Source organism: Coregonus lavaretus (genome assembly GCF_964263955.1).
Source record: "Coregonus lavaretus genome assembly, chromosome: 3".
Lineage (NCBI taxonomy): Eukaryota > Metazoa > Chordata > Actinopteri > Salmoniformes > Salmonidae > Coregonus > Coregonus lavaretus.
This window is the reverse complement of record NC_139990.1, coordinates 28867432-29011610: the sequence shown is the minus strand read 5'-3', so window position 1 is coordinate 29011610 and position 144179 is coordinate 28867432. Positions and strand designations below refer to the sequence as shown.

Sequence of the window (144179 nt, the reverse complement as noted above, 5' to 3'; positions counted from 1 at the left end):
AAGCACTGCCACACCATAACATCTCCTCCTCCATGCTTTACGGTGGGAAATACACATGCGGAGATCTTCTATTCACCCGCACCGCGTCTCACAAAGACACAGCGGTTGGAACCAAAAATCTCCAATTTGGACTCCAGACCAAAGGACAAATTTCCACCGGTCTAATGTCCATTGCTCGTGTTTCTTGGCCCAAGCAAGTCTCTTCTTATTATTGGTGTCCTTTAGTAGTGGTTTCTTTGCAGCAATTCGACCATGAAGGCCTGATTCACACAGTCTCCTCTGAACAGTTGATGTTGAGATGTGTCTGTTACTTGAACTCTGTGAAGCATTTATTTGGGCTGCAATTTCTGAGGCTGGTAACTCTAATGAACTTATCCTCTGCAGCAGAGGTAACTCTGGGTCTTCCTTTCCTGTGGCGGTCCTCATGAGAGCCAATTTCATCATAGCGCTTGATGGTTTTTGCGACTGCACTTGAAGAAACGTTCAAAGTTCTCGAAATGTTCCGTATTGACTGACCATGTCTTAAATAATGATGGACTGTCGTTTCTATTTGCTTATTTGAGCTGTTCTTGCCATAATATGGACTTGGTCTTTTACCAAATAGGGATATCTTCTGTATACCCCCCCTACCTTGTCACAACACAACTGATTGGCTCAAACGCATTAAGAAGGAAAGAAATTCCACAAATTAACTTTTAAAAAGGCACACCTGTTAATTGAAATGGATTCCAGGTGACTACCTCATGAAGCTGGTTGAGATAATGCCAAGAGTGTGCAAAGCTGTCATCACATAGGACATGTGAAACATTTGATTGTACTGTAGTTGTAAGTAAAAAACAAACTTGTTAAGTAGTACCATTGTACTGTATTGTATTGTAGTACCATTTAGTTTTTAGAATTCTGAAGTAAATACTAATTTTGGCGTTTTTTAAGTGGTAAAAACAACTGCCATTTAAAGGGGCGGTACACCAACATTTGATATATGGTTATTTCTAGTAACAACAAGTGACTCATCCATTGATCTTGAGAGAAAATGACCAAAAATATTATTTATTTAAATATCCCACAACCAGCATTAGCATCGCTGCTAGTGAAACACTGGCAGTGGTAGGGCCTATGGCAGAATGCTTTAAAAAATGTCTAAATCCTCAGTCACTTCAAACCAAATGTCATAGCAACCCAAGTACCATAACAAGTTGAACATACAGAATATTGGATGATATCTGGTATTTATATAACATTTCCCATAAATACCTTCTATGCTCGCTTCGAGGCTAGCAACACTGAACCATGCATGAGAGAACCAGCTGTTTCGGACGACTGTGTGATCACACTCTCCATTGCCAATGTGAGTAAGACCTTTTAACAGGTTACATTTCACAAAGCTGCAGGGCCAGGCGGATTACCAGGACGCGTATTCAGAGCATGCGCTAACCAGCTGGCAAGTGTCTTCACTGACAAGAGTGTGCAAAGCTGTCATCAAGGCTATTTGAAGAATCTCAAATAAAAGTGTTTAACACTTTTTGGGTTATTACATGATTCCATATGTGTTATTTCATAGTTTTGACGTCTTCACTATTATTCTACAATGTAGAAAATAGTAAAAATAAAGAAAAACCCTTGAATGAGTAGGGGTTCTAAAACCTTTGACCGGTAGTGTATGTCATGATCATTATCTCAGCAACCGCAAATAATACAATTCAAATAGAAAACAATATCACAATAGCCTACAAGTTTACTGCTAACTTATTCTATTCAGATGATTGAGAACAGGGATATTGAAAAAACAACCTAAATCAGTTCTTGGTCAAAAAATCCTTATCATAATATCAACAGTCAATATTACAATTTCAAATCAAATCAAATTTTATTTGTCACATGCGCCGAATACAACAGGTGTAGACCTTCCAGTGAAATTCTTACTTACAAGCCATTAACTAACAATGCAGTTTTATGAAAGAATACCAAACAAAATCACACAGAAAAATACAATATAAAATAATATGAAATAAAAGTAAGAAATAATTAAAGAGCAGCAGTAAAAATAACAATAGCGAGGCTATATACAGAGGGTACCGGTACCGAGTCAATGTGCGGGGGGGCACCGGTTAGTCGAGGTAATTGAAGTAATATGTACATGTAGGTAGAGTTATTAAAGTGACTATGCATAGATAATAAACAGAGAGTAGCAGCAGCGTAAAAAAAGGGTGGGGGGGGGGGGGGGGCAATGCAAATAGTCTGGGTAGCCATTTGATTAGATGTTCAGGAGTCTTATGGCTTGGAGGTAGAATCTGTTTAGAAGCCTCTTGGACCTAGACTTGGCCCTCCGGTACCGCTTGACGTGCCTAGGGTGGCTGGAGTCTTTGACCATTTTTAGGGCCTTCCTCTGACACCGCCTGGTATAGAGGTCCTGGATGGCAGGAAGCTTGGCCCCAGTGATGTACAGGGCCGTACGCACTACCCTCTGTAGTGCCTTGCGGTCGGAGGCCGAGCAGTTGCCATACCAGGCAGTGATACAACCAGTCAGGATGCTCTCGATGGGTCCTCAGATCCTCAAAAGGTTCTTCAGCTGCACAGCTGTAGAACCTTTTGAGGATCTGAGGACCAATGCCAAATCTTTTCAGCCTCCTTAGGGGGAATATATTTTGTCGTGCCCTCTTCACGACTGTCTTGGGGTGCTTGGACCATGTTAGTTTGTTGGTGATGTGGCCACCAAGGAGCTTGAAGCTCTCAACCTGCTCCACTACAGCCCAGTCGATGAGAATGGGGGCGTGCTCGGTCTTCTTCTTTTTCCTGTAGTCCACAATCATCTCCTTTGTCTTGATCACGTTGAGAGAGAGGTGGTTGTCCTTGCACCACACGGCCAGGTCTTTGACCTCCTCCCTATAGGCTGTCTCGTCGTTGTCGGTGATCAGGCCTACCACTGTTGTGTCATCGGCAAACTTAATGATGGTGTTGGAGTCGTGCCTGGCCATGCAGTCATGAGTGAACAGGGAGTACAGGAGGGGACTGAGCACGCACCCCTGAGGGGCCCCCATGTTGAGGATCAGCATGGCAGATGTGTTGTTACCTACCCTTACCACCTGGGGGGTGGCCCGTCAGGAAGTCCAGGATCCAGTTGCAGAGGGGGGTGTTTAATCCCAGTGTCCTTAGCTTAGTGATGAGCTTTGAGGGCACTATGGTGGTGAACGCTGAGCTGTAGTCAATGAATAGCATTCTCACATAGGTGTTCCTTTTGTCCAGGTGGGAAAGAGCAGTGTGGAGCGCAATAGAGATTGCAACAGTCGTCCGGAACAGCTGATGCTCTCATGAATGTTTCAGTGTTACTTGCCTCGAAGCGAGCATAGAAGTAATTTAGCTAGTCTGGTATGCTCGTGTCACTGGGCAGCTCGCGGCTGTGCTTCCCTTTGTAGTCTGTAATAGTTTGCAAGCCCTGCCACATCTGTCGAGCGTCGGAGCCGGTGTAGTACGATTCGATCTTAGTCCTGTATTGATGCTTTGCCTGTTTGATGGTTCGTCGGAGGGCACAGCGGGATTTCTTATAAGCTTCCGGGTTAGAGTCCCGCTCCTTGAAAGTGGCAGCTCTACCCTTTAGTTCAGTGCAGATGTTGCCTATAATCTATGGCTTCTGGTTGGGGTATGTACGTACAGTCACTGTGGAGATGACGTCATCGATGCACTTATTGATGAAGCCAGTGACTGATGTGGTGTACTCCTCAATGCCATCGGAAGAATCCCGGGACATATTCCAGTCTGTGCTAGCAAAACAGTCCTGTAGCTTAGCATCTGCTTCATCTGACCACTTTTTTATTGACCGAGTCACTGGTGCTTCCTTCTTTAGTTTTTGCTTGTAAGCAGGAATCAGGAGGATATAATTATGGGCAGATTTGCCAAATGGAGGGCGAGGGAGAGCTTTGTACGCTTCTCTGTGTGTGGAGTAAAGTTGTCTAGAGTTTTTTTCCCTCTGGTTGCACATTTAACATGCTGGTAGAAGGGATTTAAGTTTCCCTGCATTAAAGTCCCCGGCCACTCTGGATGAGCATTTTTCTGTTTGCTAATGGCCGTATACAGTTCATTGAGTGTGGTCTTAGTGCCAGCATCGGTTTGTGGTGGTAAATAGACAGCTACGAAGAATATAGATGAAAACTCTTGGTAGATAGTGTGGTCTACATTTTTTACATTTTCTGGTCTACAGCTTCTCATGAGATACTCTACCTCAGGTGAGCAAAACCTTGAGACTTCCTTAGATATCGTGCACCAGCTGTTGCAAATAGACATAGACCACCACCCCTTTTCTTACCAGAGGCTGCTGTTCTATCATAATTTCGAGCAAACAGGTGGGAGAATTCAGTACTGCCAGGCATCAAAGTGGTCTACTCAATCCGTGTTGGTTTTTGTGGACACATTCCAGGTTCAGTCACTGTTGGTATTTCCTGGAGGTGATTTAAGGTTAAACTGAATAGAAAGAGAACAGAGGTCAGTCGGTGATGATGAAGTTTGTTAACTTTTTATTAGAGGTCGAACACACCATCAGAACTCCTATAATACCCTTCAATATCTATCACATAAATATGAAAAACAACTTTTATTTACTTCAGAATTCAAAAAACGAAATTACATTTTAGTCATTTAGCAGACGCTCTTATCCAGAGCGACTTACAGTTAGTGGTGGCATACATTTTTTGAAGAAAAAAAAATCATACTGGCCCCCCGTGGGAATCGAACCCACAACCCTGTCGTTGCAAATGCCATGCTCTACCAACTCAGCTACATCCCTGCTGGCCATTCCCACCCCTACCCTGGGCCAATTGGGCGCCACCCCATGGGTCTCCTGGTTGCGGCCGTGTACGACAGAGCCTGGATTTGAACCAGGATCTCTAGTGGGACAGCTAGAACTGCGATGCAGTGCCTTAGACCACTGCGCCACTCAGGAATGATACTAGAATCAAATTATGGTAAATCTGCATTTCTGTGCTAAAGTGGATTGTATTTAGGAAAAAAGCTGCACATAAGGGAAAAATGTATATTTTTGTGTTACAGAATGTGCAAATGAACTGTAATTATACCCATTTTTTGTTAAAAATAAGATATCATTTACATGCCTAATGATGTTTTGATAAGAATTAAGTTAATATTTTTGCTATGATTGTGGCTATTTCAATAGTTTCTTCTTGGGGTCAAAATGACCCCAGTTGGTAGTCCATGTTTGTAAAATATGTTGGTAGTATTGTTTTAAAATATTATGCTTTTTAAATAATACATAACATTCTAATTGTAAGTTGCTCTGGATAAGAGTGTCTGCTAAATTCCTTAAAGGTACTGCGGCAGACCAGGGGGTTTGGTCAAGACGTTTACACAGATCAGACATGGACAGAATTGTATTAGCTCGGTTTCAAGGGTGTTCATTTAAATAATAATCAAAGAGAAAATAATAGGTCTCCTCCAGTAGACCTCCTCCGGGATACCGTTTTCTGGGCTCCTGGGTCTTGCTGTATCCTGTGGGGAACAAAACCGAGCTCCCTACGTTATCTCTGGTACTGAGCACGACTATACGGGAGTAACCTCTCTTCCCCAGTCCCCACTCCCGTGTGCTGCCCTTCTGGTAGCTTTATGGGACTCGTCCAGCTGGTGAGCAATCAGCCCCTTGATTACTCACCAACAACAATCAGTCCCAATTAGTCTTGGCCGGAGACCCCTTCAAGACCTGGCACGTCCAGCAGAGGGAGCCATCACCGCGTGATGTAGATTCCGTCTGTCACCAGGCCTCGACAAGTTTCCCCCTGGTGGCAAACCTGAGGTACGCCACCCACTCCCTTAGCTCTGTCGGGGAGGGGGCTGTCGTCAGTGCGACGTATGTCTCCCTTCTCGATAGGGCATCCGCGTTCCCATGCTTCGCCCCTGACCTGTGCACAACAGAAAAAGAGAAACGTTGAAAGGACAAGAACCACCTGGTGACCTGATCGTTTGTGTCCCTTCCCCTGGCCATCCAGACCAGGGGAGCATGGTCTGTGACCAGGGTGAAGTGGGTGCCCAACAGGTAATACTTGAGTGTCTTATGCCCACTTCACCGCTAGACACTCTTTCTCGACAATCGAGTACCTTTTTTCTCTGGGTATCAGCTTTCGGCTTATGTACATGATGGGGTGCTCCTCCCCATCGTGTACCTGGGACAGGACGGCCCCTAGTCCCGTGTCGCATGCGTCCGTCTGGACCAACAACGGTACCTGGTAAATCAGCGGGTACGAGAATCGGATGGGAGCACAGCGCTTCCTTCAGGCGCCTGAACGCCGCTTCGGTCTCGCCCGTCCATTTCACTGTTTTCGGTAGGCGGCCTTGGTTAGATCGGTAAGAGGGGAGGCAATAGCCGCAAAGTTGGGGATAAACCGGCTGTAGTATCCTGCCAGTCCTAGGAAGGACTTGACCTGTGTCTTGGTGCGTGGAACGGACCAGTCATGTACCGCGTGGACCTTCCTCTCCTGGGGCTTGACGCTCCCCTGTCCGATCAAATAGCCCAGGTACTCCACTTCCTCGAACCCTAGCTTGCATTTCTTGGGGTTTGCTGTCAACCCGGCTTGCCTGAGCACATCCAGCACTGCCTGGAGGCGCATCAGGTGCTCTTCCCAACCTTGGCTGTGGATGATGATATCATCCAAATAGGTCACTGCGTACTGTTGGTGGGGTTGGAGGACTCGGTCCATCAGGCGCTGGAACGTGGGCGGGGCTCCGTGGAGACCGAATGGGAGCACCCGGTACTGATATAAGCCGTCCGGTGTCAAAAATGCCGTCTTCTCCCGGGAGGAGGCTGCCAACAGTACCTGCCAATATCCTTTGGTCAGGTCGAGGGTGCTGATGTACCGGGCCTTTTCCAATCAGTCGATGAGCTCTTCCACCCTCGGCATGGGGTAGGCATCGAACAAGCTGATGTCGTTTACACCCTGGAATTCATTAAAGAATCTCAGGCTACCGTCCGGTTTGGGCACCAACACGATGGGGCTGCACCATGCACTGTGGGACTATTCGATGAACCCCATCCTCAGCATAGCCTCCACTTCCTGCTTCACGGCCTTCCTTCGGGCCTCGGGGATCCGGTATGGCCTCTTTCGTACCGTTTCCCCAGGCCGGGTGTGGACGTGGTGTTCAATGAGGGTCTGAGAACACCGCCGTGTTCTGTTCGACGAGCTCCTGGAGCGTTTGCTTCTGGGCCGGGTCGAGGTCCTCATTACGCGTCCTGGGTCCCGACCATAACATGGCCAAAGCTGTCCTCTCGTGCCACCTCTTCAATAGGTTCACGTGGTAAACCTGTTGGGGTTTCCGTCTCCCCGGCTGCCAGCTTCTCTATCACCTCATATTGCCCGTGCCATGTTGCCAGGAACTTACTTTCTGCCGTGGGGATTAAGACCAGCACCTAGTCTCCCACCTGGAATTCTCAGGGCTGGGTTCCCCGATTGTAGACCTGGGCATGGGCGCATTGGGCCTTCTCCATATGTTCCCTTACCACTGGCCATATGGCTGTCAACCACTCACCCATCGTCTCCACGTGTTCTACCACGCTGCGTAAGGGGGTCGGCTGGGCATCCTACACCTCCTTGGCGAGGTCCAGTAGGCTGCGTGGCCTCCTCCTGTAGAGGAGTTCGAAAGGGGAAAACCCGGTGGATGACTGGGGCACTTCTCGCACCGAGAACATTAGGTGGGGTAGTAGCTGGTCCCAGTTCTTCCCATCCTGCTTGATGACCTTCCGCAGCATTTGTTTGAGAGTTTTATTGAACCGCTCTACGAGCCCATCCGTCTGCGGGTGAAAGACGGAGGTCCAGATCTGCTTGATCTGCAGGAGAGCACACAAATATTTCATTAGGCGGGATATTAACTCGGTACCTTGGTCGGTCAAGATCTCGTTCGGGATGCCCACCTGGCTAAAGAGGTGGAACAGCTCCCAGGCGATTCCCTTGGAGACCGCCGCCCGTGGGGGAATGGCCTCGGGATACCAGGTGGCATAATCTACTATTACCAGGATGTACAGGTGTCCTCGTGCCATTTTTACCAGGGGTCCCACTATGTCCATGGTGATGCGTTCAAAGGGCACCCCGATGATCGGTAGGGGGACCAGCGTGTTTCTCACCCCTGGAAGTAGCTGGCCATCCACCGCTATCACTTGGGCTGCGGAGGCTTTCAAGTTCGGATCCTCCCATTGGGCAGTCCCGAACTGTCCCCTCAGTTGGCCCATGGCGGGTGTCTCGGCTGGTCCCTCAAAATCGATGAGGGGGAGGATGGGCTCCTCCTCCAGTTGTTCACCAGGGTGGTCGGGTTCCGGCGCCACCTTGGACTCCGACTCCGGACCTGTGGACACGGGTTCGTCAACCGCTTGCTTCCGGGCCATGCAGGCTTCGGGTCGTCCTCGCTCTCATCTCCCGCCGGCTCGTACCTTTTTCCTCAGCTCGTGCCTCCACAGTGCCGCAAACAGTGGACAATCTCGTCCCACGAGGAGGCGTACCGGCAACTCTGGTACGGCACCCACCATCATCTGGCAACTCCCTTGTGGCGTCACGATGTTGGCCTGTACGGTCGGATACCGCTTTGTGTCACCGTGGACACAGGAAACGGACATCTCCCCACCACGTTCGGTCCCCTGGGCCAGCAGGCTCGTGGCTACGAGAGTAACCACACTCCCGGAGTCCAATAGAGCTTCAGTGTCATGTCCGTCGAGTTCTTGGTGTGCCCAAAAGGAGGTGACATCGTTCACAGCGTGGCCCACCTCGCCTCCGGGGCTCGCTGATGGCATCAACTCCTCTCGAGCCGGGCAATTCCATGCAAGGTGCCCCCGGGAGCCACACTCAAAACACCTCCATCTACCTGGGGTCGTCGTCGGCGGGTCAGCTCTCCCCCGGCCGTCTCACCACAGGTCTGCGGCCCTTTGGCCCTGCTGACTGTCGGTTCGGGGTATACAGTGGTGGGGGTGTCCTTCCGTCCCCTCGGACATGTCCCTGACTCGGCCCGGCTCCCCTTCAGCAGGGTCTCTGTGTTCTGATGCGTCTCCACTGCTCCCAGGAGGTCCTCCAAGGTCTGGGGCGCACGTAGGCTCGCTGCCCTCTTCACGTTGTGGGGTAGCGCCCGTAAGAAGCTATCCATGACCACTTTGTCTATGATGGAGAGGGTGGATACATCGTTTAGGAGCCATGCCCTGGTGATGCGCAGTAGGTCGCTCATCTGAGCTCGGGGGGAGGCCTCGGCCACGAACCTCCAGTCGTGGACCAGTTGGGCACGATGGGCCAGGCTGTACCCGTAGCGGCTGAGTATCTCCCGTTTGAGACCGTTGTACTTAGCCTCCTGTTTGTCGTTAAGGTTCCAATACGCCTTTTGGGCATTCCCGGACAGGAATGGGGCCAGCAGTCTTTCCCACTTCGGCCTTGGCCATCCTTCCCGTAGCACTCTCCGTTCAAACGTGCAGAGGTATGTTTCGATGTCGGCCATTTTGTAGCCGCTGTTCCTCCAGCGTTCGTTCCTGAACCGTCTGTTGTGCTTGTTGGGCCCGTCGAACTGAGCTATCAACTTATCCATGCTGATGCTGCGTAAACGTCAACCCTGATCTGACCACTTGTTTAGGGCAGAGAATCCAATATATGAGATAGCTACAGATAGTACTAGATACAATGGTCAATTCACACAAACATATTAAGACTGTATATTTTAAATTAACACCGTGATTTACACTAACCGATTGGAGATCTACTGTAGTATCACCAGTAGCATATTACCAGTAGCAATGGCTACTACTATTATGGTACGAGCAGTGGCTTATCTCTCTGATAAACATAAAAGTGCCCTACAAACAGGAAATGCGTGTGGGATGATAAGACATGTGATAAGGCTCTCCTACAAAGGCTTTGCCCACTGGGCACAGACGTCAATTCAACGTCTATTCCACGTTGGTTCAATGTAATTTCATTGAAATGACGCGGAAGTACCTGTGCATCAAGTCTGACACCAACAGGCTCTTGAACAGCTTCTATCCCCAAGTCATACGACTGATATATATCTAACAAAATAGCTACACGGACTATCTGAGTTAACCATGTATCTTTATTGACCTTTTATTTCAATCTTTGCACTGTCTCTATGCACGCTCACAGGGCCCTACACACTCACAGTCACTCCAACACACACACACACAAACACTAACTCCAACATTTTCTCACTCACACGTAATATGCACATACATTTATACTGACTCTACACACCCACTCATATACACGCTGCTGCTACTCTGTTTATCTTATATCCTGTTGCCTAGTCCCCTTACCCTTATACATATCTACCTCTATCACTCCAGTATCTCTGCACATATAAATATGGTATTGGAACTGACTTTTTAAATATTTCCTGTATGCTTACTTACTTACCTTATTGTGTATCTCATATTTCCTATTCTTATTTCTCATGTTTTTTTTTCTTTCTAGTAATACATTTTTATTGATTATTGCATTGTTGGGTTTTGAGTTTGCAAGAAAGGCATTTCACTGTACTTGTGCATGTGACATTAAAACTTGAAACTTGAAATAACGTTGGTTCAACCAGTGTGTGCTTTGTCCAGGTGATATGGGTCACAATCAGTATTTCAGGAACTGCAAACAATAGCAGGTAATATCACAATTCAAATAGAAAACAATATCACAGTAGCCTACAAGCTTACTGGTATTTTATTCTATTCATATGATTGAGAACAGGGATATTGAAACCAAAGTTAGTTATTGGTCAAAAATTCCTTATCATAATATCAACAGTCGACATTACAATTTTGAATAAACAGGTGGGAGAACTCAGCACTGCCAGGTCTCAAAGTAGTCCAGTCAGTGTTGGTTTTTGTGGTCACATTCCAGTTCATGTGGTTTGGCTTATCTGATCTACTCTCTCAAATCCAGGCTCAGTCACTGTTGGTTTTTCATGGAGGTGATTTAAGGTTAACACTGAATAGAAAGAGAACAGAGGTCGGTCGGTGATGAAGTTTGCTGACTTTTTATTAGAGGTCAAACACATCATACAGATTGTCGGCCTGCACAGTAGGGAGCCGCTTCCCTACCTATACAATAATAGGTAAAACCTGGCTGTGTGCACGAAGAACTGCGTCTTCTCTGGAAACAGGCATTACATTAATCAGAGTCTAATATCCATTTCAGACAGAACATTTGCTATATTACCTGTAAAAAATATAAGACGGCAATGTTTATACAACCCGCTTTCAAACAGCCCCTTATTTACCACTTTCTTGCAGGCATACAGTGAGGGAAAAAAGTATTTGATCCCCTGCTGATTTTGTACGTTTGCCCACTGACAAAGAAATTATCAGTCTATAATTTTAATGGTAGGTTTATTTGAACAATGAGAGACAGAATAACAACAACAAAATCCAGAAAAACGCTTGTCAAAAATGTTATAAATTGATTTATATTTTAATGAAGGAAATAAGTATTTGACCCCCTCTCAATCAGAAAGATTTCTGGCTCCCAGGTGTCTTTTATACAGGTAACGAGCTGAGATTAGGAGCACACTCTTAAAGGGAGTGCTCCTAATCTCAGCTTGTTACCTGTATAAAAGACACCTGTCCACATAAGCAATCAATCAATCAGATTCCAAACTCTCCACCATGACCAAGACCAAAGAGCTCTCCAAGGATGTCAGGGACAAGATTGTAGACCTACACAAGGCTGGAATGGGCTACAAGACCATCGCCAAGCAGCTTGGTGAGAAGGTGACAACAGTTGGTGCGATTATTCGCAAATGGAAGAAACACAAAATAACTGTCAATCTCTCTCGGCCTGGGGCTCCATGCAAGATCTCACCTCGTGGAGTTGCAATGATCATGAGAACGGTGAGGAATCAGCCCAGAACTACACGGGAGGATCTTGTCAATGATCTCAAGGCAGCTGGGACCATAGTCACCAAGAAAACAATTGGTAACACACTACGCCGTGAAGGACTGAAATCCTGCAGCGCCCGCAAGGTCCCCCTGCTCAAGAAAGCACATAGACAGGGCCATCTGAAGTTTGCCAATGAACATCTGAATGATTCAGAGGAGAACTGGGTGAAAGTGTTGTGGTCAGATGAGACCAAAATCGAGCACTTTGGCATCAACTCAACTCGCCGTGTTTGGAGGAGGAGGAATGCTGCCTATGACCCCAAGAACACCATCCCCACCGTCAAACATGGAGGTGGAAACATTATGCTTTGGGGGTGTTTTTCTGCTAAGGGGAAAGGACAACTTCACCACATCAAAGGGACGATGGACGGGGCCATCCCTTCCCTCAGCCAGGGCATTGAAAATGGGTCGTGGATGGGTATTCCAGCATTACAATGACCCAAAACACACGGCCTAGGCAACAAAGGAGTGGCTCAAGAAGAAGCACATTAAGGTCCTGGAGTGGCCTAGCCAGTCTCCAGACCTTAATCCCATAGAAAATATGTGGAGGGAGCTGAAGGTTTGAGTTGCCAAACGTCAGCCTCGAAACCTTAATGACTTGGAGAAGATCTGCAAAGAGGAGTGGGACAAAATCCCTCCTGAGATGTGTGAAAACCTGTTGGCCAACTACAAGAAACGTCTGACCTCTGTGATTGCCAACAAGGTTTTTGCCACCAAGTACTAAGTCATGTTTTGCAGAGGGGTCAAATACTTATTTCCCTCAGTAAAATGCAAATCAATTTATAACATGTGTTTTTCTGGATTTTTTTGTTGTTATTCTGTCTCTCACTGTTCAAATAAACCTACCTTTAAAATTATAGACTAATCATGTCTTTGTCAGTGGGCAAATGTACAAAATCAGCAGGGGATCAAATACTTTTTTCCCTCACTGTTTGCCCATTTTATACATATCAGTGGTTAACTGGCAAATTGGGAGGGGTGGGTGGTGTAGTTAAACCATGGGGGCTGTTTGCAGTTAAAATTAGAGAGGTGTTAAACAATGGAAGTGTTAATGTATTTACCTGCAAAAAAGCAGAGAACCATTCACACAGACCAGATACCTGTATTTTGGTTACAGGGTCAGTGAAAATGCAGGTATCATGACTAGGTCTTTAGGTGGATTTTAATTTGACATGTTTTTTACCCCCTACCTCTTTCAGATATACCAAAAAGCAGGTAAAAAGAAGCATGCATGGTAAATTAGTGGAAACTTTGTTTGTGTACGAAAGGGTTGTAAGTCCAAATCTAAAAGTTCTCTCATCCGAACCTCCACTGCCACCAAAACGATAAAGCCACTTATACTATTATGTCCTCCTCAGTCCACATAAAGTTTAATGACTGCAAGAGAGAGACCCAGGTCTGACTAAAAATGTGGTGCAGTACAGATGCTTACTGTATAGAAGGGGAGATGCTGCTTATCTAGTCAAATCACATCCATCTTCTTTAGCGTCCTCAACCTCAGCTACCCCCTGGGCTATGCCATGTTATGTTCACCACACATCACTCATTTGCTTCCTTTTTTACATATCAGGCAAATTTCAGTATCTGCTCTCTCTGTATCCAAACCCTAATGGAGCGAACTGGAGTCAGTCCAGTTACTACTTAATTATCGTGACGTTAGACGTCCCCAGTTGGATCTCCGTCTGTGACTATGAAACATTATTACTTTTGGGAACCTGGTAGCAGTATAAAAAGCCAGAGAGAAGGTCGGACTCTGCCATATAGACAGGGGGAAACCGCTGAAGACCAACTGGGAGAGAGATGGGGAAGTTTATACTTTTTGCCTCTCTGGCCTTTCTGCCATTGGTTCTCATTGAGGTAGGTGATGCTGTGTACTGTACTGCATCTTTGTTCCCCTTTAAAGGCAGTGGTTGGCACACAGATTCAAGCAAGGGCTATTCTATTACGTAGCAAAATATATAGAATTTGTCTGTTTAAATGTACACTACCGTTCAAAAGTTTGGGGTCACTTAGAAATGTCCTTGTTTTCGAAAGAAAAGCAATTTTTTTGTCCATTAAAATAACATCAAATTGATCAGAAATACAGTGTAGACATTGTTAATGTTGTAAATGTCTATTGTCGCTGGAAATGGATGATTTTTAATGGAATATCTACATAGGCGTGCAGAGGCCCATTATCAGCAACCATCAGTCCTGTGTTCCAATGGCACGTTGTGTTTACTAATCCAAGTTCATCGTTTTAAAAGGCTAATTGATCTTTAGAAAACCCTTTTGCAATTATGATAGCACAGCTGAAAACTGTTGTGCTGATTAAAGAAGCAATAAAACTGGCCTTCTTGAGACTAGTTGAGTATCTGGAGCATCAGCAATTGTGGGTTCAGTTACAGGCTTTCTTCTGAAACTCGTCAGTCTATTCTTGTTCTGAGAAATGAAGGCTATTCCATGCGAGAAATTGCCAAGAAACTGAAGATCTCGTACAACGCTGTGTACTACTCCCAAACACAGAACAGCGCAAACTGGCTCTAACCAGAATAGAAAGAGGAGTGGGAGGCCCCGGTGCACAACTGAGCAAGAGGACAAATACATTAGAGTGTCTAGTTTGAGAAACAGATGCCTCACAGGTCCTCAACTGGCAGCTTCATTAAATAGTACCCGCAAAACACCAGTCTCAACGTCAACAGTGAAGAGGCGACTCCGGGATGCTGACCTTCTAGGCAGAGTTGCAAAGAAAAAGCCATATCTCAGACTGGCCAATAAAAATAAAAGATTAAGATGGGCAAAAGAACACAGACACTAGACAGAGGAAGATTGGAAAAAAGTGTTATGGACAGACGAATCGAAGTTTGAGGTGTTTGGATCACAAAGAAGAACATTTGTGAGACGCAGACCAAATGAAAAGATGCTGGAGGAGTGCTTGATGCCATCTGTCAAGCATGGTGGAGGCAATGTGATGGTGTGGGGGTGCTTTGGTGGTGGTAAAGAGGGAGATTTGTACAGGGTAAAAACGATATTGAAGAAGGAAGGCTATCACTCCATTTTGCAACGCCATGCCATACACTGTGGACGGCGCTTGATTCGAGCCAATTTCCTCCTACATCAGGACAATGACCCAAAGCACAGCTCCAAACTATGCAAGAACTATTTAGGGAAGAAGCAGTCAGCTGGTATTCTGTCTATAATGAAGTGACAAGCACAGTCACCGGATCTCAACCCTATTGAGCTGTTGTGGGAGCAGCTTGACCGTATGGTACGTAAGAAGTGCCCATCAAGCCAGTGGGGGGGTTGGAGTAAAGGGGGGGGGGGTAGAAGGATTACTTTATCCTATCCCAGGTATTCCTTAAAGAGGTGGGGTTTCAAATGTCTCCGGAAGGTGGTGAGTGACTCCGCTGTCCTGGCGTCGTGAGGGAGCTTGTTCCACCATTGGGGTGCCAGAGCAGCGAACAGTTTTGACTGGGCTGAGCGGGAACTATGCTTCCGCAGAGGTAGGGGAGCCAGCAGGCCAGAGGTGGATGAACGCAGTGCCCCCGTTTGGGTGTAGGGACTGATCAGAGCCTGAAGGTACGGAGGTGCCGTTCCCCTCACAGCTCCGTAGGCAAGCACCATGGTCTTGTAGCAGATGCGAGCTTCAACTGGAAGCCAGTGGAGTGTGCGGAGGAGCGGGGTGACGTGAGAGAACTTGGGAAGGTTGCGGCATTCTGGATGAGATGTAGGGGTTTAATGGCACAGGCAGGGAGCCCAGCCAACAGCGAGTTGCAGTAATCCAGACGGGAGATGACAAGTGCCTGGATTAGGACCTGTGCCGCTTCCTGTGTAAGGCAGGGTCGTACTCTCCGAATGTTGTAGAGCATGAACCTACAGGATCGGGTCACCGCCTTGTAGTGTGTATATACAGTGCATTCAGAAAGTATTCAGACCCTTTGACTTTTTCAAAATTTTGTTACGTTACAGCCTTATTCTAAAATGGATTCAACTGTATTTTTTTTACCTCATCAATCTACACACAATACCCCATAAAGACAAAACAAAAACAGTTTTTTGTGTGTTTTTTTTGCAAATGTATTAAGAATAAACAACTGAAATATCACATTTACATACGTATTCAGACTCTTTACTCAGTACTTGTTTGAAGCACCTTTGGCAGCGATTACAGTCTCGAGTGTTCTTGGGTATGACGCTACAAGCTTGGCAAACCTGTATTTGGGGAGTTTCTCCCATTCTTCTCTGCAGATCCTCTCAAGATCTGTCAGGTTGGATGGGGAGCGTCACTGCACAGCTATTTTCAGGTCTCTCCAGAGATGTTCAATCGGGTTCAAGTCCGGCTCTGGCTGGGCCACTCAAGGACATTCAGAGGCTTGTCCCGAAGCCACTCCTGCATTGTCTTGGCTGTGTTCTTAGGGTTGTTGTCCTGTTGGAAGGTGAACCTTTGCCCCAATCTGAGGTCCTGAGCGCTCTGGAGCAGGTTTTCATCAAGGATCTCTCTGTACTTTGCTCCGTTCATCTTTCCCCTGATCCTGACTAGTCTCCCAGTCCCTGCCGCTGAAAAACATCCCCACAGCATGATGCTGCCACCACCATGCTTCACCGTAGGGATGGTGCCAGGTTTCCTCCAGACGTGATGTTTGGCATTCAGGCCAAAGAGTTCAATCTTGATTTCATCAGACCAGAGGATCTTGTTTCTCATGGTCTGAGAGTCCTTTAGGTGTCTTTTGGCAAACTCCAAGCGGGCTGTCATGTGCCTTTTACTGAGGAGTGGCTTCCGTCTGGTCACTCTACCATAAAGGCCTGATTGGTGGAGTGCTGCAGAGATAGTTGTCCTTCTGGAAGGTTCTCCCATCTCCACAGAGGAACTCTGGAGCTCTGTCAGAGTGACCATCAGGTTCTTGGTCAACTCCCTGACCAAGGCCCTTCTCCCCCGATTGCTCAGTTTGGCCGGGTGGCCAGCTCTAGGAAGAGTCTTGGTGGTTCAAAACTTATTCCATTTAAGAATGATTGAGGCCACTGTGTTCTTCAATGCTGGAGAAATGTTTTGGTACCCATCCCCAGATCTTAGCCTCGACACAATCCTGTCTCGGAGCTCTACAGACAATTCCTTCGACCTCATGGCTTGGTTTTTTCTCTGACATGGACTGTCAACTGTGGGACCTTATATAGACAGGTGTGTGCCTTTCCAAATCATGTCTAATCAATTGAATTTGCCACAGGTGGACTCCAATCAAGTTGTAGAAACATCTCAAGGATGATCAATGCAAACAGGATGCACCTGAGCTCATTTTTGAGTCTCATAGCAAAGGGTCTGAATACTTATGTAAATGTTTATTTATTTAATACATTTGCAAATATTTCTAAAAACCTGTTTTCGCTTTGTCATTATGGGGTATTAGGTGTAGATTGATGAGGATTTTTTATTTATTTAATCAATTTTAGAATAAGGCTGTAACGTAACAAAATGTGTAAAAAGTGAAGGGGTCTGAATACTTTCCGAATGCACTGTAAATAAACATGACAATCTTAATATCATGCATATCAGCAATATTTAGGCTACCTAATGATCTGGGTTGCAGTAAACGTATGTTCATCCCATAGAGATATGTGTTCAACCCAGAGCTAGACAGCACAGAAAAATAACATAAATGCTCTGGACACTGTTCTGTTTTTGTACAATTAACAGTATTTGATAACTACATCATTTAAGGTATTCTATGTATTCCTCCTTGCAAATCAAATCAATCAGATAGAATGGCCTCTGCTTGATTGCAAAATAATTAATAGCTTTGAGAGTTCTAATAGGATTAAATGCTATTAATAACCAATCAATGCAACATTTCCCTGTCACCAATCTCTCCTCTCCCTCTGGTGTCTATGTTTGTGTATGGGAAAGCTCTGGTGAGAGGAACTAAGAGATAGGATTTATCTGTAAAAACAAAACAAACTACTAGATTAGACCAGATGAAAGGCAGAGGAGACAGGGAACACTTATGTAACACAGAATACAGACTGCAACTGTCAGCCACGAGAACTGGAGCCATATGCAAAGTAAGTGTGGCTGGAGCAGTCAGGTAGGGTGGTTGACCTTTTGTGGCATAGCCATGAGTCATTGTCGACCTCTCGGAAACAGTGTGGGAGGACTTTATCTCTGCTATCAGACAATTGGAGTCAATCCTTGGCTAAAGGCCGCAACACACTTCATGCAAACTACGCAAACGAGCGATGGAGCATCGTTTTCACATGTGGTTTTGTGTGGAAAAAGGGACTGGACCATATACGACGCTCCTTTGCTCTGTTTGCGTGAAGTGTGTAGCGGCCTTAACACAGTCCAGTCTGTCCAGTCCCCAACCACGTCTCATCATAGTGGATAACTAATGTGGGAATTGATTAGTGCACTTTCATCAGTGCATCTTTGCTTGAAATGAATTGACGTAATAATTAATGACATAGATATGAAATCTATAAATTATAATTGACTATTGGCCATGATGAGGTATGTTATGCCATATGACGACTGACATCACATTAAGATACATTACCATTTATGTATCATGACATACTGTATATAAGGGTGTTATAGCAGGGCATTTCAATTAGCTTTTTGCTCGTTGTTTGTTTCATGAGTAATAATAATAAGTTATCTGATATATCTTTCTCCTATGATCTTTGACAGGCTACAGACATAACTACCAGCGCAACTGTTACCCCTACAAACATTACGACAGTAACAGCAACCATCTCATCAAAACCCGTCAGCAACCAACACTCAGAGAACACCACATTTCCAAACGATTCCTCCATGATGACAACCTCCAAAAACAACATCAGCAGTAACGTTACCATGGAACCTCTTACAATACATGTCTCCAACCATACAACAATGACCGCCACAACCCTTGGCACGCAGTCCACACACTCTACTCTAGTAACCACCACCACCACCGTCACCCAAACCACCACGACAACCACAACACCTGTGTCCCTGCAGACCACTGATTATATCACAGCAAACCAGACCAACATAACTGCTGCCAACCATATGTCGCCCACACCTCATGGAGGCACCGCAGCCCTGTTGGGCTCTTGCAGTCTACTCCTGGGGCCCCTGATCTCCATAATGATCCAAATGGAATAGGAATAAGAACACAGCCCTGTGGAACACTTTACTGGAAGAGTACATTACTTCACAATCATTCACTAACAACTCATAAAAAAAGGTTTGTGTGCAGTTTCACAGGTGCAGGCTTAGTAATAGTGAATAATAATAATGAAGGTGCTATATAAAGGTGGAAATTGTAGTAGGTGAGCTGTGTATACTATTCATTAGGCATGGACATTGTATGAAGGAGCTATGAAGATGCTTTGGGACTGAGACTCTCAACAGACTGATCGAAATGACAAGCACTGAGCCCTTCCCCTCTTTTCACCACTACCAATGACTGGTCCCCACAAACTTATAAAAAATACCATGTATATGCATATCACCATGTGCAAAATTGCTGAAAACATAATCACCAGCACAAGCTTAAATTTTTTTATCATAATAATAATAATAGTTAATAGGACATGTGAAACGTTTGATTGTACTGTAGTTGTAAATAAAAAACACTCTTGTTAAGTAGTACCATTGTACTGTATTGTATTGTAGTACCATTTCGTTTTTAGAATTTTGAAGTAAATACTAATTTTGGCCATTTAAGGGGGCGGTACACCAACATTTGAAATATGGTTATTTCTAGTAACAAAAAGTGACTCATCCATTGATTTTGAGAGAAAATGACCAAACATATTATTTATTTAATTACCCCACAGCCAGCATTAGCATCGCTGCTAGTGAAACACTGGCAGTGGTAGGGCCTATGGCAGAATGCTTTAAAAAGCAAGTCACTTCAAACCAAATGTTATAGCAATCCAAGTACCATAAATTGCATATAGAGAATATTGGATGATATTATAGGAATTCTGGTATTTATATAACATTTCCCGTAAATAGTCCAGTGACGCGAGCCTACCAGACGAGCTAAATACCTTCTATGCTCGCTTCGAGTCAAGCAACACTGAACCATGCATGAGAGCACCAGCTGTTTTGGGGGAGTTTCTCCCATTCTTCTTTGCAGATCCTCTCAAGCTCTGTCAGGTTGGATGGGGTGCGTCGCTCCACAGCTATTTTCAGGTCTGAGATGTTCGATCGGGTCTGGCTGGGCCACTCAAGGACATTCAGAGGCTTGTCCCAAAGCCACTCCTGCATTGTCTTGGCTGTGTGCTTAGGAGTCCTGTCCTGTTGGAAGGTAAACCTTCGCCCCAGTCTGAGGTCCTGAGCGCTCTGGAGCAGGTTTTCATTAAGGATCTCTCTGTACTTTGCCCCGTTCATTTTTGCCTCGATCCTGACTAGTCTCCCAGTTCCTGCTACTGAAAAACATCCCCACAGCATGATGCTGCCACCACCATGCTTCACCGTAGGGATGGTGCCAGGTTTCCTCCAGATGTGATGCTTGGCATTCAGGCCAAAGAGTTAAATCTTAGTTTCATCAGACCAGAGAATCTTGTTTCTCATGGTCTGAGAGTCCTTTAGGTGCCTTTTGGCAAACTCCAAGTGGGATGTCATCTGCCTTTTACTGAGGAGTGGCTTGCGTCTGGCCACTCTACCATAAAGGCCTGATTGGTGGAGTGCTGCATAGAAGGTTGTTCCATCTCCACAGAGGAACAATCTCTGTGTTCAACAAATTTACCAACTTTTTAGTTTTGTCCTCACTCATCTTTTTTCGTTAAACTTTTTCACCCCGGACGTTTATCCCGAGACAGAAGAGTCATTTTCCTGTGCGTTTTAGCTGCCAACTTTACGTTATTTTCCTTTTTTCCATCGCAACTTTTTTCCCTTATTCAACTTTTTCACTCCGGACGCTTTATCTGGACATGGTTCATCAACATCTTCAACAGCCGAAGCTAAGTAGTAACATTAACATGATGTCTTCTAATTGCAGTCGCTGTACTCATAATATACAGGAGAATTCTCGCCTTACGGCGAGAATAGCTGTGCTACAAGCCCAGCTTCAGACGCAATCGTTAGGCAAGGGTAATATCAGTGTAGGAAAGGAAGAAACAGCGTCTGTGCCACCAGTAAGTACAGACAGTAACGTTAGTATAAATCCCCCCGCACAGTCCCCGCAGCCGGACAACTTTCTCATGGCTTCTGGAGGGAAATACTGTTGGAATGCTCAACCGGTGTCGCTCATTCAGCCGACAGAAACCTTCAACCGGTTTTCCCCATTATGTAGCGAGTCGGAGTCTGAGTCTGAGTCTTCTCTAGTCTCTACTCCTCCCGTTACGGGGTCTGAGACTCCGAAGGCTCCCACCATTAGCTCTGACAAATTGAAAACCCTAGTCATTGGCGACTCCATTACCCGCAGTATTAGACTTAAAACGAATCACCCAGCGATCATACACTGTTTACCAGGGGGCAGGGCTACCGACGTTAAGGCTAATCTAAAGATGGTGCTGGCTAAAGCTAAAACTGGCGAGTGTAGAGAGTATAGAGATATTGTTATCCACGTCGGCACCAACGATGTTAGGATGAAACAGTCAGAGGTCACCAAGTGCAACATAGCTTCAGCGTGTAAATCAGCTAGAAAGATGTGTCGGCATCGAGTAATTGTCTCTGGCCCCCTCCCAGTTAGGGGAAGTGACGAGCTCTACAGCAGAGTCTCAGCACTTAATCGCTGGTTGAAAACTGTTTTCTGCCCCTCCCAAAAGATAACATTTGTGGATAATTGGCCCTCTTTCTGGGACTCACCCACAAACAGGACCAAGCCTGACCTGCTGAGGAGTGACGGACTCCATCCTAGCTGGAGGGGTGCTCTCCTCTTATCTACCAACATAGATAGGGCTCTAACTCCTCTAGCCCCACAGTGAAATAGGGTGCAGGCCAGGCAGCAGGCTGTTAGCCAACCTGCCAGCTTAGTGGAGTCTGCCAATAGCACAGTCAGTGTAGTCAGCTCAGCCATACCCATTGAGACTGTGTCTGTGCCTCGATCTAGGTTGGGCAAAACTAAACATGGCGGTGTTCACCCTAGCAATCTTATTAGGATAAAGACCTCCTCCATTCCTGCCATTATTGAAAGAGATCGTGATACCTCACATCTCAAAATAGGGAATTTAAGTATGCTCTCTCTAATTCTCTCGTTCTCTCTTTCTCTCTGAGAACCTGAGCCCTAGGACCATACGTCAGGACTACCGGGCATGATGACACCTTGCCTTCCCCAGTCCGCCTGGCCTTGCTGCTATTCCAGTTTCAACTGTTCTGCCTGCGGCTACGAAACCCCTACCTGTCCCAGACCTGCTGTTTTCAACTCTTAATGATCGGCTATGAAAAGCCAACTGAGAGACCTGAGCCCTAGGACCATACGTCGGGACTACCGGCCGTGGTGACTCCTTGCTGTCCCCAGTCCGCCTGGCCTTGCTGCTATTCCAGTTTCAACTGTTCTGCCTGCGGTTATGGAACCCCTACCTGTCCCAGACCTGCTGTTTTCAACTCTTAATGATCGGCTATGAAAAGCCAACTGAGATTTATTCCTGATTATTATTTGACCATGCTTGTCACTTATGAACATTTTTGAACATCTTGGCATGGTTCTGTTATAATCTCCACCCGGCACAGCCAGAAGAGGACTGGCCACCCCTCATAGCCTGGTTCCTCTCTAGGTTTCTTCCTAGGTTTTGCCTTTCTAGGGAGTTTTTCCTAGCCACCGTGCTTCTACACCTGCATTACTAGCTGTTTGGGGTTTTAGGCTGGGTTTCTGTACAGCACTTCGAGATATTAGCTGATGTAAGAAGGGCTATATAAAATAAAATTGATTGATTGATTGATTGAACTCTGGAGCTCTGTCAGAGTGACCATCGGGTTCTTGGTCACCTCCCTGACCAAGGCCCTTCTCCCCCGATTACTCAGTTTGCCAGACGGCCAGCTCTAGGAAGAGTCCTGGTGGTTCCAAACTTCTTCCATTTAAGAATGATGGAGGCCACTGTGTTCTTGGGGACCTTCAATGCTGCAGAAATGTTTTGGTACCCTTCCCCAGATCTGTGCTTCAACACAATCCTGTCTCAGAGCTCTACGGACAATTATTTCGACCTCATGGCTTGGTTTTTGCTCTGACATGCACTGTCAACTGTGGGACCTTATATAGACAGGTGTGTGCCTTTCCAAATCATGTCCAATCAATTGAATTTACCACAGGTGGACTTCAATCAAGTTGTAGAAACATCTCAAGGATGATCATTGGAAACCGGATGCACCTGAGCTCAGTTTCGAGTCTCATAGCAAAGGGTCTGAATACTTATGTAAATAAGGTATTTCTGTTTTTTTATTGAATACATTTGCAAATATTTCTAAAAACCTGTTTTCACTTTCTCATTATGGGGTATTGTGTGTAGATTGATAAGGGAAAAAATAATTTAATACATTTTAGAATAAGGCTGTAATGTAACAAAATGTGATAAAAGTCAAGGGGTCTGAATACTTTCCAAATGCACTGTATCTACCTCAATTACCTTGTACCCTTGCACATCGACTCTGTACTGGTACCCCGTGTATATAGCCAAGTTATTGTTACTCATTGTGTATTTTCCAGAGAAACCTGGATTCATATAAATATATTAATTAGATTTGCCCTAAAATAACTACTTTTCGGGAATACTCACCAATAGTCGAAGCTCGCATCCCCTACAAGACAATGGTACTTGCCTACGGAGCAGCAAGAGGAACTGCTCCTCCCTACCTGCAGGCTATGCTCAAACCTGAGACCCCAACCAGAGCACTCTGTTCTGCAACCTCTGGTCTCTTGGCCCTCCCACCCCTACAGGAGAGCAGCTCCAGCTCAGCCCAGTCCAAGCTCTTCTCTGTCCTGGAACCCCAATGGTGGAACCAGCTTCCCCCTGAAGATAGGACAGCAGAGTCCCTGCCCATCTGAAACCCTACCTCTTCAAATAATATCTTAAATAATTGTTCAAACCTTGTCATATGAAGAGAAATAATGAAGAGAAATGATAGATAAAACATATCGGTGCTCATCAACCATTGGACATAAACATTACACAACAAGTTGGAAATTGCAAATTCAACAATGAGTGGTTGTCAATCCAGCATGACTTCTGTCGCGCTCAAAACAACTGGAAACTCATAACTGGGAAATCTGACTTCAGTGAGTTCAAGACAACGAGCTCCGACTGGGAAAATACGTTTTGAACGGTCATCCAACTCGGAATTGCAAGTCGGGAATGGACCTCTTTCTAGAGCTCCGACCTGAAGATCACTGACGTCATCATGATTCTACCTTGTTTTTTCCTGAGTTCCCAGAGAATGCCAGAATGCCCACGAAGGACCACCGTGCCACCTTCCTGTTCAAGCTAGCACAGCACAACAAGGTGAGTCCAAAAATGTCTTGTATGCTTGCTGCATAAATTATATAATATGCCAGGGAGATATGTATACTGTAGCTAAGAAAGTAATATATGTGTATTTTGTGTAGTAAGCTGTTAGTGGCCCTCACCCTCATAATTTTGCCTACTGTTCTGACTTGGCGGTGCACATGTAGCCTATAGGCTGTTTTAGAGAAATGTAATCATCTTAATACTGTAAGAACAGCCCATGTTCTGAATTCTGTCGTTGTACATATCAAAAGTGCTGAACAAATAGTAATTTCCTAGCTCGCTCATTAATGTCTTCATCGAAATTACGCTCGTAGTCCCCTTATGCCAATCTATCTGCACTATTAAAGCTGATCCACGCGACTCCTAAGTCGAACCAGCAGGCCGCCTCGAGTGCCTCTCCTCCGCCAGCAATGTTTTGGGGTCGGCCACTGGAATCAGTTCAATTGTTCTCTGGAGAGCAAACAAAGGATCTGCTTCGGGGAAGTTGTATTCCTGGTCGTGATGCTGGTAGTTCTGGTGAGTTACCGCCGCTCTGATATCCAATAGTTATTCCCGGCTGTATGTAATGACACAAAACATTTCCTGAGCTAATAATGTAAAAAAATATTCATAAAAAAACAAAATACCGCAAAGTTTCCTAAGAGCTAGTCGCGAGGCCGCCATCTCCGTCTGCACATTCTTGGTTAGGGGACAGAATGCAGTCAGACCATCAAATAATTGGCATATATATTACGCTTGCAGAATTTCCACGTGGGCGAGGATATTGGAAATGTAATCAAAGCCTATTGGATGATAACTTGTTTTTAACTAGGATAGATCCCCTTATTGTATGGAGCACGTTTAAATGTGCCTTTAGAGGCCATGCAATTCAGTACTCATCTCTAAAACAAAAGCAATTTAGGTCAACAGAGTCCATATTAACAAAGGAAATGGAAGGACTAATAGTACAGATAGAGGAAAAACCAAAAGAAATGGAGGAAGTTATTCAAGAAAGATCAAGTGTAATATATTATACAAATAAAGCGAACTGGATGGAAAATGGGGGAAAATGCACCAAATTATTTTGTAATCTTCAACATAGAAATGCTACCAAAAATAATTTACTGAAACTTGTGACAATCGATGGAGTCACCAAAGATTCACCAAACAATATTTTGAAAGAGGAAGCAAAGTACTTTAAGCACATGTTTTCGTTTCAGTCTCCTCCATCTCCACTAACCAAAGATAACTGTATGGATTTTATTTATATTAATAATGTAAAATTAACAGCTGTACATAAAGACTCAGGTGAAGGCCAAATTACAGAGGAGGAACTTCTTGATGCAATTAAAGCATTTCAGTCCGGGAAAACTCCAGGGTTGTATGGCATACCAGTCGAGGTATACCAAACCTTTTTTGATATACTCAGAGGACCATTATTAGCATGTTTTAACCACTCCTACAAAAATGGTAGATTATCAGATACTCAACATGAAGGTCTGATTTCATTTTACTGAAGCAGGATCCAAGTGGTAAATATAAAGATCTGGTCCATTAAAAAAATTAGAGGCCCCTTACACTTCAGTGTTGTGATACAAAAATTCTAGCAAAATGCATAGCGCATATAATTAAAAAGGTATTGTCGGATATTATTCATCCTAATCAGACAGGTTTTTTTTACATGGACGATACATTGGAGATAATATAAGACAAGTTCTCGAAACAATAGAACACTATGAAAAATCTGGGAAACCAGGCCTGGTTTTCATAGCTGACTTTGAAAAGGCTTTTGATAAAGCACGACTGGAATTTATATATACAGTGGGGAGAACAAGTATTTGATACACTGCCGATTTTGCAGGTTTTCCTACTTACAAAGCATGTAGAGGTCTGTAATTTTTATCATAGGTACACTTCAACTATGAGAGACGGAATCTAAAAAAAACGTATGTCATGCAATAAAATGCAAATTAATTACTTAAAAATCATACAATGTGATTTTCTGGATTTTTGTCTTAGATTCTGTCTCTCACAGTTGAAGTGTACCTATGATAAAAATTACAGACCTCTACATGCTTTGTAAGTAGGAAAACCTGCAAAATCGGCAGTGTATCAAATACTTGTTCTCCCCACTGTAAATGCCTGGAATATTTCATTAGTAAGAATGTCTCACCCCATCATCAAGAATGGCCTTTTTCCCTTTATTCAGATTACAACCTCTCACTTTCGGTTATTTGAAAATAAAATAATCTCCAAAATATCGCTATTTTTAAAACAAGCCATAGAAGGTTGGTTGCAATATCAGTTTAATCCACCAGAAAGAACAGAACAAATAATACAACATATATTGTGGTTAACTCTAATATACTCATTGATTTAAAAAAAACATTATTTTAAAAAGTAAGGGGAAAAAAGGTATGAGAATGTATGCACTCACTAACTGTAAGTCACTCTGGATAAGAGCATGTGCTAAATTACTAAAATTTAAAAATTTTAATGATATCATAAATAGGACTGGTGGAGTTATGTCACACATGCAGCTAACAATAATATATGGAAATGTCTGCTCTACCCAAAATTACAACCAACTAATTGTAGCATTACCGCAAAAATGGAAGAGGCAAGTGGAAGAGGGAAAAAGTAAGGAACTTGTCTGTTGGCCCTCCATTAAAGATCAAAATTGGTTAAAGAAAATTGTGATAAATAAAAAAGTATACCAGTTTCATTTAAGGACCAAAAAATGGACAGCTGGAAAAGCATTCCAGGTGAAGCTGGTTGAGAGAATGCCATGTATATATACAGTACCAGTCAAAAGTTTGGACACACCTACTCATTCAAGGGTTTTTCTTTATTTGTTACTATTTTCTACATTGTAGAATAAAAACTAGACATCAAAACTAGACATAAAAACTATGAAATAACACACATGGAATCATGTATTAACCAAAAAAGGGTTAAACAAATCTAAATATATTTTAGATTTTAGATTCTTCAAAGTAGCCACCCTTTGCCTTGATGACAGCTTTGCACACTCTTGGCATTCTATCAACCAGCTTCACCTGGAATGCTTTTCCAGCAGTCTTGAAGGAGTTCCCACATATGCTGAGCACTTGTTGGCTGCTTTTCGTTCACTCTGCGGTCCAACGCATCCCAAACCATCTCAATTGGGTTGAGGTCTGGTGATTCTGGAGGCCAGGTCATCTGATGCAGCACTCCATCACTCTCCTTCTTGGTCAAATAGCCCTTACACAGCCTGGAGGTGTGTTGGGTCATTGTCCTGTTGAAAAACAAATTATAGTCCCACTAAGCGTAAACCAGATGGGATGGCGTATCGCTGCAGAATGCTGTGGTAGCCATGCTGGTTAAGTGTGCCTTGAATTCTAAATAAATCACTGACAGTGTCACTAGCAAAGCACCCCCACACCATCACACCTCCTCCTCCATGCTTCACGGTGGGAACCACACATGCGGAGATCAACCATTCACCTACTCTGCGTCTCACATAGACACAGCGGTTGGAACCAAACATCTCCAATTTGGACTCATCAGACCAAAGGACAGATTTCCACCATTGCTCGTGTTTCTTGGCCCAAGCAAGTCTCTTCTTCTTATTGGTGTCCTTTAGTAGTGGTTTCTTTGCAGTAATTTGACCATGAAGGCCTGATTCACGCAGTCTCCTCTGAGCAGTTGATGTTGAGATATGTCTGTTACTTGAATTCTGTGAAGCATTTATTTGGGCTGCAATTTCTGAGGCTGGTAACTCTAAAGAACTTATCCTCTGCAGCAGAGGTCTTCCTTTCCTGTGGCGGTCCTCATGAGAGACAGTTTCATCATAGCGCTTGATGGTTTTTGCGAATGTACTCGAAGAAACTTTCAAAGTTCTAGAAATGTTCTGTATTGACTGACCTTCATGTCTTAAAACCTCAAATCTCTGGCTCTTTTTTATAATTTTCGCCTAAAATGACATACCCAAATCTAACTGCCTGTAGCTCAGGACCTGAAGCAAGGATATGCATATTCTTGATATCATTTGAAAGGAAACACTTTGACTTTTGTGGAAATGTGAAATTCATGTAGGAGAATACAACACATTAGATCTGGTAAAAGATAATACAACCAAAAAAACATGTGTTTTCTATTTTTTATTTTTTGCATCATATTTGAAATGCAAGAGAAAGGCCAGACAGTGATGTAGGATTATATATGTAATTTAGATGTTGTCCAGCAGATGGCACCAATGTGTGTGCAAAGTTTCAGACTGATCCAGTGAAGAATTACATCACTACACAATATTTTGTATATAGTCTGCCAGGAGTTTTCCCAAATGTGCCGAATTGGTTTTCAAGTACATAACTATAGAGAACATACAAAAATGCTATGGTAATACAAAATGTAAGTTTGCACACTCCCAGGAATGTCATAAAGGATGGATCATTAGCTTCCCTACAGAAGATACACTAACCTTCACACATCTAGATGGCTGGGCGGGGTGGGTGTGGAGTCAGAGGTCAAACTGTACAACCCAGTTCCTACATTTGAATATAAAAATGGATTTTCAAACAAAAGTACACTACATTTTATCTCTGGGACCCTCAGGATGACAAAACAGAGCAAGATTACTGAATGTCAGTACATTATTTACCTTCAGAGGTGAATGTACCAAACCAGTTGCCGTGATAAAAGTGTTTTGTTGTTGTGCACTATCCTCAAACAATAGCATGGTCTTTTGTTTGCTGTAATAGCTACCATAAATTGGACATTGCAGTTAGATTAACAATAATTTAAGCTTTCTGGCCATATAAGACATGTCTATGTCCCAGAAAGTTGGCTGTTGTTTACATTTTTACATTTAAGTCATTTAGCAGACGCTCTTATCCAGAGCGACTTACAGTTAGTGAGTGCATACATTATTATTTTTTACATTTTTTCATACTGGCCCCCCGTGGGAATCGAACCCACAACCCTGGCGTTGCAAACGCCATGCTCTACCAACAGAGCTACATCGCTGCCGGCCATTCCCTCCCATACCCTGGACGACGCTGGGCCAATTGTGCGCCGCCCCATGGGTCTCCCAGTCGCGGCCGGCTACGACAGAGCCTGGATTCGAACCAGGATCTCTAGTGGCACAGCTAGCACTGCGATGCAGTGCCTGAGACCACTGCGCCACTAGTCACATATCGCAACACCATTCTAGTCACATATCGCATATTGAGCAACAACTGTCCCGTATAAGGGACACCGATCCCTTAGAGGTTAAAGTAATGATGGACTGTCGTTTCTCTTTGCTTATTTGAGCTGTTCTTGCCATAATATGGACTTGGTCTTTTTCCAAATAGGGCTATCTTCTGTATACCACCCCTACCTTGTCACAACACAACTGATTGGCTCAAATGCATTAAGAAGGAAAAAAATTCCACAAATTAACCTTTAACAAGGCACACCTGTTAATTGAAATGCATTCCAGGTGATTACCTCATGAAGCCGGTTGAGAGAATGCCAAGAGTGTGCAAAGATGTCATAAATGCAAAGGGTGGCTACTTTGAAGAATCTGAAATATAAAATATATTTTGATTTGTTTAACCCTTTTTTGGTTACTACATGATTCCATATGTGTTATTTCATAGTTTTGATGTCTTCACTATTATTTTACAAAGTAGAAAATAGTAAAAATAAAGAAAAACCCTGGAATATTTGACTGGTACTGTATATATACACTACCGTTCAAAAGTTTGGGGTCAGTTCCTTGTTTTCGAAAGAAAAGCAAAAATTTTTGTCCATTAAAATGACATCAAATTGATCAGAAATACAGTGTAGACATTGTTAATGTTGTAAATGGCTATTGTAGCTGGAAATGGTTGATTTTAATGGAATATCTACATAGGCGTACAGAGGCCCATTATCAGCAACCATCAGTCCTGTGTTCCAATGGCACGTTGTGTTTGCTAATCCAAGTTTATCATTTTAAAAAGGCTAATTGATCATTAGAAAACCCTTTTGCAATTATGTTAGCACAGTTGAAAACTGTTGTGCTGATTAAAGAAGCAATAAAACTGGCCTTATTGAGACTATTTGAGTATCTGGAGCATCAGCAATTGTGGGTTTGATTACAGGCTCAAAATGAACAGAAACAATAACTGCTAGAGCTGCCCAGTTCAACTGTAAGTGCTGTCAGGGGCGCAACTTTGGTTTTAGAAGTAGGGGGGACACTCCAAACAGCCTACCCGGCAGTTCAGAGGCCTCCGCATGGTCCTAAAGCACACAGTTGCCTCGTTTTGTGTCACATTTCAATGATAACACTGGGGGGGGGACAAAAATGCAATTTCAGAATGTCCCCCCCAACCCTGTGAAAGTTGCGCCCCTGAGTGCTGTTATTGTGAAGTGGAAACATCTAGGAGCAACAACGGCATATAAATCGTCTGTCCTCGTTTGCAACACTCACTACTGAGTTCCAAACTGCCTCTGGAAGCAACATCAGCACAAGAACTGTTCGTCGGGAGCTTCATGAAATGGATTTCCATGGCCAAGCAGCCGCACACAAGCCTAAGATCACCCTGCGCAATGCTAAGCGTCGGCTCGAGTGGTGTAAAGCCATTGGACTCTGGAGCAGTGGAAACGCGTTCTCTGGAGTGATGAATCACGCTTCACCATCTGGCAGTGCGACGGACGATTCTGGGTTTGGCAGATGCCAGGAGAACGCTACCTGCCCCAATGCATAGTGCCAAATGTAAAGTTTGGTGGAGGACGAATAATGGTCTGGGGCTGTTTTTCATGGTTCGGGCTAGGCCCCTTAGTTCCAGTGAAGGGAAATTTTAACGCTACAGTATACAATGACATTCTAGGCGATTTTGTGCTTCCAACTTTGTGGCAACAGTTTGGGGAAGGCCCTTTCCTGTTTCAGCATGACAATGACCCCGTGCACAAAGCGAGGTCCATACAGAAATGGTTTGTCGAGATTGGTGTGGAAGAACTTGACTGGCCTGCACAGAACCCTGACCCCAACCCCATCGAACACCTTTGGGATGAATTGGAGCGCCAACTGAGAGCCAGGCCTAATCTCCCAACATCAGTGCCCCACCTCAGTAATGCTCTTGTGGCTGAATGGAAACAAGTCCCTGCAGCAATGTTCCAACATCTAGTGGAAAGCCTTTCCAGAAGAGTGGAGGCTGTTATAGTAGCAAAGGGGGGACCAACTCCATATTAATGCCCATTATTTTGGAATGAGATGTTCGACGAGCTGGTGTCCACATAGTTTTAGTCATGTAGTGTACGTTGTTTATCTGATGCTACAGAGAATAATGTTATCTGTTTTAATGTTAATGCTATGTAAGTCTATGTATTTTACACATATTTTATACAATTTTTGATAGGCCTATGACATTATTGCACTAGTTCTTGAAAAAATATTATAGTTTAGTTTGCATGGACCTCCTTTGATGTTGCACAATCATACATCTTCTTTAACCCCAACTGTTTGCAGTTTACAAAACCCGTAAATACAGAGAAATGTTCTTTGCGAATGAATGGGCAAGGCTTTGGCAACTTTGCATTCATGGGCGGTCCCCCTTCTGTAATGTGGGCTGGTCAAGGTTGTTTCCTGGATGGATGGTATCTAAGCTGAGGACGGTGCATTTGATCCGTTATATAAGACCAGGCTCACCCTAGGCTGTAGTCAGACTCTACACAGACAGATCAGACAAAGGATAGCAAATCCAGGATAGTAGACACAGGACTAACCCAGGACAGCAGTTTCCTCTAGTATCTGACCCATAAGACACCTCACCTCTCTGCAATATGAAGTACCTGGTTCTGGGACTCTGCACACTGGCCCTGCTGGCCTCCACCATGGCACAGGTAATGTACTTATTCCTTATTTAGAAATAATAGCTGAACACGTTTTAAATTCATTAGCATCCCACTCTCTTAGCAAGGCTCTGCTGGGGGAGAAAGACATAGAATGGATGGAGCAATGGGGAGACCTGACTAGATCTAAGTGGTCCTAATGGTGGATAGAGGGCAGGATAGACAGTCAGACTGGTAGACTATATTGACCGGTATAGTAAGCGCTTGGAAAAGCGTAGTGCATAACAGCAGTGATCCACTATACGGTAGCTTCACCCTCATGTCGGTGATAGCAAGCAGGCTTGGTAGTGCTAGGTATCAACAGCCAATCCAGTAGGGGCTGGAAACTATAGTGAGCTTCGATTGAGCTTTCCCCAACTTTGGTCCCACCCTGTTCACGCGCCCTCACCCATGCTTGCATCGCCCACTTCTCTTCCCTTCATTGAAAATGAACGGGGCTCCATTGTTTCATCACCCCCAACATGCTAGATGGATTTCTGCCTTTAGGGAAGTACCAAAACACCTTGATAGGGGAGACGCATGCAAGCAGATGAGGAAATTTGGCTAGGATGGAAGAAATTATACCACCCCAGCAATTTTCGAACTGTCTCTAATTCATTTCAGTTTCAAATAGACATGGGGGAATTAACGCTGAATTAACATGTAGCCTAATGTAAATAATTCAATTTTAACCAACAGAATTCTACAACAAGACCAACAACTGACCAAAATTATTCTACAACAGGACCAACAACTGAGCAACAACATTCTACAATAGGACCAACAACTGACCAAAATAATTCTACAATAGGACCAACAACTGACCAAAATAATTCTACAATTGGACCAACAACTGACCAAAATAATTCTACAATTGGACCAACAACTGACCAAAATAATTCTACAATTGAACCAACAACTGTCACCACAGAAGCCACATGGTCAACCACTCTCATCACACCAGCAGGGGGCAGCCATGTCTTCAGTTACTCCCTGACTCTACTGTTTGGTTCGACAGCCACCCTGATCCTGCATTCACTATGGAAATGATCGCCACCCAGACGGCAAGAGTCACATTGACCGCACCATCCTGAGAGCGTGTTGGAAACTGAATGAAAAGCACAGGAGAATGATCTACACAGCTTTCTCTTGTCTCTGACAATGTTTTTTTTTACATTGACCTTGAGGTTTGTGTGTCCTCTGTGTATTTCAAGATGCAGAATTAACATACTTTGGTTGATAGGTACGTTGCAATGCCTAAAATATATGAATGTTTTATAATCATTCCAGCTGTGAGTTCCTTTGAACAAAATAGCTAATTATACAAATTGTGAATGATTTATTTTCTCATAGCACAAATGTTGATCAGTACCCAAATACAATGTGTTTTCTTTATTGCTATGTGACCCAGTTAAATATATCATGATCTTTTATCACAGTAAATCGGTTTATCTGAATTTCTCTTGCTTTCAATCTTAATATCAGTTCCATTGTTTAGCTTTTTAGGGCACGTTAAGGTCAATGTATTAAAAGTGTCCACTCCAAAAGTTCCTTCAAAGGAAAAATAAATATATTCTAATCTAATTTAAGATAAAGTTATTAATTAACAATGTAAGTATTATCAAAATATATCACATACAATGTGACTGCACTTATCAATACAGGTACAGAAGGCGCATTGACGACATAGATACAGTAGAAGCTAAACTAACTATAATAAGGTTTATCATCTTATCAGACTTATACCCCAATATACACTGAGTGTACAAAACAACTGCTCTTTCCATGAAATAGACTGACCAGGTGAATCCAGGTGAAAGCTATGATCCCTTATACAGTGGGGGAAAAAAGTATTTAGTCAGCCACCAATTGTGCAAGTTCTCCCACTTAAAAAGATGAGAGAGGCCTGTAATTTTCATCATAGGTACACGTCAAATTTTTTTCCAGAAAATCACACTGTAGGATTTTTTATGAATTTATTTGCAAATTATGGTGGAAAATAAGTATTTGGTCACCTACAAACAAGCAAGATTTCTGGCTCTCACAGACCTGTAACTTCTTCTTTAAGAGGCTCCTCTGTCCTCCACTCGTTACCTGTATTAATGGCACCTGTTTGAACTTGTTATCAGTATAAAAGACACCTGTCCACAACCTCAAACAGTCACACTCCAAACTCCACTATGGCCAAGACCAAAGAGCTGTCAAAGGACACCAGAAACAAAATTGTAGACCTGCACCAGTCTGGGAAGACTGAATCTGCAATAGGTAAGCAGCTTGGTTTGAAGAAATCAACTGTGGGAGCAATTATTAGGAAATGGAAGACATACAAGACCACTGATAATCTCCCTCGATCTGGGGCTCCACGCAAGATCTCACCCCGTGGGGTCAAAATGATAACAAGAACGGTGAGCAAAAATCCCAGAACCACACGGGGGGACCTAGTGAATGACCTGCAGAGAGCTGGGACCAAAGTAACAAAGCCTACCATCAGTAACACACTACGCTGCCAGGGACTCAAATCCTGCAGTACCAGACGTGCCCCCCTGCTTAAGCCAGTACATGTCCAGGCCCGTCTGAAGTTTGCTAGAGTGCATTTGGATGATCCAGAAGAGGATTGGGACAATGTCATATGGTCAGATGAAACCAAAATAGAACTTTTTGGTAAAAACTCAACTCGTCGTGTTTGGAGGACAAAGAATGCTGAGTTGCATCCAAAGAACACCATACCTACTGTGAAGCATGGGGGTGGAAACATCATGCTTTGGGGCTGTTTTTCTACAAAGGGACCAGGACGACTGATCCGTGTAAAGGAAAGAATGAATGGGGCCATATATCGTGAGATTTTGAGTGAAAACCTCCTTCCATCAGCAAGGGCATTGAAGATGAAACGTGGCTGGGTCTTTCAGCATGACAATGATCCCAAACACACCGCCCGGGCAATGAAGAAGTAGCTTCGTAAGAAGCATTTCAAGGTCCTGGAGTGGCCTAGCCAGTCTCCAGATCTCAACCCCATAGAAAATCTTTGGAGGGAGTTGAAAGTCTGTGTTGCCCAGCGACAGCCCCAAAACATCACTGCTCTAAAGGAGATCTGCATGGAGGAATGGGCCAAAATACCAGCAACAGTGTGTGAAAACCTTGTGAAGACTTACAGAAAACGTTTGACCTGTGTCATTGCCAACAAAGGGTATATAACAAAGTATTGAGAAACTTTTGTTATTGACCAAATACTTATTTTCCACCATAATTTGCAAATAAATTCATTAAAAATCCTACAATGTGATTTTTCTGGATTTTTTTTCTCTCATTTTGTCTGTCATAGTTGACGTGTACCTATGATGAAAATTACAGGCCTCTCTCATCTTTTTAAGTGGGAGAACTTGCACAATTGGTGGCTGACTAAATACTTTTTGCCCCCACTATATTTGTCACTTGTTAAATCCACTTCAATCAGTGTAGATGAAGGGGAGGAGACCGGTTTAAGAATGATTTTTAAGCCTTGATACAATTGAGACATTTATTTATATATTTTTATTTCACCTTTATTTAGCCAGGTAAGCCAGTTGAGAACAAGTTCTCATTTACAACTGCGACCTGGCCAAGATAAAGCAAAGCAGATTGTGTATGTGTGCCATTCTGAGTGGGAATGGGCAAGACAAAAAATTTAAGTCCCTTTGAACAGGGTATGGTAGTAGGTGCCAGGCGCACCAGTTTCAGTGTGTCAATTACTGCAATGCTGCTGGGTTTTTCACGCTCAACAGTTTCACGTGTGTATCAAGAATGGTCCACCAACCAATGGACATCCAGCCAACTTGACAACTGTGGGAAGCATTGGAGTCAACATGGGCCAGCATCCCTGTGGAACACTTAGGGCACCTTGTAGAGTCCATGGGGTTAAACAAATCAAAATATATTTTAGATTTTAGATTCTTCCCTGTGCCTTGATGACAGCTTTGCACACTCTTGGCATTCTCTCAACCAGCTTCACCTGGAATGCTTTTCCAACAGTGTTGAAGGAGTTCCCACATATGCTGAGCACTTGTTGGCTGCTTTTCATTCACTCTGCGGTCCAACTCATCCCAAACCATCTCAATTGGGTTGAGGTCGGGTGATTGTGGAGGCCAGGTCATCTGATGCAGCACTCCATCACTCTCCTTCTTCGTCAAATAGCCCTTACACAGCCTGGAGGTGTGTTGGGTCATTGTCCTGTTGAAATACAAATTATAGTCCCATTAAGCGCAAACCAGATGGGATGGCGAATCCCTGTAGAATGCTGTGGTAGCCATGCTGGTTAAGTGTGCCTTGAATTCTAAATAAATCACTGACAGTGTCACTAGCAAAGCACCCCCACACCATCACACCTCCTCCTCCATGCTTCACGGTGGGAACCACACATGCGGAGATCATCCGTTCACCTACTCTGCGTCTCACAGAGACATGGCGGTTGGAACCAAACATCTCCAATTTGGACTCATCAGACCAAAGGACAGATTTCCACCGGTCTAATGTCCATTGCTCGTGTTTCTTGGCCCAAGCAAGTCTCTTCTTCTTATTGGTGTCCTTTAGTAGTGGTTTCTTTGCAGTAATTTGACCATGAAGGCCTGATTCACACAGTCTACTCTGAGCAGTTGATGTTGAGATATGTCTGTTACTTGAATTCTGTGAAGCATTTATTTGGGCTGCAATTTCTGAGGCTGGTAACTCTAATGAACTTATCCTCTGCAGCAGAGGTAACTCTGGGTCTTCCTTTCCTGTGGCGGTCCTCATGAGAGAAAGTTTCATCATAGCGCTTGATGGTTTTTGCGAATGCACTTGAAGAAACTTTCAAAGTTCTTGAAATGTTCCGTATTGACTGACCTTCATGTCTTAAAACCTCTTAAACCTCAGACCCTTTTTTATAATTTTCGCCTAAAAAGACATACCCAAATCTAACTGCCTGTAGCTCAGGACCTGAAGCAAGGATATGCATATTCTTGATATAATTTGAAAGGAAACACTTTGAAGTTTGTGGAAATGTGAAATTCATGTAGGAGAATATAACACATTAGATCTGGTAAAAGATAATACAACCAAAAAAACATGTGTTTTCTATTATAAAGTTTCAGACTGACCCAGTGAAGAATTACAACACTACACAATATTTTGTATATAGTCTGCCAGGAGTTTTCCCAAATGTGCCGAATTGGTTTTCAAGTACATAACTATAGAGAACATACAAAAATGCTATGGTAATACAAAATGTAAGTTTGCACACTCCCAGGAATGTCATAAATGATGGATCATTAGCTTCCCTACAGAAAAGACACTAACCTTCACATATCCAGATGGCCGGGCGGGGTGGGTGTGGAACAGAGGTCAAACTGTAGAACCCAGTTCCTACATTTGAATATAAAAATGGATTTTTCAAACAAAACTATACTACATTTTATCTCTGGGACCCTCAGGATGACAAATCAGAGCAAGATTACTGAATGTCAGTACATTATTTACCTTCAGAGGTGAATGTACCAAACCAGCTGCCGTGATAAAAGTGTTTTGTTGTTGTGCACTATCCTCAAACAATAGCATGGTATTTTTTTGCTGCAATAGCTACTGTAATTTGGACACTGCAGTTAGATTAACAATAATTTAAGATTTCTGGCCATATAAGACATGTCTATGTCCCGGAAAGTTGGCTATTGTTTACAACACCGTTCTAGTCACATATCGCATATTGAGCAACAACTGTCCCGTATAAGGGACACCGATCCCGTAGAGGTAAAAGTAATGATGGACTGTCATTTCTCTTTGCTTATTTGAGCTGTTCTTGCCATAATATGGACTTGGTCTTTTATCAAATAGGGCTATCTTCTGTATACCACCCCTACCTTGTCACAACACAACTGATTGGCTCAAATTACATTTACATTTACGTCATTTAGCAGACGCTCTTATCCAGAGCGACTTACAAATTGGTGCATTCACCTTATAGCCAGTGGGATAACCACTTTACAATGTTTTTTTTTTTTTTTTTTTTTTTTGGGGGGGGGGGGGGGGGGGGGGGGTTGGGGTAAGGGGGAGGTAGAAGGATTACATTAACAAATGCATTAAGAAGGAAAGAAATTCCACAAATTAACTTTTAAGAAGGCACACCTGTTAATTGAAATGGATTCCAGGTGACTACCTCATGAAGCCGGTTGAGAGAATGCCAAGAGTGTGCAAAGATGTCATCAAGGAAAAGGGTGGCTACTTTGAAGAATCTCAAACTAAAATATATTTTGATTTGTTTAACCCTTTTTTGGTTACTAAATGATTCCATATGTGTTATTTCATAGTTTTGATGTCTTCACTATTATTTTACAATGTAGAAAATAGTTCAAATAAAGAAAAACCCTGGAATGAGCCGGTGTATATACACTACCGTTCAAAAGTTTGGGGTCACTTAGAAATTTCCTTGTTTTCGAAAGAAAAGCAATTTTTTTAGCCATTAAAATAACATCAAATTGATCAGAAATGCAGTGTAGACATTGTTAATTTTGTAGCTATTGTAGCTGGAAACGGCTGATATTTAATGGAAGTGCACTGGGGCCTCCCACTCCTCTTTCTATTCTGGTTAGAGCCAGTTTGCGCTGTTCTGTGAAGGGAGTAGTACACAGCGTTGTACGAGATTTTCAGTTTCTTGGCATTTTCTCGTATGGAATAGCCTTCATTTCCCAGAACAAGAATAGACTGACGAGTTTCAGAAGAAAGTTATTTGTTTCTGGCCATTTTGAGCCTGTAATCAAACCCACAATTGCTAATGCTCCAGATACTCAACTAGTCTCAAGAAGGCCAGTTTCATTGCTTCTTTAAATCAGCACAACAGTTATCAGCTGTGCTAACATAATTGCAAAAGGGTTTTCTAATGATCAACTAGCCTTTTAAAATGATAAACTTGGATTAGCAAACACAACGTTCCATTGGAACACAGGACTGATGGTTGCTGATAATGGGCCTCTGTACGCCTATGTAGATATTCCATTAAAATCAACCATTTCCAGCTACAATAGCCATTTACAACATTAACAATGTCTACACTATATTTCTGATCAATTTGATGTTATTTCCAAATTAGGTGGTTTTGGCTGGGGTGAAAATGACCCCAAATAACATATATATTTTTAGTCCATATTGATACAGAAACACTAAACAATGATTTAGATTTATTTAAAAAAAGTTGATTGACAAAGTCATGAAAGAATTTAATAAATGACCTTGATCAAAAATATGCCTCTGGGGTCAAAATGACACCAGTTGGTAGTATGATGGTTAAAGGAAAATGTTTTAACAACCGTCATAACTGATGATAAACTAGCAATACAAACACAACACATACTCAAATAACATTTTATTAGGAGGATGAGCCCAGTTCAAGGAAATATGAAGCTAGTTACACTATGAATTGTGAACTTTATTACATTCACTGGAAATTGGGAGGGAATACAATGTAGCAATGAAAGAGTCAGGTAATAGAGGTCATAAAGAAACAAAAAGGGGTGATGACGCCATTCAAATTGACTTTCCGTATCTCGGAAGGTGGTGGTAAGGATTAGATGCGTCATTTATCATGTGGTTCATGCCAACCACACTTATCTAAAAGCCGATAAGGCCTAACCCACTGTACACAGTCTGGTTGAATCAACATTGTTTAGATGACATTTTAATGAAATTACTTTGCACCAACGTGGAATAGACGTTGAATTGACGTTTTCCTCAAGGGTTCAATAGAATGTTAGCCTATGTATCTGATCCTTTATGCTCACATGCCATAAGTGATAAGCAGTGTCTAGCTGACATGAGGCCGACACCTGTGTGAATCTATATCAGGTAATAGTTTTTTCATGGTAACTGAGGGGCTTCCCTAATGAAACCCCTATTCCCCATATAGTGCAATAATATGGGCCCTGGTCAATGGGCACGGGTGAGTTTGAAATAGTAAGACCCAGATACACTATATATATAAAAGTATGTGGACACCCCTTCAAATTAGTGGATTCGGCTATTTTAGCCACATCCGTTGTTGACAGGTGTAAACTCGAGCACACAGCCATGCAATCTCCATAGACAAACATTGGCAGTAGAATGGCCTTACTGAAGAGCTCAGTAACTTTCAACGTGGCACCGTCATCAGAAGCCACCTTTCCAACAAGTCAGTTTGTCAAATTTCTGCCCTGCAAAGTTGCTGGCGCAACTTTGGTTTTAGAAGTAGGGGGGGACACTCCAAACAGCCTACCCGACAGTTCAGAGGCGTCCGCATGGTCCTAAAGCACACAGTTGCCTCGTTTTGTGTCACATTTCAATGATAACACTGGGGAGGACAAAAATGCAATTTCAGAATGTCCCCCCCAACCCTGTGAAAGTTGCGCCCCTGAGTGCTGTTATTGTGAAGTGGAAACATCTAGGAGCAACAACGGCATATAAATCGTCTGTCCTCGTTTGCAACACTCACTACTGAGTTCCAAACTGCCTCTGGAAGCAACATCAGCACAAGAACTGTTCGTCGGGAGCTTCATGAAATGGATTTCCATGGCCAAGCAGCCGCACACAAGCCTAAGATCACCCTGCGCAATGCTAAGCGTCGGCTCGAGTGGTGTAAAGCCATTGGACTCTGGAGCAGTGGAAACGCGTTCTCTGGAGTGATGAATCACGCTTCACCATCTGGCAGTGCGACGGACGAATCTGGGTTTGGCAGATGCCAGGAGAACGCTACCTGCCCCAATGCATAGTGCCAACTGTAAAGTTTGGTGGAGGACGAATAATGGTCTGGGGCTGTTTTTCATGGTTCGGGCTAGGCCCCTTAGTTCCAGTGAAGGGAAATTTTAACGCTACAGTATACAATGACATTCTAGGCGATTTTGTGCTTCCAACTTTGTGGCAACAGTTTGGGGAAGGCCCTTTCCTGTTTCAGCATGACAATGACCCCGTGCACAAAGCGAGGTCCATACAGAAATGGTTTGTCGAGATTGGTGTGGAAGAACTTGACTGGCCTGCACAGAACCCTGACCCCAACCCCAACCCCATCGAACACCTTTGGGATGAATTGGAGCGCCGACTGAGAGCCAGGCCTAATCTCCCAACATCAGTGCCCCACCTCAGTAATGCTCTTGTGGCTGAATGGAAACAAGTCCCTGCAGCAATGTTCCAACATCTAGTGGAAAGCCTTTCCAGAAGAGTGGAGGCTGTTATAGCAGCAAAGGGGGGACCAACTCCAGATTAATGGCCATTATTTTGGAATGAGATGTTCGACGAGCAGGTGTCCACATAGTTTTAGTCATGTAGTGTACGTTGTTTATCTTATGCTACAGAGAATAATGTTATCTGTTTTAATGTTAATGCTATGTAAGTCTATGTATTTTACACATATTTTATACAATTTTTGATAGGCCTATGACCTAGGCCCTATGTATTGTACATTCCACTATGACTATGCATTATTGCACTAGTTCTTGAAAAAATATTATAGTTTAGTTTGCACAATCATACATCTTCTTTAACCCCAACTGTTTGCAGTTTACAAAACCCGTAAATACAGAGAAATGTTATTTGCGAATGAATGGGCAAGGCTTTGGCAACTTTGCATTCATGGGCGGTCCCCCTTCTGTAATGTGGGCTGGTCAAGGTTGTTTCCTGGATGGATGGTATCTAAGCTGAGGACGGTGCATTTGATCCGTTATATAAGACCAGGCTCACCCTAGGCTGTAGTCAGACTCTACACAGCCAGATCAGACAAAGGATAGCAAATCCAGTATAGTAGACAGAGGACTAACCCAGGACAGCAGTTTCCTCTAGTATCTGACCCATAAGACACCTCACCTCTCTGCAATATGAAGTACCTGGTTCTGGGACTCTGCACACTGGCCCTGCTGGCCTCCACCATGGCACAGGTAATGTACTTATTCCTTATTCAGGAATAACAGCTGAACACGTTTTAAATTCATTAGCATCCCACTCTCTTAGCAAGGCTCTGCAGGGGGAGAAATACATTGAAAGGATGGAGCGATGGGGAAACCTGACTAGATCTAAGTGGTCCTAATGGTGGATAGAGGGCAGGATAGACAGTCAGACTGGTAGACTATATTGACCTGTGGTATAGTAAGCGCTTGGAAAAGCGTAGTGCATAACAGCAGTGATCCACTATACGCTAGCTTAACCCTCATGTCGGTGATAGCAAGCAGGCTTGGTAGTGCTAGGTATCAACAGCCAATCCAGTAGGGGCTGGAAACTATAGTGAACTTCGATTGATCAATAGCAACGCGATGACGCGGAGTACATTACAAAAGTTCAGCTTTCCCCAACTTTGGTCCCACCCTGTTCACGCGCCCTCACCCATGCTTGCATCGCCCACTTCTCTTCCCTTCATTGAAAATGAACGGGGCTCCATTGTTTCATCAACCCCAACATGCTAGATGGATTTCTGCCTTTAGGGAAGTACCAAAACACCTTGATAGGGGAGACGCATGCAAGCAGATGAGGAAATTTGGCTAGGATGGAAGAAATTATACCACCCCAGCAATTTTCGAACTGTCCCTAATTCATTTCAGTTTCAAATAGACATGGGGGAATTAACGCTGAATTAACATGTAGCCTAATGTAAATAATTCCATTTCACCCAACAGAATTCTACAACAAGACCAACAACTGTCCAAAATAATTCTACAATTGGACCAACAACTGACCAAAATAATTCTACAATTGGACCAACAACTGACCAAAATAATTCTACAATTGGACCAACAACTGCCACCACAGAAGCCACATGGTCAACCACTCTCACCACACCAGCAGGGGGCAGCCATGTCTTCAGTTACTCCCTGACTCTACTGTTTGGTTCGACAGCCACCCTGATCCTGCATTCACTATGGAAATGATCGCCACCTAGACGGCAAGAGTCACATTTACCGCACCATCCTGAGAGCGTGTTGGAAACTGAATGAAAAGCACAGGAGAATGATCTACACAGCTTTCTCTTGTCTCTGATAATGTTTTTTTTTTTTTTACATTGACCTTGAGGTTTGTGTGTCCTCTGTGTATTTCAAGATGCAGAATTAACATACTTTGGTTGATAGGTACGTTGCATGCCTAAAATATATGAATGTTTTATAATCATTCCAGCTGTGAGTTCCTTTGAACAAAATAGCTAATTATACAAATTGTGAATGATTTATTTTCTCATCGCACAAATGTTGATCAGTACCCAAATACAATGTTTTTTCTTTATTGCTATGTGACCCAGTTAAATATATTACATATTAATTTATCAAGTATTTTATTAAAATCATGATCTTTTATCACAGTAAATCAGTTTATCTGAATTTCTCTTGCTTTCAATCTTAATATCAGTTCCATTGTTTAGCTTTTTAGGGCACGTTAAGGTCAATGTATTAAAAGTGTCCACTCCAAAAGTTCCTTCAAAGGAAAAATAAATATATTCTAATCTAATTTAAGATAAAGTTATTAATTAACAATGTAAGTATTATCAAAATATATCACATACAATGTGACTGCACTTATCAATACAGGTACAGAAGGCGCATTGACGACATAGATACAGTAGAAGCTAAACTAACTATGATAAGGTTTATCATCTTTAACTATGATAAGGTTTATCTTCTTATCAGACTTATACCAAAGTATACAAAACAACTGCTCTTTCCATGAAATAGACTGACCAGGTGAATCCAGGTGAAAGCTATGATCCCTTATATATGTCACTTGTTAAATCCACTTCAATCAGTGTAGATGAAGGGGAGGAGACCGGTTAAAGAAGGATTTTTAAGCCTTGATACAATTGAGACATTTATTTATTTATTTTTATTTCACCTTTATTTAACCAGGTAAGCCAGTTGAGAACAAGTTCTCATTTACAACTGCGACCTGGCCACGATAAAACAAAGCAGATTGTGTATGTGTGCCATTCAGAGTGGGAATGGGCAAGACAAAAAATGTAAGTGCCTTTGAACAGGGTATGGTAGTAGGTGCCAGGCGCACCAGTTTGAGTGTGTCAAGAACTGCAATGCTGCTGGGTTTTTCACGCTCAACAGTTTCCCGTGTGTATCAAGAGTGGTCCACCAACCAAAGGACATCCAGCCAACTTGACACAATTGTGGGAAGCATTGGAGTCAACATGGGCCAGCATCCCTGTGGAACACTTAAGGCACCTTGTAGAGTCCATGCCCCGACGAATTGAGGCTGTTCTGAAGGCAAAAGCGGATGGAACTCAATTTCAGGAAGGGGTTCCTAATGTTTTGTACACTCAGTGTATATTTGTTAATCTAATACTGCATGCTATAATAAATAAATAAGGAAATAGGGTGCATTGCGTTCTAAAGACAGAAACAAAACAGGGGGAAAGTGGGTGGTACGCTCCATTTCCACTGAAAATATACACTACAACGACGATACTGTCCTGTTGTTGTGCATTGTCATGGAGTACACTTTCCAAAAGCCAAAGGACAATTATTAAACTGTATCTATTTCCCCTTACCGGTAAATGCTGCATGTCTTCTCACTTCAATAAAACACATCAAACAATAGCATACTTCCATGCTGTTATCAGGTTATTATGGAACTGATGGGCCAATTTATGTTTTATGAAGCGGTATTAGTTTGTGGTTGTGACATGTCACTATTTTCTGTAATGACAGCTCAAAGAGTTATTCCGCTACACTGCCAAACTGAACAATATCTCAAAAGTGCATTGTAGGCATACCTGATCTAAATATATTGTGGATTATAGGCATATATGATCTAAATATAGAATTATATATTTATTTTTGACAGTGAAGTTCAGGATGAAGATGGGAAGTCATTTGGGAGAAATTCTAGGTCTTCTTTGCTCTACTGTATAACATGTCTGACCTCACCTGCTATATCAATTGTCTGGTAAGAGGAAGTTCATCCCCAAACAATACAGTACATGTGACACAATAATATTTTATCAAAGCAATAAAAACACAACTGAAGTGAGGCTTTATCACAGAGCTGCAACGTCACTACAGGGAAGTCTATCAGACAAGAGGATGCAGTTTAAAATCCAGACGAGAACTAAAATGTTCAATAAAACAAGTATATTCAGAAAACAAGGTTTACGGTCTAGGCAAAACAAAATAACTCATGGGTATATTGAGGTGAAGGAAGAATAAGAATAAATGTTGTAGTTCTATGCATTATGTTGTAGTTCTATGCATGATGTTGTAGTTCTATGCATGATGTTGTAGTTCTATGCATGATGTTGTAGTTCTATGCATGATGTGTGAGAAGATATAGTAGATTGTCCATTCAATAGACATCATAGAGAAGGGGGCACAAGTTGTTAGTGGGACAAATGTTCTTCCATAGCCTAGGTCTGGTGTGGTTGTCTATGGATCATACAGTGGGGGAAAAAAGTATTTAGTCAGCCACCAATTGTGCAAGTTCTCCCACTTAAAAAGATGAGAGAGGCCTGTAATTTTCATCATAGGTACACGTCAACTATGACAGACAAAATGAGGGAAAAGAAATCCAGAAAAATCACATTGTAGGGTTTTTAATGAATTTATTTGCAAATAATGGTGGAAAATAAGTATTTGGTCAATAACAAAAGTTTCTCAATACTTTGTTATATACCCTTTGTTGGCAATGACACAGGTCAAACGTTTTCTGTAAGTCTTCACAAGGTTTTCACACACTGTTGCTGGTATTTTGGCCCATTCCTCCATGCAGATCTCCTCTAGAGCAGTGATGTTTTGGGGCTGTCGCTGGGCAACATGGACTTTCAACTCCCTCCAAAGATTTTCTATGGGGTTGAGATCTGGAGACTGGCTAGGCCACTCCAGGACCTTGAAATGCTTCTTACGAAGCCACTCCTTCGTTGCCCGTGCGGTGTGTTTGGGATCATTGTCATGCTGAAAGACCCAGCCACGTTTCATCTTCAATGCCCTTGCTGATGGAAGGAGGTTTTCACTCAAAATCTCATGATACATGGCCCCATTCATGCTTTCCTTTACACGGATCAGTCGTCCTGGTCCCTTTGCAGAAAAACAGCCCCAAAGCATGATGTTTCCACCCCCATGCTTCACAGTAGGTATGGTGTTCTTTGGATGCAACTCAGCATTCTTTGTCCTCCAAACACAACGAGTTGAGTTTTTACCAAAAAGTTCTATTTTGGTTTCATCTGACCATATGACATTCTCCAAATCCTCTTCTGGATCATCCAAATGCACTCTAGCAAACTTCAGACGGGCCTGGACAAGTACTGGCTTAAGCAGGGGGACACGTCTGGCACTGCAGGATTTGAGTCCCTGGCGGCGTAGTGTGTTACTGATGGTAGGCTTTGTTACTTTGGTCCCAGCTCTCTGCAGGTCATTCACTAGGTCCCCCCCGTGTGGTTCTGGGATTTTTGCTCACCGTTCTTGTTATCATTTTGACCCCACGGGGTGAGATCTTGCATGGAGCCCCAGATCGAGGGAGATTATCAGTGGTCTTGTATGTCTTCCATTTCCTAATAATTGCTCCCACAGTTGATTTCTTCAAACCAAGCTGCTTACCTATTGCAGATTCAGTCTTCCCAGACTGGTGCAGGTCTACAATTTTGTTTCTGGTGTCCTTTGACAGCTCTTTGGTCTTGGCCATAGTGGAGTTTGGAGTGTGACTGTTTGAGGTTGTGGACAGGTGTCTTTTATACTGATAACAAGTTCAAACAGGTGCCATTAATACAGGTAACGAGTGGAGGACAGAGGAGCCTCTTAAAGAAGAAGTTACAGGTCTGTGAGAGCCAGAAATCTTGCTTGTTTGTAGGTGACCAAATACTTATTTTCCACCATAATTTGCAAATAAATTCATAAAAAATCCTACAATGTGATCTTCAGGATATTTTTCCTCAATTTGTCTGTCATAGTTGACGTGTACCTATGATGAAAATTACAGGCCTCTCTCATCTTTTTAAGTGGGAGAACTTGCACAATTGGTGGCTGACTAAATACTTTTTTCCCCACTGTATATAGGCTAGGACTGGGACTGCTTAAAAAACGTATTTGTATTTGGCAATCTCTGTAATAAAAATAGATTTTTTCATCAAATAATGATGTCATTTGTGTGATATGACGCCAAGGAATTTGCTAAGCAACATCATTGCCCCTGGACTGTGTTCGTTCTAGCAGCTATCAGTATGATATTTATTTACACATTTACCCAAATTAAGATTTTCCATGAACAGAAACAGTAGAGTAAAAGTAATGGAGAGGTAGTGTAAAACACTAAAAGTGATGTGTTGAACCTTGACTCTGCTGTTTTGTACACTGACATGATATGCATGCCGAAACTGCCGGTAAAAAACCCAACAACACGTGCACACACACACAATCTTCCTGAAACCAGAGGAACGTGGTGTGTTCACACCTCGGCACATGCAGGGACTATATATATAAGAGAAGTCCAACTCAGAAAAGGACATAGACTCTACAGCACTCGATACACTGAGGACCATCTCTGGATACATAGAACAGGACAGACCATCAACAACTCTCCAAGCCTCCTGCAGTATTTTACTCTTAGGACACCTCACCTACTCTCCAATATGAAGTATTTTCTGGGACTCTGTACACTGGCCCTGCTGGCCTCCACCATCGCAATGGTAATGAAATGGACAGTACTCAACAGAGTTGGGGTCAATTTCATTTAAAATCAGTTAGTTCAGGAGATGACTTAAGATTCCAATTCAAGAATTAAAAAGTGGCCTAAATTTTTTCAAAATCACTTACTGAATGGTTTTTTGAAGTTGAAATGGAATTGACCCCAATCCTTCTATAAAATATCAGAATTACTGAACAATACATTTGCATTTGAATTGGATGACTGAGGATTTTTTTCTTTGGGGAAAAGCAGCAACGTCTAGTATGCTATTAGTCTGCAATTGAGTACCTTGAAAGTTACAATTTCTGGTGTCGAACCGTAATCCGGAAAGGTGTCAATTTCATTCCAGTAAGTGACATTATTTCCAATAAGAATTTCAATTCACTTCCTGGATTTAAATTGAATTGACCCTCAATCTCACTGTTACTACATTCCTTAAAGCTAGAATCCTTAATTTAAACAATAACAAAGCGGTCACCCCGCCTGTGTTTTGGTAAAAAGCTGAGGGATGGGCCTGGAGAACTGTAACCACTCTCAAATTCATACACAGAGCTATGGATGAAAATACTATAGTTTTAACTATGGGCTGGATTCAATCCGTATCGCCAAAGTATCGCGGAAGATCCACGTTAAAATTGAAAGGTAATTTCTGATTGAGCCGACATATGCAGAATTTACGATGAATGCAGTCTCCACAACCGCAGGAATATTGCCTTTGATTGTCAATTGCGCTATAAAGCAGATCGCTATGGATTGAATAGAGCCCTATGTTTTGAGGCAATACAGTGTTTGTTTACATTTAAATTGTTTACAAACATTGGAATAAAACAAGCTTGCATTTTGGATTCTGATGGGGGACGACAGTTGAACTAAAGGCTCTATTCAATCCGTATCGCAGAAATTCAACGTTACAGTGTAATTGAAATGTAAAGGCAATGTTCCCACATTAGTGGAGACTGCATTCACTGTAAACGCTGCATATGTTGGCTCAATCGGAAATTACCTTTACATTTCTAGCGCGCAATCTGTAACGCTTCAGCGATACAGATTGAATAGAGCCCTAAACTCATGAGGCAGTTATAAGTTATATTCTTCAAGAATCAATGTGTATATATCATTCATTTATAAGTCCAAACATTTATCCAGCAACTAAGGACTCAAGCTTCAAAAGGGACATTATACTTTCAAATGAAAGTTTGTTAGTCCAATGACATCTGTTGTGTAGATCCAGCTATACGCCTCCATATCAAATTAATGGAAAAGATGAGCACTGAATAAAACCAGGAAATCTAGGAAATTAGACAGTGCTAATCTTTTCCATTCATTTAGGAGTGAGGCCTATAGCTGGATCTACACAATCAATGTTTCATCTTGACATTAGTCTATTTTTGAGGTCTGAAAACATCTGACAAACTTTCATTTATGAGTGAAATGTCCCTTTAAGAATGATTTGCAGTCCATATTGATTCCATTGTTTCTTCTATCATTCTCTGTATTCAGGATACCAATGCAACCGCTGCTCCAACAATGGCTGCTTCTGCTCCTACAATGGCTGCTCCTGCAATTGCAGCTCCTGCTCCTACAACTGCTGCTCCTGCTCCTACAACCGCTGCTCCTGCTCCTACAACAGCAGCACATGTCCCACCCACCACACCAAGTGGCAGCCCAGCAACCAGAGCATCTCTGTTGTGTTCTGTGGTGCCTCTTCTGCTCTACACCCTGTGGTTCTAAGTGGTGAACCCCCTCTGGCCTGGAGTTTGTATTGCTCAGGCCAAATAGACTGACTGGCTATGAATGAACCCAAAGCTACTGAGGAAAGCAAACATGTATGTGAAAGTATGGATTTTCCTCTACTGGAACACCAGTCATTGATGTTTCATGTTAGAGGTTAAACTTTGCATATGGACACGTTATGAGAGAAGCAAGTTGTTCTTAAACTTGAATTTGTTGTAAACAGTCACCAATGGATACAATTCTTTGGGCAAACAGATATTTATTTAGGAACATGCCTCCACTGCCCTTTTAGACTTATTTTTGTCTGTTTGTTTTTTAAATGCACTGATTAGAAGGAATTAATGTTGTAGAAAATATACTTGATTGTAATCCAATTTTTATTTTAATAAAAGTATGGAAGTACACTTCAAATTAAAGTACACTTCAAACAATTATAGAAAAAATTAGTAGAAACTGACTTTACTGTCATTTTAAGCATTAGCAATTGAACAACGTTTTATTTTCTTGTATTACCGTGTAGGACTGAGACATAGAGCAATACAGATGTAGGATCTTAATTTGATCAATGCAGGACATGTAAAACTTGTAGTGTATTTGAGGTTTAAAAAGGCTTCTGAAGTTTGTAATTTTCACTTGATTTCAGACATGATTTTTCCTTACAAACATGTATCAACCCCTACAATATATTGTATTAATTATAATCCACATAACAATTCACATTTCCGGTTGCTGCAGAAATATTTTCTTGCTGTAGCAAACTGCCTCAAATTAAGATCCTACATCTGTATACTGTAAATACTAAAATGTGATTAGTAATGTGTAGGCTGAGCTAATGTGAAATTGTACACAAAACTCAATCCTTTAGTCTTCAGATCGACAGATAGCCAGCAATGCTTGTAGGTGATCTCCTTTGAATTGTTTCTGTTGAAAAACATTGGAACATTTAAAAATGTTTAATTAATTTTGAAAGACTGTTGGTTATACTGCTTGGTTGAGATACTGTAGATAGTTTAATTGACATGCATTTCTACTGTATTTGTTACAGGAAATAAATAAATTACCTTTTTTTTTTCATTCCTCAAACAGGTGTGCTACTGGCATACAGATAAGTGTGTGTACATGTGGGAGTCTAAATGTGCATTACATCTGGTGGGTGGATGCACACAGTGGTGTAGTGGTGCCTGGAGAAGTGGGTATACTCTAATTCTGCCCAAAATTTCCCAAACGGCCAGACCGGTGAAGGACAGGCACCCTGTGTGATTTTTTTTCTTCAGATTTTCAATATCAAAAATTGGATGTTAAGAGACTGGTAGACCATCCTTGTTGCACAGTCATCCCTAGTTAACACAGCCACAAAGTCATAATTACTATTTCCAAACTATATAGGCCTATATTGGACTTACTTTTTAATTATTTAAGTTTCAATAAATTGTAGCAAGGTACATAGCAAGGTAGCAATGGAAGACGAAGAATTGAATAGCATTCTCCAATATATAAATCCCCACTTCCTGCTCAGACCACAATAAAAATAGTTATTGAGGAACGTCTTAAATGGCCAAAGTGTCTTTGCACTTTTGCAAACTGGCTATGGCAAAAGTGCATGTTTTGGGTTCTTTGGCCAATTAATGGACAAGGTGAGAACATGTTGTATAGTGGAATGTACATCAGACATGATTTATGACAACATGTCTGTATGCCATGAAATTGAACATATTTCAGACGTATCTTACAGAAGACATGAAATCAGTTCCATATCACTGTACACACTTTCCATCTACACTTCACTGCCTGATGATTGCATTACAATCAACTGTGATTTTGTGAAATTATTCATCAGCTTCATCCTGGAGAACAACACAGGTGCAGCAATTCAGCTTTCTGAATTGCCCTATAGGCACCAGAACATCAAATCTAAGAACATTTTGAAGATTGTTCCACAAATAAGGTGCAAAAAAACTAAAAGCTTATTTATCTAACTCATTAGAGACCAAATACATTTCCAAAGTTAGCCATCGCTGAGACCGGGTGTGGTAACTCATATGTCAAAAGTTTAGTTTTGATGTTAGGTACAGTGGGAAAACATAGCAATGTATCAACCTATGTGACATCAAAGAGGGCCAACCAACTTTCTGGTAGAGAATGCAGTGATGAGTACAAAAATAGTCACCTGTAATATAATATATGATACGGCGTATACCTCTACTACACTACTTTGATACGCATGAGTGGGGATTAAGACGTGAGTATAGGCAATGCCCAATGAAAAAAAAGTGGGTATACCTGCATATAGCCCCCACTACACCACTGGGTACACATACACTGTACATATGATTGTATGTGTGTGTAAATGTGTCTGTTTGGTCCGTGCATGCATATGTGTGTGTCTGACCTGTAGGGCTGTGTAGAGTGAGGTGCCTGTCTGTCTGAGATAAGCAACTCTCACACACAGCAGATCCTCCTCACTGTGGGACACCATCACCCCCTGGACTATGGCTGCCTGGAGGGGACAAACAGAGATTTACCAACCAAACACAATGGAAAACCAAACACCCCAAAGACAGACAGACGGACGGACGGACAGACAGACTCATGAGTTCTGAATATGTTGATGCTTACCTTCATGGTCTCGAGTCTTTGAGCCAGGTAGAGGTTTGGGCTCTGTATGCAACGCACTGTTATCAGAGAGAAAGGTTAGGGATCCTTTGTGTGTGAGTCCATGCACATATTAACATACAGTTGAAGACGGAAGTTTACATACACCTTAGCCAAATACATTTAAACTCAGTTTTTCACAATTCCTGACATTTAATCTTAGTAAAAATTCCCTGTCTTAGGTCAGTTAGGATCACCACTTTATTTTAAGAATGTGAAATGTCAGAATAATAGTAGAGAGAAAGATTTATTTGAGCTTTTATTTCTTTCATCACATTCCCAGTGGGTCAAAAGTTTACATACACTCAATTAGTATTTGGTAGCATTGCCTTTAAATTGTTTCACTTGGGTCAAACGTTTCAGGTAGCTTTCCACAAGCTTCCCACAATAAGTTGGGTGAATTTTGGCCCATTCCTCCTGACAGAGCTGGTGTAACTGAGTCAGGTTTGTAGGCCTCCTTGCTCGCACACGCTTTTTCAGTTCTGCCCACAAATGTTCTATAGGATTGAGGTCAGGGCTTTGTGATGGCCACTCCAATACCTTGACTTTGTTGTCCTTAAGCCATTTTTCCACAACTTTGGAATTATGCTTGGGGTCATTGTCCATTTGGAAAACCCATTTGCGACCAAGCTTTAACTTCCTGACTGATGTCTTGAGATGTTGCTTCAATATATCCACATAATTTTCTTTCCTCATGATGCCATCTATTTTGTGAAGTGCACCAGTCCCTCCTGCAGCAAAGCACCCCCACAGCATGATGCTGCCACCCCCGTGCTTCACGATTGGGATGGTGTTCTTCGGCTTGCAAGCCACCCCCTTTATCCTCCAAACATAACGATGGTCATTATGGCCAAACAGTTCTATTTTTGTTTAATCAGACCAGACGACATTTCTCCAAAAAGTACAATCTTTGTCCCCATGTGCAGTTGCAAACCGTAGTCTGGCTTTTTTATGGCGGTTTTGGAGCAGTGGCTTCTTCCTTGCTGAGCGGTCTTTCAGGTTATGTCGATATAGGACTTGTTTTACTGTGGATATAGATACTTTTGTACCTGTTTCCTCCAGCATCTTCACAAGGTCCTTTGCTGTTGTTCTGGGATTGATTTGCACTTTTCGCACCAAAGTACATTCATCTCTAGGAGACAGAACGCGTCTCCTTCCTGAGCGGTATGACTGCTGCGTGGTCCTATGGTGTTTATACTTGCGTACTATTGTTTGTACAGATTAATGTGGTACCTTCAGGTGTTTTGAAATTGTTCCCAAGGATGAACCAGACTTGTGGAGGTCTACAATTGTTTTTCTGAGGTCTTGGCTGATTTATTTAGATTTTCCCATGATGTCAAGCAAAGAGGCTCTAAGTTTGAAGGTAGGCCTTGAAATACATCAACAGGTACACCTCTAATTGACTCAAATGATGTCAATTAGCCTATCAGAAGCTTTTTCTGGAATTTTCCAAGCTGTTTAAAGGCACAGTCAACTTAATGTATGTAAACGTCTGACCCACTGGAATTGTGATATAGTGAATTATAAGTTAAATAATCTGTCATGCACAAAGTAGATGTTCTAACCGACTTGCCAAAACTATAGTTTGCTAACAAGAAATTTGTGGAGTGGTTGAAAAACGAGTTTTAATAACTCCAACCTAAGTGTATGTAATCTTTCGACTTCAACCGTACCTCTACTGCATGTACAGTGCACTCTGTGCTCTGCTGCTTGTGGGCTCATAACTGTTTTCACTGGACATCCATTTCATTAGCAATGATGTAAGCATATGATGTAAGATAAATGTAAACATTTGAATGTACACATTAAACACATGACACACACCCACACCCACACCCACACCCAGACACATGCACACACATTCCAGTGTTTTACCCAGTGTTTTCAGCCCAAGTCTCACATCTCCACTGAATGCTTTCTCTATTGCTTCATCCACTGGCTCATGCTTCTCACTCTCCAAATTGACGAACACTGCACACACAACACAACTATATTACACACACACACACACACACACACACACACACACACACACACACACACACACACACACACACACACACACACACACACACACACACACACACACACACACACACACACACACACACACACACACACACACACACACACACACACACACACACACACACACACACACACACACACACACACACACACACACACACCTTGGTTAAGATGTTCAGAGTCTCTGGTCGTCAGAATGGTGATCCATGGTCCAGGATCTGCCTTTGCCTGATTGATAGCTTCAGAGAGAGCCTGCTCATTCACAAGCACATAAGGTTAAACAGACACAAACACACAAACTCACACACACAAATACACGGTGCAGTACACTAGTGCATTATACTGTACGCACCTCTGTGTCTCTTTGCACCACACCTCCTCCCTTTTCCTTCTATTGAGTGTGAAGAGGTAGAGGAATAGAGACTGGGATCAAGATCAGTATTTCTAAACGTTTTTAATTATATCGTTTGCCTATTTAAAATGTACATGTACAATTTAGTCATTTAGCGGACAATCTTACAGAGGTTCTTCTAATAAGTGTAACATGTTAGTGAAGAGGATTTCTGTCAGGGAGGGGAGAGGGACAAGGTTCACCTTGAGTAAGGCCACGACGAGTTTGGCAAAGTCCCCACTGGTCTCACCCTTCAGGTCCGTCTCTAGATCCTTATTATACTCTAAAACACACACCACATTAAGTTATGGGGACATTATTTGGCCTCTGAATACTTTGGTGATTACTTCATTAGAACATATCACAGTAGAACTGTATTGATGAAAGAGCAATTCTGCAATGTGATGTTATGAAGTGATTGCAGCAATTTAGATAATGATGTCTTTATAATATCTTTGAATTGTTGTAACTTACGCTCCTTGTAGGTAGAGGTGATGTTGGCAAGCACCTTGGGTGACCTGGTGCACAGAATCTCTAGCAAACCCTCCTCATCTGTACCAATGCCCTGTATATAAAAAATACAGCTATTTGACTTTGTCATTTCAATTACTGTATGTTGCTCATCTGTACATTTACAGTATGTCTGCTCAATGTTCCATGAACCTGCTCTCCCTCCCTCCCTCATTGACATCACTAGGATGTATGATCAGGATCTTGGACTCATTTCTATTGATCAAGAAAAAGCTTTTGAAAGTGTGTCATGCATATTTGATTAGGCAGGTGTGTCCACTCTCGTGTCAGCTCTACAGTCTAGCCATATAACCACTGCTGTGTAGGCTGAGGGAGAGGCTGCAGGGGATGTCAGTTCTGGGGGCAGTAGGTGGGGTTCGTGTTGGCTTATGCTGATGATGTGACACTGTTTGTCAAGAGGGAGGGAGATGTGGAGGAGGTTAGCATGGCTTTATTGTTGTTTGAGTTGAACTGGGAGAAGAGTGAAGGGTTGATTATGGGGATATGGGCCAGAGCAGGATGTCCTAGATTTACTGGGGGGCTACAGTGGGGCAGAGTAGGGATGAAGTTCCTAGGGGTGTTCTTGGGGACCTCAGAATTTCAGGAGAGAAACTAGGAGGGGCTGGTGGACAATGTTGCTGCTAAGTTGTCTAAATGGTGGGGGTTGTTGCCACTGATCAAATAAAATCATCAAATTAAATGTTATTTGTCACATGCTTCGTAAACAGCAGGTGTAGAGTAACAGTGAAATGCTTACTGATGGGCCAAACAATGCAGAGAGAAAAATAGAGAAATAATAGAAAAAATAATAACATAAGGAATAAATACACAATGAGTAACGATAACTTGGCTATATACACGGGGTAAGTACTGAGTCGATGTACAGGGGTATGAGGTGATTGAGGTATAGGTTGGGATAAAGTGACTAGGCAACAGGGTAGACAAACAGTAGCAACAGCGTATGTGATGAGTCAAAAGAGGTGCAAAAAGGGTCAATACAGATAGTCCGGGTAGCTATTTGGTTAAACTATTTAACTAACTATTTAGAAGTATTTTAGGGGAACGGTGCTTTCACTAACAACTTGGCCGCTTCAATGCTCTGGCACTGGCTGATGGTGTTGGACCCCCCACAGAGTCTCGTCAAGCATCTGCAAAAGTTACTTGTGGACCTTTTTTTGGTCTGGTCGACACTGGACATGCATAAGGGGGACAAGGGCTGGTGGACATTGGGTCCAGAGTCACAGCTTTCCACCTACAAGCTGTGCAGAGACTTTTGAACCAGCAGGGGGTGTGCTGGAGAGACACAGCATGGGCTATTCCAAGGAAGGGAGGGGCCTTGGATATGACAGGCACTTGTTCCTTTTGGATCTGGAGCAGGCCGATATGTCAACCCTTACTCCGTTCTACCGCACTGTGCTTTGGGCGTGGAACGAGACTCTTAACTGTTTACAGAGATGTTTCATGGCCAGGAGCATGGATAATGGAGGAGCCACTCTTCCACAACCAACTCATCCAGTCCAGAGTGCTGACTTCTGTGAGCTTGCGAGCCAGACTTGTGAGAGCGGGGTTCACTAAGTTAGGTGATCTGAGAGAGAAGGCTGAGTGGAAATCTGCCAGTGACATGACAGAGGCTTCCTCCATTAAGTAATCCAGGCTGCTGCAGCAGGTGGTGGAGGGGTTCCATGCTGCACTACCGGGCTCCTTCAGAGAGCTGCTGGGAAACAGGCAGAGACTGGGCTGTTTAACCATGAATGACACTGATCTAGCTCCTTTTACCATCTACCTCCTTTTTTCCCAGCTGCTGCTGCAGGGGAACACCAGCAGGGTGAGGAGATTATTTTATTGTTCAGGACTCCGGAGCTGGGGGGCTTTTGTACAACCAGCAAACAGGCTTTGTATATGGTGGCTGTCAATGTGGATCAGAAAGACAATCTGCATGGGCTGAGAGCAACGGGGTGGCCGGGGGTTTGCAACCGGTCCCTTCTCTGAGAGGATGTTGGCGCTCCCTGTATAAGACTCCCATAGAGAAGTGTACTGCTGATCTACAGTGGAGGATTATTCACGGGCTATCGCCACAAACAGATATGTGTCGCACCTTGATCCACCAGTGAGGAGGGGGTGTTTGTTCTGTGGGGAGGAGGAGACAGTGCAGCATCTGTTTTTCTTTTGTTCCAGGCTGACAGGGCTGTTTTCTGTCCTGGGGGCGGTGGTGTACAGGGCTAGGGTTGGGGCTGACATGGGACCTACAGTACCAGTCAAAAGTTTGGACACCTACTCATTCCAGGGTTTTTCTTTATTTTTACTATTTTCTGCATAGTAGAATAATAGTGAAGACATCAAAACTATGAAACAACACATATGGAATCATGTAGTAACCAAAAAAGTGTTAAACAATTATATATATATATATTTTTTTGGCCACCCTTTGCCTTGATGACAGCTTTGCACACTCTTGGCATTCTCTCAACCAGCTTCATGAGGTAGTCAACTGGAATGCATTTCAATTAACAGGTGTGCCTTGTTAAAAGAACAGCTCAAATAAGCAAAGAGAAACGACAGTCCATCATTACTTTAAGACATGAAGGTCAGTCAATACGGAAAATGTCAAGAACTTTGAAAGTTTCTTCAAGTGCAGTCGCAAAGACCATCAAGCGCTATGATGAAACTGGCTCTCATGAGGACCGCCACAGGAATGGAAGACCCAGAGTTACCTCTGCTGCAGAGGATAAGTTCATTAGAGTTACCAGCCTCAGATTGCAGCCCAAATAAACACTTCACAGAGTTCAAGTAACAGACACATCTCAACATCAACTGTTCAGAGGAGACTGTGTGAATTAGGCCTTAAGGATCAAATTGCTGCAAAGAAACCACTACTAAAGGACACCAATAATAAGAAGAGACTTCCTTGGGCCAAGAAACACGAGCAATGGACATTAGACCGGTGGAAATGTGTCCTTTGGTCTGGAGTCCAAATTGGAGATTTTTGGTTCCAACCGCCATGTCTTTGTGAGACGCGGTGTGGGTGAACGGATGATCTCCGCATGTGTATTTCCCACCGTAAAGCATGAAGGAGGAGGTGTTATGGTGTGGGAGTGCTTTGCTAGTGACACTGTGATTTATTTAGAATTCAAGGCACAGTTAACCAGCATGGCTACCACAGCATTCTGCAGCGATACGCCATCCTATCTGGTTTGGGCTTAGTGGGACTATCATTTGTTTTTCAACAGGACAATGACCCAACACACCTCCAGGCTGTGTAAGGGCTATTTTACCAAGAAGGAGAGTGATGGAGTGCTGCATCAGATGACCTGGCCTCCACAATCCCCCGACCTCAACCAAATTGAGATGGTTTGGGATGAGTCAGACCGCAGAGTGAAGGAAAAGCAGCCAACAAGTGCTCAGCATATGTGGGAACTCCTTCAAGACTGTTGAAAAAGCATTCCAGGTGAAGATGGTTGAGAGAATGCCAAAAGTGTGCAAAGCTGTCATCAAGGCAAAGGGTGTCTATTTGAAGAATCTCAAATATATTTTGATTTGTTTAACCCTTTTTTGGCTACATGATTCCATATGTGTTATTTCATAGTTTTGATGTCTTCACTATTATTCTACAATGTAGAAAATAATAAAAAGAAAGGAAAACCCTTGAATGAGTAGGTGTGTCCAAACTTTTGACTGGTACTGTATATGTTGGAGGGCCTAGGTTTAGCGTGGCTAAGAGGCGAAGGGACTGCCTAGTAAACTACCTGTTCGGGCAGGCAAAAATGGCAGTGTGGAAGAACAAGAAGCATGAGATGCAGGGGGTGGGGTGTATGGACCCCAGAGCTATGCTGCTGGGGCGGGCTCGGCTGACACTGGATCATGCTTACTGTGGGCTGATGAACCATCTGGGGAACCTTGTAGAGGTTTGGGGTTCTGTGTGCAGTGGACGAGGAAGGGTGGCTTGGTTTTAACTGTTTAGTACTGTTACAATGTAGTAAAGAGTGTACTAAAGTGATGCAAATTATTGGGCCAATAAAGGTATTTTTGAAATATAAAAAGTATCTCTCTATCCCCTCCCTTCCTCCCTCTTTCTCCTGTCCCCCTCTCTCCCACCATCCCTCACCTCCATGGATTGTCTCAGACGGTAAGCATCGAACTGCAGTGGGGTCATCACCAAGGCCAACAGCAAATTCTCCAACTCCCCAGACAGGGCCTTCTTCAGCCCAGAGGACAGCTCCTGGATCAGGGGGACAACACATAGTCAGTGGGCATGTTGACTCCAGACACTGAACTATGGTCAGTTTGGAATTTTTACCTGTAATGGTTGAGGTTAGGATTTGAAGTGGGTAACCTGGTCCCAGTATTGTAGTTACTAGTTACCTTCTCTGTGATGGTTTTGAAGGTCTGAGCGATGATTTGTCTTTGAGCATTGTTGCGGTTGGTCAGGATTTTTATCAGAGTAACTGCATCTGTAATGAGACCAGAAACGATATCTTGTTAAGAATGTATTAAATAAAACAATGCAAATAATTTTTAATACCCAAGGGTAGAACAAAATTAGCATTGAAGCACATATACTTGAATCATTATGAGTTCTGATGACTGAGGCTGTACCTTTCTGTTCCAGGGCAGCCTGAATGTCCAGAGCATCTCTCTTAGCATGGAAGTAAGGGAAGGGCCTTATAGTACCCAAGGTACCCCAGGACATCTTCTAGGAGAGGACCAGTGAAAGAATGAGGAAGAGACGAAGGGCAAGGCCAATGGAGGAGAGGATGGAGGGCGACAATAGGGGAAATGGACAGGGAGAGGGGTAGGGTAAAGATAGAGAAAAGGCATTGGAAGGGGGGAAAAAAGGAAGAGGGGGAAGAAATGGGGAGAGTGAAGAAAGTTAAGTGGGAGGACAAGGAGACAGATGAGGGGGGAGTGAGAAATGGGAGGGAGAGAGAGCTCAGTAAAACAGTGACAAGATGAGGACTGTGAGGGAGAGGGAGGGGAGTGAAACTGACAAATGTGCATTTTGCCTGGCAGGCATTATCCTAAAGGTTTCACACTCTTCCATTTCACAACTGAGAATTTTAAGAATTTTAAACATACAATTGTCATCCATAGTGCAGGAAAAAGAGGCGGTAGGACAGGTAGGGTGAAGAAACACTGACGAAACTAAGATAACGAGATGAAAGATTGATAGACAAAGGGGACAGAGGTTCCTAACACTCACATATGAAGGCAAGTACTCAATGTCCATGTCTGAATTTCACCTGCAAAAGAGGAAACAAGAAAGACCATTTAATACAACTCCACCATTGTTTTATGCATGAATGAATACACGTGAGGAATGATGGAATGTGTCGTCGTTAAAAACTCAGATTTTATCACAAAAGCAGTCATGACCTACAGTGGGGAAAAAATGTATTTAGTCAGCCACCAATTGTGCAAGTTCTCCCACTTAAAAAGATGAGGGAGGCCTGTAATTTTCATCATAGATACACGTCAACTATGACAGACAAATTGAGAAAAAAATATCCAGAAAATCACATTGTAGGATTTTTAATGAATTTATTTGCAAATTATGGTGGAAAATAAGTATTTGGTCACCTACAAACAAGCAAGATTTCTGGCTCTCACAGACCTGTAACTTCTTCTTTAAGAGGCTCCTCTGTCCTCCACTCGTTACCTGTATTAATGGCACCTGTTTGAACTTGTTATCAGTATAAAAGACACCTGTCCACAACCTCAAACAGTCACACTCCAAACTCCACTATGGCCAAGACCAAAGAGCTGTCAAAGGACACCAGAAACAAAATTGTAGACCTGCACCAGGCTGGGAAGACTGAATCTGCAATAGGTAAGCAGCTTGGTTTGAAGAAATCAACTGTGGGAGCAATTATTAGGAAAAGGAAGACATACAAGACACTGATAATCTCCCTCGATCTGGGGCTCCACGCAAGATCTCACCCCGTGGGGTCAAAATGATCACAAGAATGGTGAGCAAAAATCCCAGAACCACACGGGGGGACCTAGTGAATGACCTGCAGAGAGCTGGGACCAAAGTAACAAAGCCTACCATCAGTAACACACTACGCCACCAGGGACTCAAATCCTGCTGTGCGAGACGTGTCCCCCTGCTTAAGCCAGTACATGTCCAGGCCCGTCTGAAGTTTGCTAGAGTGCATTTGGATGATCCAGAAGAGGATTGGGAGAATGTCATATGGTCAGATGAAACCAAAATAGAACTTTTTGGTAAAAACTCAACTCGTCATGTTTGGAGGACAAAGAATGCTGAGTTGCATCCAAAGAACACCATACCTACTGTGATGCATGGGGGTGGAAACATCATGCTTTGGGGCTGTTTTTCTGCAAAGGGACCAGGACGACTGATCCGTGTAAAGGAAAGAATGAATGGGGCCATGTATCGTGAGATTTTGAGTGAAAACCTCCTTCCATCAGCAAGGGCATTGAAGATGAAACGTGGCTGGGTCTTTCAGCATGACAATGATCCCAAACACACTGCCCGGGCAACGAAGGAGTGGCTTCGTAAGAAGCATTTCAAGGTCCTGGAGTGGCCTAGCCAGTCTCCAGATCTCAACCCCATAGAACATCTTTGGAGGGAGTTGAAAGTCCGTGTTGCCCAGCGACAGCCCCAAAACATCACTGCTCTAGATTAGATCTGCATGGAGGAATGGGCCAAAATACCAGCAACAGTGTGTGAAAACCTTGTGAAGACTTACAGAAAACGTTTGACCTGTGTCATTGCCAACAAAGGGTATATAACAAAGTATTGAGAAACGTTTGTTATTGACCAAATACTTATTTTCCACCATAATTTGCAAATAAATTCATAAAAAATCCTATAATGTGATTTCCTGGATTTTTTTCCCTCATTTTGTCTGTCATAGTTGACGTGTACCTATGACGAAAATTACAGGCCTCTCTCATCTTTTTAAGTGGGAACACTTGCACAGTTGGTGGCTGACTAAATACTTTTTTTCCCCACTGTATCATAAGTAACAAGATTTTGTTAAATGCATTTAAATGCATTGATAGCCTTTACAGAAGGGTGTTTTACAGAATCAAAACCTGTAATTAAGGTTTATTAAGTCAAAAAATGCCTTATAGTGTAGAAGGCGCTATAAATGCGTTAACTATGTGTAACCAATGTCCTATTTCTTGGGTTTTCTTTATATGTATTATTTATAAGTTATACTATTTTGATATTGATTACTGCACTGTTGGGTAGAGCTTGCAAGTTAAGCATTTCACTGTACTTGTGTATGTGACAATATAACTTGAACTTGAACTTAGCCCACAACATAACATTCTGAAATTCATAAAGGTTGCCTGCCCAAAAGACAGAAACCACTCTAAAGTCACTCACAATCAGTAATATGATAATATGGACACTAATATACACACTATAAGCTACAATCCTTTCTCAAAAGAGCTGTCAGACAAATAATGATAGTAATAGTTCCTACCTGTGACAAAGAAAACCTGTGGTCAGAACGAAAGGTGAGCAAGTAGCTAAACTGCCCTTACAACAACTAAACTGCCCTTACTGCACCCGCCTCACTCTCTTTCACTCAGATTCCTCTTGTGAAAATCTTATTTTTGAACCTATGAGAGCTCAGGACCCATGCTTAGGTCATTGCCATTGGTCCATCAGATAACTACGGCAACTCGCGTAGATAACTAGGAAATGTCTAACATTCCTAGCTAAGGAGGCATCTGGACTATCTGGTCTATTCCAGTGTTTCCCAAACTCGATCCTCGGTACCCAAAGAGGTGCACGTTTTGGTTTTTGGCCTAACACTACACAGCTGATTCAAATGATCAAAGCTTGATGATTAGTTGACTCTTTGAATCAGCTGTGTAGTGCTAGGGCTAAAACCAAAACATACACCGAGTTTGGGAAACCCTGGTCTATTCAATCAAATCTGTTATCCAAGTATCCGGGGTAAGTTCCTTCTTGCAAACGTTAAACGGGTGAGTTTTTGTGCAGGGCAAGGAAGGTTTCCTCAACCTTACCACAGAAACGAAATGACCCGTTTTGACTGAAACAAGAGGGACTGAAACCTTAACGTTAAGAATGGAGGGAGTCCAACAAAGGAGCCATTCAACACCCCAGACTGTGAAAACCCCTAAGATCAGATATCCATTCAACAGCTCTGATCTTGTTCCTCCAGTTTAACATTACACAGAGAGAGAGAGAGAGAGAGAGAGAGAGAGAGAGAGAGAGAGAGAGAGAGAGAGATAAAACATTCTACTTCTCTATGTATTTCCACTTGACTCAGTCCTAAAACTATTTTGTTTTGGCAATATTTACATATACAGTGCAATGAAAAAGTATTTGCCCCCTTTCAAATTTTCTCTACTTTTGCATATTTGTGATACTGAATGTTATCAGATCTTCAACCATAACCTAATATTAGATAAAGGGAACATAAGTGAACAAATAACACAACAATTACATATTTATTTCATAAACAATGTTATGCAACACCCAATTCCCCTGTGTGAAAAAGTAATTGCCCCCTTACACTCAATAACTGGTTGTGCCACCTTTAGCTGCAATGACTCCAACCAAATGCTTCCTGTAGTTGTTGATCAGTCTCACACGTCGCTGTGGAGGAACTGCTTTAACTCAGTGACGTGTGGGTTTTCAAGCATGATCTGCTCGTTTCAAGTCCTGCCACAACATCTCAATTGGGATTATGTCTGGACTTTGACTAGGCCATTAGCAATTTTCATGTAGACTTGATTGTGTGTTTTGGATCATTGTCTTGCTGCATGACCCAGCTGCGCTTCAGCTTCAGCTCACAGACGGATGGTTTGACATTCTCCTGTAGAATTCTCTGATACTGAGCAGAATTCATGGTTCCTTCTATTGAGACAAGTCGTCCAGGTCCTGAGGCAGCAAAGCATCCCCAAACCATCATACCACCACCACCAAAGCATCCCCAAACCATCACACCACCACCACCATGCTTGACCTTTGGTATGATGTTCTTACTGTGGAATGCAGTGTTTGGTTTTCGCCAGGCACAATGGGACCCATCTCGATCCATCTCGTCCAAAAAGTTGATTCAAGTTTGCCAAAAAGCACCTGGATGATCATCAAGACTCTTGGAAGAACGTTCTATGGACAGATGATTCAAAAGTACAACTTTTTGGACGACATGGTTCCACTGCTCCAGCTCCTTCAAGTTGGATGGGTTCCGCTGGTGTACAGCAATCTTTAAGTCATACCACAGATTCTCAATTGGATTGAGGTCTGGGCTTTGACTAGGCCATTCCAAGACATTTAAATGTTTCCCCTTAAACCACTCGAGTGTTGCTTTAGCAGTATGCTTAGGGTCATTGTCCTACTGGAAGGTGAACCTCCGTCCCAGTCTCAAATCTCTGGAAGACTGAAACAGGTTTCCCTCAAGAATTTCCCTGTACTTAGCGCCATCCATCATTCCTTCAATTCTGACCAGTTACCCAGTCCCTGCCGATGAAAAACATCCCCACAGCATGATGGTGTTCTCGGGGTGATGAGAGGTGTTGGGTTTGCGCCAGACATAGCGTTTTCCTTGATGGCCAAAAAGCTCAATTTTAGTCTCATCTGACCAGAGTACCTTCTTCCATATGTTTGGGGATTCTCCCACCTGCCTTTTGGCAAACACCAAACGTGTTTGCTTATTTCTTTCTTTAAGTAATGGCTTTTTTCTGGCCACTCTTCCGTAAAGCCCAGCTCTGTGGAGTGTACGGCTTAATGTGGTCCTATGGACAGATACTCCAATCGCTACTGTGGAGCTTTGCAGCTCCTTCATGGTTATCTTTGGTCTCTTTGTTGCCTCTCTGATTAATGCCCTCTTTGCCTGGTCCATGAGATTTGGTGGGCGGCCCTCTCTTGGCAGGTTTGTTGTGGTGCCATATTCTTTCAATTTTTTAATAATGGATTTAGTGGTGCTCCGTGGGATGTTCAGTTTCTGATATTTTTTTATAACCCAACCCTGATCTGTACTTCTCCACAACTTTGTCCCTGACCTGTTTGGAGAGCTCCTTGGTCTTCATGGGGCCGCTTGCTTGGGGGTGCCCCTTGCTTAGTGGTGTTGCAGACTCTGGGGCCTTTCAGAACAGGTGTATATATACTGAGATCATGTGACAGATCATGTGACACTTAAATAAAGTTCACCTGTGTGCAATCTAACTAATTATGTAATTGGTTGCATCAGATCTTTTTAGGGGCTTCATAGCAAAGGGGGTGAATACATATGCACGCACCACTTTTCCGTTATTTATTTTTTTGAATTTTTTGAAATAAGTTATTTTTTTCATTTCACTTCAGCAATTTGGACTATTTTGTTTATGTCCATTACATGAAATCCAAATAAAAATCGATTTAAATTATAGGTTGTAATGCAACAAAATAGGAAAAACGCCAAGGGGGATGAATAGTTTTGCAAGGCACTGTAGTATGTTCTGTACTGAGTAGGCCACATACTATACTATCAGTTGTCTTGTCTCACTCTTTACAGTCCTGTATCTTGTACGCACATCACCATGGTATTCAGAACAGCTTCCTCAGTGTTTCTAGATTATGTCTGTGTGAATACTGATAGCCAATCTAGATGATAGTCAGACAGACAGTACCACTGCTCACCTCTGACCTATCTGCATTATAATAACATGTGAAAGCACAGGATGACCCAGATGTTCTGTCTCCAAGGAATACATGACAGTATACTGTAACTTATCTATAATTAAAGATCTATGAAAGAAGACATTTTAGATTAACACATTTTAACAATTGATACGTTTTATTTAATATTTATATTTGATATTTTAAAACCATTCACATATTTTTGGTATCAAAGAGTGCACAGAGAAGCAAGGCATTTGGTGTTATAAAACAAATAAAGTAACCTGTATGTTGACAGTGATTGGCAATGTATGATTAATATCTATGCAACTACAGTAGTAATACCATAGTGAAATAGAAACACCACCTTAAAGAACATAGACTAGCATTCGAGAGTAATTCCATAAAAGCCCACAGGGTCATTGCATGTCATCATACATTGTTATATGTATTGTGTATGTATTATACTGCATAAAGAATACACTTCTCATCCAATGTTTTCCCAAAACGTAGTACATGAAATCGTTTTTTTTGGTATTTTGTTTGACTAAGTCAATTCAGAAAATAATGTGCATATATTTGGCTTCCTTTATGAATCCATCTTAAATATACTGCTTGTAGCCACAGATAATGTACCATATAGTAGAAGTAATCATTGGTGAGTTCAAGTGAATGGTTCAGTCCACTACTGTGTGTGGGTAAGCCGGGTCATACCATCCAAGTCAAGGAAGAATCTGAGAGAGTAGAATGTCTGTAAATAGAATAATCCAAATATACATATTTAAGGAGGGGGGCGGGGATCATTACCCTTCACATCCTCTCCAGTTGATTCAAAAGGCACTGGTTGTTTATTGTTCAGTCGTTCGTATGCTGCGGTCCTCACATCAAGGCAAAAAATGATAATGGAATTTCACTGAATTAAATAAAAACCCTTTAACTGCAATGAAGATGTTCTCAGATCATATTGACAGTGCCTGATGATGACACAAGGTTAAGTCTGTGGTGCTTCCTAAAGGCCAAGCAGGAGTTCTGAGGGGTTGGGGATATTGCAACGTATTGTATTGGAGGAGCGGGTGAAGGGTGTGGGAAGGTTATTGGAAGGTTATAGCAGCTCCAGCTCCCACTGTTGGCAAGGCCTCTCCTCACTCTCTGGTAAAATCACCACATGGTCTCTGTCGTACTGCTTGCCACCTGAGAGATACAATTATATCATTAATTTATAGCATGCTTATCAATAAGTGATGTGATTATTTTATATCAACAATGCCTACTTATTACATCTATATCTTATCAGTAGCCTTTATTTCCTATATATGTTGTGCCCATCACATCCCTGATCAATCCCCTGTCCAAATAAATAAGTGGGGGGGGGCAGCAATGTTCCCTCTAAGCTGCCGTGCACCTCCTCCAGGACTGCAGCGGAGAAGAAAGACCATGCAGAGACACAAGAGACTGAACACTGAGTTCACCCAATTAGTATATCAGCCCTTTTTCAAAGCAACAAACAAAAACAAATCTAACTTTGCAAGATTGAGTCCGTGATTTTGTTGTAGGCAGAGCCAGAGCGCAACGGAGTAGAATTCTATTGGTGGGGGTAGCCCACGAGCGGTCTTTCAATCACCCGCGAGTGAATGTGCTTTTCAGATTAGTGCGTGTGCACATTTCTTGATATTCTATGCTAGTTAGCGAGTTATTAGCCCACTGAACAAAAAGAGAAATAAGCTTTTTGTGATATGAAAACAATTCTGGGATCTTTTATTTCAGCTAATGAAACATGGGACCAACACATTACATCGGAAAGTATTCAGACCCCTTGACTTTTTCCACATTTCGTTACATTACAGCCTTTTTCTAAAATTGATTAAATAATTTTTGTTTCCTCATCAATCTACACACAATACCCCATAAATGACAAAGCAAAAACACGTTTTTAGACATTTTTGTTAATGTATAAAAAATTAAAAACTGAAATATCATATTTACATAAGTATGTAAATTATAGCCTTGAGAATTCTTGGGTATGAAGCCATAAGCTTGGCATACCTGTTTTTGGGGAGCTTCTCCCATTCTTTTCTGCAGATCCTTTCAAGCTCTGTCAGGTTGGATGGTTAGCGTCGCTGCACAGCTATTTTCAGGACTCTCCTGAGATGTTCGATCGGGTTCAAGTCTGGGCTCTGGCTGGGCCACTCAAGGACATTCAGAGACTTGTCCCAAAGCCACTCCTGCGTTGTCTTGGCTGTGTGCTTAGGGTTGCTGTCCTGTTGGAAGGTGAACCTTCGCCTCAGTCTGAGGTCCTGAACGCTCTGGAGCAGGTTTTCATCAAGGATCTCTCTGTACTTTGCTCCGTTCATCTTTCCCTCGATCCTGACTAGTCTCCCAGTCCCTGCCGCTGAAAGACATCCCCACAGCATGATGCTGCCACCATCATGCTTCACCGTAGGGATGGTGCCAGGTGTCCTCCAGATGTGACGCTTGGCATTCAGGCCAAAGAGTTCAATCTTGGTTTCATCAAACCAGAGAATCTTGTTTCTCATGGTCTGAGAGTCCTTTAGGTGCCTTTTGGCCAACTCCAAGCAGGGTTGTCGTGTGCCTTTTACTGAGGAGTGGCTTCCGTCTGGCCACTCTACCATAAAGGCCTGAATGGTGGAGTGCTGCAGAGATGGTTGTCCTTCTGGAAGGTTCTCCCATCTCCACAGAGGAACTCTAGAGCTCTGTCAGAGTGACCATCGGGTTCTTGGTCACCTCCCTGACCAAGGACCTTCTCCCCCGATTGCTCAGTTTGGCCGGGTGGCCAGCTCTAGGAAGAGTCTTGGTGGTTCCAAACTTCTTCCATTTATGAATGATGGAAGCCACTGTGTTCTTGGGGACCTTCAATGCTGCAGACATTTTTTGGTACCCTTCCCCAGATCTGTGCCTCGACACAATCCTGTCTCGGAGCTCTACGGACAATTCCTTTGGCTTGGTTTTTGCTCTGACATGCACTGTCCAACTGTGGGACCTTATATAGACAGGTGTGTGCCTTTCCAAATCATGTCCAATCAATTGAATTTACCACAGGTGGACTCCAATCAAATTGTCGAAACATCCCAAGGATGATCAATGTAAACAGGATGCACCTGAGCTCAATTTCGAGTCTCATAGCAAAGGGTCTGAATAATTATGTAAATAAGGTATTTCAGTTTTATTTTATTTTATAAATTCGCAAACATTTCTAAAATCCTGTTTGTGTGTCGATTGATAAGAATTTGTATTTATTGAATCCATTTTAGAATAAGGCTGTAACGTAACAAAATGTGGAAAAAGTCAAGGGGTCTGAATACTTTCCGAATGTACTCTATTGAAAGCAGGTGCTTCCACAAAGGTGTTGTTCCTGAGTTAAGAAATTAACATCCCCTCATGTTTAGGGTCATGTATAAAAATGCTGGGTAGGCCATTATTTTGGCTACCATAGCTATGCCCCCATTGGATGACAATGCCCCCATCCACAGGGCAGAAGTGGTCAATTGTTGAATGGTTTGATGAGCATGAAAACGATGTAAACCATATGCCACAGGAGTCGCGTTTGAGTTTTTCACTCAAGAAAAGGAAAGATAAAAGGCAGAAAAAATATTTTGCTGAGTTTTGTAAACACAGATCTAAAACGCTTCTTATTGTAAATTCTGCTCAGCTTCAGTCAGGGTTCGCTCCAAATAAAATGACTAATTTTGTTCAGTATAGATAATTATAGGTCAGCAATGGGGAGTTACTGCTTCCTACAAGAGCACAACATGCCAGTCTTTAAAAAAGCCAGTCAGGTAAAAACTTAATTAAAGGGGCAGTGTTGTATTTTGAGACAGGCTTGAATGTGCAAATAAGCCAATAGGCAGAAGGGGTAGTCTAATTCTCTGTATGTTAATAATAATAATTTTATTTTGTAAAGTGGTTTCTTGAATCATACAACACAATACAATGCAATTTACAGTCACCTTTTTGGCACATGGTGTTACAGACCCAAGTAAAAAAGTATAAATTAATGTCAAGCCCTTCATAATGTAAAAACGTTATTAAAAGTATCATGCAATGTAGGCCTGCATTGAACACCACATATACAGTGGGGAAAAAAAGTATTTAGTCAGCTACCAATTGTGCAAGTTCTCCCACTTAAAAAGATGAGAGCGGCCTGTAATTTTCATCATAGGTACACGTCAACTATGACAGACAAAATGAGGAAAAAAAATCCAGAAAATCACATTGTAGGATTTTTAATGAATTTATTTGCAAATTATGGTGGAAAATAAGTATTTGGTCACCTACAAACAAGCAAGATTTCTGGCTCTCACAGACCTGTAACTTCTTCTTTAAGAGGCTCCTCTGTCCTCCACTCGTTACCTGTATTAATGGCACCTGTTTGAACTTGTTATCAGTATAAAAGACACCTGTCCACAACCTCAAACAGTCACACTCCAAACTCCACTATGGCCAAGACTAAAGAGCTGTCAAAGGACACCAGAAACAAAATTGTAGACCTGCACCAGGCTGGGAAGACTGAATCTGCAATAGGTAAGCAGCTTGGGTTGAAGAAATCAACTGTGGGAGCAATTATTAGGAAATGGAAGACATACAAGACCACTGATAATCTCCCTCGATCTGGGGCTCCACGCAAGATCTCACCCTGTGGGGTCAAAATGATCACAAGAACGGTGAGCAAAAATCCCAGAACCACACGGGGGGACCTAGTGAATGACCTGCAGAGAGCTGGGACCAAAGTAACAAAGCCTACCATCAGTAACACACTACGCCGCCAGGGACTCAAATCCTGCAGTGCGAGACGTGTCCCCCTGCTTAAGCCAGTACATGTCCAGGCCCGTCTGAAGTTTGCTAGAGTGCATTTGGATGATCCAGAAGAGGATTGGGAGAATGTCATATGGTCAGATGAAACCAAAATATAACTTTTTGGTAAAAACTCAACTCGTCGTGTTTGGAGGACAAAGAATGCTGAGTTGCATCCAAAGAATACACCATACCTACTGTGAAGCATGGGGGTGGAAACATCATGCTTTGGAGCTGTTTTTCTGCAAAGGGACCAGGACGACTGATCCGTGTAAAGGAAAGAATGAATAGGGCCATGTATCGTGAGATTTTGAGTGAAAACCTCCTTCCATCAGCAAGGGCATTGAAGATGAATCGTGGCTGGGTCTTTCAGCATGACAATGATCCCAAACACACCGCCCGGGCAACGAAGGAGTGGCTTCGTAAGAAGCATTTCAAGGTCCTGGAGTGGCCTAGCCAGTCTCCAGATCTCAACCCCATAGAAAATCTTTGGAGGGAGTTGAAAGTCCGTGTTGCCCAGCGACAGCCCCAAAACATCACTGCTCTAGAGGAGATCTGCATGGAGGAATGGGCCAAAATACCAGCAACAGTGTGTGAAAACCTTGTGAAGACTTACAGAAAATGTTTGACCTGTGTCATTGCCAACAAAGGGTATATAACAAAGTATTGAGAAACTTTTGTTATTGACCAAATACTTATTTTCCACCATAATTTGCAAATAAATTCATTAAAAATTCTACAATGTGATTTTCTGGAATTTTTTTCCTCATTTTGTCTGTCATAGTTGGCGTGTACCTATGATGAAAATTGCAGGCCTCTCTCATCTTTTTAAGTGGGAGAACTTGCACAATTGGTGGCTGACTAAATACTTTTTTTCCCCACTGTAGGCTACTGTATAATTTCCTTGTGAAAATATAATGGGATACATTATGCTCAAATAGCCACGATAGCCTATTGCCTACTGTCTAAAACTGTAACGGTACAGCCTCAGTGTTCACTGTAAATGGGCGCTGGAAGTTGCACAAAATTCTCACAAGGTTCAAGTTTCCGCTCACAAGACCTAGTGTCCTTAGTCCCCCCAAACATTAGAGGGAACATTGGGGGGGGGGGGGGGGGGGGGGGGGTGTATATTACCCCAAACATTTACCCAATAGGTGCTGAGTGTGCATAGTATTGCATGAAAGTACAATTCATATGTGTGTAGTTACTATAATTTCACTCCTAAGATGACAGTAGTGTCTCACCCTTGATGTCCAACACCATGCCAGGGAAGGTGAGGCTGGGGATGGTGCCTCTCATCTGGGCTGACCAGGTCTGGACAGGCTGCCGGGTCTCTGACCACAGCACCACCTTCGCCCCCGCCTCCACGTTCCCCATCACCTGCAGGCTCATAGCAGGAGCCAACTAGAGACAGAGAAAGAGAGACATAAAAAATGTAGAACTCTGGTCAACTCTATTTGTTTTCAGTAGAAATATACAATAAACTTCCATATTTATTTTGATTACTATAGGACTAGCAGATTGACTGTTGAACAATGTAAACTCAGCAAAAAAAGAAACGTCCCTTTTTCAGGACCCTGTCTTTCAAAGATAATTAATAGAAATCCAAATAACTTCAGATCTTCATTGTAAAGGGTTTAAACACTGTTTCCCATGCTTGTTCAATGAACCATAAACAATTAATGAACATGCACCTGTGGAACGGTCGTTAAGACAATAACAGCTTACAGATGGTAGGCAATTATGGTCACAGTTATGAAAACTTAGGACACTAAAGAGGCCTTTCTACTGACTCTGAAAAACACCAAAAGAAAGATGCCCAGGGTCCCTGCTCAACTGCGTGAACGTGCCTTAGGCATGCTGCAAGGAGGCATGAGGACTGCAGATGTGGCCAGGGCAATAAATTGCAATGCCCGTACTGTGAGATGCCTAAGACAGCGCTACAGGGAGACAGGACAGACAGCTGATTGTCCTCGCAGTGGCAGACCACGTGTAACAACACCTGCACAGGATCGGTACATCCGAACATCACACCTGCGGGACAGGTACAGGATGGCAACAACAACTGCCCGAGTTACACCAGGAACGCACAATCCCTCCATCAGTGCTCAGACTGTCCGCAATAGGCTGAGAGAGGCTGGACTGAGGGCTTGTAGGCCTGTTGTAAGGCAGGTCCTCACCAGACATCACCGGCAACAACATCGCCTATGGGCACAAACCCACCGTCGCTGGACCAGACAGGACTGGCAAAAAGTGCTCTTCACTGACGAGTCACGGTTTTGTCTCACCAGGGGTGATGGTTGGATTCGCGTTTATCGTCAAAGAAATGAGCGTTACACCGAGGCCTGTACTCTGGAGCGGGATTGATTTGGAGGTGGAGGGTCCGTCATGGTCTGGGGCGGTGTGTCACAGCATCATCGGACTGAGCTTGTTGTCATTGCAGGCAATCTCAACGCTGTGCATTACAGGGAAGACATCCTCCTCCCTCATGTGGTATCCTTCCTGCAGGCTCATCCTGACATGGCCCTCCAGCATCACAATGCCACCAGCCATACCGCTCGTTCTGTGCATGATTTCCTTCAAGATATAATAATAATAATAATAATATGCCATTTAGCAGACGCTTTTATCCAAAGCGACTTACAGTAATGTGTGCATACATTTTTGTGTATGGGTGGTCCCGGGGTAGGGTGGTCCCGGGGATCGAACCCACTACCTTGGCGTTACAAGCGCCGTGCTCTACCAGCTGAGCTACAGAGATAGGAATGTCAGTGTTCTGCTATGGCCAGCGAAGAGCCCGGATCGCAATCCCATTGAGCACGTCTGGGACCTGTTGGATCGGAGGGTGAGGGCTAGGGCCATTCCCCCCAGAAATGTCCGGGAACTTGCAGGTGCCTTGGTGGAAGAGTGGGGTAACATCTCACAGCAAGAACTGGCAAATCTGGTGCAGTCCATGAGGAGGAGATGCACTGCAGTACTTAATGCAGCTGGTGGCCACACTAGATACTGACTGTTACTTTTGATTTTGACCCCCGCTTTGTACAGGGACACATTATTCCATTTCTGTTAGTCACATGTCTGTGGAACTTGTTTAGTTTATGTCTCAGTTGTTGAATCTTGTTATGTTCATACAAATATTTACACATGTTAAGTTTGCTGAAAATAAACGGTGTTGACAGTGAGAGGACGTTTCTTTTTTTGCTGAGTTTATATGTGAATCTAAGACCTGGGGTGGGAAACTCTGGTCCTCAAGGGCTACAGTGTATGCTAGTGTCCATCTTTGCCTTTTAATCAGAGACTAATGTCTACCCGGACAAACAGGTGTGTGCACTCTATGGCCAATCGATCAATCAATCAATCAATAATTGTGATTGATATAATTGATAAATGTATCAATCAAGTGCCAGGAAGGTATCAACTCAAATATATATATTTTTAAAACAGCAGGACTGCAGCTCTTGAGAACTGGAATCTGGGAACCCATGGGGTTCCACGAGGGAGTCCCAGGGGTTCCTCAGTAAGGTGAAAGAAAATGATCATAAGAATAAAGAAAATTGAAATAAAAAAAGTTTAGGAACTTTATTCCTAGTGAGTAATACCTTGTTCTTGATGAGGCCCTCCTGGTAGAACCAGATGTCGCTCATGCCTTCCACCTGCTCGGTCACCACCACGCGTCCCGACTTAATTTCCTCTACACCGCCCTGGATGGACAGGAAGTGACCTCGCTCCTTGCTCTTGATGCGGAAGAAGCACCGCCTCTGCAGGAAATGGAAACAGTCACATGTCAAAGCAAATAGAAGTAGCGTAAGGGCTTCATAACTTTGTATAAGCTTTTATGATGTCTTATTATAACGCTTATAATAAATTAGGTCTCTATGTAGCAAATTTTAAACTGACTCACAATAGTCAGGATCACTATTCTAAGCAAACTTTTTTTTTCTTACGGTGCATTATAACTGGAATGAAGTAAGAAGTCGAGTGAGATACTAACCTGTCGTACTGGGTACATTGAGCCAATGGTGAGAAGCTGACTGAACTTGGGCCAGTTGGTGATTTCGATGGGTTCTAACAGGAGCTGGCGCCCCCTGTAGTTACTGTGCTCACACAGCACCCAGCTGCAAAGAGCGCAAGTGAGGCATAGGGTGAGAGAGTTACACAAGATCACATAATGTAAACACTCTGAATAACACAAACAAGCATGCACACACACACATCCACACTCACCAGCCTCGGTTGACTCTGACAGAGAGTAGATGGTTGTTGTAGCCCTCCTCCAGCATATTGACCACCTCTGTGTCCACTGTGATCTCCCTGCCCTCCAAACACTCCAGACCAAACAGAGAGATGGAGGGCACTGAGAATCCCTGTGGAAACAGGGGGGTTAAGATATACAGTGTTAACATTAAGATATACTTTTTTAGTCCACATGGGATGGAAATTTGTCTTCTGCTTTTTTTCCAACCCCTCTGATATCCACACACATTAGGTTGAATAGGCTGGAGCAGTGTTACAGTGGGTCAGGGTAGAGGAGTAATGGTATGATGGAGAGAGAGGGCTGGGGGCATTAAGTCAAATATACCTTTAATATTATGATGAACAACAAATTGATTCATTAAGTGATTGCAAATAAAAAATTGAGAAAGCTAGAGAGTGAGACAGACACACAAAGTGAAATGTACTGGTGAGAGGGAGGTGAAAAAGCCAGTCTATAAACGAGTGGGACTAGTATATGAGGATTGTTCTTACCAGTGGGATAGTCTTCAGCGAGCGTATGACACAGTTCGGAGGACAGCCCATGCTGGTGAAGTTGGGGTAGTCTCCTTCTGACAGGATGTACATGTTCCCTGAATACTCACGGCCCTCGTACACCACCCAACTGAAACACAGAGGAACACACAAAATCCATTTAAAACAAATGTACTAACTCCACATGCTCATCAGTACAGTTGTAATATTTATGTGCCGGCTCATCTCTAGGTCCTTCTCCATCACTCCATACCATCCTCTACATCTCCACTAAGCCTGTGTATCCTTCTATCTCTCCTAATTCTACATTTTCCCTCTCTCACACTTTGTGTGTGCGTGTGTGCGTATATATATATATATATATATATATATATATATATATATATATATATATATATATATATATATATATATATGAGTGTGTGTGTGTGTCTGCATGCATGTATGTATGTGTGTTGGTTCTGTCCCAAAAGCGATAAGCTTGGTAGAGTAATAATTCTGGGATGGCTCATCTCTCATCTCGAAGTCCTCCATCCCAGTGTTTCTCAACTCTTGTTTTCGAGTACCCATAACAGTACACATTTTTGTTGTGGCAGCGAACAAGCACATGCAATTTTACTTGTCAACTAATCATCAAGCCCTTGACAAGATGAATGAGGTGTGTTTTCCCAGGGCAACAACAACAAAAATGTGAACTGTTGGGGGTACTCAAGGACCGGAGTTGAGAAACACAAATGTATCAACATCTACACACTCTTAGAAAAAAGGGTTCAAAAAGGGTTCTGCGGCTGTCCCCATAGGAATACTATTTTTGTTTCCAGGTAGAACTATTTTGGGTTCAATATAGAACTCTCTGTGGAAAGGATTCTACCTGGAACCAAAAGGGGTTCTTCAAAGGGTTCTCCTATGTTCTCGATAGTACCTTTTATTCTAAGAGTGCACTAAGCCTGTGTAACATCCCAAATTCTCCTTCATTCTTTCCTCTCTTTGGCTACTGCCAGAATGTTAGCTCTGAGTGTGTTGGTTCTGTCCCACCTTCCTCCCACCACTCTGCAGGACTTGGCGATGAGCTTGTCAGAGAGGGACTCCTGGTTCTTGTCACACAGATGGCATTCACCCTGGAAATCTGGCTCTGTGTACAGAATCACCTGAAGCGGACAGGGAGAGCGAAGGAAGAAAGAGAGTAAAAAAATAAAAAAATCGGTCACATTTACTGTAGACATAGCTCAAGTGAATTGTGAAAAGAGACTGCAGAAGGATATACGATTATACAAGATGTCTCACCTCACTTCTGACGTTGCCCTGGTTTTCACTTGGAGCCTGAAACAGACACAAGAGAACTGAGTAAACATCACAATGTCAAACATCCTTTTCATTATTCCTCAGGCTGACAAAGAAGCACCCACAGCGATCAAAATATTGCAATATTAACATTAAAGGAGCATCGAAACAGTTTGGATATTCTCCTTTCAGTTCAATTTCCTGTCTGTTTCCGTCTCTCCACTGTCAACTCAATAGAAAATAGTCTCTAGGCTCCTACTCACCTGTAGGATGGGCTGGACAGAGCAGATGCGGTTGTCTGAAGAGCCCCAATCAGTAGATTTACTGTAGAAACCTTTCTCCAGGATATACTGGTCACCAGAGAAGTCCACATGAGAGTAGGCTATCCATCTGGAGGAGGAGAGAACAGTGGTCACTTTGAGTCAAACCTCCACTAATACTCTAACATCCTTCATTCACTGTTTTTATTTTATTTTATTTCACCTTTATTTAACCAGGTAAGCCAGTTGAGAACAAGTTCTCATTTACAACTGCGACCTGGCCAAGATAAAGCAAAGCAGTCCGATAAAAATAACACAGAGTTACATATGGGATAAACAAAAAGTACAGTCAATAACACAATAGAAAACCTATATACAGTGTGTGCAAATGTAGTAAGTTATGGAGGTAAGGCAATAAATAGGCCATAGTGCAAAATAATTATAATTTAGTATTAACACTGGAATGATAGATGTGCAGAAGATGATGTGCAAATAGAGATACTGGGGTGCAAATGAGCAAAATAAAGAACAATATGGGGATGAGGTAGTTGGGTGGGCTAATTACAGATGGGCTGTGTACAGGTGCAGTGATCGGTAAGCTGCTCTGACAACTGATGCTTAAAGTTAGTGAGGGAGATAAGAGTCTCCAGCTTCAGAGATTTTTGCAGTTCGTTCCAGTCATTGGCAGCAGAGAACTGGAAGGAATGGCGGCCAAAGGAGGTGTTGGCTTTGGGGATGACCAGTGAGATATACCTGCTGAAGCGCATACTACAGGTGGGTGTTGCTATGGTGACCAATGAGCTAAGATAAGGCAGGGATTTGCCTAGCAGTGATTTATAGATGACCTGGAGCCAGTGGGTTTGGCGACGAATATGTAGTGAGGGCCAGCCAACGATAGCGTACAGGTCACAATGGTGGGTAGTATATGGGGCTTTGGTGACAAAACGGATGGCGCTGTGATAGACTACATCCAATATGCTGAGTAGAGTGTTGGAAGCTATTTTGTAAATGACATTGCCGAAGTCAAGGATCGGTAGGATAGTCAGTTTTACGAGGGCATGTTTGGCAGCATGAGTGATGGAGGCTTTGTTGCGAAATAGGAAGCCGATTCTAGATTTAACTTTGGTGATGCTTAATGTGAGTCTGGAAGGAGAGTTTACGGTCTAACCAGACACCTAGGTATTTGTAGTTGTCCACATATTCTAAGTCAGACCCACCGACAGTAGTGATTCTAGTCGGGCGTGCGGGTGCAAGCAGCATTCGATTGAAGAGCATGCATTTAGTTTTACTAGCGTTTAAGAGCAGTTGGAGGCTACAGAAGGAGTGCTGTATGGCATTGAAGCTTGTTTGGAGGTTTGTTAACACGGTGTCCAATGAAGGGCCAGATGTATACAAAATGGTGTCGTCTGCGTAGAGGTGGATCTGAGAGTCACCAGCAGCAAGAGCGACATCATTGATATACACAGAGAATAGAGTCGGCCCGAGAATTGAACCCTGTGGCACCCCCATAGAGACTGCCAGAGGTCCAGACAACAGGCCATCCGATTTGACACATTGAACTCTATCTGAGAAGTAGTTGTTAAACCAGGCGAGGCAGTCATTTGAGAAACCAAGGCTATTTAGTCTGCCAATAAGAATGCAGTGATTGACGCAGTCGAAAGCCTTGGCCAGGTCGATGAAGACGGCTGCACAGTACTGTCTTTTATCGATCGTGGTTATAATATCGTTTAGGACCTTGAGCGTGGCTGAGTTGCACCCATGACCAGCTCGGAAACCAGATTGCATAGCGGAGAAGGTACGGTGGGATTCGAAATGGTCGGTGATCTGTTTGTTAACTTGGCTTTGAAATACTTTCGAAAGGCAGGGCAGGATGGATATCGGTCTGTAACAGTTTGGATCTAGAGTGTCACCCCCTTTGAAGAGGGGGATGACCACGGGCGCTTTCCAATCTCTGGGGATCTCAGACGATACGAAAGAGAGGTTGAACAGGCTGGTAATAGGTGTTGCGACAATTTCAGCAGCTAATTTTAGAAAGAAAGGGTACAGATTGTTTAGCCCAGCTGATTTGTAGGGGTCCAGATTTTGCAGCTCTTTCAGAACATCAGCTATCTGAATTTGGGTGAATGAGAAGCAGGGGGGGGCAAGGGCAAGTTGCAGCGGAGGGTGCAGAGCTAGTGGCCGGGGTAGGTGTAGCTAGGTGGAAAGCATGGTCAGCCATAGCAAAATGCTTGGATGTACGCCACAGGATGTTTTTGTGCTGGTCAAGGGCAGTCAAGTCTGGGGTGAACCAGGGGCTATATCTGTACTTAGTTCAGAATTTTTTGATTGGGGCATGCTTATTTAAGATGGAGAGGAAAGCACTTTTAAAAGAACAACCCTGCATCCTCTACTGACGGAATGAGGTCAATATCCATCCAGGATACCCGAGCCAGGTCAATTAGAAAGGCCTGCTCGCTGAAGTGTTTTAGGGAGCGTTTGACAGTGATGAGGGGTGGTCGTTTGACCGCGGACCCATTATGGACACAGGCAATGAGGCAGTGATCGCTGAGATCCTGGTTGAAGACAGCAGAGGTGCATTTAGAGGGTAAATTAGTCAGGATGATATCTATGAGGGTGCCCATGTTAACGGATTTAGGGTTGTACCTGGTAGGTTCCTTGATAATTTGTGTGAGATTGAGGGCATCTAGTTTAGATTGTAGGACGGCCGGGGTGTTAAGCATATCCCAGTTTAGGTCACCAAGCAATACGAACTCTGAGGATAGATGGGGGGCAATTAATTCACATATGGTGTCCAGGGCACAGCTGAGGGCTGACAGGGGTCTGTAGCAAGCGGCAACAGTGAGAGACTTATTTCTGGAAAGGTGGATTTTTATAAATCCAGGTATTATCGAATATGATCATATTCTTATTAACTTTTCAGCCCGTATCAAGTTATTATCAGAGCCATATCTATATTGGCTCTAGTCATGATTATATTCTTATTATCTTATCAGGCCTCTGACACACAAAAATTATATCAGTCATTACTATACTATTACTATATAACCAGGGGTGAAAGTAAGGTGTTACAATCCGGTACAACTTCCCGGCAAAATAAATAGTAGGGGTACGCTGTACCGGTAAAACATGAGCCTATCACAAAAATGAAAACAAAATGTCAAGAAAACTGGAGACTACTACACCATTATTTATCATTACCGCATGTCAGACTAATGAAAAATTAGCGAATGGACTTGAAAACGGGTGGTTTAGCCTACGTGTGATGTGGTTCGATGTGAACACTGACATTTTGCCAAGGCAGAGATGAGTAGCAAACACTGAGACGTGCAGAGACAGCAGTGGACTTATAAATTCTGGCCTAATGACAATCGGCAAATGTCATTACACTTTTTGGTGTTTTGTGTAATACCAGTCTCTTTCCATTCACCACTGTTTGGAGGCGGGTAATATGTTGCCAGTAGAAGAACGTGCGCGGGTATCCTAGTAAAGAAGCCCTTTGAAGTGATTGTTTGACAATCAGATGAAAACATCATGACTGGTTGTGTTTATGCCACAATAAATGGTAATACATTTTAAAAGTTAAATGACAAATATTTTTGACTAGGCCCACAGATTATTGAATTAATAGGGATTATATTTGTAATTCTATGATTAGGCCTATAACAAATATTGGAGGTCCCGTACTGGGAAGAAATTAATTCTACTTTCACCCTTGTATATTACACTAGACTATACCACTTAGACTATAACGCTGCTCATCACAAGCATGTGTACTTACGCTCCACTGAGGACCTGGATGGCGCGAGTGGTGGTGCGGTAGTTAAACAGCTCCACGTCAGGAATGGCCTCGGTCACCTCAAAGGTGTTCTCCTGCTCCACCTCCTCCTCCTCGCCTGGCTGCTCATACATCACCAGCATGGGCTCCGTCAGGTCCTACAGGGGACAGAGGGGTCATAGGTCACATACTGTGGCTCCAGGTAGGAGTTGTCTTTAGGCACAGCTCTAGGACCAGCTACATTTTAAACTTTACCAGCAGGAAAGGAATAGCTACAGTAAGCACGCTGGCGCCCACAGACACAGTGAGGTCTAGATGTGGTGTGTTCCACTGTCCTTACAGATGCCATCTGTTGGTCCGTTTCTGGTCAAAAAGTATTTCACACTGATTAGTTCAATAGAACTACATTTGTTTTTGAGTGAATGGCCACAATGCCCTATGGCAAAAGGGGACAGGTAAATTCTAGATATTTAATCCTAAACCCAAGCCAAAAGCCTAACCTGAGTACGTTCCTGTGCCTGGGTCATCTGCATGTAATACAGGTCACCACCAAAATAATGGAAACACTTGAAATTGTTGCATGTTGCGTTTATATTTACTAAATTTGACTGAGTTACAGTTCATATAAGGAAATCAGTCAATTTAAATAAATAAATTAGGCCCTAATCTATGGATTACACATGACTGGGCAGGGGTGCAGCCAAGGGTGGGCCTGGGAGGGCATAGGCCCACCCACTGGGGAGCCAGGCCCACCCACTGGGGAGCCAGGCCCAGCCAATCAGAATTAGTTTTTCCCCACAAAAGAGCTTTATTACAGAGAGAAATACTCCTCAGTTTCATCAGCTGTCCGGGTGGCAGGTCTCAGACGATCCCGCAGGTGAAGAAGCCGGTTGTGGAGGCCCTGGGCTGGTGTGGTTACACGTGGTCTGCGGTTGTGAGGCCGGTTGGACGTACTGCCAAATACTCTAAAACGACGTTGGAGGCAGCTTATGGTAGAGAAATTAACATTACATTCTCTGGCAACAGCTCTGGTGGACATCCTGCAGTCAGCATGCCAATTGCACACTCCCTCAAAACTTGAGACATATGTGGCATTGTTTTGTGTGACAAAACTGCACATTTTAGAGTGGCCTTTTATTGTCCCCAGCACAAGGTGCACCTGTGTAATGATCACGCTGTTTAATCAGCTTCTTGATATGCCACACCTGTCAGGTGGATGGATTATTTTGGCAAAGGAGAAATGTTCAATAATAGGGATGTAAACAAATTTGTGCACAACATTTGAGAGAAATAAGCTTTTTGTGATATGGAAAAATTCGAGGATCTTTTATTTCAGCACATGAAACATGGGACCAACACTTTACATGTTGCGTTTGTATTTTTGTTCAGTATATATTGAAAGCAGGTGCTTCCACACACGTGTTGTTCCTGAGTTAATTAAGAAATTAACATCCCATCATGCTTAGGGTCATATATAAAAATGCTGGGTAGGCCATTATTTTGGCTACCATAGCTATGCCCCCATAGGATGACAATGCCCCCATCCACAGGGCAGCAGTGGTCAATGATTGAATTGTTTGATGAGCATGAAAATGACATAAACCATATGCCACAGGAGTCATGTTTGCGTTTTTCACGCAGAAAAGGAAAGATAAAATGCAGATCTAAAATGCTTGTTATTGTAAATTCTGCTCAGCTTCAGTCAGGGTTCGCTCCAAATCATGAATGTAAAATGACTAATTTCGTGCTTCAGTTGCACTCGGATGAAGTATATTTGCTCGTCATTAGATCACCAGTCAGTGCTCTGACTGATGTGTAGGCGACTTTTCTAAGGTACTTTCCTCCAGTGTAGTGTTTCCTCTGGTAGCAAGTTAAAATGCAAGATTAACTTCAAGCAAAAAACATTAAGAAATGTAGCTGGCGACATTATTTCTATGATAAACATTAGAAATATGATGGTCATGCATCGTTTTTGCAAAAAATACCTTGCTTTTTACTTACGTGTATGTTGCACTAATGTATTTTGTGTGAAGAAAAACTAGAGTTGCACGCCTCTTATCACTCTATTGAAGCCAAAAAACACTGACTTCCAATATGAAACTCAGATGAAATTATTTAAAAGGCAGAAAATGCAGATTTCTGAAAGCTAATGTGACCCCGGTGCCATGACCGTCTCACTCACCAGATCTCAACCCAATTGAACATGCATGGGAGATTCTGAAGCAGCGCCTGAGACAGCGTTTTCCACCACCATCAACAAAACACCAAATTATGGAATTTCTCGTGGAAGAATGGTGTCGCATCCCTCCAATAGAGTTCCAGACACTTGTAGAATCTATGTCAAGGTGCATTGAAGCTGTTCTGGCTCGTGGGGGCCCAACACCCTATTGTCACGCCCTGACTTATGGGACTCTTGTATGTTGAGTCAGGGTGTGGAGATCTATGTTATTATTTCTATGTTCACTTTCTAGGTTTTGTGTTTCTATGTTTGGCCGGGTGTGATTCCCAATCAGAGGCAGCTGTCACTCGTTGTCTCTGATTGGGGATCACACTTTAGTAGCCTGTTTGCTATCATTAGTTGTGGGATCTTGTTCCGTGTATAGGCTTGTATTGTGTTTAGCCTGAGGACTTCACGTTACGTTGTTTTGTTCGTGTGTTTATTTTGATTAAATAAACATGTTTGCATTTCACGCTGCGCCTTGGTCTGACCTGTCCTTCAACGAACGTGACACCTATAAAGACACTATGTTGATGTTTAATTTATTTAGGTAGTTACCTGTATATACAAAGTGTACAAAACATTAGGAACACCTTCCTTATATTCAGCTGTACCCCTTTTTGCCCTTAGAACAGCCTCAATTCGTCGGGGCACGGACTCTACAAGGTGTCAAAAGCGTTCCACAGGGATGCTGGCCCATGTTGACTACAATGCTTACCACAGTTGTGTCAAGTTAGCTGGATTTTCTTTTAGGTGGTGAACCATTATTGATACACACAGGAAACTGTTGAGTGTGAACAACCCAGCAGCGTAAGAGTTGACATACTCGTCCTCCATTTGGCAAATCTGACCATAACTCTAACCTTCTGATTCCTGCTTATAAGCAAAAACTAAAGCAGGAAAAACCAGTGACTCGGTTAATAAAAAAGTGGTCAGATGACGCAGATGCTAAGCTACAGGACTGTTTTGCTAGCACAGACTGGAACATGTTCAGTGATTCTTCAGATAGCATTGAGGAGTACACCACATCAGTCACTGGCTTCATCAATAAGTGCATTGATGACGTCGTCCCCACAGTGACCGTACGTACATATCCCAACCAGAAGCGATGGATTACAGGCAACATCCGCACTGACCTAAAGGGTAGAGCTGCCGCTTTCAAGGAGCGGGACTCTAATCCGGACGCTTATAAGAAATCCTGCTATGCCCTCCGATTAACCATCAAACAGGCAAAGAGTCAATACCGGACTAAGATTGAATCATACTACACTGGCTCTGACGCTCATCGGATGTGGCAGGGCTTGAAAACTATTACAGACTACAAAGGGAAGCACAGCCGTGAGCTGCCAGGTGACACAAGACTTCCAGACAAGCTAAACCACTTCTATGCTCGCTTCGAGGCAAGCAACACTGAAGCATGCATGAGAGCACCAGCTGTTCCGGATGACTATGTGATCATGCTCTCCGTAGCCAATGTGAGTAAGACTTTTAAGCAGGTCAACATTCACAAGGCCTCAGGGCCAGACGGATTACCAGGACGTGTACTCCGAGCATGTGCTGATCAACTGGCAAGTGTCTTCACTGACATTTTCAACATGTCCCTGACTGAGTCTGTAATACCAACATGTTTCAAGCAGACCACCATAGTCCCCGTGCCCAAGGACACTAAGATAACCTGCCTAAATTACTACCGACCCGTAGCACTGACGTTTGTAGCCATGAAGTGCATTGAAAGGCTGGTCATGGCTAAAATCAACACCATTATCCCAGAAACCCTAGACCCACTCCAATTTGCATACCGCCATAACAGATCCACAGATGATGCAAACTCTATTGCACTCCACACTGCCCTTTCCCACCTGGACAAGAGGAACACCTATGGGAGAATGCTATTCATTGACTACAGCTCAGCATTCAACACCATAGTGCCCTCAAAGCTCATCACTAAGCTAAGGATCCTGGGACTAAACGACTCCCTCTGCAACTGGATCCTGGAATTCCTGACGGGCCGCCCCCAGGTGGTAAGGGTAGGTAACAACACATCTGCCACACTGATCCTCAACACGGGGGCCCCTCAGGGGTGCGTGCTCAGTACCCTCCTGTATTCCCTGTTCACCCATGATTGCATGGCCAGGCACGACTCCAACACCATCATTAAGTTTACCGACGACACAACAGTGGTAGGCCTGATCACCGACAACGATGAGACAGCCTATTGGGAGGAGGTGAGAGACCTGGCCGTGTGGTGCCATGATAACAACCTCTCCCTCAACATGACCAAGACAAAGGAGATGATTGTGGACTACAGGAAAAAAAAGAGGACTGAGCACGCCCCCATTCTCATCGACAGGGCTGTAGTGGAACAGGTTGACAAGGCACTGGTGTCCACATCACCAACGAACTATCATGGTCCAAACACACCAAGACAGTCGTGAAGAGGGTACGACAAAGCCTATTCCCCCTCAGGAGACTGAAAAGATTTGGCATGGGTCCTCAGATCTTTAAAAAATTCTACAGCTGCACCCTCGAGAGCATCCTGACTGGTTGCATCACCGCCTGGTATGGCAACTGATTGGCCTCCGACCGCAAGGCACTACAGAGGGTAGTGCGTACGGCCCAGTACATCACTGGGGCCAGGAAGGCCCTCAAAATTGTCAAAGACTCCAGCCACCCTAGTCATAGACTGTTCTCTCTGCTACCGCACGGCAAGCGGTACCGGAGTGCCAAGTCTAGGTCCAAAAGACTTCTCAACAGCTTCTACCCCCAAGCCATAAGACTCCTGAACAGCTAAGCATGGCTACCCTGACTATTTGCACTGCCCCCCCACCCCCACCCCATCTTTTTACACTGCTGCTACTCTGTTAATTATTTATGCATAGTCACTTTAACTCTACCCACATGTACATATTACCTCAACTACCTCAACTAGCCGGTGCCCCCGCACATTGACTCTGCACCGGTACCCCCTGTATATATAGCCTCCCTACTGTTATTTTATTTGACTTCTGCTCTTTTTTTCTCAACAGTTTTTTATTTTTATATTTTTATAAAAATAAATAAATGCTTTGTTGGTTAAGGGCTATAAGTAAGCATTTCACTGTAATGTCTACACCTGTTGTATTCGGCGCATGTGGCCAATACAATTTGATTTGACTTAACACAATCAAACCGGTGCAACTGGCACCTACTACCATACCCCGTTCAAAGGCACTTAAATATTTTGTCTTACCCATTCACCATCTGAATGGCACACATAAACAACCCATGTCTCAATTGTCTCAAGGCTTAAAAATCCTTCTTTAACACTAGAACCGCTAAAGCAGTAATTTTGACTGCTTGTGATTTTTTTCGTATAATTGTTCTGCCATTTATTTTGTCATGCCCCCCTCTGTTATATACGTCTATATAACACACTGTCGTTGTTAGAATCTTAATATCACAAACAGAACTGGAGTTATAACCAGTTTTAGAAGGGCATGTCATTTTTTGGACTGGTTTTCCCAGTTGCCCCTCCTTCTCCCAACAGTAGGGCCTAATCTCCTTCTTCTACCGACAGTTGAAAGTGCAGGGCCCAGTTGATAATCCCCCGGACAATTGCCTCGAAACTGAACCTGAACTATACCGAAACTAATTTCACACATACAGTGAGGGAAAAAAGTATTTGATCCCCTGCTGATTTTGTACGTTTGCCCACTGACAAAGACATGATCAGTCTATCATTTTAATGGTAGGTTTATTTGAACAGTGAGAGACAGAATAACAACAAAAAAATCCAGAAAAACGCATGTCAAAAATGTTATAAATTGATTTGCATTTTAATGAGGGAAATAAGTATTTGACCCCTCTGCAAAACATGATTTAGTACTTGGTGGCAAAACCCTTGTTGGCAGTCACAGAGGTCAGACGTTTCTTGTAGTTGGCCACCAGGTTTGCACACATCTCAGGAGGGATTTTGTTCCACTCCTCTTTGCAGATCTTCTCCAAGTCATTAAGGTTTCGAGGCTGACATTTGGCAACTCGAATCTTCAGCTCCCTCCACAGATTTTCTATGGGATTAAGGTCTGGAGACTGGCTAGGCCACTCCAGGACCTTAATGTGCTTCTTCTTGAGCCACTCCTTTGTTGCCTTGGTCGTGTGTTTTGGGTCATTGTCATGCTGGAATACCCATCCACGACCCATTTTCAATGCCCTGGCTGAGGGAAGGAGGTTCTCACCCAAGGTTTTACGGTACATGGCCCTGTCCATCGTTCCTTTGATGCGGTGAAGTTGTCCTGTCCCCTTAGCAGAAAAACACCCCCAAAGCATAATGTTTCCACCTCAATGTTTGACGGTGGGGATGGTGTTCTTGGGGTCATAGGCAGCATTCCTCCTCCTCCAAACACGGCGAGTTGAGTTGATGCCAAAGAGCTCGATTTTGGTCTCATCTGACCACAACACTTTCACCCAGTTCTCCTCTGAATCATTCAGATGTTCATTAGCAAACTTCAGACGGCCCTGTATATGTGCTTTCTTGAGCAGGGGGACCTTGCGGGCGCTGCAGGATTTCAGTCCTTCACAGCGTAGTGTGTTTCCAATTGTTTTCTTGGTGACTATGGTCCCAGCAGCCTTGAGATCATTGACAAGATCCTCCCCTGTAGTTCTGGGCTGATTCCTCACCGTTCTCATGATCATTGCAACTCCACGAGGTGAGATCTTGTATGGAGCCACAGGCCGAGGGAAATTGACTGTTATTTTGTGTTTCTTCCATTTGCGAATAATCGCACCAATTGTTGTCACCTTCTCACCAAGCTGCTTGGCGATGGTCTTGTAGCCCATTCCAGCCTTGTGTAGGTCTACAATCTTGTCCCTGACATCCTTGGAGAGCTATTTGGTCTTGGCCATGGTGGAGAGTTTGGAATCTGATTGATTGCTTCTGTGGACAGGTGTTTTTTATACAGGTAACAAACTGAGATTAGGAGCACTCCCTTTAAGAGTGTGCTCCTAATCTCAGCTCGTTACATGTGTAAAAGACACCTGGGAGCCAGAAATCTTTCTGATTGAGAGGGGGTCAAATACTTATTTCTCTCATTAAAATGCAAATCAATTTATAAAAATTTTGACATGCGTTTTTCTGGATTTTTTTGTTGTTATTCTGTCTCTCACTGTTCAAATAAACCTACCATTAAAATTATAGACTGATCATTTCTTTGTCAGTGGGCAAACTTACAAAATCAGCAGGGGATCAAATACTTTTTTTCCCTCACTGTATAACAACAGCTGAAATAAATTAAGTAAAGTATGATGGGGAGAATGGGTGAGTTGATGAGCGAGGGGAAGCAAAAGAGGCATAATTATGTAATCACCAATTGTGAATGAAGAACAGGGCGGGCCAGTCTATTGTATTGATCCATTCTAATTATAATCTTAAAATGGTATGTACCCTATATCAGTCCACCGAATCAAAGCAGTCTTAACAGTCTACTCTGGCCTACTTGGAGTAGGCTACACAGCGAGAGTGTGCGTAATTGTACATGCTGAACAGCTTTCAATCTCTGAGAAAATATCCACATCCGGCAGGAGGCGAGAGTGTCAGAGAATGTGGTGATGAGGCTTGTGGAACCTTACATTGGCAAGCGGAGCAATGTCACCATGGACAATTTCTTAACTTCACTGTCATTGGCGAACAAGTTGCTTGCAAAGAAAACAAGTCTGGCCGGCACCATGAACAAAGTGAGACGGGAGCTCCTTCTGCGCAAAATAAGGCACCTGCACAGCTGTTGTACTCCACAACAGTGCTGAAGAATGACAAGACAACGGAATACAACCAAGGGAAAACCGGATACTATTACACACTACAACCAAACAATGGTATGTCAAAGCAAGTGAAAGTTACGAACTTTGTGTCAACTGTTAGGGCAAGCGATAACAGCTAAATGAAATCCAACTGATGCCATTGCGTGAAGATGCACACAAGCACGAGCTGAAAATAATTGACTATTTATGACTGCAGTCATATCGACACTTATATTCATTATAATGCCATTATTTATTTTGTGCCGAGTTTCACTATTTATCAAGGCCACTTTGTGCTTATAATGTTTAGGCTACTGATGTTTTCATCATTTGACCACACGTCTTTTGACCGTGCTTCTTGGTGGTTGGGGTATTTTTTTTATTTGATTTTGTCGTTATAAAAATAAGCTGTTACCATGTTCCAACACATATGCTTTCTGTTTCATAGTTGTAACAAACGCACTCCACTAATAAAATGGATTGAACACTTGAATGTTGGCTTTTTTTTAGTTGGGCATTTAGCCTACAGTAACATAAACTAATGAAAATGCTATTGTGTTATTTGAAATAAAATACAAATCATATTCTAATGTTACCCAAGGCCTTCATAAACACAACCAAATGATAATTTTTGCTATAGCATATGAAACTTTTAATTTTTTAATTACACTGTTATAATGTTGCAGTCATAATGACTGCTCATTAGCTTGAAGGGGGGGTCCATCGACACCCAGCGGTTCTAGTATTAACTCGTCTCATACCCATCATCTACACTGATTGAAGTGGTATTAACAAGTGACATCAATAAGGGATCATAGCTTTCACCTGGTCAGTCTACATAATGGAAAGAGCTGTTTTGTAAACTCAGTGTATGATAAATATGCCATTTAGGACATGGTCATTCCTGCAGCAGCTGGATACAAGATACAAGGTCCTGATAGAGATGGGGGTGTTAAGTGATGGTATGGCCCACTCACCGCTCGTATGACTCTGACAGAGCGCAGCTCGGCATCGCAGCCCCCCCACACCCTCCAGTCGTGGTACTCTCCCTCCTCCAACAGATACTGGTGGCCTCGGAAACCCTCCTTCTCATAGCCCACCCAGCTAGAAGTACAGGGAGACACAGGATGAGATGCATGAAGTAAGACACTCACACATGCATACACACACACACACACACACACAGTTTACTCACCAGCCTCCCTGTACTTTGATGGATCCAGCGCTGTACATGAAGGCAGTCTGCTGTCTATCCAGTCTGGTCATGAAGTCTCTCATATTGGTGTAAATCGTCCTCGACTTCCCAGTGAAGTAAGGCTTGTCATATAGCACCAGCTGGAAACAACAGGGAACAACATGCATCATTTGAAGTTGTGTAATTAGATTTATTGATTGTTTGATTGACTCGTTCATTCATTCATTTCAATATCATGGCCATCGCATTGCCGTATCTCTTACCTTGGGCTCACCAGGTTTCTCCACTCTTGGTTCACCCTGTAAAAAAAAACATTTCTTAAATGTAATCTTAACTAATTTAATCTATAATGTAATGCATTACCTTGTTCCCCTGTAAAATGACGTTGAATGGGAATGTGTATTCTACTCAATCTAAATCTAAACCGTGTACATTGTCCTAATTGTAATAAGTCTGCACAACTCTAGAAGGTGAAAGGTGTTCTGGAGGTGGAGGGGATTCTTACGATTTTGAGAGGGTGCACTGAGCCCACGTAGGGTTGTTCCACGCCCCAGGCTGCAGGGTTGGGGAACCCCCCCACCTCCAGAACACGTGGTACGCCCTGGAAGAAAGGCTGAGGGTACACCAGCCATCTGAAGAGAGAAGAGAGTCAATCCAATCAGAACAGGGATATCATAACAGAAGATAGACCTCACAAAACCATGTCATTATGTCGATAAAATAAACAATATAAAGACATATTTAATTTGAAGCTATATTTGATTAAACAATCATCTACTTTCATAAAATGTTTATCCTTGTGCCACACGTGTCCTACTAAAAAGTAGTTGGCAGAGCAGACTCTGTTACTCACAGTCCAGCATTGATGATAATGGAGTTGGCTTTGATGGGGAAGCCGAATATCCTGGCGTCATCTGACGTGTCTCTGAAGATCACCTTCTTCCCCTCTGCATTCTCCTCTGGGAACAGACTGATCTCTGGCACACTGTAGTCCTGTGGGGGCAGAGAGAAATGTCAAGTATGACTAGAGGGTGCTATAGTTTCACAGAGAGCAGCGCATTTGTGATACAGGCTCTAACAAAGGAGACGGCATTTCGAGGCAGCAATCCTTAAGAGTGCCAGAGTCTGTCAACACATCTTCTACTGAACCACACCTAATCAGATTGGCATAACTCTTGCCAAACTCTTGCCTTGTGGCATTCATCCACCTGTTGGAGATTATTTGACTTGAGCCCATTGTAGTTGCATAATGAGTCCGTTTATAATAGCATAATTCCGCTTATTAGTAGGAATAATTTGTTATTGGCTAGGATGTTGGAGCTGGAGAGTGTTAATGCATCGACAAGGGAAATACAGAAAGTGTCTTTGTCCAGATATGTTATTGTTTTATATTAATATTACTAAGGAGGTAGGTGAAGAGCCACAGTCGAGTCTCAGTTCCTGGTAAAGTCAGGCTAGTTTCTGTTTGAACTAGGGCAGGGAGAGACGTGGAGTTCAACATCGAGGTGAGGACAACAGTTGAAGAGAGAAGAAACCTCTGAGAGGGTGGGGCTAGAGGGGCCCATCTCGACAATACTCCAAGTGTAGTCTTATCTCTCATACACACACCCCTGACCAAGAAGGTTCTGGACTCAGGCTGGGCCACGATAACACCAATAGAAGGAACAGACTCAGTTCTTACCCAGCAACAGAGAATTAATGTTTATTCTAGACATGCAAGGAGGTGAATCCGCCTAATCGGAAGGTATAAATATATACTTGTGTGAATTGTATGTGTGCTATGCAGCCATGACATCCAGTTTGGGTGTAATAAATCTAGTCTGAGCTTCCTTTGGTGTCCGACTGGATTTGTACCAGAATTTAGAACCTAACACACCTAAAGCCTTTGGAATTAGCGGTTACTCAAAAAGGCCTGGTTTGAGAAACACTGCTCTATGGCTAATCATAATAGTAACAAGTCCTCATAAGGGTAATCTGTGACTTCTTCTTACCCTGACTGCTCTTCGTACTGATCCTATGATGAACCTCCTGGCCGGCTTGGCCTCCACTACTTCTTCTCCTCCCTCCTTCTGTCCCTTCTGTCCATTTTTCTGCTGTTGTTCCTCCTCCTCCTCAGGGGGGTCGAAGGGATAGGTGAGCTCTATGTCCCCCTCGTCCAAAGCTATCTTCTCCCCTTTGAAGTTGGGCTTCTCGTACAAGACCCAGCTGAAGAGAGGAATGGAAAGACAGGAAAATGAAAAGTAACGGTCCATGGTCTGAACAAGATTAATTTGAACACAATGCATGCCCTATTTCAAAGGTGATTTAAACAGCCACAGCTGGTGAATAGATTGAGCATTGCTCTAACAAATTGACACACTGGTAGAGCTCTACACTAGCACACTGAGGATGGCACGGGTGTCACTATTCAAGATATTAATGGGTAAGTATAAATATTTATCCAGTTATGCAAATGCACACAATATGTTGATTCATTCATAATCATATCCCACCGAGTTGAAAAGGGTTTCTACCTGGAACCAAAAAGGGTTCTTCAAATGGTTATCCTATTGGGAGAGTCAAATAACCCTTTTAGGTTCTGGATAGCACCTTTTTTTTTTACCCCCTTTTCTCTCAAATTTTGTGATATCCAATTGCGTGTCCAATTTCAGACATTGGTGTTCAGTTCCGTGTATCTCAGTGGGTGATAAGGGGCATTCAAGATCTACATGATTTGGCAGCATTGGAGATACTTTAATAACCTTGACAAGACAGTTCAAATATTGTTTCTTGCTTTGAGGTTGGGCCAAATATGTGGAAGTGACTTGTGACATGAGGAAAAAGTGTGGCCTTTGATTTTGTTTGCTGCTGGAGGCAGTAAAATATAGGCACCAATTACAATTTCTCTGTGGCTCTGTGTTTTTTCCAGGGCACGTAAGGTGCTTTGGAACTGGCGATTACATCCATTGTTGATCTGTTCACAACTGACTGTTTTGTCTGTTTGTTTGTGTGTTTGTGTTTGTTTGTTTGTGTGTTTGTGTTTGTGTGTGTGTGTGTGTGTGTGTGTGTGTGTTTGTGTGTGTGTGTGTGTGTGTACACGTGCATGTCATATACCCATGTGTGTGGGTGTGTGCATCCCCTCGAGTCTAAAGTCCACACGCAGTTATAACTACAGCAGTGAGTGAGTAAGTGTGCATTTGAACACTTACCCTCCCCTGACAACCCTGATAGAGATAGTCTCCTGTAGTTGCCAGGGTGTGGCATCAATGACGTCACTCCGCACCTCAATCATCTGGCCACACATCCCTGGCTGGTCAAAGATGAACATCTGGAAAAGACAGCACCATTTCATTAGAGATGCTCAAATTAAAAACGCCACACTGATACTGTCCCATGCTCCATCCTCTATCTGTTTGTGCTTTAGCCAATATCTCTGACATACATTAAAAGGTTCTGATGAAGGCCATTGTAAAAGGGAATGAAGGCTCAAATGTCAAGCTTTTAATAGTTGCTCAAATAAAATAATATGTTTTTAATGGTGAGCGAGCGTTGCACCCTTTTCTTTTCAATGATGATGTAATTTTTGGGTTTGCACCTTGACTCATGTTTGTTGAGGGCCTCAACTTCTTACCGTACATTAAAGGAACAAACTGATCTAATGACCAGGCTAACTCTATCCAGCTCTTTCCTCCATCACTGGAGGCAGCAACCAGCAAAAAGAGTGTGATGCAACTTAGATACAGCGCTTTGTGTTGTTAACCATGTGAACGTTCAGGTAAGGTATGCCATTGTGTATCACAGCTAGGCTCTTTAATCAGAAACTGTCTGAGCTAAATGTCAAGCAAGTCTGTAGGTGCCATGACGAATTCCAGGTTTATTGATACAGTTGGGAGAAAAGCTAATTGGTTGCATGCAGGAGCAAGCTTGACATGTATCTAGTTTCATAATCTCCATCTTAATGGCAATAGGTAAATAGGGCAGGTATTTAGCTAGTGTTACTCAGTGTTGAAATACCACAATAATTGTTTGCGAACAGGATCGTTGACTGGAGCACAAAAGCATTGGCAAGGCATGGATGTAACTTCTGCCAAAGAGGAAATAATTGTGAATGGCTAATAATGAGAGACTGAAACTGTTACCAACAATAAAACTAAAACATGCCCATCAAGTACGCCCAGTGCTTAATTTGAGCCGGATCCTGCCGGAACAGGATCCGGCACCTCTTTGGCCGGATCCGGTACCTCTCGTGACATGAAAAAAGTCACTTTTTGCAATGTAAGAATTCTAATAAAAGTTCATTTGAGTTGCCTCTTCGTTAAACAAGAGCGAGATATAAGCTTTTGGGACGAACGCATTGGCCATCACCGGCGAGTGAGCTGCGCATTATTGGGTGAGTCAATGAAACTGGAAAGCATGTTTAGGACTATAATTTCCTCCTCATATTGCAGCCTACAATATGAGTTTCCACACACCTAGGCCTATGCTATTGATGGATTCAAGGTAGTTTTTATTGATCTCAGATTCGCAATTTGTCAGTGTCAAAGTAGCCTGTCATTTCGATCATTCGTACGGTATTAAAAAAGATTCTGCCAAAATGCTGAAATGTGTTTATAAAAGGCCACATTTTTCCCGTACCCTAGGCTACTGAAATGTTCCCCATGTGTCAATGCCTCTACTCTACTGCTCTATGCAACTACGCAAATGTGATGATATGCATGCAATGCTTTATGCTTTTTTTCTCACGCGTTCCAGTACCTCAGAGCTCCCCAGGTCACCCCCCTCTCGTGCTCACTTTTTGTTCCGGCACCTCCCAATTTACAAATGTCACGCCCTGACTCAGGGGACTCTTATATGTTGAGTCAGGGTGTGAATGTTCTATGTTGTATTTTCTATGTTTGTGTTCTATTATGTATAGATCTATGTTGGCCGGTGTGGTTCCCAATCAGAGGCAGCTGTCGCGCGTTGTATCTGATTGGGGATCATACTTGGCACTAGGCAGCCTATTGGCACTAGGTAGTTGTGGGATCTTGTTCCGTGTTTAGGCTAGTTTTGTGTTCAGCCTTTGGACTTCACATTTCGTTGGTTCGTTGTTTTGTCGTGTGTTTATTCGTTGTGAAATAAACATGTATGCATATCACGCTGCGCCTTGGTCTGACCCGTCCTTCAATGTCCGTGACAGAAGATCCCACCAAACACGGACCAAGCAGCGTGCCCAGGAGGACCGAACACCCTGGACACAGGTGGGGAAGATGTGTCGTGGGAACAGATATTTGCGGGGAAAGGACCATGGGCGAAGGTAGATGCCCAGGCAGGAGAGGAGCAACGGCAACACTGAGGGCTCCGGTCGAGGAGGAAGCCCGAGAAGCAGCCCCAAGAAAATGTGGTTGGCGGAGCCTAGTTTCAGAGCAGAGCCAACTCCCCGTACTCACGCGAGGAAGTGACTGGGCAGGCTCCGTGTTATGCGATGCAACGTACTGTGTTGCCAGTGCGCCGGCACAGTCCTGTACGTCCTGTGCTAGCACCACACACGTGCCGTGCGAAGATGGGCATCCAGCCAGGACGGGGTGTGCCGGCTCAACGCTCCTGGTCTTCAGTACGCCTCCTCGGTCCCACATATCCTGCGCCGGTTCTGCGTACTGTATCGCCAGTGCGCGTGCACAGCCCAGTGCGTCCTGTGCTAATGCCTCACATATACTGTGCGGAAGTAGGCATCCAGCCAGGACGGGTTGTGTCAGCTCTCTGCTCCAGACCTCCAGTCTGCCTCCACAGTCCGGTACGGCCCGTTCCTGCTCCCCGCACCAAGCCAGTGGTGCGTGTCGCCAGTCCGGCCCGGCCCGTTCCTGCTCCTCGCACCATGCCAGTGGTGCGTGTCGCCAGTCCGGCCCAGCCTGTTCCTGCTCCTCGCACCAAGCCAGTGGTGCGTGTTCCCAGTCCGGCCCGGCCTGTTCCTGATCCTCGCACCAAGCCAGTGGTGCGTGTTCCTAGTCCGGTCCGGCCCGTGCCTGCTCCTCGCACCAGACCAGTCTGGCACAGCCCGTGCCCGTTCCACCGGTGCCTGGTCAGGCACCGGTCAGCTGCTCCACTCCGGAGGCAGAGCAGTCCGCTCCACCGGTGCCTGATCCAGCTCCGGTCAGCGGCTCCACTCCGGAGCCAGAGCAGTCCGTTCCACCGGTGCCTAGTCCAGCTCCGGTCAGCGGCTCCAGTCCGGAGTCTGAGCAGTCCGCTCCACCGGTGCCCGGTCCAGCTCCGGTCAGCGGTTCCAGTCCAGACCCAGATGTCAGCCCCTCTCCATGTTCGGGGTCTCCCACACCAGGGTCCAGACAGGGCTTGGAGTATCGTGGGAGGAAGGAGAGGGGAAGCAGCGCGCCGAGGTCCAGACCAGACCAGGGGCGCAACAGGGAGGCGGAGCGTATGTGGTCGTCACGCCCGGAGCCGGATCCGCCTCCGAGGCGGAATGCCCACCCGGCCCCTACCCTGTTGTGTAAAAGTTGTGCGGTCGGAGTCTGCACCTTTGGGGGGGGGGGGTACTGTCACGCCCTGACTCAGGGGACTCTTATATGTTGAGTCAGGGTGTGAATGTTCTATGTTTGTGTTCTAGTATGTATAGATCTATGTTGGCCGGTGTGGTTCCCAATCAGAGGCAGCTGTCGCTCGTTGTCTCTGATTGGGGATCATACTTAGGCAGCCTATTGGCACTAGGTAGTTGTGGGATCTTGTTCCGTGTTTAGGCTAGTTTTGTGTTCAGCCTTTGGACTTCACATTTCGTTGGTTCGTTGTTTTGTCGTGTGTTTATTTGTTGTGAAATAAACATGTATGCATATCACGCTGCGCCTTGGTCTGACCCGTCCTTCAACGTCCGTGACAACAAATGATGCACTGATTTTGATTTAATTTTCTCTCAAATCAAGCACTGTAAGCTTTGGCGACCCCATGCTGGGGTTGCGATCCTTAGGTTGGGAACCCCTGCTCTCTTAGTATGTTAGGACTATAGTGAATGAACTGGGCTTTTTGTAATATTGTCCAAACCACTGAGTGTGCATTGGAATTTTTTTTATGGCTTTCTTTGTGAAGATGTGGCATATTTCCACTTCCACACAGTTCTGAGTGATAGATCCAAATATTCAACAGCCCAAATAGAGAGCGATGTTTGGCTGAGTGAATCTGAATGGAATCATACTAATCTAATTTCATCAGCTTCACCATGCTCTACATGAGATCACTCTCCTCATCCTTAATTACTCGCCTTTGGCAACTAACTGTCACATTGGGGTACGGTGAACTGTGAAGCCATTAATTCACTTTGAATTATCATCATTAATCCTACATTAAAGAACACTGGGGTGTAAAAAATATGTTTAAAGATGTTGTGGTTACTATTGCTGCTTGGAGACATCCATAGTTCAAGTCAAGAAGGCTGGCAAAATATACTTTTTTTGATAAGGGTAACCTGGTGAGCAGTCATCCTTTATTACATTAAAAAAGGTTGCAATGGGACATTGACCTTTACTGTAGGACAAATTGTATACTGTAGGACAAAGACGATAGGTAAGGGATAGAGGTGGGTGATTCCTGTAGTTGTTTCACCTGGAGAATAAACCCTCCTCCTCACAGCTGCCAATGTCCCTTAGCGTTGATGATGTGGTTGTTACTGACATAGAGCACATGGCTGAGCTCTTTAATCACCATTAAGTCAGGATTCCTATTTGACTCAGCCATGCCTCCTTGCCCGTCCAACATTTCCTCATCTCCCAGCCGTTCTAATGCGACTAGCCCCGATGCTCCTCCCTCTTTTCCCCCTGTCCCGCTACAAAGTTTCTCCTGCAGGCGGTCACAGAGTCCGACGTGCTAAAGGAGCTCCTTAAACTTGACACCAAAAAACCATCTGGGTCAGATGGTTTAGACTCTTTCGTCTTTAAGGTTGCAGCCCATATCATTGCCAATCCTCTCTGACCTTTTTAACCTGTCTCTCCTCTCTGGGGAGGTTCCCATTGCATGGAAGGCAGCCACGGTGCGTCCTTTATTTAAAGGGGGAGATCAAGCTGATCCTAAATGTTATAGGCCAATTTCTATTTTGCCCTGTTTATCAAAAGTGTTGGAAAAACGTGTCAATATTCAGCTGACTGGCTTTCTTGACGTCTATAGTATTCTCTCTGGTATGCAATCTGGTTTCCGCTCAGGTTATGAATGTGTCACTGAAACCTTAAAAGGTCCTAAATGATGTCACCATTTCCATTGATTCTAAGCAATGTTGTGTTACTATTTTTATTGACTTGGCCAAAGCTTTTGATACGGTAGACCATTCCATCCTTGTCGGCCAACTAAGGAGTATTGGTGTCTCTGAGGGGTCTTCTGCCTAATTTGCTAACTACCTCTCTCAAAGAGTGCAGTGTATAAAGTCAGAACATCTGCTATCTCAGCCACTGCCTGTCACCGAGGGAGTACCCCAAGGCTCAATCCTAGGACCCACGCTCTTCTCAATTTACATCAACAATATAGCTCAGGCAGTAGGAAGGTCTCTCACCCATTTATATGCAGATGATACAGTCTTATACTCTGCTGGCCCCTCCCCGGATCTTGTGCTAAACGATCTACAACAAAGCTTTCTTAGTGTCCAACAAGCTTTCTCTGCCCTTAAACCTTGTTCTGAACACATCCAAAACAAAGGTCAAGTGGTTTGGTAAGAAGAATGCCCCTCTCCCCACCGGTGTGATTACTACCTCTGAGGGTTTAGAGCTTGAGGTAGTCACCTCATACAGGTACTTGGGAGTATGGCTAGACAGTACACTGTTCTTCTCTCAGCACATATCAAAGCTGCAGGCTAAGGTTACATCTAGACTTGGTTTCCTCTATCGTAATCGCTCCTCTTTCACCCCAGCTGCCAAACTAACCCTGATTCAGATGACCATCCTACCCATGCTAGATTACGGAGACGTAATTTATAGAAGGGTGCTCTCGAGCGGCTAGATGTTCTTTACCCTTCGGCCATCAGATTTGCCACCAATGGTCCTTATAGGACACATCACTGCACTCTATACTCCTCTGTAAGCTGGTCATCTCTGTATACACGTCGCAAGACCCACTGGTTGATGCTTATTTACAAAACCCTCTTAGGCCTCACTCCCCCTTATCTGAGATACCTACTGCAGCCCTCATCCTCCACATACAATAATAATATAATAATAATCATACATACAACACCCGTTCTGTCAGTCATATTCTGTTAAAGGTCCCCAAAACACACACATCCCTGGGTCGCTCCTCTTTCCAGTTCGCTGCAGCTAGCGACTGGAACGAGCTGCAAAAAAAACTCAAACTGGACAGTTTTATCTCCATCTCTTCATTCAAAGACTCAATCATGGACACTCTTACTGACAGTTGTGGCTGCTTCGCGTGATGTATTGTTGTCTCTACCTTCTTGCCCTTTGTGCTGTTGTCTGTGCCCAATAATGTTTGTACCAAGTCTTGTGCCGCTACCATGTTGTGCTGCTGCCATGTGTTACTACCATGTTGTTTTCATGTTGGGTTGCTACCTTGCTGTGTTGTCGTGTGTTGCTGCCATGCTATGTTGTTGTCTTAGGTCTCTTTTAATGTAGTGTTGTCTCTCTTGTTGTGATATGTATTTGGTCCTTTATTTTTATTTTGTATTTTTTTATCCCAGCCGCGTTCCCGCAGGAGGCCTTTTGCCTTTTGGCAGGCCGTCATTGTAAATAAGAATTTGTTCTTAACTGACTTGCCTAGTTAAATAAAGGTTCAATAAATAAATAAAAAGTCAGACAGACTCACCTTTCCTGGCCGAGGGTTGAGCTTTCCATGTTCTTTCTCCTTGGTGAGCTGCAGACACACGGAGAAAACAGCCATTTAGTCATTTCATATTTTATCAAACCACTATAAATAGCACATAGTTATCTTACCTAGCAATCTTTTAAGATGAATGCACTAACTAAGTCGCTCTGGATAAGAGCGTCTGCTAAATGACTAAAATGTATTTTTATTTTTTATTTTAACAGTGCTTCACTAGACTTTCTACAGTATGTCATGTTTAACTTGTCTTTGACAAGATATTAGGGATTCAAATCTAAATAGTTAACATACCAAACCTCAAAATATCTAAACTACGGCAGCAATAGTACCCAACAACTACAGAAATGGTAAACCCACAACCCCCAGCATCCCTGTCAACCCGTTTTGCAAATACTGATTAACACACAAGGCCACCCATGTCCCATTACTCCCTGAGAGAATGCAAACATTAACTTCACATTGAGAGGAACGATGTATGACATAGACAAAAACGACTCTCTGTGTGTGTGTGTGTGTGTGTGTGTGTGTGTGTTTGTCCACACAATTAACCATTCAAAAGGGGGAATACCCTTTGCAGTGATTTACTACTGTTTATCTATTTCACATTATTTCAGCCAGTAGGACACACATGTCTAACAATCTCAGCATTACTTAATCTAGGAGAACTTGTTCTGAGTAAGACAAGGAGAGGGGAGCGGCCATTTTGAAAGCACAACAACCTCTCAGATCTCCCAGAGAGAAGTCAGAATGACGCATTCTTGTGTACTTGGGGAACTGGTGACATGTAGTTGGAATGCGATAGAATGTGTCCACACTGTGGTCTGTAGTCCTTCACCTTTCTGGGCAGACAGGTAGAGAGTTTGTGTGTGTGTGTGTGTGTGTGTGTGTGTGTGTGTGTGTGTGTGTGTGTGTGTGTCGTAATGTGCAAGTCATTAGGGTATCAAATATCTGCTTGACTCTTTGCAGTAGGAGCTCATAGGAAATAGGAACTTATCCACTAGATCTCCTTACACTCTGAAATCAAAGATCAAATACGGTTTGAAAGTCCCTCCTACTTCCTGGATCATATCCAACCCTGTTTTTGAATGGCCTTCAAGTTTATATAATCAAATTCATGAAAACGCGTTCATTTAAGATATGTAAAATTATATTCGTATTAGTCGATTAATTTAATTATACCCAATGCCTTCTATGAAGGCTTTCGTTTACGAAAAGAAAACACTATCGAAAACCTTAACGAAAGGCATCAGGTAGAAGTAAATTAATACATGAATACAAATATAATTTTATACACTGCTCAAAAAAATAAAGGGAACACTTAAACAACACAATGTAACTCCAAGTCAATCACACTTCTGTGAAATCAAACTGTCCATTTAGGAAGTAACACTGATTGACAATACATTTCACATGCTGTTGTGCAAATGGAATAGACAACAGGTGGAAGTTATAGGCAATTAGCAAGACACCCCCAATAAAGAAGTGGTTCTGCAGGTGGTGACCACAGACCACTTCTCAGTTCCTATGCTTCCTGGCTGATGTTTTGTTCACTTTTGAATGCTGGCGGTGCTTTCACTATAGTGGTAGCATGAGACGGAGTCTACAACCCACACAAGTGGCTCAGATAGTGCAGCTCATCCAGGATGGCACATCAATGCGAGCTGTGGCAAGAAGGTTTGCTGTGTCTGTCAGCATAGTGTCCAGAGCATGGAGGCGCTACCAGGAGACAGGCCAGTACATCAGGAGACGTGGAGGAGGCCGTAGGAGGGCAACAACTCAGCAGCAGGACCGCTACCTCCACCTTTGAGCAAGGAGGAGCAGGAGGAGCACTGCCAGAGCCCTGCAAAATGACCTCCAGCAGGCCACAAATGTGCATGTGTCTGCTCAAACGGTCAGAAACAGACTCCATGAGGGTGGTATGAGGGCCCGACATCCACAGGTGGGGGTTGTGCTTACAGCCCAACACCGTGCAGGACGTTTGGCATTTGCCAGAGAACACCAAGATTGGCAAATTCGCCACTGGCGCCCTGTGCTCTTCACAGATGAAAGCGGGTTCACACTGAGCACATGTGACAGACATGACAGAGTCGGGAGACGCCGTGGAGAACGTTCTGCTGCCTGCAACATCCTCCAGCATGACCGGTTTGGCGTTGGGTCAGTCATGGTGTGGGGTGGCATTTCTTTGGCGGGCCGCACAGCCCTCCATGTGCTCGCCAGAGGTAGCCTGACTGCCATTAGGTACCGAGATGAGATCCTCAGACCCCTTGTGAGACCATATGCTGGTGCGGTTGGCCCTGGGTTCCTCCTAATGCAAGACAATGCTAGACCTCATGTGGCTGGAGTGTGTCAGCAGTTCCTGCAAGAGGAAGGCATTGATGCTATGGACTGGCCCGCCCGTTCCCCAGACCTGAATCCAATTGAGCATATCTGGGACATCATGTCTCGCTCCATCCACCAACGCCACGTTGCACCACAGACTGTCCAGGAGTTGGCGGATGCTTTAGTCCAGGTCTGGGAGGAGATCCCTCAGGAGACCATCCGCCACCTCATCAGGAGCATGCCCAGGTGTTGTAGGGAGGTCATACAGGCACGTGGAGGCCACACACACTACTGAGCCTCATTTTGACTTGTTTTAAGGACATTACATCAAAGTTGGATCAGCCTGTAGTGTGGTTTTCCATTTTAATTTTGAGGGTGACTCCAAATCCAGACCTCCATGGGTTGATAAATTTGATTTAATTGATCATTTTTGTGTGATTTTGTTGTCAGCACATTCAACTATGTAAAGAAAAAAGTATTTAATAATATTATTTCATTCATTCAGATCTAGGATGTGTTGTTTAAGTGTTCCCTTTATTTTTTTGAGCATATATTAAATGACTGCATTTTCATACATTTGATGACAATCTTGAAGGCCATTCAAAAACAGCGTGGGACATGATCCAGGAAGTAGGTGGGACTTTCATATCGTATTCAGGTCATGAACAGAATATGTTGCTGCTCCAGTCCACAGATTGTTTATCCTAGTATGACTGTCTAGTAAGACTTACTGCCTTTACACTGCACCCTGAAACATTTGTGGCTAAATTAGTCTTGAACTATAACAAAGTGGCCCTCGACTTCATTCAGCTTGAGCATTCCAAACAGTAACAGGACACCTGTTGACTTGACTTGAAAATGAGCAGAGGGTAGGATTGAGCCACAGTTTAAAATACCTACCTTAGCTTTGCCATTGCCCTTCACAGGGAAAAGGCCACCCTCATCTTTGTCACAAGTTATAATGCTTCAGGGCTTCACAAAGACAGGTAGGACCAGATTGACTGTTAGACAGTTTTCTCTAGTCTAAGACCCCCCCCCCCCCCCCTCCCAGCCATCTCAGATGTCTGTTTAAAATGTCATAACCTATTACAAATCCCAACATTGGATTAACAAACTGAAACCTTTTCAAATGTATCAAAGGAGCTGTGTCAACATCTATAAAATCATCTAATTACGTGCAATTCAAGATTATAAGGCACAGGCAAGAAAGGTTCATACTATTTTGTTCTTGCATCATGGCTTGCTGAGAGAGATGCCTTTGCAGACTCAGTGAGCCATAGCCAAAACAGTCTGGTATGGAACGTATAGAAAATGCTGCCGGTGCGTTGTGTAAGCCGTAAGTCAACTCGTACAGTCATTAAACAAAACACGTTTATCTGTGTTGTCATTGGGGGTAGAAAAAAAACTGACAAACTGCTGAGAGACGGAGTGAACACTCCCACAATAGAGGGATCATCATTTACATTTTAGTCATTTAGTGTCCTCACCTGTCTGGTTACGACACACCACTGCCAAGGTCCTGTTGTCAAAGGTGATTGAGCGTTGGTTACCGTGGTAATTATCCAGACTGTTTCTGTGCGAAGTGTGCATTTTCAGTTGGCGACAGGAATTTGGTTGTAAAGGACACTAGTCCACGCTAAAGGCCATTGACTGGCATGATTAATAACGCATACTGCTCTTTCCATGACATAGACTGACCAGGTGGATCCAGGTGAAAGCTATGATCCCTTATTGGTGTCAACTGTTAAATCCACTTCAATCACTGTAGATGAAGGGGAGGAGACAGGTTAAAGAAGGATTTTTAAGCCTTGAGACAATTGAGACATGGATTGTGTATGTGTACCATTCAGAGGGTGAATGAGCAAGACAAAATATTTAAGTGTCTTTGAACAGGGTATGGTAGTAAGTGCCAGGCACACCTGTTTGTGTCAAGAACTGCAACACTGCTGGGTTTTTCACGCTCAACAGTTTCCCGTGTGTATCAAGAATAGTCCAACACCCAAAGGACATCCAGCCAACTTGACACAACTGTGGGAAGCATTGGAGTCAACATGGGCCAGCATCCCTGTGGAACGCTTTCAACAGCTTGTAGAGTCCATGCCCCAATGAATTTAGGATGTTCTCAGGGCAAAGGGGGGGGGCGGGGGGGTGCAACTCAGTATTAGGAAGGTGTTCTTAATGTTTTGCAAACTCAGTGTATAAGAGTTATATAATGACTATAACTATAAACCACACAATAGTAGTGAGACATCAGCATGTGACGTTGATTGAAATGCCAGGCATAGGTCCACACAGCAAAGTGAAGTTTTTACCGAAATTCACACAAGCAGGGACAAGATGGGTATGTGGAAGCAATCTTTGCAGCCAAGCAAGTGCAGCCAAGCAATAACGACACACATAGTATATATATATATATATATAGAGATAGATATATATATATATACTCATTCAAGGGTTTTTCTTTATTTTTACTATTTTCTACATTGTAGAATAATAGTGAAGACATCAGAACTATGAAATAACACATATGGAATCATGTAGTAACCAAAAAAGTGTTAAACAAATCAAAGATTCTTCAAATAGCCACCCTTTGCTTTGATGACAGCTTTGCACACTTGGCATTCTCTCAACCAGCTTCATGAGGTAGTCACCTGGAATGCATTTCAATTAACTTTTCAAAAGTTAAGTTGTGGAATTTCTTTCCTTCTTAATGCGTTTGAGCCAATCAGTTGTGTTGTGACAAGGGGGGGGGGGGGGGGGGGGGTATACAGAAGATAGCCCTATTTGGTAAAAGACCAAGTCCATATTATGGCAAGAACAGCTAAAATAAGCAAAGAGAAATGACAGTCCATCATTACTTTAAGACATGAAGGTCAATCAATACGGAACATTTCAAGAACTTTGAACGTTTATTTAAGTGCAGACGCAAAAACCATCAAGCGCTATGATGAAACTGGCTCTCATGAGGACCGCCACAGGAATGGATGACCCAGAGTTACCTCTGCTGTAGAGGATAAGTTCATTAGAGTTACCAGCCTCAGAAATTGCAGCCCAAATAAATGCTTCACAGAGTTCAAGTAACAGACACATCTCAACATCAACTGTTCAGAGGAGACTGTGTGAATCAGGTCTTCATGATCGAATTGCTGCAAAGAAACCACTACTAAAGGACACCAATAAGAAGAAGAGACTTGCTTGGGACAAGAAACACGAGCAATGGACATTAGACCGGTGAAAATGTGTCCTTTGTTCTGGAGTCCAAATTTGAGATTTTTGGTTCCAACCGCCGTTGTCTTTGTGAGACGCGGTGTGGGTGAACGGATGATCTCCGCATTTGTATTTCCCACCTTAAAGCATGGAGGAGGAGGTGTTATGGTGTGGGGGTGCTTTGCTGGTGACACTGTCTGTGATTTATTTAGAATTCAAGGAACACTTAACCAGCATGGCTACCACAGCATTCTGCAGCCATACACCATCCCATCTGGTTTGGGCTTAGTGGGACTATCATTTGTTTTTCAACAGGACAATGAACCAACACACCTCCAGGCTGTGTAAGGGCTATTTTCCCAAGAAGGAGAGTGATTGAGTGCTGCATCAGATGACATGGCCTCCACCATCCCCAGACCTCAACCCAATTGAGATAGTTTGGGATGAGTCGGACGGCAGAGTGAAGGAAAAGCAGCCATCAAGTGCTCAGCATATGCGGGAACTCCTTCAAGACTGTTGGAAAAGCATTCCAGGTGAAGCTGGTTGAGAGAATGCCAAGAGTGTGCAAAGCTGTCATCAAGGCAAAGGGTGGCTATTTGAAGAATCTAAAATATCAAATACATTTTGTTTGTTTAACACTTTTTTGGATACTACATGTGTTATTTCATAGTTTTGATGTCTTCACTATTATTCAACAATGTAGAAAATAAAGAAAACCCCTTGAATGATTAGGTGTTCTAAAACTTTTTACCGGTATTGTATACATATATTATAACTGGATTATAGCTTCCATCCAAACATCATGAATGATATATATTTATGTCATAGTCTACTCCATTACACTCAAAAGTTACTTCAATTTCAACAAGTGAATGCTAGCAATAGCTATTCTATGTCTGTCTTAATGAGTGTTAGCAAGCTAATAGCACACCCTGCACACAAACATTTATATTTTTAAGGGGTATGCAGTAGGTTGATAACAATATCACCAAGGTATGTTGTATCAGACATTTCAAACAACATTCCCAGCTAATGAGAAAACAGTCATGGTATTAAATTTAAGAGAATTAACAAGATTTAACAAGGCACCCTTGGGGTTAATTTAAATGGGCTCCAATGGGAGATTGAGAGATTTTTACATCCGTACCCCAGTATGACCCACGTGACCGCAGTGACTGTGACTCCGTGAGGGACTATGAAAATCACTAAGTACAGTTGTGGACACGAACATGTTTGTTTTTTAAAACCCTGTACTGTAGTCCAGGATTTTGTGGCATCGGTAAAATACGCTTGAGTGGCACGTTAGACATGCATTGCGGAAATTGTTCTGTCAATACCGCGACGTGACCTAACTTTTTAGTGCCTGCAACTGCAACTGCATGGTACATGATTGATGATTGACAGATCAGTTACTCAAGTCTTTCATTTAACCTCGGTTGTCTTTCTTTATCTCTCTCTCCCCATGTCTCTGATTAATTGAGTGAACGCTCGTAGGTCCGGGACAATACCAGTATCGCGATACTCTAGTATCATGGCAAGGAAACAAAACATGAAGCCGATTTAAGTTCTTTAGGAAAACAGCCCTAATGTTGGAAACAAACATCATTATGATGTCATCCAGTCACATTTATTTATTTTCCTAGCTATAGCACACAATATTTTACATACAGCAGGTTTTTAAAGGACCAAAGAGTTTGGTCTGCTTCTTGTTGCGATACTGGTATCGTCACAGCCCTAGAACACTGTCACTTCCATCATGTACTCACGCCTCTCCACTATCTCCACCTCCCTCCCAAGTGTCAACCTCCAGCCAAGCACTGCAGGCTGGAAATGTGCTTACAAATTTCGTCTTGCAGTCTCAGCATGATACGTTCAGACTGTGCACAGACTTGTGTAAAAGAGAGATGAACGGAACAGCGGGGGAAAGAAAGAGAAGACAATCATTTTCCCCCTTCCACCACCCTCCCTCCTCCTCTCCCGGGCCAGGCTGTCAACTCAGCTCTATCAGATCCACCAGTAAACAAAAAGGTCAAACTTGAGGTAAACGAGAGACGAAAAGACAAAAGACGAGGTGTGGCAGCCCAAGCAGGATTCAACAGATAGATCGCTTGGTTTAAAGGTGCTAACATAAGAAAGAAAAACAGATAACACTGTGCCAAGATTATTATGCCCCTGATGCTATCTGGATGGGTATCTTTCATTCATGTCATACAGTGGGGGAAAAAGTATTTAGTCAGCCACCAATTGTGCAAGTTCTCCCACTTAAAAAGATGAGAGAGGCCTGTAATTTTCATCATAGGTACACGTCAACTATGACAGACAAAATGAGAAAAAAAATCCAGAAAATCACATTGTAGGATTTTTAATGAATTTATTTGCAAATTATGGTGGAAAATAAGTATTTGGTCAATAACAAAAGTTTCTCAATACTTTGTTATATACCCTTTGTTGGCAATGACACAGGTCAAACGTTTTCTGTAAGTCTTCACAAGGTTTTCACACACTGTTGCTGGTATTTTGGCCCATTCCTCCATGCAGATCTCCTCTAGAGCAGTGATGTTTTGGGGCTGTCGCTGGGCAACACAGACTTTCAACTCCCTCCAAAGATGTTCTATGGGGTTGAGATCTGGAGACTGGCTAGGCCACTCCAGTACCTTGAAATGCTTCTTACGATGCCACTCCTTCGTTGCCCGGGCGGTGTGTTTGGGATCATTGTCATGCTGAAAGACCCAGCCACGTTTCATCTTCAATGCCCTTGCTGATGGAAGGAGGTTTTCACTCAAAGTCTCACGATACATGGCCCCATTCATTCTTTCCTTTACACGGATCAGTCGTCCTGGTCCCTTTGCAGAAAAACAGCCCCAAAGCATGATGTTTCCACCCCCATGCTTCACAGTAGGTATGGTGTTCTTTGGATGCAACTCAGCATTCTTTGTCCTCCAAACACGACGAGTTGAGTTTTTACCAAAAAGTTATATTTTGGTTTCATCTGACCATATGACATTCTCCCAATCCTCTTCTGGATCATCCAAATGCACTCTAGCAAACTTCAGACAGGCCTGGACATGTACTGGCTTAAGCAGGGGGACACGTCTCGCACTGCAGGATTTGAGTCCCTGGCGGCGTAGTGTGTTACTGATGGTAGGCTTTGTTACTTTGGTCCCAGCTCTCTGCAGGTCATTCACTAGGTCCCCCCCGTGTGGTTCTGGGATTTTTGCTCACCGTTCTTGTGATCATTTTGACCCCACGGGGTGAGATCTTGCGTGGAGCCCCAGATCGAGGGAGATTATCAGTGGTCTTGTATGTCTTCCATTTCCTAATAATTGCTCCCACAGTTGATTTCTTCAAACCAAGCTGCTTACCTATTGCAGATTCAGTCTTCCCAGCCTGGTGCAGGTCTACAATTTTGTTTCTGGTGTCCTTTGACAGCTCTTTGGTCTTGGCCATAGTGGAGTTTGGAGTGTGACTGTTTGAGGTTGTGGACAGGTGTCTTTTATACTGATAACAAGTTCAAACAGGTGCCATTAATACAGGTAACGAGTGGAGGACAGAGGAGCCTCTTAAAGAAGAAGTTACAGGTCTGTGAGAGCCAGAAATCTTGCTTGTTTGTAGGTGACCAAATACTTATTTTCCACCATAATTTGCAAATAAATTCATAAAAAATCCTACAATGTGATTTAGTTGACGTGTACCTATGATGAAAATTACAGGCCTCTCTCATCTTTTAAGTGGGAGAACTTGCACAATTGGTGGCTGACTAAATACTTTTTTTCCCCACTGTAGATGTACAGTGTGTCCAAGGCCTGTTGCCCTATACGCATCTTGTTAAGATAGTGTAAATTCCTGAGTATTAAAATTCCCCAGAAACTCCAACCATTGTGTTTTGATAGGTCTGTCTTTGCGTGTGTTGGACTCTCTCTTTCGCCCTTTCACGCTCCCATCTCTATCTCTCCTTCTCTTAATATCTCACTCTCCCTTTGCTTGTCTATCTCTCTCCATCTCTCCCTTCCTTCTCCTCTCTGTTGGCAGAGGGAAAGCAGGATGAGGCTGTAAAAGCCAACAGTGGGTGGTGAAACAAACTGTCTCCAAACACTTGCCTGGCAACACCCACATCATAACAGGCCACTTACTGTCCCTGTCCTGGTGACTTAGCATTCATGTAGGTCAGACAGCCACTAACATTATAGGTTACTGAACTGCCCTTGTGACTTCTATCCGAATCCTTAGCTGAGATCTAGGCTATGCATGCACAAAAACTCTTGCATTAATCAAAGATTGATGTCAATGGGAGATTTGCTCAAAAACTTGAGTCACCCTTGTGGATCTCATATTCAGATTTATATAAGGATTCGGCCTATAGAATTGAGGTCAGAGACCCAGTTCCATTGGAGGAGCCAAATCACATGGTGAAAGGGTCAATAATAGTCTCAATGACAGAAACATGAGCTGCTCAGGTCTACCTGTGGCCTGAGGGGAGGCAGGGCTATTAGATATCCAGACCAGCACACAAACATAACACACGTGCACTGTGCCAACTCTGCAAAACACTACAGTCTGCACAGGATAAGTGCCAACATCTCGGTAGAATGGTGTAAGATAAAGCTTGACTGGATGAGTTGTGCTCAGTATATCCTAATGTTAGTATCTACATGCACCATTGTGACTGATATATGCCTGACAATGTCATTACTGAGGGAACATAAGGATGTGGCCATGTTGGATGTTGTAAGCATAAACAGTGTCAGTAAACTGTAAAAACAAGCCATAATGAATGATTGTGAAACCATTCATTGGTATGTTCCATGTTCTTCTGTGGAAGAACCAATGGAGTGTTATATAATGAGTTTTGCATGTGATCCAAGCCTTAAGGCATATTGAGTGGTGTGTGAGGCGTGCGTGCCTGGATGAATGTGTGTGTTGGCATGAAAGACCTCACTGTTCAGGAGCTGTCCTGAATGATTTTCAGAGGCACGCTGCGGAATGTTGGCTTAACCCACATGCCTCATAACCACGGCAACCCCAGCCACACAAGAAGCTACTTCTTTATTTGTAGAATTTCTTATAAAAACATTTCCCTCTTTTTTTGCTCACCTGTATTGTTTTCTGTTACTGTATTTATTAGAGACCTGAAAATTTGTATTATGACATGAGATAATGCAGATGGGAAGAGCTAGTAGCTACATGAGAGAGGAGCACGGATCCTGTGGCTGATGTAATGTATATAGCCATGGATCTATTGTGTTTCATCACCCTAGTCTCCGAGACCATTTCACTGCACTCACCCTTTCACATTCAGGAAGGGCATCGGCATCACTGTGGTGGAACTCATTCAGTGAAAGGTAGAAAATCAGGAAACTACACCGGGAATTGTCACTTTTTCTCAAAATCAGATTGTCACGTAATCTCTTCCTAAACTCATCTGTATTTCAAAACTTCCATATAAACTAATGATAAAATGCTTAGTAAGCGTCTAAAACATGTACATCCTGCATACTTAGGCTGAATTCCATTTCCTCCTTTCCCTCCTATATTCTTCTCCTCTCACACCGTGTTCTCACAATCTCTCACTAAACATTGTCATGAAGCCAATGGTGAAATACGTGTCCAAGACAAATCCAATCCAATTGCAGTCCTATTAAATGCCTCTATTCCCATTGTACTAGACCCCTTCCCATAAGACTCTTTGTCATGAATTCTATCACTCCTTTTACCATCCCCATGATCCCAGTATTCACACAATCTCTTACTGAAACCTTCTCCAACTCAAACCTTGCAACTAAACCAATGCTAAATTAAACCCCAGGTCAGTACTCACATAGGCGTCGGGGAAGGCTCTATACTTGGGCACCAGGTTCTTCTCAGGCTCTGGCTCTGGACTGAAGTGAGATCCTCCATGGACAGAGCCTCCATGGGGGGACCCCATGTTGAACAGTGGTGAGTTCAGGCCTTCGTTACTGAAGTTCCTCTGCAGACCCAGACCAATAGAGCCCACAGAACCCATACCACTCAGCCCCTGGCTGAGCTTGGACTGGGAGTCGTTAGCATTGGCGAACGACCTGTGGATGTCCAGAGATGAGCTTGTGGGACTGAGAAGGTCTCCTAGGGTAGAGGTGAAGCTAGGGAGGGGAGGGGGCCTGCTCATTCGAGAGTTGGTGTCTGTGTTGTTTCCGGTTAAGGAGCCAGACATCAGGGAGGAGAAAAGTTCGTAGCGGAAGGGGGTTGAAGGGTCAGTTCCAGTTCCGGTTCCAACTCCAGATTCAAATCCAAGTCCGCTCCCAGGCCCACCGGCCATACCCATACCAACCCCTGAGCTCATGTGGTTAGGCCCTATGTCCGGTAGGGAGCCCGTACGGAACAGAGAGGGCCGCTGGCCTGGGCTATGGGCCTTGCCATTCTCCTGGGGTTGATCCATCGATGCCGAACGATAGCTGGAGTAGAGGAGCGAGTTGCCCAGGCGCGAGGGGTTTGGAGACTGGTTGTTGCTCCCTCCATTTAGCAGTGGGGACGGCGAATGCTCTGAGGATGAGTCACTGCCCAAGGAGCTCTTCCTCACGACGATGCTGTTAAGAGCCGAGGCTCGGAGTGGGAGGTTGAGGCCTCCACGGCTCCAATGGTGGTTCCCAGCCTGCTGCTCCTGCTGCTGTTGGAGCTTCATCAACTCCAGAGGGGAGCGCATCTCTTTGGAGGCACCCCAGTTGAGGCCCAGGTCTGCGGGCAGGTTGTAGCGGTCGTTAGGGCCCTCCAGCGAAGACCCAGAGGGCACCTGGGGAGATTTGGTGTTGGTGGGGCTGGAGCATGGGGTATCCTCCACGATAGGGGAAAGGGAGGAGAAGATGGAGGGGATGATGGTCCCACGCAGGCTCCTCTGTCTCTGGAGCGGGCTAGGATTCATGCTCTTCAGGGTGTCCACCAGGCTTTCCATGTCACCGTGATAGGGGGAGCCCGGGTCAGGGGTCACGGGAGAGGAAGAGGGGGAAGGGTCTGAGGAGGAGGGGTCAGGGAGCAGCTCCACGCGTGTGGCCTTGTACACTCCAGAAAAGGAGTCACTGCTGCCTCTGCTGTAGTCCACGTCGTCAACGGTCTGACCCGCCGAGGAGAAGTTTGAGACTGGGAGCAACTGTGAATCACAGCCTGACTTTATCTTCTTTGCCACGGACTCTCCCGCCCTACTCTTTTGCTCTACCCCTCTTGCTCTCTGTCCTGCAGGTGCAGTGGCTAGCTCCTCCTCCTCCTCCTCCTCCTCCTCCTCCTCCTCCCACTCCCTCCTCCTCCCCCTGCCTGTTCCTGGCTCGCTACTCTCATGGCTCAGCTGAACTTCGCTCCAGTCGCTCAGCCAGTGACCGTTGCCAGGGGAACCAGGCATGTCCGAGGAGAGGGAGGACAGGCCAGGTTCCTGGAATGGCGGCCCGGGGGAGGTGAGGTGTTGTGTGTACACAGAGAGGGAGGGGGAGAGGGAGGAGTAGAATCCATTGTATGTGGACGATCTTGACTCATCCGACTGAGAGTCAGAGAGCCAGGACACCCCTGTGGGGTCGAAAGTGGTTTGCACCCCCTCATACCGGTTTCTCCATTTGTATTCTGGTGCAACTGGACCTAGGTCACTTTCAGTTCTATTGGGGTCAGTGATAGTGCTTTCACTGTAGTCCACACTGAATTCAGTGTGGTCTGTGGTGTCATTGTCAGTGACCCGGGAGACTTTGCGGAAGCCCTGTTTTGATTCATCCATGCCCTCGTGGGTGGGAGAGGGTCTTATAATGAGAGTGGAACGGTATGATTTCATCTCGCTGTCTGACTCCAGATCAGCCACTATCTGCTGAATTTCTGAATCAGAGCCCTCAGAGTATTTTAAAGTTGTACTGAAAACAGCTGAAGCATCCAGAGACCTAACAGGTAGGAGACAAACAGAATGACACAAGTTAATATGATCAATCATGGAAGTGTGTTAAGGACTGTTTTTTCAAGAGGTGGTGATTATCTAGGCGAGCTATGGAAATTATAGAGGTGAATTTTAGGTATGCAGAATTGGGTGTACTGTAAAAAAGGTTAACAGAAGCTAGGCTACATGTTTCACCAGCAGTGTGTCAATGACTGGGTTTTGTGGCATTGATTGGGAAATGTAACAGTGCTGGCCCAAAACTTTATACATCTTTTTTATGTGTATAGTTAGTACATTTGTATTTCACAAATATATATTATACATTGTGTGTTATACAAGGCGCAAAAAAAAATGCACACATAACTTACACACATTGCAACAATGTTTAACCGGAGATTAGTTTGTGTTTACAATGTGAATGAAGAGTTGCTGAAAGCTAAAGGTTACTTTAAGTCAACAGGTTTCAAATGATACCAGGCCAAACCTACTGTGATACTACTGTGGATGTAACCGTTTGTTAAATCACCTTTGAGCTTGAATGTCACAGGTTAACTATCAGGCAATGTTGAAATGACTTTGAAATGAATCACTATTTCTCAAATCGCCTTCAAATGTGCAAAGAGCTCCAAACAAAGTGTTACAGGTACATTCACTTTTGAATCCCAGTACTATTCCACAAATGACTTGAATAACCGTTAACAGCTATAGTAATCACTGTTCTGTTACAGCTCTCATGTTGGGAGAACTTTCAGGGGGTGGCATTAACTAATTAAGTGCCCTACCTACTCTTCACGGAAGGAATGGGTGATTACCAGGAGCACTTGGAGGTCATAAGATCAAACAATAGCACTGTGTTGTGATAACCTTACCACAAACCTGTTGGTGTACAACCTGAGCTCTCTCATATGTCAAATCAAAACACACAGAAGCCAGACATGCATTCCTCATAGGTCACTGTTGCATAATTACTATGTTTTGAAGTATGATTCATATGCTTTTAGCAGACGCGGCAAAACTTCTACATCTGCATTGCTTGCTGTTTGGGGATTTAGGCTGGGTTTCTGTATAGCACTTTGTGACATCTGCTGATGTAAAAAGGGCTTTATAAATACATTTGATTGATTGATCGATTTAATTGGATAGTCCATCTGTAGATGCTCTACAGCAGGGTTCTTCAATTCCGGTCCTGGAGGGCCGAAACTCCTGTTTTTCATCCTCTCCTTCTAATCAGGGGCTAATTCAGACCTTGGACACCAGGGGAGTGCAAATAACTACCATGTAGAAATAAAAAAGAAGTGTTTCGGCCCTCCAGGACCGGAATTGAAGAACCCTGCTCTACAGGCAATCTACAGACTAGTCAGTAACATTTCAACTATCTACTAACACTAACCATAACCTTAGCAAGAAGTCACTTATCAACATATAGTTTGTTGATAGTATGACAATCTGTAGACCATCTAGAGATGGACTATCCAAATAAAGTGTGAGCGACGCTTTAGCATTGACAGTGACACACATGTTTGATATGTGGTTCATTTGGGAATCGAAATCAAACCTGGTCCTGGGGCCTCAAAGGGTTACACTTGTTTCCCTTCCTAGCGCTCACACAGTTCATTCCTCATCAAGCCTTTGATTTGAAATCAGGTGTGTGAGTGCTAGGGCAAAAACTAAAATGTGCATCCATTGGGTCCCCAGGACTAGGATTTCGAGGGCACTGAACTAGCTCACCTGATTCAAGTAGTCAAGGGGCTTGATAATTAGTTGACAAGTTGAACAAGGTGTGCTATCTCTGGAATAGTTCAAATACATGGAAAGGATTGGGGTCCCAGAGGAGAGGTTAGAAAACCCCTGCTCTAACCGACTGAACCATTAGAACCACTGACTTATGATAAGATGAAGCAGAAGCCTTTGATTTAGTGTCCACAACAAAAATGTGTTGGTCTGTTCAAACATGCAGGGTCTCTCTCCAGGGACAGGTAAAACATAAAGTGCACAATATGCAAACTACTGGAGAGTGGAGTGAACACAGACGTAAGCGTCCTATCTATGTGTTCCAGACTAAACAGCAGTCCTTTTATGAGCCGACAACGAATGTTTACCTACAGTAAATGGAGTTAATCTATCCTCACAACTCCTACCTAATTTCATACTACCACTTTGGAAAAATTTGACAGCACATCACTACAACAATGTCATTCCGTAGCAGTGTATTTATTTTTCTAAACTATTTCTTTATCCCACTTTTCTCCCGTGTGTGTCTTGGTAGCCTGCTATGCCACTTCTCCAGCCCTGAGTTTCAGCAGGTAGCTCAGCTCATCACCACACCTGCACCCCGGGGAAGACAGAAGGGCCTAGCTACCACATACCACTGCACCTCTGCTGGAACATGCAGCATTAAAGAGCGACTACTCCTAAAAAGCAACCTATGTGTCATTGGTATGAGTCAAACATGTATTCTAGTGTCAAAATATAAATAGGATAATTTGTCATAATGTCAGTCTCGTCCAAAACTACGATTTGTGAGATGATAGGAAGAGATTGTATGTCATGGAATGAAGGTTACAGTAACAGTTTTCCATGGGTTGGGTTTATTTTAATCCTGCCCACATTCCCTCAGCCGGCAGTACCCAAGTAATCATCAATTCGGAGGACAGCTGCACGCGACCTGATCGTAATTCCCATGGTCAATTTGGTTTGACATTCGATATCCCTATGGGGCTAGTTAGGGACCATTAGTAAATTACACAATGTACTACATTTTAAAAGGTCAATAGGTCAACTTTGCCACGGTCGCACACCAGCCGGCTGAAGCTAATTGGCGAAATAATTTGGCTAACTCTTCCCACCTGCGAACACACACAAGAGATACCCACATCAAACCACACCCCGAAGTGCAGTTGCCCTTTAAATGTCAAATCAACAAACTCGCAATCATCTGCTCCAACATGGGAAATTGTGAATTCACACACACATGCTGACACACCTGTGCTGGCGGAGTGATGCCAGGAAAATAACCTCTCCCTCAACGTCAATAAAAAGGTAGGATCTTATTGTGGACTACAGGAAACAGAAGAGGGAGCATGCCCACATCGTCATCGACAGGGCCGCAGTAGATCAGGTCAAAAGCTTTAAGTTTCTTGGCATACACATCACTGATGACCTGAAATGATCTCACTACACCGACATTGTGGTGAAGAAGGGCAACAGCGCCTCTACAACCTCTAGCGGCTGAAGAAATTTGGCATGGCCCCTAAGACCCTCATGAACTTCTACATATGCACCATTGAGAGCATCCTGTTGGGCTGTATCACCACCTAAGATTTGACTGAGTTACAGTTCATATAAGGAAATCAGTCAATTGAAATAAATACATTAGGCCCTAGTCTATGGATTTCACATGACTGGGAATACAGATATGAATCTGTTGGTCACAGATACCTTTAAAAAAAGGTATGGGGCGTGGATCAATAAACCAGTCAGTATCTGGTGTGACCACCATTTGCCTCATGCACCGCGACACATCTCCTTCGCATAGAGTTGACCAGGCTGTTGATTGTGGAATGTTGTCCTACTCCTCTTCAATGGCTGTGCGAAGTTGCTGGATATTGGCGGGAACTGGAACACGCTGTCATACACGTAGATCCAGAGCATCCCAAACATGCTCAATAGGTGACATGCCTGGTGAGTATACAGGCCATGGAAGAACTGGGACATTTTCAGCTTCCAGGAATTGGGTACAAATCCTTGCGACATGGGGCCGTGCATTATCAAGCTGAAACATGAGGAATGGCGGCGGATGAATGGCACGACAATGGGCCTCAGGATGTCGTCACGGTATCTCTGTGCATTAAAATTGCCATAGATCAAATACAATTGTGTTTGTTGTCCGTAGCTTATGTCTGCCCATACCATAACCCCACCACCACCATGGGGCACTCTGTTCACAATGTTGACATCTGCAAACTGCTTGCCCACACGACGCCATACACGTGGTCTGCGGTTGTGAGGCCGGTTGGAGGTACTGCCAAATTCTGGTGGACATTCCTGCAGTCAGCATGCCTATTACACGATCCCTCAAAATTTGAGACATCTGTGGCATTGTGTTGTGTGACAAACGGCACATTTTTTAATAGCCTTTTATTGTCCCCAGCACAAGGTGCACCTGTGTAATGATCATGCTGTTTAATCAGATTTTTGATCTGCCACACCTGTCAGGTAGATAGATTATCTTGGCAAAGGAAAAATACTCACTAACAGGGATGTAAACAAATGTGTGCACAAAATTGAAGATAAATAAGCTTTTTGTGCGGATGGAAAATTTCTGGGAACTTTTATTTCAGCTCATGAAACATGGGACCAACACTTTACATGTTGCGTTTATATTTTTGTTCAGCGTAGTTTCTCTTGTGTAAATTCCCCCGGTGTACATATGTATAGATTGAATTTTGATACTGCTACAGTGCTATTTGGGTTTTTAATTTGATTCGTCCATCCGTTCTTGATTTCTTGCCTTTGGCATTTCACTGCACTGCTAAAACACCTTCTAAAATGTGTACGTGAGCAATAAACATTGATTTGATTTAGAACATGTTCCAATTGAAATTTTGGTACCATTAGGACTTTTATTTTTTATTACTCCTTTTTTTCTCTATGCTATCTGAAAGGTAAGGTGGAGGAAGAACATGAATCCCCACACACTCTTTGCTTGTTCTTACATTTTAATAGCAATGCATCAATCACTAAGAGATTTTATCAGGCTTCACTTTTGAAATTCAGCAGCATTCCAACAGCTGTTGTGCAGGTATTTATTTTCTTATGGCAGTATTTGTACCCTGGCTGCACCTGTGGATGTTTTTTCTTTAATGTACTACAGTACTTTGAATTGGGGCCTGCCTGTGTGCCTCCACATTCCACACAGGTCTCTCCATTCTCACAGAAACCATCTCTGGTACCACGTGCACAGCTGGTACCAGGTGTACATGCAGAGTGCCAGTGCAACTTTGGATTCAGAGTTACAGAGCAACACGATCCATTGGGATCTCAGTCATGACGTCATGTGAAACCGCCACCACTGTAGCTCAACATACTGGGATGTATAGTTCCCATAAGATCATTAATTTGGTCGGCGTTACTGATGTTCTAGAGCTGTACATTCTCTTCAGTCATTAAAGACTCCGGTATTTTGGCGACTAAGAAAGTATTTTTTAAACCTCCCGCTTTGGGCTGATGTGTCAATGTGTAGTTCACACATGCATCATCTATGAGCAGAATTATTGTCTTACCTCAATTAACTGTTTTCTTGAAGCTGTGCAGTGCAATTTTCCCTACATTTCCCCCCAAGTGGGCCAGCTCCCTATTTTTTAAACCTCCCGCTTTGGGCTGATGTGTCAATGTGTAGCTCACACATGCATCATCTATGAGCAAAATTACTGTCTTACCTCAATTAACTGTTTTCTTGAAGCTGTGCAGTGCAATTTTCCCTACATTTCCCCCCAAGTGGGCCAGCTCCCTATTTTTTAAACCTCCCGCTTTGGGCTGATGTGTCAATGTGTAGTTCACACATGCATCATCTATGAGCAGAATTACTGTCTTACCTCAATTAACTGTTTTCTTGAAGCTGTGCAGTGCAATTTTCCCTACATTTCCCCCCAAGTGGGCCAGCTCCCTAGCAATTTGAGTTCTAGCCAATGAGCTTCCGCCCGCACATTTGAGTGACAGCTAGCAAGCGGCATGCCCAGCGTTATCCAATGAGGTTGCAGGGTGGGCCCAACAGCTCAGTGGACGCAGCAGAGAGAGAGCAATGACGTGGCGCACATATCTACATATTTCGGGGACCACTTTTGGCTCGTGATTGCTACATTCAGAACTACTTGCTAATAAGAATACAAATGTCCTGGAGAATCTCTTTCAATTTGTCAGTCACCGCTGACTGTTTTTCTAACATGTTTTAGTGGCAAGGAACCGCATGCTGTCCACAAGTCAATATGCTTAGAGGCCTGGGGGGGGTGTGCCTCATATAATGGAGGTTTTCATCACAGGCCAAAATTGTCATTTTTAATTACAGGTAAAGAAATGTTGGTTTGATATCTCTTTTGAAAGTGCTGCCCTCATGTGGTGAACACCTATCAATGCCCATGGGTAATGCTATAATGTAAGGGGTCACAGTATGCTAATCAAGCTCTGTCCTAAATGTGCATTTGTTGTCAATTGTTGACTTTTCTTGAAAGTCTATCTTTTGCATGTTTCTGATTATTACTTCCTTCCTGATATTCATGGAAGAAAATGGAATATCATAGAAAATAAAGTAGATTCGTAGACAAAGAATGGATAGCGCCAATCACCAGATGATACAGTATCAGCAGACATTTGACCCTTCCAATCCCTGTAGCAGGGTGGTCTCTGAGTCCGAAACACTTTTTAGGTGATCCTTGAGGGTTTTTCCTTAGTTTAGCTTTCACCTAGCGTTAACATGTGTGTCCATCAGAGCTCCAATCTCATAAAAGAGGAGGTGGAGGTTTTGTCTATTGGCAGGTTATGACAGGACTTCCTAGTTCATACAAGAGATATTGGACAGTGTAACGTACTCTGCCAAGTACAGAGTGCAACGTACTCTGCCATCCAGGACCTATATACTAGGCGGTGTCAGAGGAAGGCCCAAAAAATTGTCAAATACTCCAGTCACCCAAGTCATAGACTGTTCTTTCTGCTACTGCATGGCAAGCGGTACCGGAGCACCATGTCTAGGTCTACATCTGTTGTATTCGGCGCATGTGACAAATAACATTTTATTTGATTTGATTAAAGCGGAGGCTAGCAAACCATTGTGTCCTGTGTGACATTATAGAAACTGCCCACATTCACACAACCTGATTCTTTCTATTTTTCCTCCTTACATATAGAGATATCTCTTAGTGATATTGTAATAAGTGGACCACTGCGTTCTTAACTCTACTATATGTATATGCCGCCATCTTGTGGGGCAGCAGGAAACAACAACAGATATTGGGAAAGACAACAAACGGACAACACTACTTACTGAAGGGCTATTCAACTGGTGGCCCACGGGCCAGATCCGGCCTGTTTATTAATTTCTACTGGCCCTTTGATGAATTCTGAACATTAATAAAATATCTGCAAAAAAGTATCCGCCAGAATCCGACGTTCAGTGCTAAAATGATAAGCACTATGGTTGTGGTCTACACTGAGTGTACAAAACATTAGCTCTCTCCATGACATAGACTGACCAGGTGAATCCAGGTGAAAGCTATGATCCCTTATTGATGTCACCTGTTAAATCCACTTCAATCAGTGTATATGAATGGGAGGAGACAGGTTAAAGAAAGATTGCTAAGCCTGTAGACAATTGAGACAGGTGAATGGGCAAGAGAAATTATGTAAGTGTCTTTGAACGGAGTATGGTAGTAGGTGCCAGGCGCATTGGTTTGAGTGTGTCAAGAACTGCAACACTGATGGGTTTTTCACGCTCAACAGTTTCCCATGTGTATCAAGAATGGTCCACCACCCAAAGGACATCCAGACAACTGTGGGAAGCATTGGAGTCAACATGGGCCAGCATCCCTGTGGAACGCTTTCGACACCTTGTAGTCCAAGCCCCGACAAATAGAGTCTGTTCTGAGGGCAAAAGGGGAAGATGTTCCTAATGTTTTGTACACTCAGTGTATAATGTGGTTTCTAGCATTTTTTTAGAGGCTTCTAGAGCCTATGTGGTATGTTTGACCAATTTTTTATTTAGTTTTGACATTTTTCTTTTTCAGAGGGGGGTTACAGGTACAAAAAAATAATCTAATAAATGCATTTTAAAAAATTACCCAGACCCATTTCCCACCCCTTCCCATCCTACCCATCAGCTAAGGTTGCTTTTCAGTCCCCCTCCCACCCATTAATCCCCTGAGTATCCCCTTAAATCCCCCCCCCCCCCCATACCATCAACTCGCCGCGGGCCAGAAAGTAACAAAAGTATACAGTACCAGTCAAAAGTTTGGACACACCTACTACCTATTTTCTACATTGTAGAATAATAGTGAAGACATCAAAACTATGAAATAACACATATGGAATCATGTAGTAACCAAAAAAAGTGTTAAACAAATCAAAATATATTTTATATTTGAGATTCTTCAAATAGCCACCCTTTGCCTTGATGACAGCTTTGCACACTCTTGGCATTCTCAACCAGTGGTTGAGGTAGTCACCTGGAATGCATTTCAATTAACAGGTGTGCCTTCTTAAAAAGTTAATTTGTGAGTGTGTAATTAGAAGGGAGTGTGACCAAAAATGTACCTAATGACTGAGGGAAATTAATTCAAAGCATACTTCCTTCAGACTGGAATTTGGCATTGTCTGATTTGACATATCTGTGTGTTATTTATTGAGATCCTTAGTTTTCAGATGATTTTAAAATGACTAAATTAATAGTTAATAATGGTGAGCGGGCGTTGCGCCTTTTCAATGATGATATAATGTTTTGGTTGCACCTTGACTCACGGTGGCTGAGGGCCCTCCACTTCTTTCCTAATTACTTTTAGCAACATTTCATTTTAAGAAAAGTGCTTTATTGGTGGTTGTGCGTTGCTTTTTTTATACAGTTCTTCCGAAAAATTATGGCATGTGGAAAATGTCCGCCCCCCCCCGCAATTAACATTTTTTACATCTGGCCCCTGTAACAATATAGTTTAATATCCCTGCAGTACTGTATGTTTTCAGATTAACTGATAACAGTGTGGCTTGGCTATATTAACTTTTCTGTGTGGGTCCACTGGGTTCTTTACTGTGTTCAAAGAAAAAGGCCTAGGTCCAACATTCCATGATCAGATAACACATGGCATGCAAAAGGCCTGACAATCAGGTAGACCATGTAAGGCTGCGCCTGCGTTTTATGAGAAACACTTAACATAGTGTACCTATCTTAAAGAATGAAAGCCATAGGCTACATTCTTATGTCTTTCATTCTTGGCTACACAAAGAGTGTTGCGTACGCACACATGTTCTCACTCACACACACACACACACACACACACACACACACACACGTGTCGACAACAGGTGTACCACCGTATGTGCAAATGATGTTTTATGTCACCAGTGTTTTCATAGGAAAAGCATTATCCATCAACAGGTGTATCTCGGGTCTACCATCTAACACAAACAAGCCATTGGACTAGAAGTCAAGTTATTTTACTATGACTCCTCACAGCCCATCCCACTGAGAGGGTACAGAGAGCAATCTCCACAAGTACGTGGTCGGATGGGTGAGGCTAATCACCACTTCTACAGTCTGGCTTGGAGACTTTCACAATATGTGATCCACCAGGAAATGGCCAATTCAACAGCAACAAAAAAGGATGTCATTTTCAATAAAGAAATGTCCATAAATAAGAAATATTAAAAGGTGACAGAAAGAAATGCCTGGGTAAATGCCTGGTAAAGAATGTAGTTGTATCATCTGAGAATTTACAACGTAATGTTTATAGTTCAGACGGCTCAGTTACTTAGATCCACATGTCATGTATCAGAACACTAAAGTAGACCTTTCGTCATGTCTGTCTGTCTGTACATAGTAGGAAAGTGCTATATACAGTTGAAGTCGGAAGTTTAGGTTGGAGTCATTAACTTGTTTTTCAACCACTCCACAAATTTCTTGTTAACAAACGATAGTTTTGGCAAGTGGGTTAGGACATCTACTTTGTGCGTGACACAAGTAATGTTTCCAACAATTGTTTACAGACAGATTATTTCACTTATAATTCACTGTATCACAATTCCAGTGGGTCAGAAGTTTACATACACTAAGTTGACTGTGCCTTTAAACAGCTTAGAAAATTCCAGAAAATGATGTCATGGCTTTAGAAGCTTCTGATAGGCTAATTGATATCATTGGAGTCAATTGGAGGTGCACCTGTGGATGTATTTCAAGGCCTACCTTCAAACTCAGTGCCTCTTTGCTTGACATCATGGGAAAATCAAAGGAAATCAGCCAAGACCTCAGAAAGAAAATTGTAGACCTCCACAAGTCTGGTTCATCCTTGGGAGCAATTTCCAAACGCACGAAGGTACCACGTTCATCTGTACAAACAATAGTATGCAAGTATAAACAACATGGGACCACGCAGCCGTCATACCGCTCAGGAAGGAGACGCGTTCTGTCTCCTAGAGATGAATGTACTTCGGTGCAAAAAGTGCAAATCAATCCCAGAACAACAGCAAAGGACCTTGTGAAGATGCTGGAGGAAACAGGTACAAAAGTATCTATATCCACAGTAAAACAAGTCCTTTATCGACATAACCTGAAAGGCCGCGCAGCAAGGAAGAAGCCACTGCTCCAAAACCGCCATAAAAAAGACAGACTACGGTTTGCAACTGCACATGGGGACAAAGATCGTACTTTTTGGAGAAATGTCCTCTGGTCTGATGAAACAAAAATAGTTTGGCCATAATGACCATCGTTATGTTTGGAGGAAAAAGGGGGTGGGCTTGCAAGCCGAAGAACACCATCCCAACCGTGAAGCATGTGGGTGGCAGCATCATGCTGTGGGGGTGCTTTGCTGCAGGAGGGACTGGTGCACTTCACAAAATAGATGGCATCATGAGGAAGGAAAATTATGTGGATATATTGAAGCAAAATCTCAAGACATCTTGGTCGCAAATGGATCTTCCAAATGGACAATGACCCCAAGCATACTTCCAAAGTTGTGGCAAAATGGCTTAAGGACAACAAAGTCAAGGTATTGGAGTGGCCATCACAAAGCCCTGACCTCAATCCTATAGAACATTTGTGGGCAGAACTGAAAAAGTGTGTGCAAGCAAGGAGGCCTACAAACCTGACTCAGTTACACCAGCTCTGTCAGGAGGATGGGCTAATATTCACCCAACCTATTGTGGGAAGCTTATGGAAGGCTACCCAAAACATTTGACCCAAGTTAAACAATTTAAAGGCAATGCTACCAAATACTAATTGAGTGTATGTAAACTTCTGACCCACTGGGAATGTGATGAAAGAAATAAAAGCTGAAATAAATCATTCTCTCTACTATTATTCTAACATTTCACATTCTTAAACTAAAGTGGTGATCCTAACTGACCTAAGACAGGGAATTTTTTACTAGGATTAAATGTCAGGAATTGTGAAAAACTGAGTTTAAATGTATTTGGCTAAGGTGTATGTAAACTTCCGACTTCAACTGTAAATCCAATTCATTATTATAGCTAGTTACCATAAATCACAACAGTATAAGATAATACCAGTCTTTGCATTTCCAATAAACAACATTCCAGACACATTGCATAGAGAATGGACATTACCATTGTATCCTCTACTACACCTACTACCATACCATACTCATACAATATCTACATATTTCGGGGACCACTTTTGGCTCGTGATTGCTACATTCAGAACTACTTGCTAATAAGAATACAAATGTCCTGGAGAATCTCTTTCAATTTGTCAGTCACCGCTGACTGTTTTTCTAACATGTTTTAGTGGCAAGGAACCGCATGCTGTCCACAAGTCAATATGCTTAGAGGCCTGGGGGGGTGTGCCTCCTATAATGGAGGTTTTCATCACAGGCCAAAATTGTCATTTTTAATTACAGGTAAAGAAATGTTGGTTTGATATCTCTTTTGAAAGTGCTGCCCTCATGTGGTGAACACCTATCAATGCCCATGGGTAATGCTATAATGTAAGGGGTCACAGTATGCTAATCAAGCTCTGTCCTAAATGTGCATTTGTTGTCAATTGTTGACTTTTCTTGAAAGTCTATCTTTTGCATGTTTCTGATTATTACTTCCTTCCTGATATTCATGGAAGAAAATGGAATATCATAGAAAATAAAGTAGATTCGTAGACAAAGAATGGATAGCGCCAATCACCAGATGATACAGTTTCAGCAGACATTTGACCCTTCCAATCCCTGTAGCAGGGTGGTCTCTGAGTCCGAAACACTTTTTAGGTGATCCTTGAGGGTTTTTCCTTAGTTTAGCTTTCACCTAGCGTTAACATGTGTGTCCATCAGAGCTCCAATCTCATAAAAGAGGAGGTGGAGGTTTTGTCTATTGGCAGGTTATGACAGGACTTCCTAGTTCATACAAAAGATATTGGACAGTGTAACGTACTCTGCCAAGTACAGAGTGCAACGTACTCTGCCATCCAGGACCTATATACTAGGCGGTGTCAGAGGAAGGCCCCAAAAATTGTCAAATACTCCAGTCACCCAAGTCATAGACTGTTCTTTCTGCTACTGCATGGCAAGCGGTACCGGAGCACCATGTCTAGGTCCAAAAAGCTCCTTAAAAGCTTCTAACCCCAAGCCATAAGACTAATGAACATTAATCAAATAGCCACCCGGACTATTTGCATTGACACCCCCCCCCTTTGTTTTTACACTGCTGCTACTCGCTGTTTATTATCTATGCATAGTCACTTTACCCCTACCTACATGTACAAATTACCTTGACTAACCTGTACATTGACTCGGTACCGGTACCCCCTGTATATAGCCTCATTGTTATTTTATTGTGTTACTTTTATTATTTTGTATTTTTTTAACTTTAGTTTATTTAGTAAATATTTTCTTAACCCTATTTTCTTAAAACTGCATTGTTGGTTAAGGGTTTGTAAGTAAGCATTTCACAGTAAGGTCTACATCTGTTGTATTCGGCGCATGTGACAAATAACATTTGATTTGATTTGATTAAAGCGGAGGCTAGCAAACCATTGTGTCCTGTGTGACATTATAGAAACTGCCCACATTCACACAACCTGATTCTTTCTATTTTTCCTCCTTACATATAGAGATATCTCTTAGTGATATTGTAATAAGTGGACCACTGCGTTCTTAACTCTACTATATGTATATGCCGCCATCTTGTGGGGCAGCAGGAAACAACAACAGATATTGGGAAAGACAACAAACGGACAACACTACTTACTGAAGGGCTATTCAACTGGTGGCCCACGGGCCAGATCCGGCCTGTTTATTAATTTCTACTGGCCCTTTGATGAATTCTGAACATTAATAAAATATCTGCAAAAAAGTATCCGCCAGAATCCGACGTTCAGTGCTAAAATGATAAGCACTATGGTTGTGGTCTACACTGAGTGTACAAAACATTAGCTCTCTCCATGACATAGACTGACCAGGTGAATCCAGGTGAAAGCTATGATCCCTTAATGATGTCACCTGTTAAATCCACTTCAATCAGTGTATATGAATGGGAGGAGACAGGTTAAAGAAAGATTGCTAAGCCTGTAGACAATTGAGACAGGTGAATGGGCAAGAGAAATTATGTAAGTGTCTTTGAACGGAGTATGGTAGTAGGTGCCAGGCGCATTGGTTTGAGTGTGTCAAGAACTGCAACACTGATGGGTTTTTCACGCTCAACAGTTTCCCATGTGTATCAAGAATGGTCCACCACCCAAAGGACATCCAGACAACTGTGGGAAGCATTGGAGTCAACATGGGCCAGCATCCCTGTGGAACGCTTTCGACACCTTGTAGTCCAAGCCCCGACAAATAGAGTCTGTTCTGAGGGCAAAAGGGGAAGATGTTCCTAATGTTTTGTACACTCAGTGTATAACGTGGTTTCTAGCATTTTTTTAGAGGCTTCTAGAGCCTATGTGGTATGTTTGACCAATTTTTTATTTAGTTTTGACATTTTTATTTTTCAGAGGGGGGTTACAGGTACAAAAAAATAATCTAATAAATGCATATAAAAAAATTACCCAGACCCATTTCCCACCCCTTCCCATCCTACCCATCAGCAAAGGTTGCTTTTCAGTCCCCCTCCCACCCATTCATCCCCTGAGTATCCCCTTAAATCCCCCCCCCCCCCCCCCCATACCATCAACTCGCCGCGGGCCAGAAAGTAACAAAAGTATACAGTACCAGTCAAAAGTTTGGACACACCTACTACCTATTTTCTACATTGTAGAATAATAGTGAAGACATCAAAACTATGAAATAACACATATGGAATCATGTAGTAACCAAAAAAAGTGTTAAACAAATCAAAATATATTTTATATTTGAGATTCTTCAAATAGCCACCCTTTGCCTTGATGACAGCTTTGCACACTCTTGGCATTCTCAACCAGTGGTTGAGGTAGTCACCTGGAATGCATTTCAATTAACAGGTGTGCCTTCTTAAAAAGTAAATTTGTGAGTGTGTAATTAGAAGGGAGTGTGACCAAAAATGTACCTAATGACTGAGGGAAATTAATTCAAAGCATACTTCCTTCAGACTGGAATTTGGCATTGTCTGATTTGACATATCTGTGTGTTATTTATTGAGATCCTTAGTTTTCAGATGATTTTAAAATGACTAAATTAATAGTGGTGAGCGGGCGTTGCGCCTTTTCAATGATGATATAATGTTTTGGTTGCACCTTGACTCACAGTGGCTGAGGGCCCTCCACTTCTTTCCTAATTACTTTTAGCAACATTTCATTTTAAGAAAAGTGCTTTATTGGTGGTTGTGCGTTGCTTTTTTTATACAGTTCTTCCGAAAAATAATGGCATGTGGAAAATGTCCGCCCCCCCCCCCGCAATTAACCTTTTTTACATCTGGCCCCTGTAACAATATAGTTTAATATCCCTGCAGTACTGTATGTTTTCAGATTAACTGATAACAGTGTGGCTTGGCTATATTAACTTTTCTGTGTGGGTCCACTGGGTTCTTTACTGTCCAACATTCCATGATCAGATAACACATGGCATGCAAAAGGCCTGACAATCAGGTAGACCATGTAAGGCTGCGCCTGCGTTTTATGAGAAACACTTAACATAGTGTACCTATCTTAAAGAATGAAAGCCATAGGCTACATTCTTATGTCTTTCATTCTTGGCTACACAAAGAGTGTTGCGTACACACACATGTTCTCACTCACACACACACACACATACACACACACACACACACACACACACACACACACACACGTGTCGACAACAGGTGTACCACCGTATGTGCAAATGATGTTTTAAGTCACCAGTGTTTTCATAGGAAAAGCATTATCCATCAACAGGTGTATCTCGGGTCTACCATCTAACACAAACAAGCCATTGGACTAGAAGTCAAGTTATTTTACTATGACTCCTCACAGCCCATCCCACTGAGAGGGTACAGAGAGCAATCTCCACAAGTACGTGGTCGGATGGGTGAGGCTAATCACCACTTCTACAGTCTGGCTTGGAGACTTTCACAATATGTGATCCACCAGGAAATGGCCAATTCAACAGCAACAAAAAAGGATATCATTTTCAATAAAGAAATGTCCATAAATAAGAAATATTAAAAGGTGGCAGAAAAAAATGCCTGGGTAAATGCCTGGTAAAGAATGTAGTTGTATCATCTGAGAATTTACAACGTAATGTTTATAGTTCAGACGGCTCAGTTACTTAGATCCACATGTCATGTATCAGAACACTAAAGTAGACCTTTCGTCATGTCTGTCTGTCTGTACATAGTAGGAAAGTGCTATATACAGTTGAAGTCGGAAGTTTAGGTTGGAGTCATTAACTTGTTTTTCAACCACTCCACACATTTCTTGTTAACAAACGATAGTTTTGGCAAGTGGGTTAGGACATCTACTTTGTGCGTGACACAAGTAATGTTTCCAACAATTGTTTACAGACAGATTATTTCACTTATAATTCACTGTATCACAATTCCAGTGGGTCAGAAGTTTACATACACTAAGTTGACTGTGCCTTTAAACAGCTTAGAAAATTCCAGAAAATGATGTCATGGCTTTAGAAGCTTCTGATAGGCTAATTTATATCATTGGAGTCAATTGGAGGTGCACCTGTGGATGTATTTCAAGGCCTACCTTCAAACTCAGTGCCTCTTTGCTTGACATCATGGGAAAATCAAAGGAAATCAGCCAAGACCTCAGAAAGAAAATTGTAGACCTCCACAAGTCTGGTTCATCCTTGGGAGCAATTTCCAAACGCACGAAGGTACCACGTTCATCTGTACAAACAATAGCATGCAAGTATAAACAACATGGGACCACGCAGCCGTCATACCGCTCAGGAAGGAGACCCGTTCTGTCTCCTAGAGATGAATGTACTTCGGTGCAAAAAGTGCAAATCAATCGCAGAACAACAGCAAAGGACCTTGTGAAGATGCTGGAGGAAACAGGTACAAAAGTATCTATATCCACAGTAAAACAAGTCCTTTATCGACATAACCTGAAAGGCCGCGCAGCAAGGAAGAAGCCACTGCTCCAAAACCGCCATAAAAAAGACAGACTACGGTTTGCAACTGCACATGGGGACAAAGATCGTACTTTTTGGAGAAATGTCCTCTGGTCTGATGAAACAAAATTAGTTTGGCCATTATGACCATCGTTATGTTTGGAGGAAAAAGGGTGTGGGCTTGCAAGCCGAAGAACACCATCCCAACCGTGAAGCATGTGGGTGGCAGCATCATGCTGTGGGGGTGCTTTGCTGCAGGAGGGACTGGTGCACTTCACAAAATAGATGGCATCATGAGGAAGGAAAATTATGTGGATACAGTGGGGGAAAAAAGTATTTAGTCAGCCACCAATTGTGCAAGTTCTCCCACTTAAAAAGATGAGAGAGGCCTGTAATTTTCGTCATAGGTACACGTCAACTATGACAGACAAAATGAGAAAAAAAAATCCAGTAAATCACATTGTAGGATTTTTTATGAATTTATTTGCAAATTATGGTGGAAAATAAGTATTTGGTCAATAACAAAAGTTTCTCAATACTTTGTTATATACCCTTTGTTGGCAATGACACAGGTCAAACGTTTTCTGTAAGTCTTCACAAGGTTTTCACACACTGTTGCTGGTATTTTGGCCCATTCCTCCATGCAGATCTCCTCTAGAGCAGTGATGTTTTGGGGCTGTCGCTGGGCAACACAGACTTTCAACTCCCTCCAAAGATTTTCTATGGGGTTGAGATCTGGAGACTGGCTAGGCCACTCCAGGACCTTGAAATGCTTCTTACGAAGCCACTCCTTCGTTGCCCGGGCGGTGTGTTTGGGATCATTGTCATGCTGAAAGACCCAGCCACGTTTAATCTTCAATGCCCTTGCTGATGGAAGGAGGTTTTCACTCAAAATCTCACGATACATGGCCCCATTCATTCTTTCCTTTACACGGATCAGTCGTCCTGGTCCCTTTGCAGAAAAACAGCCCCAAAGCATGATGTTTCCACCCCCATGCTTCACAGTAGGTATGGTGTTCTTTGGATGCAACTCAGCATTCTTTGTCCTCCAAACACGACGAGTTGAGTTTTTACCAAAAAGTTATATTTTGGTTTCATCTGACCATATGACATTCTCCCAATCCTCTTCTGGATCATCCAAATGCACTCTAGCAAACTTCAGATGGGCCTGGACATGTACTGGCTTAAGCAGGGGGACACGTCCGGCACTGCAGGATTTGAGTCCCTGGCGGCGTAGTGTGTTACTGATGGTAGGCTTTGTTACTTTGGTCCCAGCTCTCTGCGGGTCATTCACTAGGTCCCCCCGTGTGGTTCTGGGATTTTTGCTCACTGTTCTTGTGATCATTTTGACCCCACGGGGTGAGATCTTGCGTGGAGCCCCAGATCGAGGGAGATTATCAGTGGTCTTGTATGTCTTCCATTTCCTAATAATTGCTCCCACAGTTGATTTATTCAAACCAAGCTGCTTACCTATTGCAGATGCAGTCTTCCCAGCCTGGTGCAGGTCTACAATTTTGTTTCTGGTGTCCTTTGACAGCTCTTTGGTCTTGGCCATAGTGGAGTTTGGAGTGTGACTGTTTGAGGTTGTGGACAGGTGTCTTTTATACTGATAACAAGTACAAACAGGTGCCATTAATACAGGTAACGAGTGGAGGACAGAGGAACCTCTTAAAGAATAAGTTACAGGTCTGTGAGAGCCAGAAATCTTGCTTGTTTGTAGGTGACCAAATACTTATTTTCCACCATAATTTGCAAATAAATTCATAAAAAATCCTACAATGTGATTTTCTGGAATTTTTTTTCTCAATTTGTCTGTCATAGTTGACGTGTACCTATGATGAAAATTACAGGCCTCTCTCATCTTTTTAATTGGGAGAACTTGCACAATTGGTGGCTCACTAAATACTTTTTTTCCCCACTGTATATTGAAGCAAAATCTCAAGACATCTTGGTCGCAAATGGATCTTCCAAATGGACAATGACCCCAAGCATACTTCCAAAGTTGTGGCAAAATGGCTTAAGGACAACAAAGTCAAGGTATTGGAGTGGCCATCACAATCCTATAGAACATTTGTGGGCAGAACTGAAAAAGTGTGTGAGAGCAAGGAGGCCTACAAACCTGACTCAGTTACACCAGCTCTGTCAGGAGGATGGGCCAATATTCACCCAACTTATTGTGGGAAGCTTGTGGAAGGCTACCCAAAACATTTGACCCAAGTTAAACAATTTAAAGGCAATGCTACCAAATACTAATTGAGTGTATGTAAACTTCTGACCCACTGGGAATGTGATGAAAGAAATAAAAGCTGAAATAAATCATTCTCTCTACTATTATTCTAACATTTCACATTCTTAAACTAAAGTGGTGATCCTAACTGACCTAAGACAGGGAATTTTTTACTAGGATTAAATGTCAGGAATTGTGAAAAACTGAGTTTAAATGTATTTGGCTAAGGTGTATGTAAACTTTGACTTCAACTGTAAATCCAATTCATTATTATAGCTAGTTACCATAAATCACAACAGTATAAGATAATACCAGTCTTTGCATTTCCAATAAACAACATTCCAGACACATTGCATAGAGAATGGACATTACCATTGTATCCTCTACTACACCTACTACCATACCATACTCATACAATTTACTGCACACACGTTAGATCAATTATAGTCCAATTGTTGTTGATTCTCCACATTCTCTCACACTCAAAGACACACGTGTGCAATCTGCACACACACTCACTAATTTAGTATAGAATGATCACATGAAACTTAATCACTTCCACCTCCATTTCAAAACACACACATCAAGAGAAGTTGGAAATCAGAGTAAGGATATCAGATTAAATGTTATCACTTACCCTTCGGGCTGGCTGTGGCAGTTGACTCTGTTCCTCTGTGAGTTGAGGAATGTGTCTGCTGTGACTGACAGCTTCACTTCCACCTGCTCTGGCTCTGCACCGGGTCTCTCTGTGTCCTCAGTAACAAGACCGTTGGCTCTCTTCCGAAGTCTCTCGAGGATTGTGTCTCCTGTGACTGCAGGATTCACTGCCACATGCTCTGGCACTGGCTCTGCACTGGCTCCGTCTGTGTCCTGAGTGAAAATGCTGTCTATCCACTCAGTACTGAGTGTCCCTTTGTGTTCTCTCTTTACAGTGTAGGTGTTGGACTCTGAATCAGTGCTGTGTAAGACTGTGTCTGTCGCTGTCTCTTCTCTGTCTGTGTCAAGTGTGAGTGTGTTCTCACCATTTGTACTGTGTGTGATAGTGTCTACTTTTGCTTTCTGGTCAGTGAAAGAGGGTATGATCGGTGCACCTGTGTCCTCGATAGTATGAGTGATTAAGTCCACTATCTCTGCTGTGTGTGTGTCAAAAATACTCTCCTCTCCGTCGGTGGTGTATGTGAGTGTGTTATGTGTTGTGAGTGTGTCCTCTCGCTCTCTGTTGTTAGTGTGTTTATTCTCAGCGCTGCGGAACTCGTCCACCCCCTCCTGTGGCTCCTCCTGGCCTGGGGTCTGTGTATATGTGCGGGCCTCTGTTCCCAGGCAAGCGTGCGTAACCACACTCCGGTTACTCCCTGACCCCTCCTCCTCCTCCTCCTCTACATGCTGCTCTGCGGTGAAAGGCGGGGCTGGCGACTCACATTCCATGAGTGTGCACACCTGCTGAACCGGAAGAGCTGGTTCCACCTCCTCCTCACTCACTTCTTTCACCAGTGGCCAGACTGGTTCCACCCCCTCCTCCACCTGCACTAGCCTCCCTGCGTCACTCTCTTCTTGGGACTCAATGTTTCTCTTCTCTTCTTCGTGGACTTCATTCTCTTGACCTCGATCCTTCGTTTCTAACATTTCTTTCTGTGACGCCACACTCCATCCCATTTCAATGGTTTCATGACCATTCATCCATTGTTTGCACGTTCCTTTCTCTTCCTCTTCCTCTGCTTTTACTTTTTCAACTACACTCTCCTCCATGTAATCTTCCAGGATGCTGTAATGGACCACTGATATAGTGACCTCCATAGCACTGCTGTTCTCTGGTATGGTCGCATAATGTGAGCTTGCCCTGACAACTTCTGCATCACAGGGCATATGTTCCTCAATATGTCTATTAGAATCTATGCTGTTGGCCTCTTCCATTATCTCTGCTTCTTGAACTTTCTCAGTAGCCATTGTGGACACATCATTAGATTTTTCCCTGACAATGTCTGCATCACAGGACAGAATATGTTCCTCTTCCATAATCTCTACGTCTGCTTCTTGACCTTTCTCAGTAGCCATTGTTTGAGATATTGTTGAGGAGCCGGAAGCATCAATGGTGAAGGTGGTGGCTGGTTTTGTGACAAAGGATTCCCCCTGGGTGGACTCAAGAGAACTGGAATTCTCAGTGCTTGGATAGGTAGCGCTAACAATGAGGGTGACATTGCCTGAGAGAATGCGATCAGAGTTGTCAAAGTTCAGATCGGAATGAGGAAGGACGAGTTTGGTATTATCAGTGTCCTCAGTATCAAGGTGAATTGGAAGAGCTGAGGTCAAAGACTCCGACTGATCAACAAGGTTTGGTTGAGTGTTTGAGTCTGGTCGGAGCAGATCAGCGTCGGTGTCCGTAACAGGGACTGGTTTATCAAGGTCGGGGTCAGAAATGGTGGAAACCTGGTCAGAAGGAAAACTTTCAGGGAAAAGAGAGTCATAGAGAGCTTCATATGTGTCACTAGAGCCTGTATCAAGGATAGAGACCTCAGCACTGGGGAGTGATGGGTCTGAGGTGGGAAGCTCAGGCTCAAAGTCATTCATTTCCATTGAATAAGTTGTGGGGAGTGTAGACTCAGAGCACAGAGAGGCAGAAGCCTCAGGCTCAGTGAGGGAGATATCTGTGTTAGGGTGGGAGGTGTCTATTTGAGGAACAGGGGGGTCCATTTTTTCAAGAGAAGTGTCCATATTAGGAGGTGGAGTGTCCATCGTAATGTCAGATGTCTCCATGTCTGGGTCAGACGTGTACCTAGTGATGGCAGATCTGTGGTCAAATATATGATGTGAGGGAAACCTTTCAGGAAAACGAGAGTCGTAAAGATCTTCGAATATTGGTTTAGAGTCTGTAACAGCAAGGTTAGTTTTAGGGGAAGCAGTGGTGTCTCTGTCAGGATGGCTGGCATCCATTTTGGAGACTACAGTTGCAGGTATGTCCTTGTCGGGGACAGGGGTGTCAGTGGCAGGCTGTAATGGAGTTGATTGGGTGGTGTCACTGACACTAGCTTCAATGGCTGTTTCAGACACCTGTTTAACTAGTTCAGGTAAAACAGCACTTGATAAATCAAAGGGGTTATCCAAGGACAGGTGTGGGTCAGTGTCATAATTCATCATGGTTAGGTTGGTGTCAAGACGTCCCTCAGTAGAGTCAGGGTCTGATATGGCTGATTTTTGTTCCGATGTGAAACTTTGAGGAAATAGCGAGTCATACAGAGTTCCATATACCTCTTTGTTGGCAGAGGAAGTGTCAGTGTTGGGGACAGTGTTGTCACTGCTGGTAATGGAGTTGACAGTGTTTGCAATGGAGGCTAGCATTTCAGCTGTAGATTTGTCAGTGCTTGGAACGGGGATGACCATTTCAGCAGGAGAGGGGCAAAGATAAGGAATAGCGGTGCTGACCTCTTCAGAAGTGACGGAGGTGACAGTTTCAGGCATTGGCCTAGATGTATCAGTGGTAGAGACAGAGGTGTCATTGATGGAGGTGGTCTCAATGGTAGTAACAGTGTCAGTAAAGGTGTCCATGTCAGTAACAGAGTTGTTAGTGATAAGAGCAGAGGTGACAGTGATGAGAATAGGTATGTCAGTGTTGTCAGCCAAAGTATCAGGGTTGAAAGCAAAGGTCTCGGTTTTAACCTCAGGGACAGGTATGTCTGTTTCAGTAACAGAGGTTTCTCTATTGGGGTATAAGGCAATGGGAGAGGGATCAGTATTAGGGGTAACAGTGCTGATATTTTCAGCAACAACAGGTTGGCCAATGGAGAAGGTAACATCAGAGGCCTCAGCTTTGGTAAGTGAGAGTTCAGTAACAGGAAGGACAGGATCAGAAAGACCACTACTCACAGGGTCAGAGCTGGGTAAGGGGGAGTGGGAAATGTCATCTCTCTGGTTTGTGGTGTAAACTGTAATAGGAGGAGGGCTAGGGAGGGAAAAGGGTGTAGGTGGGTAAGATGGGTAGCAGGATGGTGGGCTAGATGGGAAAGAGGGAGGAGTTGGGTTAAAGCTATCAACATCCATAGAAGTTGTGTCAGTATGGTCTGTTGAGGCATAAGGGTTGTCACACTGAACATCCGGGCTCTCCTCTTCCTCTGAGGTCTCGTCCCACTCCATCTCAGGCATAGCTAAAGGGGCTTTTCCTGTAGCCCGACCCACTTCAATAGGAATAATCTTATCCATCAGGGATTCCTGGGATTTGGATTGGTTGGTGACAGTCTTAGGTCTGTCCATCGGGGTCTCCTGGGCCTGCGATTCGTTGGTGACAGTGGGAGGAGGATAAGAGGTGACCAGTGTCTTAGTGTTTATGTCAGGCTGAGACATAGCGAACATTACCCTCTTGTTCAGAGTGCCGCCCAGGCTGATGTCCCAGAGGCTGAGGTCCACAGGCTCCTCCTCCTCTTGCCCTTTGACCTCTGGATCGGGTCTGTGGAGGACCATGATGCTCTGGGATAGATCCCCGTCACTCCTCTTCTTCCTTCTCTTCAAGCCGAAGGTGAACGTTCCGAACCTCTTGGGCTTGGCACGGAGGTCCATCTCTGAGTAGCTGAGGTCCTTGGCCTGTTTGCGAGCGATAGACGGAAAGGCAGAGTGAGGGAGAGTGAGTGAGAGAGGGGGAGGGGGAGGGAGAGGTGGGACATTGTGCTAAAAGAGAAAGATTGAGGGAGAAAGAGATTGGGGAGAGAAAGAGAGAGAGAATTACTTCTTAGCTTTGAAATGAACATTTAATACTCTACATCAGCATAATCTCTCGATTTCATAACAAACAAACCCCAATTACTCAGAGCTTGCAAAGCTCCACTGACAACAAAAGGCAAGAATCACTGGTATGTATAGAACAGAAGTTATATAATCCTGCCAGTGTTTGTTCATCTGAGTTCATCTGACCACGCTTCAGTGAAAAAGGAGCAGGGAGACACCCTTCCTTCATTCCATGTAGTACTCCTCCCTTTCTTTGAACAACACCAGTTCCAGAGGAGATACTAAAATCTATGAGTCTAGTGTGGTAATAGGAGAATGATTTAGATCTCCAGTAGTGTGAGTCAGATAGTGGGGATGAGTCGTGAATGACTGGAGGAGAGCCAATGAAAGTGTTTGGTAGCTAATAATACAAACCATATCCTATCTGTCTGGACATCGTTTTCCAAAGGTTATGTTTGATAAGACATGGTTGCAATGTTATTCTGGTGAGCGTACCTTTGTTGAACCTTGATGACAATGGAGAATGGAATGCAAAGCTGTCCATTAGGCAGTCTGTCAGATTTGAATCTGGGCAGAGTTTAAAATAATTCCTCTTTGAATGAAACGCAGAAGATAACAATGGCAGTGAAACCTGAGTCAATCTACAGTATATGAATGGAGCAACTCTGTGTTATGACACACATAAAGACACACACACACACACACGTACTAAAATGTGGAAAAAATAACCAACATTTTAACTTTCAAATGGTAACTCAAAGATGGTTGGAGGTCCACACCAGAAAATGTTGACTTGAATAGGAATATTAGTTGTTTTAAATTATACTGTCAAACTTCCATAGGAAATCTATTGAAATCATAGAAATATAGATAATAGAATAGACATTCCCATTTAAGTTGAAATTTAACTGTGGGTTGACCAGGCGGCCATCTTTGTGGTAGTATTTGGAAGCTAGAATTTTAATTTAAATTATGTACCAGCTAAATTGCAGTGGTCTGAAGGGATATGTCCATTATATGAATTCTATTTCTATGATTGAAATGACACCCTCCCTGTATTCAAGACCTCGGATTATGTAAAATAGGGTCTAAGCTACAACATATAAAAACTAGTTTTTTTTACTTTTTTGTTTTGTTTTGTTTTGAGATAACATTAAAAAAGGTTAAAAAATGTCATAATTTCCTGAAATGTTTTTTAAATAAAAGTTATCAAATAGTTTGACAACCCTGTTTGTAAGCTTTTAAGTGATATCAAACTCAACCGGTTATCTTTTCCAGTGATGACAAAAACGGATGACTGCTTAGTGGAGGACGTCTCATTATAATGGCTGGAATGGAGTCAATGGAATGGTATCAACCACATTTTTTTTTATTTTTTTTTGTCATTTAGCAGACGCTCTTACAAGCGACTTACAAGAGCAATTAGGGTTAAGTGCCTTGCTCAAGGGCACATCGACAGATTTTTCACCTAGTCGGCTCGGGGATTAGAACCAGCAACCTTTCGGTTACTGGCACAACGCTCTTAACCACTAAGCTACCTGCCGCCCCACATCAAAAATGTGGTTTCCATGTGGTTGATACCATACCATTCCATTGACTCCATTCCACCCATTATTATAAGCCGTCCTCCCCTCAGCAGCCTCCACTGGGTGGGGTATGCAAAACAGGTCAACTTTGAGCACATCTCCTAAAGGTTTTGTTATTCAGGTCCAAAAAGTCACTTTCTGACCACTTCCACCATGGGCAAATATGCATATAGGCTTGGCGGGGTGGGAAACATGGTTTTTGGGTGGAGAGGGAAGATGTGGGCGAATGGATGGGGACTGAAAGGGGGAATAGGTTGACGAGGGGGGAGCCTTTTTTGTTTATTTTCCTTACATACAAAATATTACAAAACTTTTCATACTGCTCTTTATCTTTCTTTGTATGCATTTCTCAGATTGTTTCCCCCCTTTTTTTTGTGGCAGCCCACAGGTTCAATCGAACGCTGCTGGCACCCGCCCACCCGACTAGAATCACCACTCTCGACGGGTCTGACCTAGAGTATGTGGACAACTACAAATACCTAGGTGTCTGGATAGACTGTAAACTCTCCTTCCAGACTCACATTAAGCATCTCCAATCAAAAGTTAGATCTAGAATCGGCTTCCTATTTCGCAACAAAGCCTCCTTCACTCATGCTGCCAAACAAGCCCTCGTAAAACTGACTATCCTACCGATCCTTGACTTCGGCGATGTCATTTACAAAATAGCCTCCAACACTCTACTCAGCAAATTGGATGTTGTCTATCACAGTGCCATCCATTTTGTCTCCAAAGCCCCATACACTACCCACCACTGTGACCTGTACGCTATCGTTGGCTGGTCCTCACTACATGTTCGTCGTCAAACCCACTGGCTCCAGGCCATCTATAAATCACTGCTAGGCAAATCCCCGCCTTATCTTAGCTCATTGGTCACCATAGCAGCACCCACCCGTAGTCTGCGCTCCAGCAGGTATATCTCACTGGTCATCCCCAAAGCCAACACCTCCTTTGGCCGCTATTCCTTCCAGTTCTCTGCTGCCAATGACTGGAACGAATTGCAAAAATCTCTGAAGCTGGAGACACTTATCTCCCTCACTAACTTTAAGTATCAGTTGTCAGAGCACCTTACCGATCACTGCACCTGTACACAGCCCATCTGAAATTAGCCCACCCAACTACCTCATCCCTATATTGTTATTTATTTTGCACCCCAGTATCTCTATTTGCACATAATCTCTTGCACATCTAGCATTCCAGTGTTAATACTAATTGTAATTATTTTGCACTATAGCCTATTTATTGCCTTACCTCCATAACTTGCTACATTTGCACACACTGTATATATAGTTTCTGTTGTATTTTTTGACTTTATGTTTTTTTACCCCATATGTAACTCTGTGTTGTTGTTTTTAATCGCACTGCTTTGCTTTATCTTGGCCAGGTCGCAGTTGTAAATGAGAACTTGTTCTCAACTGGCTTACTTGGTTAAATAAAGGTGAAATAAAATAAAAAATAAAAATAAAAGGTACAAGAAAATATGAAATGCAAATATGATAACTGACTATATCTGAATGAATATGACTTAGAATATTATATCTGTACTAGGCTTGGGCGGTATACCGTATACCGGGGTATTTGGAAATAGCCACAGGATGGTTTTTCCAATACCGTCAATACTATTTATTTGAAGTTTTGCAATACATTTTAACATTTGTAGCTACTTTTTAAGTTAATACCTGCAGTCAACTTGTGCAATACGTTAGGAGATAAAGCAGATCGCGTTCTTCATTGCACCTGTCACATTATTTTACATCATGAAGCTTACCGTAGTTCCCCAGAACAGCTGAGCCAGTCATTTGTTTGTTTGTAAATAGCAGAATGGGAGAAAGCGGGAGCCGGTGAGTCCAGCTGTGTATTGACGGGTTGCGATTTATCTTGAAAGTCAACAGTGTTTTTTTGCTTCAATAGAGTGATCAGGGACGTGCATCTAAAGTTTTCCTTCACAGAAAAGACATTAGTCCAACACATTCGGCAGAAAATAGCTTCATTTTCATCAGATGACAACAGAAGTGCAACGCAAGTCAATGAGCCTACAATGAAATAGCAAGCTTGTTTTTGCAAAAACTATGCATGGCCATCATATTTCTAATGTTTATAGAATGTATGTAATCATAGAAAGAATGTAGCCAGCTACATTTCCTAATGTTTTGCTTAAAATTTGTCTTGCATTTTACAGAGAAAAGTAGGTTGGCTACACCGAGAAAAGTACCGTAAAAAAGTAGCTACACATCAGTTAGAGCGCTGTCTACTGATAGAATGCCCATTTGTGAGTTCTCATCTGAGTGGAGAAGTGCAACTGATGCACCAAATTTGTGTGATGCCGAGCAGAAATCACTATAAGAAGCGTTTTACATCTGCGTTTATAAAAACGCAGCAAGATATTTCTTATTGTCACGATCGTCGACAGATGCGGACCATACTTTATTTGTACACAACAAGAACCAAAACAACAAAACGATACGTGAAGTCCTAGGTCATAACACAAACCTTACGGAACAAGATCCCACAATGACTAGTGAAAACAGGCTGCCTAAGTATGGTCCCCAATCAGAGACAACGAGCTACAGCTGTCTCTGATTGGGAAGCACCCTGGCCAACATAGAAATACACGATCTAGAACGACAAACCTAGAAAACTAAACAAGGAAAAATCCACACCCTGGCTCAACATTTAAGAGTCCCCAGAGCCAGGGCGTGACTGCGACCGCGCCAACCAAACACAAGAGGGTAGGGGCCGGGTGGGCATTCCGCCTCGGCGGCGGATCCGGCTCTGGGCGTGACCACCACACTCTCTCTACCCCACCGTTGCGCCCCTGGTCAGGTCTGGCCCCTCTGGCCGGAGCTGGACTGAACACCGGTGGAGCGGATTGCTCTGGCTCCGGCGTGGAGCAGCTGACCGGTGCCGGACCAGGCACCGGTGGAACAGGCACGGACCGTGCCGGACTGACGACGCGCACCACTGGCTTGGTGCGGGGAGCAGGAACGGGCCGGACCGGGCTGACGACGCGCACCACTGGCTTGGTGCGGGGAGCAGGAACGGGCCGGACCGGGCTGACGACGCGCACCACTGGCTTGGTGCGGGGAGCAGGAACAGGCCGGACCGGGCTGGCGACGCGCACCACTGGCTTGGTGCGGGGAGCAGGAACGGGCCGGACCGGGCTGACGACGCGCACCATTGGCTTGGTGCGGGGAGAAGGAACAGGCCGGACCGGGCTGGCGACGCGCACCATTGGCTTGGTGCGGGGAGCAGGAACAGGCCGGACCGGGCTGGCGACGCGCACCACTGGCTTGGTGCGGGGAGCAGGAACAGGCCGGACCGGGCTGACGACGCGCACCACTGGCTTGGTGCGGGGAGCAGGAACAGGCCGGACCGGGCTGGCGACGCGCACCACTGGCTTGGTGCGGGGAGCAGGAACGGGCCGGACCGGGCTGACGACGCGCACCATTGGCTTGGTGCGGGGAGCAGGAACAGGCCGGACCGGGCTGGCGACGTGCACCACTGGCTTGGTGCGGGGAGCAGGAACAGGCCGGACCGGGCTGGCGACGCGCACCACAGGCTTAGTGCGGGAGCAGGAACGGGCCTGACCGTACTGGGAACACACACCACTGGCCTTGTGCAGGAATCAGGAACGGGCCGGACCGGACTGGTGACACACACCACTTGCTTGGTGCGAGGAGTGGGACTGGGTTTCCTCATAAACCTCCGCTCCCTCTGCTGCCTAACCAGTTCCTCTCGCCGTGCCTCCACACTCTCCTTCTCCCTCGTGACCAGTGGCCCCCGTAACCTGGTGGCCTCCTCTGCTAACCTGCTGAACCGCGGCCTCCTGCTGCCTCGTCGTCCACGGCGTGAGCCCCCCCAAAACATTTTGGGGGGCTTGTCTATCCCCCGTGAACTTGGCCTCCATGGCTCTCGCCAGACTCTCTCTCTTCTCCTCCCAAGTCCATCCTCTCTCCTCTTCACGCTGCTTGGCCTCACGTTGAACGTCGGGAGAGGTTGTGTTTTTCTCTAGCAGGAGGTAAGCTTGGCTTCTCATATGGTGTTGAGTAAAGCTTAAACCATGTATTTAGATCGTAGGTAGGTAGTTTATTTAGGTAGTTATTGTAGGTTTCCGTAGGCAATTATTGTAGGTAGTATTGTTTACGTATTGTTTAAGTATTGTTACGGCGGAGCCCGGCGAAGCACGAGGCTAGCTAGCTAGCGGGTAGCTACTGGTAACATTTATTGGTTATTATCTGTTTAGTGCAATGGTGGAGAGTGGTTTCCAATGTTAATGTGCTGGCTAATGTGCTAGCTAGCTAGCCAACGTTTAATTTTTTTGCTGCGTTATGAAAGGAACTTGACACGGACATGAATGATCTGTTTTGTGTGTTAACACACTCTTGGTATGCTAGCTAGCTAGCGGGTAGCTACTGGTAACGTTTATTGGTAATTATCTGTTTAGTGCAACGGTGGAGAGTTGTTTCCAATGTTAATGTGCTAGCTAACCAACGCTTAATTTTTGCTGCGTTACGAAAGAAACTAGACACGGACATGAATTATCTGTTTAGTGTGTTAACACACTCTTGGTGGTTTGTTGTAACCAAGTATTGGTGCTAAACTGTGTGTTATTGGATGCTAGCATGCTAGTTAGCTATGGCGTCATAGCTAGGCATCGTGGGCTGTTGTGGTTAGTTACTGTGGGTTGGCATTGTTGTTCGGCGGTGCCGGGGGTAGCACGAAGCTAGCTAGCTAGCTAGCTAGCCGTTCTTCAAACAAGGTCAACACAGTGGCCATTGCTAGCTAGCCAACAGACACGGACACGAATTATCTGCTTAGTGTGTTAACACACTATTGGTGGTTTGTTGTGACCAAGTGTTGGCGCTAAACTGTGTGTTTTTGGATGCAAGTGTTGGTGCTAAACTGTGTGTTTTTGGATGCTAGCATGCTAGTTAGCTATGGTGTCATAGTTAGCTAGCTGAATAAAGTGGGTTGAGTCTATTCCTTTAAACATTGAACCGCTGTGGTTCACAACAATTCTGATTTCTAAAGGTGGAAGTTGGTAGAGTTTTTGTTCGGGTGGTTCAGTGAAACAATTATAGTTGTTAGAAGTAGAAGTTTTTGGTGAGGGAGGCCCTGCTCTCTACTGTCCCAGATGTTTAGTTCATTTCATTCCGATCTCCTCTGCATTATTGTAGCCATTTGCTACAGCCTGTCAACTATGCCTCTGCCTATCCCTGTTCTCTCCTCTCTGCACAGGCTACACAAACGCCCCACACCGCGTTGCTGCTGCCTCTCTAACCTGGTGGTCCCTGCACGCACCCCACACCTGGAGTTCCAGGTCTCAGGCAGCCTCTGGAACTGCCGTTCTGCTGCCAACAAAGCTGACTTCATCCCAGCCTATGCTAATCTCCAGTCCCTCGACTTCCTGGCGCTGACGGAAACATGGATTACCACTGAAAACACTGCTACTCCTACTGCTCTCTCCTCGTCTGACCATGTGTTCTCGCATACCCCGAGAGCATCTGGTCAGAGGGGTGGTGGCACAGGAATCCTCATCTCTCCCAAGTGGACATTCTCAATTTTTCCCCTAACCCATCTGTCTATCTCCTCATTTGAATTCCATGCTGTCACAGTCACTAGCCCATTTAAGCTTAATATCCTTGTCATCTATCGCCCTCCAGGTTCCCTTGGAGAGTTCATCAATGAGCTTGACGCCTTGATAAGTTCCTTTCCTGAGGATGGCTCACCCCTCACAGTTTTGGGGGATTTCAACCTCCCTATGTCCACATTTGACTCATTTCTCTCTGCCTCCTTCTTTCCACTTCTCTCCTCTTTTGACCTCACCCTCTCACCGTCCCCCCCTACTCACAAGGCAGGCAATACGCTTGACCTCATCTTTACTAGATGCTGCTCTTCTACTAATCTCACTGCAACTCCCCTCCATGTCTCCGACCACTACTTTGTTTCCTTTTCTCTCTCGCTCTCCTCCCACACTACTCACTCTGCCCCTACACAGATGGTAATGCGCCGCCGCAACCTTCGCTCTCTCTCTCCCACTACTCTCTCCTCTTCCATCCTATCATCTCTTCCCTCTGCTCAATCCTTCTCCCTGCAATCTCCTGATTCTGCCTCCTCAACCCTCCTCTCCTCCCTTTCTGCATCCTTTGACTCTCTGTGTCCCCTATCCTCCCGGCCGGCTCGGTCCTCCCCTCCAGCTCCGTGGCTTGATGACTCATTGCGAGCTCACAGAACAGAGCTCCGGGCAGCGGAGCGGAAATGGAAGAAAACTAAACTCCCTGCCGACCTGGCATCTTTTCACTCCCTCCTCTCTACATTTTCTTCATCTGTTTCTGCTGCTAAGGCCACTTTCTACCACTCTAAATTCCAAGCATCTGCCTCTAACCCTAGGAAGCTCTTTGCCACATTTTCCTCCCTCCTGAATCCTCCCCCCCCCCGCCCCCCCCTCCTCTCTCTCTGTGGATGACTTCGTCAACCACTTTGAAAAGAAGGTTGACGACATTCAATCCTCGTTTGTTAAGTCTAATG

At 43.6% G+C, this 144179-nt stretch overlaps 2 protein-coding genes across 2 annotated transcripts; both read right to left on the bottom strand.

The window, feature by feature from the left end:
* Positions 1-49853: 49853 nt before the first annotated feature.
* Positions 49854-62611, bottom strand: anxa14 (annexin A14). Its single transcript, XM_084155853.1, has 13 exons — positions 62528-62611; positions 60271-60310; positions 59667-59763; positions 59433-59521; positions 59176-59289; positions 55038-55128; positions 54767-54846; positions 54525-54563; positions 54334-54424; positions 54020-54115; positions 52109-52164; positions 51882-51989; positions 49854-50413 (listed from the first exon to the last, which is right to left on the bottom strand). Exons 2-13 carry the CDS (start codon positions 60295-60297, stop codon positions 50354-50356), a joined length of 948 nt encoding a protein of 315 aa, XP_084011979.1. The 5' UTR covers positions 60298-60310; positions 62528-62611; the 3' UTR covers positions 49854-50353.
* Positions 62612-65839: 3228 nt separating this feature from the next.
* Positions 65840-112764, bottom strand: LOC311107032 (beta/gamma crystallin domain-containing protein 2-like; the record flags this gene model as incomplete). The annotated part of the gene is made up of 20 exons (XM_084149486.1): positions 65840-66867; positions 71730-71889; positions 74085-74243; positions 74477-74600; positions 74710-74849; positions 75232-75361; positions 76267-76379; positions 76516-76551; positions 76776-76902; positions 80551-80705; positions 89515-89641; positions 89733-89872; positions 89996-90031; positions 90238-90364; positions 90586-90725; positions 91724-91937; positions 92921-93039; positions 99495-99542; positions 110854-112238; positions 112335-112764. The coding sequence occupies 20 exons, from the start codon at positions 112762-112764 to the stop codon at positions 66779-66781; spliced, it is 3999 nt and encodes a 1332-aa protein (XP_084005612.1). The 3' UTR covers positions 65840-66778.
* Positions 112765-144179: the final 31415 nt, after the last annotated feature.

What these genes read in the sequence shown, in the direction of transcription:
- anxa14 (XM_084155853.1), bottom strand. Translation starts at nt 60,297, where the DNA reads ATGGACATTGAGTACTTGCCTTCATAT. An exon ending in TTGAGTACTTGCCTTCATAT is followed by an intron (nt 59,764 to 60,270) that starts GTGAGTGTTAGG and finishes GTCCTCTCCTAG; the next exon opens with AAGATGTCCTGGGGTACCTT. An exon ending in TGGTGCAAAGAGACACAGAG is followed by an intron (nt 54,425 to 54,524) that starts GTGCGTACAGTA and finishes GTGAATGAGCAG; the next exon opens with GCTCTCTCTGAAGCTATCAA.